General features: G+C 38.9%; 1 protein-coding gene across 3 annotated transcripts; it reads left to right on the top strand.

The window, feature by feature from the left end:
• Positions 1-41,407: 41,407 nt before the first annotated feature.
• ZBTB44 (zinc finger and BTB domain containing 44) lies at positions 41,408-114,266 on the top strand. Of its 3 annotated transcripts, none has more exons than XM_039240242.1 (6): positions 41,621-41,707; positions 82,324-83,397; positions 99,909-99,993; positions 102,681-102,844; positions 104,194-104,494; positions 106,989-114,266. In XM_039240242.1, exons 2-6 carry the CDS (start codon positions 82,380-82,382, stop codon positions 107,269-107,271), a joined length of 1,851 nt encoding a protein of 616 aa, XP_039096173.1. In that variant the 5' UTR covers positions 41,621-41,707; positions 82,324-82,379; the 3' UTR covers positions 107,272-114,266. The 3 variants fall into 3 exon arrangements, with proteins under 3 accessions (XP_039096175.1, XP_039096173.1, XP_039096174.1); XM_039240243.1 differs by having other exon boundaries at positions 104,194-104,277; positions 106,989-107,082; XM_039240244.1 differs by lacking the exon at positions 82,324-83,397 and having other exon boundaries at positions 41,408-41,707.
• Positions 114,267-127,340: the final 13,074 nt, after the last annotated feature.

The raw sequence follows: 127,340 nt of genomic DNA, 5'->3' as shown, positions 1-127,340 counted from the left end.
AAGGCATTTACATCTGATACAAACAGTCTCTAGTAAAAGGTTAAACACTGTTCTTTGCTTAGTCAAATCATCAAGTACTTATTGAGTATGAATATGAAGGCTATTTTGGGATGACAATCATAAGAATCAGGTCTTCTGAGTTCATAACATAGAATCTCAAGAAACCTAAAACTGTAGAAGCACCTCAACATGGAAGCTGGGTTACGCTGACATTCTAGATGGCTCCAGGGAACTTCAATGGAGTGATACTCTCTGAGCTCCCTTTTGGACCTGAGAATAACTTTAATTATTACCTCATATTGCACTGCTTAGCCAGAGAATGTCCTTGAAAGTTCACTGGATTCACTAATAAATACTGCCAAGCCTCTACTATTTGTGGTAGATTATTATTCTTTCAATCAATAAGTACTTCCTGGCCCCTCTTACATATAGGACATATTACTTAACATTGTAGGAGTCACAAAGAAGACAATGCATGACTCCTGACTTCCTGGGCTTTCCATTCCAGGGGACACTAGAACTCCAATCTAAAATCTGCCAATTCTATTTAGTATATAAGCCTATATGTTATGACATATACATACAATTAGGCATTGAGTAAATAGTAGAAACAAGGCATGCTATGGAGAGAAAGATACCTGTGGATGAGAGTGGTCACGGAGGTCCTGGAATTAAATTCAGCCTAATGGCTAGAAAGCCTTTCAAGAGTCAGAGAGAGGGGAGCTATTTTAGGAGAGGAGATCAGTACAATAAAGGCATAGTGGTTGGTGTAAGTGGCCTAGGAAAACAGAAAGAAAAGCAATCCAGGTAAGCAGAAGCTACAGTAAGCATGTGGTTAGTTCTAAGATGGGGAAAAGTATTTAGAACCAGACTGTAAAGAATCTGAATGATGGGAACTCATATTTCATCCTGTACAGGCGAGGAAGTGATGCTCTCCTGTGATACATTGTAGAAAGTCAGGCAGGAGATCTGAAATGCTGAAATTTCAATGGGCCCTTTTATTTTTTTCTCAAGTTTATTTATTTATTTTTGAAAGAGAGAGAGAGAGCATGCATAAGAGGGAGAGGGGCAGAGAGAGAGAGGAAGGCACAGAATCCAAAGCAGGTTCCAGGCTCTGAGCTGTCAGCACAGAGCCTGACGCAGGGCTCGAACTCACAAACCATGAGACCACGACCTGAGCCAAAGTCAGATGCTTAACCGACTGAGCCACCCAGGAGCCCTTCAATGGGCCCTTTGACATTAGCTCCATTGTCCAAGGGATTCACAGGTGACTGAGTTGACATCTTCTGCCTCAAGAAAACTAAAATAAAAGATGTGGGGTTTAGCTGTACACCTTGGTCTTCCCATGTTCACCCTGGCCTCTCTGACCAAGAGTCATGAGTAATGGGTGACACAAGTAGGAAAAGCCAAGGAAACTCAGAGCTGCAGGTAGCTGGAAAGAAATTGTTCCTGGCAGGGAAATCTGCCCTCATCTATGCCTGGGATAAAGCAGTGGGATTAGGTGGTTTGCTGGGCCCCATGGCATGGTCTGTGGTGCTGTCAGCAGCCTTTCATCAAAACATGATGGGGTAGCACACAGTGGAGGCTGGTTCATGTTCTGGATATTAAATGCAGGCTTACGTGTCCTTCTATTTATACATGCACACAGCCATGCTGGATGACTGCCATTCCATTCAAGAAAGATAGAATAAAACCCTCCCATGTAGCACTCTGCGACACACACCGCACATTCCTGGAAGCAGCAGGCAAGAAAGGGTTTGACCTCCAACCACAAAAAGGAATCCAACAGGGGAAACCACAGTGGCCTAACAAACCACAAAGAGAAATCCATTCTCGGAGTGTGGAAAGTTGGTCTTGGTAAAAGCACTAGGTGGGATTTGGAACAAACCACACTCATTTCGAAGGCTGGGAAGGCCAGTTGATGGGCCCCTGGGGGCACTATTTGTCTCGTTCATATCAGTTTCATTGTCAAACTGCAGTCTTGTCAAAATACTGCCAATGGGAGACCACATATAGTTGACTTCAACTTCATTCCCTGATTCAGCAGGCACATCCCACAACTGTCTGTCCCCAGAGACTAAGACAGCTTCAACCCAAAAGAGAACAAACTGCAAAAGTCAAAGTAGCTGGTGTGGGAATTGGCTAAATGGAGTGTCAAAGCCCTGGGAGATACAACTGGTAAGCAGAGCAGCTCACCCTGACAAAATCCACCACCACATAGATCTTTAGTTCCAAATCACAGTCTGGTTCCCCACCCTTGAACATTTACAGATAGACCCATATTTTTATTGGCCACTTCCTTCCTAAAACTTCCCTTAGATTGTAAGACCCGGATGCTTCCTCATTTGAACTTGTTCTAATTTCCGGGTACTTTTTACATATCTCGTTGTATATAATTATCTACATACACAGCTTTCCAGACCCCCTGCCATGAGTTGGTAAACTCCTATAGGCAAGCTCTAATGTCCTCCCTCCCTTCACATCACCTTAAACATCAGAAATACTCAAAAAACTCTTTTTGAAACTACATAAAAACTGTGAAACCTCAATGGGTCTTGAATAAATGTTGCTTATTCATTCATCAACTTTTAGAGCAAAATGGCACACTTAAGCAAAATACAAATATCACCCCAAATAAAGATCACGACGTAAACAGTATTACTGTCTGGCCAGGCTCCCTCTGAACAGACGCTTGGGCATTGAAACCAGTGCTATTCAAATATAAAAATGGTGGGGCAGCAGGCCTTGGAAATCAACCACCAACCCTGAGGAAAAGAAGCAAATATCAGGATTCCAGATTCCTTCACTCCCATTCCTTCCTCTTCACTGCCATGGTCGTACTTTCTTGGCCAGTACTCACACCTTCTTCTCCCCGACCCCTTGAGTTCAAATGCTCACTATCTTTTGCACTGTGGCAGTTGGCTCCAATTGTTCTTCCACTTGAATAGCTTTGACAGTTGCCAATTATTTTCTTGATGATTTAGAGTTTCCCAAGCACATCCCATCTATCCACCTCTCCAGGTCTCTGCTTAGGCCATCGCTGTGCCTGTGGGATATTTTCTCCCACAACTATCTATCCACATCTTATTTATTCTTCAGGCCAACCACTTTATCCTTCATGAAGTCTTCCCTGAAATTCCCTCCTTGGAAGCAATTTCTCTTTTCCTGAACTCTCATAGCATCTGGTACCTTTTTTTGTTGTTTTGTTTTGTAAGTTTATTTATTTATTTTGAGAGTGAGAGAGAGAGCACAAGTGGGGAAAGAGCAGAGAAAGAGAGAGAGAGAGAGAGAGAGAGAGAGAATCCCTAGCCTAGCAGTCTCCATGCTCTCAGCCAGGAGGCCAATACAGGGCTCAATCCCACAACCCTGGGATCATGACCTGAGCTGAAATCAAGAGTTGGACACTCAACCAACTAAGCCACCCAGGCACCCCAGCATCTGGCTCCTTTCTGATGGCATTTAGCATCCTGGTGTACTATAGTTTTCCATGCATCTCTTCTCTCTACAATTAAAATGGAAATTCCTGAGGGCAGAAACTTTTATGTCCCATAGTATCATGCAGCATTAATTTCATACACTATGTCCTCAGTGAATATTTGTTGAATGAAGGAATATATGAATGAATGAGCTATAAAGCAATAGTAAATCACTGAATGAATGAGTTGCATTGTCAGTATTTCCCACATTTAAGGAAAAGGAAAGTCATTCCAGATATTTATCAGGTTCAACCTCTTACCTTGACTTAGGTTAGTTTTGGGGGGATATTTTTGGTTTTGGGGGTTTTTTGAGAGAGAGAGCCCATGAGTACATGTGCCAACAGGGGAGGGGCTGAGAGAAGGGGAAGGAGAGAATCTAAAAAACTTTTTTTAAATTTTTTAATGTTTTCATTTATTTCTGAGAGAGAGAGAGAGAGAGAGACTGCATGAGCAGGGGGAGGGTCAGAGAAAGAGGGAGACACAGAATCTGAAGACAGGCTTTAGGCTCTGAGCTGTCAGCACAGAGCACGACGTGGGGCTCGAACCCACGAACCATGAGGTCATGACCTGAGCCGAAGTTGGATGCTTAACCGACTGAGCCACCCAGGCGCCCCAAGAATCTAAATCTTAAGAGAATCTCCGTGCTGAGCGTGGAGCCAGAGAAGGGGTTTCAGTCGCACAAACCATGAGATTGCGACCTGAGCCAAAATCAAGACTCAGATGCTTAACTGACTGAGTCACCCAGGCACCCCTAAGTTAGTTATTATTAGTGTCACTTTACAGACCAGACAACTGAGGCCAACAGAGACTAAAAGCCTTGTAAAAGGTCACATTGCCCAATGTAGAGCTCTTTATTTTTCACTCTTCTACTCAATATTAGTCTCTGTCTTGTCCATACTTGGCAATGTATCATGGAATTATCTTCATGGAGATCATACCTTGTGCTTTTCATCCTTTTCTCATTAACCCGTTCTTAGTCCCATGCCTTCATAGAGGGTACAGATGAACACTTACTTATAATAAAATGTTGTCCTACTCCTTATAAACAAGGCAGACAAGGTCTAAATAAGTCCAAAAAGCAAAAACTTTTCAAGATCAAAAGGAATTCCCAGATTAGAGTCTATGGACATGTGGAGGAAGAAACTTAGATCAAAAGAAATAATCAAAATGTTCTCCTTGGTTGGAGGCTCCCTGGACTTGGTTCAGAGCCTACAACTGGGAATTCTCAGGGCAAGCTTAGTCTTCTTGCTGCTGGCGAGCTGCCACAGCAACATTCTAACCCACCCAGGCCCCACCAGAGAAGCAGGCATCGAATCAAAAGAGCAGAGTACCTGCTTTAGAGACAGAATGGACCCAGCTTTGTATGGCCCCCTCAGGCCCCAAGAAGCATGAAGACCAATAAAGAGGCTAGTTCTGGTATAACAGGAAGAGTTAAGTCTGCTCTTGGGAAATCTCTGGCAAATGTTCTCACAGTTCGATTTGTGAGAACAGCAGTTCCTGCTAAAAGCCCAGAAAGAAGATAGTAACTATTAACACCCTTGGGCTGAAGCCCATAATTCTTTTGTCAGTCTTTCTGCATGTTAGACAAAGGTGCACAGAAAATTTACAGGCAGGCAGCAGATGGAGCAGCAGCCTGGCATTAAGGGGTAGTTCTCACTCTGCCTTTTTAAAAGATACAAAGTTAAACGATTCTGTGCCTTTGTTTCCCTCACAGTAAAATGAGTTTGATCTTGGGTGAGGACTGTGGCACTTGTAAAATACTGAAACTCTGTTCTACAACTGCAGGTCAGATGTCTCCAAGCTGCATCAGCCTGGAGTGGTGACCATGACAGAATACTCAATACTGGAAGGAGACTTCCGCTTATCCTGCCTTTCTAGAGTCCCGCAGCCTGGGCATCTGATGTGTGCTCTGCAAGGTCTGCTTCCTCCTGGCAGCCCCTACTATGTACCCAATGCCCCCAGGACATTGTGCCCTTCTCCTAGCTGCACTGACCCCATTGGCATCCCCACTCTGGGCTGAGGGACAGTGCCAGCCCCACAAACATTTGTGTGACATCTTAGTGCTCTCCTCCAATATGCACCTCACCAAAGCGCAGAAGATCTGGTCCTCTTTATTTGCACTGCATTCTCTTCCTAGGCTCTCAGAGCGTATAGACACTTGAGTGAAGTATTTGACTGGTTTCCATAATTAAGGTTCCCTGAAGGGTTGGGATAAAAGACCACTGGATAGGCATTTCTTTCACCATGTTACACGCTGTCTAACATGTTCTTATCTTGATGTTGAGGACATGTTTTAAACATAACAACTATACCTTCATCACACTTATCAAAAATAATAACTCCTGGGGCACCTGGGTGGCTCAGTAGGTTAAGTGTCCAACTCTTGATTTTGGCTCAAGTCATGATCTCATTGGTCCATGAGTTCAAGCCCTATGTCTAGCTCTATGCTGACAGTGTGGAACCTGTTTTAGATTCTCTCTTTACTTCTCTCTCTGACCGCCCCCCCCCACTCTCTTTCTCTCTCTCTGTCAAAATAAATAAACTTAAAAACTTTTTAAGAAAAAATAATAATAACTACTTAATGACCTCTACTATCAATCCCTATGCATATTTCCTTGATTTTTATCCAATAGGCAAAGACCTATTATTGCTGATTTATTTGAATCAGGATGCAAATTAGGGCTTCACAATGCATTTGGCTCTTTTATCTCCTGAGTGTATTTTATCCTATAATAACTCGCCCTCCCTTTTCTCTAATGCCATTCTTATATGAGCATAAAGCATATTTGGAAAAACTGGGTTATACTTCCTATAGAATGTCCCATCTTTGGTATCTATCCAATCATATTCTTGTCATTCAAGCAATTCCTCTATCCCCCATATTTCCTGTAAACTAATAGCAGTTCTAAAGACTCAATTGGAATCAGGTTCAATTTTTTAGGTAAGAAACATCATAACAGATACTTCTTGTTGTATCATCTCATGAGACATATAATATTTAGGCCATCCAACTTTTTAGGAGGCTGAGATTGATCACAGGGTATGCGGTGTTAACCTGACCCTTCCATCATAATGTTCTCTATCAACATCTCAGCTAATAGTTTTAGTCTCACTGGTGGATGCTGCCTAGATCAATTACTTCATTAGAGGTTGAAAATGGTGAATTTTTTAAGCTTCTACCTTTCCTTCTGCATTTATTATTTGGAGTTCTTCTATATAGGGACCTGCTTTATCGAATATCTAGTAACTGAAATACAGTTGGTGTACAAAATATAAAATAAAATTATTTCTCATTATTTATTCATTTTCAGAATAATTATTACCTAGCAACTTCCAATGGCAAGCTATTAGGCTGTATTTTGTGTTTGTTGTTGTTTAGGTATCATTATAAACTCATGTTTTTTTTAAGTATATTGCCTTTTAAAAATTGTTTATTTATTTATTTACTTATTTTATTTTATTTTTTTTGAGAGAGAGAGAGAGAGAGAGAGAGAGAGAGAGAGAGAGAAGATCCCAAGCAGGCTCTGTAGCATCAGAGCCCAGTATAGGGCTCAAACTCACAAATCATGAGATCAGGACCTGAGCCAAAATCAAGAGTCAGAGACTTAACTGAGCCACCCAGGTGCCCCAGGATTTTTTTAATTAAGCATTACAAACATAATGGAAACTTCCTAGGCAGACATCTCCCTTATCTCATCGCCCTTCTTTTTCTATCAGAAGTAAACACTATCGTGAATACATTATTTATCATTCTTGTTCAAATTTTCATTCTTTTAGCACATATTTTGTATACATACACATTAAATAGCATTGTTTTACAGATTTTTAAATCTTACAGAATTGTATTACACTATAGGTATTTTGCTTCAACCCGTTTTTCCCACATGGTACTATTTTTTTCATAATTACCCACATTGGTAGATATATTACTGGTTCATTTTAACTGCTGCATGTTATTTTATATAATATTTACATAATATATCACCATTTTTTCCTGTTAATGAATTCTGGGGTTTTCTAATTTTTCTATTATAAACAATACTGCAGTGAATATTCTTGAATACATCTCCCTGTACACACAGCATGAAAATTTCTCTAGCATATATTTCTAGATGTAAAACTGTTGGGGCCATAGCATATGAGCACCTTCAAATTTGCTAATTATAGCCAAATTGCTCTCCAAAATGGTTGTGCAAACCTATACGCCCACCAGCAATGTACAAAAGGCCTCATTTTCCCACTATACACAAATAAAAGAAACAATTTCAGTGGCGCCTGGCTGGCTTAGTTGGCAGAGCATGTGACTCTTGACCTTGGGATTCTGTTTGAGCCTCACATTGAATGTAGAGATTACTTAAGAAAATAAAATCTTAAAAAAAATTTTTTAATAAGCATATCCAAAACTAAGATAACATTATATGTCAACTATACTCAAATTTAAAAATTCTTAATGAAAGGTTTCATGTTCGTCCTACATCTTCACTCAAACTTGGTATCATCAGACTTTTTTTTCTTTTTGTCCAACTCATGGGTGTGAGATGATTTCTCCCTGATATTGTAATTTGCATTTCTCTGATTGCTAGTGAGATTGAGATTCTTCTTATATGCATGTTGGCCACTTGGATTGATGTTTCTCTTTTTTTTTATTTCTTGAAATGGTTTATTTATTTTTGAGAGAGAGATACAGACAGCATGAGCAGGGGAGGGTCAGAGAGAGAGGGAGACACAGAATCTGAAGACAGGCTCCAGGCTCTGAGCTAGCTGTCAGCACAGAGCCCAACGCGGGGCTCAAACCCATGAACCATGAGATCATGACCTGAGCTGAAGTCGGATGCTTAACTGACTGAGCCACCCAGGTGCCCCTTGGATTGATGTTTCTATAGAATGTGAAAGCAAACATAGTGGATAAGACCACAGGAACTGAAGCCAGACTTCTAGGCTCAAACTTGGGCCCACCGTTTACTTTAGGCAAGTTATTAAACACTTTCTGTGCCTGTTTCTTCATCTATAAAGTGGGGACAATAAATACCTATCTCACAGGGACATAGTAAAGATTAAATTAAAGCTCAAGTGCTTAGGACAATGCTTAACTATTACCATTATCACCATATTGGTTTGTAGGAGCTTTTTCTATAATCTGGATACTTTTGCTATGTCAAATTTTGCATTTTAAATATTTTTTTACCAAATGTCTGCATTTTTGTCTTTTTATTTTGTTTATGGTATCTTTTGTTGTTGCAGAAAATTTACTGCAATAAAATTTAATATAATATGATAAAAATTATCCTTTTTTTTCCTAATAGGTGCAAACTCTAAGAAATATTTTTTCTTTTTCTTAAATTTATTTATAATCTCTACCCCCAACATGGGGCTCAAACCCACAACCCCAAGATCAAGAGTCATATGCTTCTCTGACTGAGCAAGCCAGGCACCCCTAAGAAATCTTTCTATACACAAGGTCATAAAGACCAATATTTTCTTACTTGTAGGATTTTTAAAAAATGTTTTACTTGTAGGATTTTTACCCACCTATGATGTAAGAGAGGGATTCAGTTTTGTGTTTTCCCATACAGATAATCAGTTTCCCAAGCATTATTTTTCCACTGATTTGTAATTCTACCCTTATCATAATATCAAGTATATGATACGTGTATGTGTAAGAGTGTTCCTATGCTTCCTATCCTGTTACACCAATTAATTTTCCAATTCTTGCATCATCCCATGCCCTAACTTTTAAGCCTTTTTAAAAAAAATAAGTCTGCATATCTAATAGAACAAGTTCCACCATCTTTTAAAAAATGGAATCTGGGCTCTTGGCCCCTTGCTCTTCCATGAAGTCTCCTAGAACTCGAAGAACAGTGTAGACTGTGTCTAACATCTGAGAAAGCTAAACAGGAAGAGACTGGCTGCTAGCCGCTCCAACACAGAGCAAACAGAGGCATTAGAGAAACCCCATATTCCCAGAATTTATCTGAGCGAAGTGTGGAGATATTTCCTATAGGCCAGTTGTGGGCCAGAAGAGAGTATGTGTCTTCGTAGGATCATCTTAGTTCCATTTAAGAGGATCAGCTTCTATAAAGAACTAGTGTTGTTAGGGGTGGAAACTAAGTAGAAAGGGTGCACTCTTTTGCATGAATGAAATTGAAAGTGAGAGATTCCCAGAAATAGGGGTCTCAAAGAAAGCCCACAGAGAATTCCATGATGACTTAAAAAAAAAAAAAAAGTTACCTTTAAACTTCCACCCAGTCTAGGATGTTCTGATACCAGTTCATAATAGTGTTGGGCAAGTAGGACTTTCCTACTGCTCCCCTCCTTTCTCCTACTTCAATCCCAGAAGAGTCAGAGACTAACTAATGAATGCATGAGATGAAAGAGGAAATCCGTTGAGCGAAACAGATAATAGCCTGCTGTTTATTCCAAGCTTTCCACCTGCTACAGGCTCAGGTTGGGGATGAGGATAAGCTTTAACTTTGTGGTGCTAGAAGTTCGATTGGTACCTGCAACTGTATGTCTTAATTCATAAACTGAGACAGTTTTTCATGATCAAAAGACTTTTTACTTGCAGTGACCAGAAAAGTCCATAGATTTTCACTTACTCGTAGATAAGAAAGAACCAGGTCCACATATCAGCTTTGAAGGACAACAGCAGGAAGAAAATAATGACACTGCCTGGCTGTGTCCCATGGATCTTACTTATTTGAAATATCAGCTATCTATTTATTTTTTTTGTTTTTATTTTAATTCCAGTTAGTTAACATACAGTGTTATATTAGTTTCAGGTGTACAATATAGTGATTTAACAATTCCATACAACACCCAGTTCTCATCATGACATGTGCCCTCCTTAATCCTCCATGACTCCTGAAGCTATGCCTATTTCACTCATCCATCCACCCTTCTCCCCTCTGGTAACCATCAGTTTGTTGTCTACAATTAAGAGCCTCATTTTTCATTTGTGTCTTTCTCTCTTTTCTTCTTCGTTCACTTGTTTTGTTTCTTAAATTCTACATATGAGTGTGAAGTCATATGTTATTTGTCTTTCTCTGACTGACTTTTTTCACTTAGCATTATACTCTCCAGCTCCATCCATGTCGCTGCAAATGGATATCTATTGTTTTTATTGCACTGCCAAATTAAATTTACTAGTCCTTTGTTTAGGAATCCTACATCTACATTTTTCTTTTCTTGTTTTGTCCTTGTCATAGTATCAAAGTGATACTAATTCATAAAAAAAATCTGGGTAGCTTTCCCCTCTTTTCTATCATCTGGTACAGGTATAACATGATTATAGGTTTGTTGATGATTTTGTAAAACTTGTCTCTAAAACCCTCTAAGCCTGGTGATTTTGGGGGACAGGACAATATAATCTGTAATTCTCCTTAGGTACAGATAAGGTCTCCGTGGCCTGGAAACTAGCAAAAGATGAGAGCACCATTATCTCTGTGCATTGTGGGACCACCTGCCCTCCTATGAAAACCCCTCGGGTACCATAAATGCCTCACAGGTGCCCCAGGGGAATGCCAGTGTCAATTTGGATATCAAATTTCAGTGAAACTGAGTTTTTTTCTCTTTTTAAATAAAAATCAAATAGAAATTGAAAAAAAAAAAACAGGAAAAAGATTGCCTTCCCTGACACCACCAGAACTTCTATATGCACCCCCCCCCCAACCAACCCCACCAACTTTGAAGACCACTGCTCTAGAAAGTGAACTGAGCATAGTCAGCAGCTAAAGCAATTCCCTCAGATGCTCTGTGGAGAAAAGGAGAAGATAGGAAAAGGGGACCAGCATGGGGCAGTGGCCATGTGCAGGTTTTTTTTAACCTGTAGGAGGCAGCGTGATATTGTGGATTTTCAAACTTGTCTGATCATAAGAATCACAGAATATACTTGTTAACAAAAGAGATTCCCAGACTTTAGCCCGGACTTATCGTTTCAGAATTTCTGGGGCAGAGCTGGGAGCAGAGGGGAGAATGTGCCGAGGAACCTGTATTTTCAATAAACACTCCAGAAAGTCTTGCAAATGGGCACGTTTGGAAAACACAGAAAAGGAGAAAAGACATGTGCTTTGGAGTTAGGCCTGGGTTGAATAATAACTCATCTTTTAATAGTTGTGTGGCTTAGAGCATGTTATTTAATCTCCCTGTGCCTCCATTCCCTTACTTAGAAGAGAGTTAATCATACCTGCCTGATTCTGTAGCTGTAAGGATTAAATGAGAGGATGTATGTAAAACACTCCACACAACGTCGGACACTTGGTAAATGGTCATCTTTATTATACAGTGGGTTCTGGGAAAAGACATTAAGCCTAAATTACCAACCTATAAAGACATTCATTCCTGAAGTTGAGATGAAAGTATGGTACCTCAGTTTTTCTAATTTGTTCTGTATCGAGTCCCATTTTTCTGTTTAAGTGTCTGTTTTTTCTTGGAGACTCACTACCACTTTCTATTGCTGGTTTACATGGTTCAAGTTGATGGATTTGACCCTGCCTCACCCCCAGGGGTGAGTGTGATTAAGGCCTGGCCAGTGAATATACTCCATTCCCCCTGGCCATCAACGATGGATTCAGAATAAAGAGCATGACCCAAACTGGTCCAGTGAAATTCCATCTTGGGACTTTCACCAGAGATGTGAGCCTGGAGCTAAGCTGCCACCCACCATACTGCCTGAAGAAGGAGCACCCATCTAAGAATGCAGCAGTAGAGAAGACTCATGATATGGAGAGCATGAACCAAAGTCTGAAGATATTTTTGAGCCTTGGAATCTAGAGATGCTGAAGCAGTTCCACCCCAGGACTTTTCATTTATGTGAACCAATAAAAATTTTGACATAAGACAATTTGATTTAGATTTTCTGTTACTTGCATTCAAAAGGGTCCTGACAATGATTTTAAGGCATCTCTTCTATTTTAGTCTCCAGCTCACTGTGTAATCATGCAAGCCTTTTCCTTGTCTGCTACATTTCCTAACTTTATTAGGAAGAAGCAATCCCATGGCCTTAGCATTTAGACTTGATGGATAATGGAAATTGCAACGGCATGATCACTCTCTGGGGATTAGAAAACGCAAATCCTTTCCATCTAAATGGATTCTTTTCTCTCAGGGTGGGAAGGAGATGATATTTAGGTAAGTCTCTGTTTTTGTTCTCCAAACTCTGAGAAAGGTTGCCATTAAAGGGCAACACAACAATTAAAAGCTGTTGGATCGGAGAATGACAAGCTTGGCTGGTATGCAACACTGTGCAGCTGAGATGATTATTCTCAATTAATGGGCAAACATTACACAATTGTCTCTTTCAAGTCCAGAGTGCTAATATATAATACACAATCAGAGGGCATTGTACATTGGAATATAACTCATTAGCCAGTGCCAATTCTTTACCCCCAGAAATGAAATAGTCCCTTGTCTATTAAAGCTGCTATTTTGAGTCTTTTAAATTTGCAGTTACAGACCAGGTGAGAGATTTCAAATAGGGAAGAATCCAAATGAAATTTGGGATAGAAATTCCTTTTGGAACTCATTATTAAGGCTAAACGGTGGTAGAATAAGGGGCATAGTGGGGCAGCAGTGGAAGGTATACTCTGACCTCCCCAGCCTCCCACCAGGAGCTAGATTTAAGGACCTTTGGCAAATCTGGCTGAGGCAGCATCTGCCCTGTTGAGGGACATCCCAGAATGGACATGTCCCTATGTGACTGCCCAGCAAATACCAAATAGATTGGGTCATTTTATTCAAACCTGGAGTACTTGGCTGCCCCGGCACATGCTCTGTGGATGAACTCACTTTTGCTTTAGTCCCACATGGCTGCTGAAGTCTGAGAAGCTTAGACAGCAAGGGACAGAGGTGAGGAAAACACAGGGTGGGTGATCAGAGAAGTCTAAGGAAGGGGATTGGATTACTGTCAGATTGCAGGGTGTGGGAGACTCTGGGACAGATTCATGGGAGAGCCTAACCAGCTGGCAGGGAGCTGAGAACTCTCACAGTCAGCTGTGTTGCGCCAGCTGCGTTGTGTGTACATGCAGAGTGCAGGCTAACTGGGAGGGGGAAATCTTAGCAGTTACCAAAAGCACTCCACAGTCCATCAATTCACCCAACTGGCAAACAGAGCATGCCTCTTGGACTCCAAATCTTGCAAACCAAAGAGATACCTACAAGGTTATCCAGTTTCTTGATTCATAGGACATGTCTTTACCAGTCTTTCAATGGAGGCTTCTAAATGCCAGGGCTGTGCTAGGCGCTAGGGATATCAGGAAATATGTACAGTACTTTCCTCTAAGGAGCTCACCACCTAATCAACAATTACCAAAAAAAAAGAAAGAAAAAAAAAGGCAGTAGGAGCTAGGACAAAAGAGAGCATAGTCATTGCAGGAGCCCAGGAAACAGGAACCAGGTCATGTAAGTTGTGATTTAAAGCTAAAAAATTTGTGACTTTCTTCAAACACACATAAACTGCTCTTTACATGCACCCCAACATCATGCCTACCCAACAGTGTTCTCTTCTCCAACCCAGTCTCATATCAGTGACCCCAACATGGAAAAAAATGAAAAATTCCCCCATGATTGTGACTGTCAAGGTCTACTAATAATTGAATGTTTTATTTTCCCCTGTGTTCTCTGTATGTATTTTCACATCTTGTTTTTTCTTTTCTTCTCAAGTGTGTTGTTTACGCTGGTTGGTAGAATCTAATATTTAAAAGGTCAGGGTTTAATTTTATGGGCCATTTAGCTTCATTTGGAATGAGGACAAAGCCCCCATAACCAGAGGTGTATCCATCAATCAAAGCCAGGGGCCAAGGAAATGTCTGCTGTGACCTTGATTACTGGGAGCCTGAGCAAGAGACCAGTGATGGTTTACGCCTTTCAATGCTATCGTCATTATCAGGTAAGCAATCAGGTGGAAATAGCCTTCAGATAGTTTGGCAGCAGTATATATTTGTAAATAAGGGTAAATGTGTGTGTGTGTGTGTGTGTGTGTGTGTGTGTGTGTGTGTGTGTGATGTTTTGCAATCCCCCTGAGGGCAGCAAAAATAATAATTGCTATGAACCTACAAGCATAATCCCAGATACTGACAAGCACTTTCCCTTATATCTGTCATGTCTGTGTTCAATATCACCTTCTCAGAAAGTCCTTCCTTGATCAGCGCTAGAGTGTAAATTCACAGGAATTGTTGTCTATTTTGTTCACTGTCCATAAAATGAAAGCCCTGAGCTTTTAAAATATCAAATTCCATCAATTACATTAAACAACACACTCAAAAAGAAAGACAACAGAGATGTGAAAGCATATACAGAGAATATCCACAGAGAAGACACGAACATTAAATGGTCCCTAGACCTGAAGGGCCTGGGGGCTGTTTCCCCATGCTGAGGTAGTGAATATGAGACCAGACGGGATGAGAGAAAACTGTCGGATGGGCATAATAGAGGATGTGGCATTTCAAGAGTAGTTTATGTCACTGAAGACAACCACGAAACTCTAGCTTTAGATCACAGCTTACATGGTGCTGTCTTCTGGGAGCAGCTCCTAGGATAGCGCCTGCCACATCATCGCTGCTCAATAACTATTTATTGAAACAACCAAGCTCTTTAATGAAGCTTTTCTTTCTTTTCACTTAGCTTTATAAAAAGGTAGTACGTTGAAATAGTTCAACGTTTATTTTAGTATAAAAAGATAACACCAAGTCTTGTTCTCATCCCATTTTCTACCCACTCAGTTCCCACATCCTACCAGCAACCTCCCCCCAGAACCATTTCTATTTATCCTTCTCCAGTTTGTTTATGCAAATCATATACAACTGGATTTTTATTTAATTATGCAAAAGATAATATGATATACACTCTGATATTAACCTTGCCTTTGTTCACTTAATAATGTAACCTGATGAACAAAGAAAATACTGTTTGAATACTATATGAACATTATACAGCCATAAAAAAGAAGGAAATCCTACCATTTGGACAACATAGATGGATCCTCAGGGCATGATGCTAAGTGAAATGACTCAGACAGAGAAAGACAAATATTGCATGACCTCATTTATATATGGAGTCTAAAAAAAACCAAACAAATAAATTCATAGAAACAGAGAACAGGTTGGTGGTTGCCAGAGGTAAGGGGTGGGAGTGAGCAAAATGGGTGAAGCTGATCAGAAGGTACAAACTTTCAGTCATAAGATAAACGAGTTCTGGAGATATAATGTACAGCATGATGACTAGAGATAACAATATTGTATTGTATATTTGGAAGTTGCTAAGATCTTATAAGATCTTTAAAGTTCCTATCACAAGAAAAAATATATAACTATATGAGGTGGTAGATGTTAACTAAACCTACTGCGGTGATTATTTTGCAATATATACATATATCAAACAATTATGGTGTATATTTTATAAATTTTATCATTTTTTTAATATTTTATTTATTTCTAGGAGAGAGAGAGAGGCAGCGTGAGCAGGGGAGGGTCAGAGAGAGAGGGAGTCACAGACTGAAACAGGCTCCAGGCTCTGAGCTGGCAGTCAGCACAGAGCCCGACGCGGGGCTCGAACCCACGACCCGCGAGATCATGACCTAAGCGAAAGTCGGACGCTTAACCGACTAAGCCACCCAGGCGCCCCTTATGGTGTATATTTTAAACAAATACATTGTTATATGTCGATTACATCCCATTAAAACTAAGGGGGAAAGTGCAACTTGGAGATTCTTACATATTCAACTTGGAGAATGACTTAAAGTTCTTTACAGTTCCAGTTAATTCCATTGTACAAATGTTCCACAGTTTATTAAGCCAGCCCATGTGGATGTACGTTTATGTTTTTCCCAATCTATTACTATTAAAAAAAACCCAAAAGCACTCTATACTATATGATCGTATAAATTCGCAGAGATGGAATTGCTGGGTCAGATAGTTGATATATTAATAATTTTATATAGAGATTGCCAATTCGCCTTCCAAAGTAGTTATACAATAAGAGAAAGCCTATTTTCCCATAGCCTTGCTATCAGAGTTTTATTTAACTTGGAATTTTGCTAATTTAATAGGTAACAAACAAACAAAGTATCTCAGGATGCTTTTGATTTGCATTTCTCTTTTGACACAGAGCACTTCTTTATTTCTATGAATGGATACTTCACAGCTTTCTTATGTTTCTATAGGTTAATAGTCTTTTTATATTTGGCTCACAAGAACACATTATATAGGGAGATTAGCCCTTTCTCTGTAATGTGAGTTGCAAAAACTTTTTTCCAGTGGTATGTTGGTTAATGCTTAACAATGGTCTCTGTGGAAAATAAACCTTGGTTCATAGCATTTGCCAACTTCCCATGATGTAAATGTTCCCACCACAGACAATTTCAAGCTGCCAATATGACATCTCTAATGTGGAGTTGGAAAGAGTTGTGCAGTAGCAGACCATTATATAATATCTCCACGATACAGACACAATAGGCGTTAAGTAACCTCAAGAACATGGATAGCAGTAAAATGTAGTTAAACAATAGAAAGTGATGAGTTTGGAGTATTTATTACCTTTGTAACATTCTGTGTTTAATTATAAGCCTGTATGACTTAATTTTAAATAATGACTGTGTTTGATAATCAGCTTTCAAAATTCCTGAAAATTTAATAATCAGCTCCTGTGAGCCAGTGCAGGCCACCTCCAAAGCATTACTGCCTTTTATTCCATTTGTTTTTTACCTTTTGACTTTTTCTCAAATGATGTTTTTCACCATACAAATGTTTGATTTTGATGTTGTTTTGTTTTTGTTTTTGTTTTTTAAGAGAGAGAGGGATGCCTGGGTGGCTCAGTCAGTTAAGCATCCGAGTTCGGTTCAGGTTCGGTTCATCTCAAAACCATGTGAGATACATGGGTTTGAGCCTCTGTGCCCGGTGCCTGCTTCAGATTCTGTGTCTCCCTCTCTCTCTCTGCCCCTCTCCCACTTGTGCTCTGTCTGTCTCTCTCTCTCAAAAATAAATAAACATTAGAAAAAATTCTTAAAAGAGAGAGAGAGAGAGAGCACTAACAGGGGAGAAAAGCAGAGAGAGAGAGAAAGAGAGAATCTTAGGCTCCATGCTCATCACAGAGCCTAACGCAGGGCTCCATCTCAGGACTGTGAGGTCATGACCTGAGCTGAAATCAAGAGTCCTATGTTTCACTGACTGAGCCACTCAGGCACCCCTGATGTAGTTTTATTCATCAGTCATAGTTTTATGAGTTCAGAATTTTGAATAATGATCGGAAGACCATTCCCATTCCAAGATTTTATAAAAGAGTTTTCTCATGTTTTCTTCTAGTACTTTTATGGTTTCATTTTTACATTTAAACCTTTAATTCATTTGTTATATGTGAGAGGTAGGGCTTCTACTTTCATTTTTTCTAGAGGCCTATCCAGTTATTCCACACCAGATGTTGAATGGTGTATCTTTTCCCATCCTTAATAATAATAAATAATAATAAAACCATCTTTATACAGTGCAGCTTTCTTGATTTCAATTATCATGGCATTTACCATCATTTGACTGAAAAGTTTTAATTATGATTGTATTTTATAAACAGCTTCCCCGTGTCTGCTCAGGGAACTTGTAGTGGTAGCTTTGATAAATTATAACATCTATAATATTTTTATGCCCAGCGTACTTTCCCATCCTCTGCCTCTTGAATCCTTTAGGGAATTCTCTCTCCATGCAAGGTGATCCTGGGAAAGATCTATGGTATACTGGCCAAATCACTGGGTTACATGTATGATTTAGGCTGGCCAATCAAAAAATCCCACCACACAGTGATTGGCTAGGGTTTAGATATCGGACCTGAGCAAGGTAATGTAATCTTCCCTGGGACTGATATCTGAATGAGATTTTCTGTTAAAATTGTTAAGCTGGTAGATACGTTTTTTAGATTGTCTTAGCTGACATAAAATTAAAACTGTGAGAATAAATCCAAATAAAAACAAGCAGAGCTAAGAAATGGAAAGTCAGAAAGTTCTAAAGGGATCTTTTAGGTCTCAGGATCCAGCCAATGCTCCTTAGACATCCAGAATGAAACCTATAAATTCCCTCCCCCCCCCATTTAATCTAGTTCAATATGGCTTCTTATAGCTTACAATCAAAACAGTTTGAATTCTCTTCAATAGATATTATTATTCCCACATTACAGAGGACAAAACAGAAGCTAGGAGAGGTTAGATCCAATCATGATAATAATGTGTTTCCCACTCCTTATTTCCCAGCTCTTATTTCCTGGTATTCATTTTTCTAGCACTGAGACCCCACCCTACCCCACCCCACCCCACTTTGTGCACTGTATCCCAAAGAAGATTCTCTGATGATGACTGGAAGAAAGGCCATAAAAAGGTACAGAGGTTGCTTATCATCCTCTAAAATATTCAAGATCCTAAATTAGATTGTTGTATTATTTCTTATCAGTTTTTCCTATAGCAAGGTGAAAATCTCCTTGACTTGACTTCTCAGTATAATCAAGGTCTTGGCTTTATCCCTAGTGTCTCTGACTGGATGAATGTAAAAGGTCACTAACCAACAATGTTATACTCAAATCAGCCCCAGAGCTTCATTGCACATTGGGAGAACAAATTTGTTTGTTTGTTTTAATTTTTTTAATATTTATTTATTTATTTTAATGTTTATTTCCTTTTGGGAGACAAAGAGACGCTGGAGGAGGAATAAACTGAGGGAGACACAGGATCTGAAGCAGGCTCTTCATTGACAGCAGAGAGCCTGACGTGGGGCTCGAACTCACAAATCATGAGATCATGACCTGTGCCGAAGTTAGGCGCTTAACCGACTGGGCCAGCCAGGCGTCCCCAAATTTGGTTTTTTTTAAGCTCTTTTATAATTTGGTATTTCTTCGTGCTATCTGGAGTAGTGAATATCCAGAAAACAAGATAATATTGAGATGGAACAAGCTCCTCTAAAAATTCTCTTTCCTATGGAACAGCTAACACTTAGAGCTTCACAATTAGACAGTTTTTTTCTTTTCTCTTGAAGTACAGATTGCTGTTAAAACACAAACAGCCCCTGAAAGTGTTTACACTCAAGTCTTATTCACTATGTACACCTTAACGTGAATTCATTTAGCAGATTATTTCCTTGGAGTATTATTTTCGCTGAGGGAGGAGGAGGCAAAGGAGGATAAGTAGTCAGAGAAGACGGAGAGGAGAGGCAGGGGTGCTACTGGCAGGAGAGAGAGGGTGGCAAATGGAGAGATGGAGACAATTACTAAAGGCTTACCTTCCCAAGTCACTTCCGAGTTACAGCTGTGAACCACAGTCAGGGTTAGGACAAACTGATATGATAGCTACCATTAGGAATGAATTGAATTAGACAGGTTCTCTCAGCCCTGAGGGGAGGCTCTAACTTAGCACCAGAACCAGCCATCTCATTATTTTCACATATTCTTCTACTAGATCATTTTTCGCATTGCTCAAAACCCTTCATGAGCTGGAATTAATTTGTAACCAGAAACAGACCCAACCATACGGAGCATGTAACTGCAGCTGTCTCATACTGTCAGCAAGCACCAGCTCCCTGAGCAATTTACTACCTGGACGGAACATTTCATAAGCTTATCTGTTCTCAACTGTCATCCAATATCCTAGTGGATTCCTCATCTATACAACTTTAACTACCCAAACAAGTTCTGATTCCAAGCTTCTTACAGTGGCTAAGAGTGTCTTTGTTCCCACCATTTGTTTTGTGACTGCAACCACCTTCATTTAGGTCTCATGCCAAGGCCTCTGATGTCCTTTGGTTAAAGTCCAAGTGAAGGGAAAAACTATGTTGAAAAAGAAGACATCATCAAAATGGCAGCTAGAAAGCTCCAAGCTTTCAACCTTATAGAAATATTTTTTAAAGGCAGAAACTATCTGAATCAATCTTACTGAAGTTCTGGAAAACACTCAAAGATTTACAGCCACCAACCAAACACCCAATAATAAATTTTTTTTAAAAAAAGCAATCTTCAAACAGTAAGGAAGTTTTGTGGCATTTTTACTTACCCTTACTATACCCCTTCCCAGCATGGCAATGGTTTTGGTCTTGAAGTGGTGGCAGCCTAGATCCCAGTACTATCCCTCAAACTGGAAGGAGCAGAGAAGACCTTATTTGCAAACTATTGTGTATACCTGTTCTAAATTGTCTGCAGATACCTAAAGGACTGAGGCAAGGATATTGTCTCTGTTATGTTTAACTCAGAAATCACATAGGAAAAGCAGTGGACACTACTCATAAATTTGCAATTTGACTACAGATCCACAGACTTGTAGGGCAAGAGATTAAAGGTGGAAACACAACAGACTATTTAAAGCACAGGTGAAAACCTGAGATGCAACTGGACGATTAACAGGAAATTAATATATGGGGGAATTTAGGAAGCCACATGCACATCCAAGCAAGATGCATGCTCAGAAAAAATCTGAGTTCTTAAGCTTTCACCTCGGGCTGATTGCTAGCCTCAGAACAAGCCTACCTAAGTGCTGAAGGAACGCCCTAGCATAAAACCAATCTGCAAATACTGGAAGAGCTCCTGGCACTCAAGTAAAACTCTATAAAAACAAGTACCAAATGTCAGCTAAAGGCACAGAGACTTCAGTGGTCATATATGACAAGGATTAGCCTCTGGAAAAAAAAATTGGGAAAACACTAACAAAAATACAGACTAACTACAGCCTACAACCTTTGACAACAACAACAACAACAACAACACACACACACACATATACAATCAAACCCTGGAGAAGGAGGAGAAATGTGATCTCCAGAGTTTACCATATTATAATAGCTAAATTCCAATTTTCAGCAACAAATCACCAGGTACAGATAAAAACAGAAAAATATGGCTTTTTCAAAGAAGCAAAATAAATTCATGGAAACCATTCCTGAGAGTCCAGGCATCAAACTTACCAGAGAAAACTTAAATATGCTCAGAGATCTAAAGGAAAACATGGGTAAAGAACTAAAGAAAACAAGGGAAATGATGTACAAACAAAATGAGAATAGCAACAAAGACATAAGTTTTAAAAAGGAAGCAAACAGAAATTCTGGAGCTGAAAATTACATTTGAAATGAACAATTCACTAGAGAGATCCAACAGCAGACTTGAGCAAATAGAAGAAAGAATCAAGAAACCTGAGAATCAGACAATTGAAATCATGGAGTCTGAGGAGCAGAAACATATAGAATGAAGAAAAGTGAACAGAACCTAAGGGACCAATGGGATACTATGAAACATACCAACACACACATTATGTGAGTCCTAGAAAAGAGAAAGAAGAAAAGACTATTCAAAGAAATAATGGTAAAACATCCCAAATTTGATGAAGTACGTGAATATACAAGTGCAAGAATATATCAATTTTACAACTCCAAGAAGCCCAATGAATTCCAAGTAGGGTAAACTCAAAAAGACCCAATTGAGACACATTATAAGCAAACTGCCCAAAAGTAAAGAGAGAATCTTGAAGTGGCAAGAGGAAAGTGAACCATCACTGTGCACTAGGGATCCTCAATAAGAATATCAACCAGTTTCTCATAAGAAACCTCGGAGGCCAGAGGAACATAGAATAAAATGTTTAAAGTGTTGAAAGATAAAAACTGTCAACCAAGAATTCAATATCCATCAAAACATTTTTGGAAAAATAACGGAGAAATTAAGACACTCCCAGATAAACAGAAACATAGGGAAATCACTATCACTCAGTAATGCCCTACAAGAAATGCTAAATGGAATCCTTCAGGTTAAAATGATAGGATGCTAGTCAGTAACTTTAAGCTCTATGAAGAGATAAAGATCTCTGATAAAGTAATTAAGAGAAAAAATGCATAAAATCATTTCAAAGCTATGTTATTGGGCACTATTTTGGGTCAAATTATGTCTCCCTCAAAATTAGTATGTTGAAGCCTTAACCTTCTATACCTCAGAATATCACCTTATTTTGGTTTATATTTTAGTCACTGCATATATAATTAGTTAAGATGAGGTCGTAATGGAGTATGGTGAGCCCCTAATCCAATATGACTGATGTAATTATAAAAAGGGGAAATTTAGAGAACGTCACACAGAAAGAATGCCATATGAAGATGAGGGCAGAGATTGGGATGATGTTTCTATAAATGAAAGAACAACAAAGATTGTCAGGAAACCACCAGAAGGTAGGTAAGAGCCATGGAACAGATTGTCTCTCACAGCCTCAAAAGGAAGAAATCCTGCTGACATGTTGATCTTGCACTTCTAGCTGCCAGAATTGTAAGATAACAAATATCTACTGTTTAACCACCCAATATGTGGTAACTTGTTAGACAAGAACTAGGAAACTAATATAGCCGCAAAATATGGGAAAAAAGTGGCTTGTTACATCAATAACATAAAGTTGGGTAAGGAGAGGAATACAGCTGTACAGAAGTAGAGTTTTTGTATAAATTATCAATTCAAATTAGGTTGTTATAACTTTAGGATATTATATGCAATTATCATTGTAGCCACAAAAATACAGCTATTGAATACATACAAAAGGAAATAAGAAGAAAATCAAAATATGCCAATACAAAAAAGCAACAAAACACAAAAGAAAGCAGTAATGGAGTAAATGTGAAACAACAACAATAAAAAACCCCAAAAACCCTATAGGACATACAAAAACAAAATAGCAAAATGACAGAGGTAAGTTCTTTATTATCAGTAATTATTTTATTTTTTCTTCCAAGTTTTTATTTAAATTCCAGGTAGTTAACATACAGGGTAATATTAGTTTCAGGTTAGGATTCATCATTTATCAGTAATTACTTTAGATGTAAATGGATTAAATTTTCCAATCAAAAGGCAGAGCTTGGCAGAATTGATTTTAAAACATGATCCAACTATATACTGTCTACCAGAGACTCACTTTAGTTCCAAAGACACAAAGGCACTGAAAAGGAAAAGATGGAAAAAGATATTACATGCAAACAATAATCAAAAGAGCATATATGATGGCTATATTGATATTAGACAAAGTAGAAATAAAATTAAAGACTGTTACAAGAGACAATTTAAGGACATTATACCTTAATAGAAGGATCAATTCATCAAAAAGATATAAGTAAAAGCATGTATGCACTAACTAGCGAACATATATATATATTCATTCATACATACATGTTTCATACATACATATTCAAAACAATTCTGAATAAATTTGTAAAAATTGAAGTCATGCAATGCATCTTCTTTTTTTTAAGATTATTTATTTGAGAGAGAGAATGCATAAGCAGGGGAGTGGCAGAGAGAGAGAACCTCAACCACTGTCACTGTCACCACTGTCAGCGCAGAGCCCAACACAGGCTCAAACTCACAAACTATGAGGTCATGACCTGACCCAAAACCAAGAGTCAGATGCTTAAACAACTGAGCCACCCAGGTGCCCCCAATACATCTTCTTAGCAAAATAGAATGAAACTAGAAATCAGAAACAGAAGGAGAGTTCAAAAAATCAAAAATATGTGGAAATTAAAGAACATAGTCTTAAACAACCAATGAGTTAGAGAAGAAATCACAGGTGAAATTAGACAATACATTGATAAAAATGAAAATGAAAACACAACATGTCAAAATTTATAGAATGTAGCAAAAGTAGTTCTAATAGGGAAATTTATAAGTGTAAAAACTTACATTAAAAAGAGAAACAGGGAGGGAGAAGTGGAAGAAGGAGAGGAAGAGGAAGAAAAAGAAGGAGGAATATAAGAAGAAGAGGAGGAGAGGGAGATGGAGGAGGGATAAAGGGAGGGAAAAGAAAAAATATAGAAGGAAGGAAGTGATTAAGGAAGGAAAGGTACCACATGGAGGAACGTAAAGTAAAATTATCTGTGTTCACAGTCAACATGATCTTATATGTAGAAACCTTAAAGATTTTACACACACACACACACACACACACACACACACTGTTAGAACTGATAAACAAATTCAGAAAACTTACAGCATGCAAAAATCAACGCTCACAAAGAATCCATTTCTATACAATAGTAATAAACAATCTAAAATGAAAATCTATTTACAATTGCACTAAAAAGAATAAAGTGTTTAGGAATAAACTTAACCAAGGAGGCAAAATAAATGTACACTTATAACTGTAAAATGTTGCTGAAAGAAATTAAAGACAGAATGGTAGGGCATCCCATGTTTATGGATTGGAGACTTAAAATTATTAAGATATCAATACTACCAGAAAGCAATCAACAGATTCAATGATATTCCTATCAAAATCCCAATGACTTTTTTTTTTGCAGAAATAGAAAAATCCGTTCTAAAATTCACATAGAATCTCAAGGGACGCCAAATAGCCAAAACAATATTAAAAAGAAAAATAAAGTTGGAGGACTCACACTTCTTGACTTCAGAACTTACTATAAAGCCACAGTAATCAAAAAAGTGTGGTACTGGTATAAATATAAACATATAGAATAGAGACCTCAGAAATAAAGCCTCATTTTATAGTCAAATGATTTTCAACAAGGGTGCCAAGACTATTTAATGGAGAAAGGGGATTCTTTCAACAAATGGTGTTGAGAAAGCTGGATATCCATATGCAAAAAAATGAAGCTGGTATGTAAAAATTAACTTAGACTGGATCAAAGACCTAAACATAAGAGCTGAAACTCTTGGAAGGCAATATAGCTTTCATAACGCAAAAATAAACAATTGGGACCTCATCAAGATTAAAAGCTTCTGCGCAGCAAAGGAAACAACCCACAAAACTAATAGGCAACCAACGGAATGGGATAAGATAGTTGTAAATGACATATCACATAAAGGGTTAATATCCAGAATCTATAAGGAACTCACCAAACTCCACACCCTAAAAACAAACAACCCAGTGAAGAAATGGGCAGAAGATATGAACAGACACTTCTCCAAAGAGGACATCCAGATGGCCAACAGACACATGAAACGATGCTCAGCATCCCTCCTCATCAGGGAAATACAAATCAAAACCACACTGAGATACCACCTCACGCCAGTCAGAGTGGCTAAAATGAGCAAATCAGAGGAGACTCTAGATGCTGGCGAGGATGTGGAGAAACGAGCACTCTCCTACACTGTTGGTGGGAATGTAAACTGGTGCAGCCCCTCTGGAAAACAGTGTGGAGGTTCCTCAGGAAACTAACAATAGAACTCCCCTATGACCCAGCAATAGCACTGCTAGGAATTTACCCAAGGGATACAGAAATGCTGATGCATAAGGGCACATGTACCCCAATGTTCATAGCGGCACTCTCCACAATAGCTAAAACATGGAAAGAGCCTAAGTGTCCATCAACGGACGAATGGATCAAGAAGATGTGGTTTATCTATACCATGGAATACTCCATGGCAATGAGAAACAATGAAATCTGGCCATGTGTAGCAACATGGATGGACCTTGAGGGTGTTATGCTGAGTGAAATAAGTCAGGCAGAGAAGGACAAATATCATATGTTGGCACGTATAGGAGGATTAGGAGGAACTTAACTGAGGAACAAGGGGGAGAAGAAGGGGGGAAATGGTGGGGGAAAGGGAGAGAGGCAAACCATGAGAGACTCTTGAATCCTGAGAAACAAACTGAGGACTGATGGATGTGGGGGGGTGGGGGGAGATGGGCATGGAGGAGGGCACTTGTGGGGATGAGCACTGGGTGTTATATGGAAACCAATTTGACAATAAACTATTTGTAAAAAAAAAAAAAAGAAAGAAAATAGCTCATAACATAGGATTTGGTAATGATTTCTGGTACATGACATTAAAAACAAATAACAATACAAAGTAGATACATTGGACCTCATTAAAATGAAAAACTTTTGTAATCAAAGGACATTATCAAGACAGTGAAAAGATAATCCACCAAGGGAGAGAAAATACTTGCTGATCCTAATCTTATATCCAGAATATATAAAGAACTCTTACAACTCAGCAACAACAAAAACCAAACCAATCTAAAAAAAGGAAAAGAAGACTTGAAGAAACATTTATCCAAAGAAGATATACAATTGGCAAACAAGCACATGTAAAGATGCTCAACATCACTAGCCATTTCGGAGATGCAAATTGAAACCACAAGGAGATACTACTTCATGCTCAGAAGCATAAAAAGGAAGGGAGGGAGAGAGAAGGCAGAAGGAAGGAAGGAAAGGAGGCTAGGAGGGGAGGAAAAAAGGAAGGGAAGAGGGAAGGAAGAGGGAGGCAGAGAGTAAGAAGGAAGTATTGGTGAAGGTGTGAGAAACTGGAACCCTTGTTCAGCCTTTTGCCTCATTGCATCCGAGTGAGTAAGATGGGTTACCAGCCTCTCTACTGTAGCCATCTGAGGAAATGAGGCCAGGATTCTCATTCTTGCTGCATCTGCTCAATCCCGCACACTCTGAACCGGAATTACGGCCTCAATATGTGCTGCCAGTGTTTCCATCAGGATGCAAAGGACATGCCGCTAAGTTGGATTAAGTGAACTTCCTTGAATGGGTCATCCAAGATACCTACCTTAACTGCAGATATCCAAGATACCTACCAAATGTCAACTCATTGTACATAAAATAAAAATACTTCAATTATGATGAAAAAAAAGAAGTTGGAACCCTTGTTCACTGCTGGTGGGAATGCAAAATGGAAAACAGGTACTGTGGTCCCTCACAAGGATAAACATAAATGGTACTACCTTAGGATTCAGCAATTCTATGTCTAGGGTTATATTCGAAAGAATTTAAACCGGGGACTCAAACAGATACTTGTATACCAGTATTCATAGCAAGACACGTCCAAGTGTCCATTAACAGATAATGAACAAACAGAATGTAGTATACATATACAATGGACTGTTTTTTAGCCTTAAAAACAAATGAAATTCTGGTACATGCTACAACATGAACAAACCTTGAAAACATTATGCTAAGGATGGATATTCCATGATTCTACTTTTATGAGTTACCGAGAATAGGCAAACTCACAGAAACAGAAAGTAGAATAGAGGTTTCTAAGGACTGTGGGAAGGGTGGAATGGGAATTATTGTTTAATGTACGCAGAATTTCTGTTTGGGATAATGAAAGTGTTCTGGAAAGGGCTAGTGTTAATGGTTACACCACAATTTGAATGGACTTAATGTCACTGAATTATATACTTAAAAATGGTTACAATGATAAATTTTCTGTTATGTGCATTTTACCACAATGAAAAAAAGTTTAACTATACTGAAGATGACATATGTTTTCATAGCCCTCCCAAACTGCCCGTTAAGAGTCATTTAATTTTCTTCCCTTTCTTCAACCAAAATTTACTGAATGCTAACCAATTGTCAGGTCGCTGGTAGGTCCTCAGCTTTCAAAGATACACAAAAAATAGTCTTTGTCATAAAGGACTTTATAACGTGTTTGGAAAAGCATAAAGTAAAATTAACAGACAGAACCATGTGATAAGTACCATGATATTGGTAAGTATATGAAATTTATGAAGCATATAGGAGCATTTAGCCCAAGCAGGAAATATCTGGAAACATCCTTTCTAAAGGATATTAGTGACTAAGTTGAGCCTCAACATATATGAGTTAGCCAGAGGAGAAGGGAAAAGGGTTTCTCAGGCAAGAGAAGCAATACACAAAAAGACACAGACAGTAAAGAGAATATAAACAAATTGGGACAATATGCAGATTGGGAAATGTAAGCAGAGTATGAGCAGATTGGGAAAATATGACAACATGACATTGGTGACAGTAGGGTGAAGAGAGGAAGATAAATATTGGAGAGCTGGACAAGGCTCAGAAAATGGATATCTTACATTATACGGGAGTTTGTACTCTATCCTAAGGGCAATGAGTAAAACATTGTGTAAGCTTTTAGAAAGAGAAATCATGTGATCAGCTCTGTGTCCTGCGCTATGTTGTGGAGACTGGACAGAAGAGAGGCTCAATTCCTCAGTCCGACATGTGAGAACTGGTGAAGGGCCTCAACTAAGGTGCTGGCCATGGAGACTAGCAGAATTAACAAATGTTCAGGAGACCAGTTACTGATTGGGTATAGGTAATGGGAAGACTAAGGTTTCTACCTTGGGAAATTTGGCAAATGGTAATACAATTCACTGAAATAAGAAACTCAGGAAGAAATAGGTCTACGGCAAGACAAATCATTTTCCTTCAGAAATGTTGCATGTGAAGTGACTGAAGGGCAGAAACAAATAAATGGCTACTTAGTTGCGGAGTTCAGGAAAATTCCTTGGTGTTCAGATACGCATTGGTGAGCCCACTAAATAAAAAGGAGAATTTGCCTTAAATTCAAGGAATTGATGTTTAAATGTAGAATCCCATTGTAGAAGTAAATATACTTCTTCCAACACGGTAATTTAAGGAACGGAGCAGCTCCTCCACGTGACATCAAAATCGAACCATAGGAGTAGTTGCCCTCTCAACTTTGCACGCAATAAGACTTATGAGAATAAACCAATTATTGGTTTAACCGTATAGAATAGAGACCCCAGAAATAAAGCCTCATATTAACCATGTTAATATGGTTCTCATTTTGAGGCAACGAGGGACTTCTACTATATACCTTGTCTATGGTAAGTCAAATCCTAAATCTCCTTTTATATTTGAGATGAATCCTTTGGAAATTTTGTCAACAAGCAGAAAAGAGTAACTAACAAAGAAAAACAAAATGAAATAAAAATAAAACAAGTGTTAGTGTGTTCTATTTTTTTTTATGGATACTCATCAAATTTTCCCATACCTGTTCTTCCTTTCTTTTACTGCTGACAGAAATTTTCTTCTTCCTAACAAGTGGATTTCATTTGTAGAAAAGTCCTAAAAGCAAAGGGGATGAAATAAATACTGATACATGCAACAACATGACTGAGGTGTGAAAATAGGCTAAGCGAAAGAAGTCAGGTACAAAAGAGTACATATTGTATTATTCCATTTATATTAAATGTCACCCACAGGCAAATCCATATATACAGAAAAATTATTGGTTGCCAGGCTCCGTGGGTGGGGAGAACAAAAGGGTGACTGCCAGGGCATATAGGGTTTCTTTTGGGGACAATGAAATGTGTTCTATATTGGTTGTGGTGAACAATGCACAATTCCACAAATACACTAAAACTAAGGGAGTGTACACTTTTAATGGGCGAATTGTATGGTATGTGAACTAGATCTTCAATAAAACTGTTACTAAATAATAGTGGAAGAGGGAAGCAGAAGATTGGGCCAGAGTAACATGTGATGATGGGAAAAGGGTCAGAAAATTGCTAATTTTACAGATCAAAGAAGGAGACCGGGAGCCAAGGAATGCAGGTGGCCTCTGGAAGATGGAAAAGACAAGGAGATGGATTCTCCCCTTGGGCTTCCAGAAAGGGACAGCCCTGCCTACACCTTGATTTTAACCTAGCAGACCTGTGTCAAGGCCTGTAGAACTAGAAGACAACACATTGTGGTGTGTTATGGCACTACATGTGGGGTAATTATTGCTACGGCGGTCATCAGTTGTGAGTGAGAGTAGGAAAGGAGGTATTGGGGGTTTAACAGAAGAGATGTTAGGCAATAGTCATCTAGGAAAATAAAAGAACGAATTGACTAGCAAAATATAGTATAGTAATGCAAGCCCGCTTCAGGAAAACACTTAAGAGAATTGGGAACACCTTTTCCCCCATCCAGATGGCTGCTACAGGAATTCTATTTTTGTCTTACCTATCATTGGACAATATTTCATTGATCTAAAGATGACCACCTGTTACAGGTTTGGTAAATCATTATCTTATGCTCCTCACCACAAATGGCTTCTAGATTGGGTTATTAACAAACCCACTGTTCCCCAAAATGAAAGCAATAGACAGTTAACTAAAGTCTTAAAGAAGTATTGACAAAAAAAAAAAAAACAACCCCACAACAACCCTCAATCCTTACGTAGGGTGCTGTGATTATTGCTTAACCTTTAAGACAAGCCACAACCCAAATGTATTTACCAAGAGTACACCACTAAAATAGCTGAGTCCTCCCTCTTCAGAGGGTTCTCCCCAACCTCCTTCTCAGGGATGGCCCTGTGGGATAGAGGCATGGAAAATTCTCCCAGCAGACAGAACCTGGGGCATACATACTGAACTTCTATCATTATTAAGCAAGTGAGTTAACAAATGAAAGCCTGTGAAACCTGCTGGTCCTATGATCTCCCTTACTCAGCTCTTCCAGCAAGATAGGAGATAAAATCAGTAGCCGTGACCACGATGTGTTGCTTTCTCTTTCTTCTTCCTAAAGGTTTTTAAGTTATAAATATTCTGTTTGTCTTTCATCACTTTATATTTGTTGTATTCTAGAACAACATACACACATTTAATTCATATGAATTCAAGTGGGCTTGAGAGAAATAGGCAGCAGATCATTTCACTCAGCGAGTGACTGCTCACGGTAAGCAGGAGAGGGAAGACATAAATGTGTCAATTCCTCAGCTGGTTTCAGTTTCGGGCCTGTTGCGGTGTAGACACCTAGCAATCTGAGTGCACATCTAGAGTCCCTAAATAGAAACCAACAACATCCTCTGGTGCTCAGTAGAAGAAAGAGCAATCTGTTCCAACACAGGAGGAAAAAATCCACTGTGGTGGACTTTATTGAGAGGCAGGATGGCAGCCTCCAATATGGCTCATAAACACAACACATTTTGCTTTATGGTGACTTAAGAGATCTTCAAAGGTAATTTTAACTATACATGATTTTTAAATTTGTAATATGCATTTGCTGTATTACGAATTTTCAGGGCAGGGCACCTGGGTGGCTCAGTTGGTTACACATCCGACTTTGGCTCAGGTCATGATCTCATGGCTGGTAAGTTCAAGTACCGGGTCGGGCTCTATGCTGACAGCTCAGAGGCTGGAGCCTGCTTCGGATTCTGTGTCTTCCTCTCTGTCTGCCCCTTCACCGCTTGTACTCTGTCTCTGTCTCTGTCAAAAATAAACATTGTTTTTTTATTTAAAAGAAAAAAAAGAATTTTCGGGGCACCTGGCTGGCTCAGTCAGAAGAGCATGCAGCTCTTGATTGGTGTTGGGTGTAGAGATTACTTCAAACAAACAAACAAACAAACAAACAAAACTTTAAAAAAGGACTTCTTAATTCTGCTATAGAAAATAAGAAAAATAAAAAATAAGGAGGCCAGATGAAACTGAGTCCAGAAGCAAATGGCATGAGGGGTATGTTGGAGAGATACAAAAATAAGTAGAGCATACATGTTCTGAACTACAAAGTGAAAGAAGAACCAAGGTGTACCATATATTCACAATTCGCTGAATATACATGAGGTACATTAAGTATTCAACAGTTATGAGGTCTTAAATCAGCCATCCATAGATGATACCATTCTAGCCTCACTTGTCCTCTGCCCAAGAAATGTAGAAGAAATCCATAGCTACTCACCAGGCTAATTTGTGAAATACAGCTATTGACTAGGTATACTTACCTTTGCAATTTTTCTAATAGACAGTGTGTCTGTTGGCTCCATTCAGCGTCAGTCTGTTAGACCCCTTGCTCAATCTCAATACTGATCCTCATTACCTCACCATAGGTGAGGAAAGCTGACACAGGAGGGCAAAAAATGATTATGAACATTGTATGACCCATATTCGGGTAGTATGGGTTTTCCACCCCACTTGTACCTTATCCAAAGTGTGTTAATCTCCCTCACCTCTTCCCCTTACTTCTCACTATCAGTGCCCCAAGGTAATTTTTCACATGGCAGGAACTGATTTTTTGTGACTCTACTTTTTTGAGGATCATTAAATTTGTCATTTAGCCCATAGATTGCAAAATCATGTACAACTGTATCTAGACTTGATTCTGTTGATTCTGCAAATCAGATAAATGTAGCAGCTGGGATGTCTTTGAATAGTTTCTCATTGAGGAGTCAAGCTATCTATTGTTCTGTGTGTAAAGCTACATTATATTAGACAAGGAAATTTATGAAATTGGATATATGGGAAGAAATATGTATGTACTCTACTCTGAGATTGTCTGCCCGGCATGCCCCATTCTCCTGGAAACTGCTCGTCAGCATCCATATATCTGGAAGCCATATGTTCCTATAAGTACCCATTGCCTTGAATTAGGTGAGTGGTTTAGGAATGAGTACCTGACCTGAGTTAAAACAAACAACAAGTCCCTTGGTTGGGATTTTTGAATTTAGGATTCAAAAAATTAAGGTCAGTTCTTCTCCAATGTAGACATTTGTGTAGTGCATTCCTACAGATTGCAGTACATTAGGATTGTAACCTGATACCTTGGGTTCTAGAGTTGGATTGTTTAGCTTTGAATCTTGACTCTGACATTTACTATCTATGTGAGCTTGGGCAAATGGCTCTCTTTAGCTTCCTTAACTATTGAAGTGGAGATAATTATAATATCTACTTCATATGGTTGTAGTAAATATTAGAAGAACTTAAAACAGTACTTTGCACTCAATAAATGGTACTTATGTTCGCTCTGTAATAATGGAGACAAAGTATTTTATTTTTCCCAAATCTGACTTCAATTCAATGCTATTCAATTCAGCATTTATTGTTTGTGCACATACTATATTCTAAGCATTTAGTTAAGCTTAGGAAAAAAATATGGTGCCCAAAGAGACATGGTCCCTGCCTTTATGGAACTTATAGTTCAGTGGCAGAGGCAAATATTAAAGAAATAGTCACATAAATACAACTATGAGAAGTGCTATGAAGGATAAGCAGGTGATATGAGAGGTTATAATTGGAATACCAGTCTAAACTTCCTTACGAAAGTAATGCAAGCATTAATATGAAAAGAGGAAGTTAGAGAAAGTTTTCCAGATAGAGCGGTAATGTACAAAGGCCCTGAAATGGGAAAGACCTTGAAGATTTAGGAAATTTAGAAAAGGGCTCTGTGGCTCAGAAATAGTAAGAAAAGGAGATATAAAGAGGTATAAAATGAGGTTGGAGAGAGGCAGGGAGCAGATCATTCAGGACCTTGTAAGAGCAGTAGAATAACAAAGATTCAAGATCTTGGAGGTTAGGTTGAGGATTTTTTTATCAGTTGAAAATGAGAGAAGTAGACAGATTAAGGGATGTTTAGTAAAAGGGAAAGAAGCAAGTATTTATCCCGCTTTCTTATATAAATTAAACCACTAAGTAATCCAATAATTGAAGAGAGGTAACTTCCCTCTGCAGAAACATTGCAGCTAATACATGAAGAATGATAGAATTATATCCCCATTTAAAACTCCTAATAAAGGGCGCCTGGGTGGCTCAGTCAGTTAAGTGTCTGGCTTCAGTTCAGGTCATGATCTCCCAGTTTGTGGGTTCGAGCCCCACATTGGGCTCTGTACTGACAGCCAGCTCAGAGCCTGGAGCCTGTTTCAGATTCTGTGTCTCCCTCTCTCTATGACCCTCCCCTGCTCACTCTGTCTCTCTCTCTCTCAGAAATAAATTTTTTAAAAAACATTTAAAAAAATAATAAAATAAAACTCCTAATAAATGAATTGCTCCAGGCATTACTCAACAGCAGTTACAAAAGGGGATTACATTAGAAGAAGGATAAGCACATACTATATGTCTTCTAATAGAAAAACACATGCCACCTATGGAGACATCTTGCCAAAAAAATTAAACTTGAATCTGATAAAACATCTAGATCTCACTACCAATTTACAAAAAATACAGAGGACAAAGGAACACATTAAGGTATACCATGGGGATGCAACTGACAAAATTCAGATTGTGGCCAAAACTACGGGACAAACAACCTAGTTCCTTAAATAAAAATAAAATATTACTGGGAAAACAGAGACAAAAATATAGAGGATTATTATTTTTTTAAATACAGAGGATTTAAAAGATACACCAACAGGGGTGCCTGGGTGGCTCCTCCATTAAGAGTCCAACTTCCCGAAAAACAAACAATCCAGTGAAGAAATGGGCAGAAGATATGAACAGACACTTCTCCAAAGAGGACATCCAGATGGCCAACAGACACATGAAACGATGCTCAGCATCCCTCCTCATCAGGGAAATACAAATCCAAACCACACTGAGATACCACCTCACGCCAGTCAGAGTGGCTAAAATGAGCAAATCAGAGAACTCTAGATGCTGGCGAGGATGTGGAGAAACGGGCACCCTTCTGCACTGTTGGTGGGAATGTAAACTGGTACAGCCCCTCTGGAAAACAGTGTGGAGGTTCCTCAGGAAACTAACAATAGAACTCCCCTATGACCCAGCAATAGCACTGCTAGGAATTTACCCAAGGGATACAGAAGTGCTGAGGCATAGGAGCACATGTACCCCAATGTTCATAGCACTCTCCACAATAGCTAAAACATGGAAAGAGCCTAAGTGTCCATCCACGGATGAATGGATCAAGAAGATGTGGTTTATCTATACCATGGAATACTCCATGGCAATGAGAAACAATGAAATCTGGCCATGTGTAGCAACATGGATGGACCTTGAGGGTGTTATGCTGAGCGAAATAAGTCAGGCAGAGAAGGACAAATACCATATGTTTGCACGTATAGGAGGATTAGGAGGAACTTAACTGAGGACCATGGGGGAGAAGAAGGGGGGAAATGGTGGGGGAAAGGGAGAGAGGCAAACCATGAGAGACTCTTGAATGCTGACAAAAACTGAGGACTGATGGATGTGGGGGGGTGGGGGGAGGGGCATGGAGGAGGGCACTTGTGGGGATGAGCACTGGGTGTTATGTGGAAACTAATTTGACAATAAACTATTTGTAAAAAAATAATAATAATAATAAAATTAAATAAAAAAATAAAAAAAAGAATAAAAAAAAAAAGAGTCCAACTTCCACTCAGGTCATGAACTTAGGGTTTGTGAGTTGGAGCCCCATGTAGCACTCTGTGCTGAAGCTGGAAGCCTGGTGCCTGCTTCAGATTCTGTCTCCCTCTCTCTCTGCCCCCTACCCAGTCATACTCCATCTCCTGCTCTCAAAAAATTAAAATGAAAACATTAAAAAAACAGTAAAAGATACAACAATCAAAATCAGTACAGTTCCTCTCTGAAACAAATTATAAATATATATAGTAACATTTACAAGTCTATTGGAAATGCAAATATTTTATATTATAAAATCATTGCTATTTTTAAATTATGATAATGGCATTGTGGCATTTTTTTCTATCTCTTGTAGAGATATAGACTAAAATATTTATGTAGAAAATTATACAATATCTGTGATTTGCTTCAAAATAATATGGGAAAGGGATAGTAGCTGGGGGTATGAAGGAGACAACATTGGCCACTGGTTGGATTTGGGGGCTTGGGTGATAGGTTACACACTTACATATTTTTTTAACTCTTCCATATTTTATATATGTAACAGTCTTCACTGTAAAGAAGTTGTTTTTCTTTACTTTAGAAAGCAGAATTGACATAAATTAATAACAAATTGGATATCTGGCAAGGATGTGTATGATGGAGGGGTCAGGGATGGCTCCGGGTTTCCAAGTTTTATTTCTAGATCTGAAGAGGTACCCTTCAGTGACTTAGAAAACAATGAGCAAGAACTATGTTTACAGAAGGCCATTAGTCTGTTTTGGACATGTTGGGTCTGAGGTGTCTGTGAGACAACCAAGCAGAGTAGAACTAATAGGCAGTTAGATAGGCAGACAGGAAACTGGGTAGAGAGATCTGGGCGAGTGGTATACATTTAGGAATCAACAGTTGCCTGGGCACTGGCTCCCTGATTGAACATGGATCTGAAATACTTGGGAGAGTTTATACACAGATCGCTGAGCCCTAACCCCAGAGCTTCTGATTCACAGGCCGAGGGATGATTTAAGAATTTACATTTCTCGGGGCGCCTGGGTGGCTTAGTCGGTTAAGCGTCCGACTTTCGCTTAGGTCGTGATCTCGCGGTTCGTGGGTTCGAGCCCCGCGTCGGGCTCTGTGCTGACTGCCAGCTCAGAGCCTGGAGCCTGCTTCAGATTCTGTGTCTCCCTCTCTCTCTGACCCTCCCCTGCTCACGCTGTCTCTCTCTCTCCCCTAGAAATAAATAAAGAACATTAAAAAATGAAAAAGAATTTACATTTCTCAGTGACAAAGAATGAAATCATGGCATTTTCAGCAACATGGCTAGAACTGGAAGGTATTATGCTGAGTGAAATAAGTCAGTCGGAGAAGGACAGATATCATATGTTTTCACTCATATGTGGATCTTGAGAAGCTTAACAGAAGACCGTGGGGGAAGGGAAGGGAGAAAAATAGTTACAAACAGAGAAGGAGGGAAGCAGACCACAAGAGACTCTTAAGTACAGAGAACTAACTGAAGGTGGATGGGGGGGTGGGGGAGAGGGGAAAATGGGTGATGGGCATTGAGGAGGGCACTTGCTGGGATGAGCAGAGTGTTGTATGTAAGCCAATCTGACAAAAAATTATATTTAAAAAATAAGCATAATAAAAAAAGAGTTTACATTTCTAACAATTTGACAGGTGACACTGATTCTGCCTGGAGGCCTGAGTACTGCATTTTGAGAACCACTGACCTAGGAAGATAATATGAACACTAGTTCTCAACCTTGGTTACACACTGAGAATATCAGTGAAGACAAGGAAGAGGGTGTTCAGGTTGGAAAGAATGCTCAACAATACCAAATGCTGCTCCAAAATCCAATAAAATGACAGTGAAAAATGCCCTTTGGATTAGCAACATCAAAATAATTGGTGACTTTAAGGAGATTTTAGTGGAGTGAAGGGAAAATCAAATTAGAAGGGTTGAGAAGTAATGAAGAAAGTTCAAAAATGAAGAACAGTGACTATAGATAACAGTTTTGAGAAGTCTGTCTGAGAATCATGTGAAAGGGAAATACTAGTATTGTGTCTGGTGGGGAGGTAGGACTAAGAGCTGACACAAGCATTAAGATTAAATCACTGAGATTAAATCACTGTCCACTTCCTTGAATTAAAACATTAAAATTAAACCATCAATTCTCTTTCAGAAGATGAGTTGTGTTTCAATAGTTGCATGTTAAAGACCTGAAGAATCTTCAAAAAATCAAAAGGATGACATTTGATCTGGGGTATTCTGGCATCCTATGGAGGAATGGATACATTCATTGAAGCACAAGCCTTTTCCTTGACATCATAGGTCTTGGGAAGCTGCCATTCTACTACCTGATAAAATTGGCTTTCGCATTCATGTATTTCATCATTGACTCTTTCGTCCATTAGTCCTTTATCAAATACCTATTATGTGCTAGACACTGTGCTAGGCTCTGGGATTACAGTATTAAATGATAAGACTCATTAGAATTACAGTGGTAATTATTGCTAATGAGTGCATGTTTCCTTTTGGGGTAAGGAGAATGTTCAAAAATTGATTGTGGTGATGGCTGCATAACTCTGAATACACCGAAATCCAGTGAATTATACACTTTAAGTGGGTAAGTTCCATGGCATGTGAATTACACCTCAATAAACTTCATATACAAATGAGATCTGAATATTGAGAGGAATAAGCTAAGGAATGAAGTATTTCTACACAGAGGGAGTAATGTGTGAATTGGTGGAAAGAGTGTGGCATTTTAGAAGATGTAGGGGAAAAAATTCTCTGACTGGCATGTTCCTTGATAGAGTATAATGACAGATGAAGCTGAAGATACTGACAGAGCCCAGACTGTACAGTGTCATAAAAGCCATGCTAAAGGGTTGGGACTTTATCCTAAGAACACTAGGAAGCCAATTGTTGTGCAATACGATCACTATGCAGTATTATACTGCCTACCATGTAGAGAATGAAGGGAAGAAAGTGTATTTGAGAAACCGGATAAATAATATTATAATTCTCCAGGCACAAACTATTGGTATTTTATTTTTTTCATGTTTATTTTTGAGAAACAGAAGCGAGCAGGGAGAAGGGACAGAGAGAGAAAGATACAGAATTGAAGACAGGCTCCAGGCTCCAAGCCGTCAGCACAGAGCCCAGTGAGGGGCTTGAACTCATGAATCTTGAGATCATGGCCTGAGCCAAAGTTGGATGCTTAACCAACTGAGCCACCCAGGTGCCCCCAAACTACTGGTATTTTAGATTAGGATGGTGGCAATAGGAATGGACAAATTCAGGACTTGATGGATTGGAATCAAGACATAGTAATGATGTAGCCGAGATAACCTGTTCAATTAAGTGACAAGTGAAATGGAAATACAAAAAGAGGTGCAAATTTTGGGATGGGGAGCACGTTATTTTTAATACACTTGGGATGATCTACTAAGAGAACAAAGATGATTTGTGCAGTAATGAGCTCTCCTCCACTGGGATTATCCAAGGCAGTCTAGAGATCTTTCTGTTGCGTAGAAAGCATTCTTGCTCTAAAATAAACTGTGGACTAAAAAACTAAATTCCCATTCAGTTCTAAGGGTCTACTACAAGGAACTGACATTTGTGCCAAAATTTGGCCCCCAAAACATCTCATTGCTGAAATGAGCTGTCCGCCTGGAACTTGAATTCCTCAGAATCATCTACGCCAGGTTAATAATTAAAGTCCCTCATGAGGTTTTCAATTGTTTGTGTCACCTGTGTGCAGGATTCTGGTTTCATAAAATCCTGCAGCAGTATTATTTAACCTAGTGTCAAAGAAAGGCCTACTTACTCAACCAACCCAAAGGCAAGTCTCCTCTCGCCCAGGAAGAAACAGGTGGGAGGCTGCAGTAGCCACAGAAACTGACCCTGCCCAAAGCCAAAACATAAAGAGGGCTCCTACAAAGTTAATCTCTGTATTTTTTTTCTCACACCCTCTCCAAGATTCTAGCGCTGTGCCCTTAGGGCCCGACAGCCATTTGTTGGTTAACTGTTCCTCCAGACCTGGGGTGAAGGTGGGGTGAGAAGATGACCAAGTTTTTAAATACATAATTTAAAAGCACAAAAGGAAGAGAAAAGGAGAGGTGAGAATAACCTAAGGAAAGATTTTGTGTGTCAACACTGCTCCTCTAAGCCTCTGAAGGAGCTGCCACCTGGGTGTCTTAAGAAACAGTGAAGACTTACCTAATGAGTTCTATTGACAGTCTTATCAAATGCCCTAGGAGAGAGAGATGGGATTTGTTTGACTACTTTATTCCCACCCAGACTCTTCTCCAGTTTTTACCACTTGCTCACACTCTAACACAACCCCACCAGGGCTCAAGCCCCTGAGCCTTCCTGAGCCTTGGTCTGTTGCTGCTCTTCCTAAGTAAGCCTCTGCTGCTTCTTCTCCTTCTGCAAATCTCAGCACAAAACTTTCTGGGCCTAATTCACATCTTTCTGACTTTTCTCATCTCTGAAATGGGAATAATAAAAATGATGGTGGGAATCCTTGTAAAACCTATATATAGTATATTGTCATGAGGGATTAAACATTTTACATACTTGAGAATGTGTTGTAACTGCAAAAGACTATAAAATTAGTCGTTATTTTCATTGTCTTTATTTCTCAAGTTCAGTTGTTAGAATTAGGGCGCCAAGATGCTTGGCTGTTTATCAAAGGGATTAGGGAAAGGGTTAACGTTAGATGCCGCCAAGTGTTTCAGAGGAAAAATCCACTCCATTTCAAGCAGGAAGTCAACTCACCTTTCACAAAAACCCTTTGCAGGGAAGTCTTTCGGTTTAAAAGCTGGAGGCGTGGGAAAACACAGCAGTCAGAGCAGAAAGCCCGAGGCGCTCTGGGCCTCCAGGCCGGCCCTCCAGTCCGCCTCCACGCACCTGGGGCGCACTTCCGCGTGCTGTAAGCGCCCCTCCTACCGCGGGGTCTCCAGTCCCGCCCGGGCTTGCGGAAGCGAGGGCTTAGGGTCTTGGGTATTTTAACACTTTACACGACTCTGCAGTTGACCAAGAACTTTTAAAATCCCTCAGGCAGTTATCGGTCACTTCGGGGACCATCCCGTGGGAAGGCCCGGGGAAGTGATGGTGTAATAGAATGAGATTCTAGGTTGTGGAAGGAATTGGCATATTTTTTGGAACAGCTCTAGGTGCCCTGGGTTGGGGGAATGAAACAGATTTGGGTGTTGATTTCTCCAGTCATTTCAGAACCGCACTTCCTGCCAGGTCGCCCAGAGAAATGCTAGAACAATCTCAGAGCACACTGAGAGAATACCAGTAGGTGCAAAGGCGGTTCGGGATCTGGGACACCAACCGCGGGCAGGGTTGTCTACAAAGTAAGGGACCGCGTCCCTCACCTGTTTGGCCTTAAACTCTTCGCAGGCCTCAGTTTCCCAGTGTGAAAAATGGGCGGACTACTGACTCACCCACCTCACCGAAAGAGGCTGGGCGTTCCGGTTTCAGCCTCGCTACAGAAACCACTTGAAAAACGAGGAGTTTCTTTCGTTTTCAGTTCAAAGGAAAAAAATGCAAGAAGCGTGAACCATGCCCAGAAATGCTTCTCTCAGCGTTAAGTGGGGACGGCTAGAGGAAGGACAAATTAGGCAGTACTTATGCTTCATATGAATGTAAATCTGCACGTGTACACATACACAAGCACGCACAGACGGTGTCAAAACCCACAGCTGTATAAGGACACCAAGTCACCAAAACCTCTAGTCCCAACGACCGGGAGCAGCCTCTTCTGCGCCTGCGCTTTAACCGCGTTTTCCCCCACCCCCACCCCGCTGGCGCCCCGCCTCCGAGTTCGTTCCGCCCCGCCCACTTCCCCTCCCCTTCCCCAGCCCGGCCGCCCGCGCAGAGCATTGTGGGACACAAACAAAGTGCCCCCAAACAGGCTGGAGTGAGCGGAGCGGCAACGGCCGCGGCGCCGGCCCGCACGCGCGCGGCGGCGGCTCCCTCCCAACCTCCCCCTCCCCTCCCCTCACTCCCCTTCCCCTTCCCCACCCCGCCGAGAAAAACGAGAGCCGTCGCCGCGCTCCCCAAACCGCCGCCTGCCCTCGGCCAACCGCCCCCAACGGCCGCCCGCGCGCGGCTCCCCGGGCCCCCTCGCTCCTCCCCTCAGGCCCCTCTGAGCGCCGCGGGTGCTTCCCTCCCGCCGCTTCGCACTCTCCCACCTCGCAGGCACGCTGCTGGTTGTGCCGCCATGCCCCAGCCACAGGCTGTCCACGGGCCTAGGCGCGGCGGCCCGAGATAGGGTCCCCTCAGCCTCCCGGGGGAGGAGAGAGGCAGCGAGCCGCGCGCTCCGCCCCCTCCCCCCGGGCTGTCGCCGCCGCTGCCACCGCCGCTGCCGCCACCTCGCCGCCTCAGCCTGGCGGGGAGGAGGAGGAGGAGGAGGAGCACCAGGCCTCCGGGCCCCGGCACCGCCGCCCGCAGGTAATGGGGAGGGGAGGGCGAGAGGGCCGCCGGGCCACCGCGGGGGCCTGGGCCGGCCACTTCTCGCCGCCTGTGCCCTCGGGGTGCGCCCGCCGTGGGGCTGACTCCACGCGTCCCCCATCTGGGCGCTGGACGGAAAAGAAAGCCTGGTCTTGTCACCCCACCCGCTCCGGGAGACACCCCACAGGGTCCCTTCCGCGGCATTTAATCCTTAAGGGAGGAGACTAGCCTTGCCCCCCCACCCCCGCTAGGAGAAATCACCCTCACCGTTCAGGGTGTTCCCCATCATTTGCATGCCCGTTTGCCCCGACACCCTAACCTAAAGAAGGCAGAGGTGTTAGCTCCTCTCACCTGGCGGAGCCCGAGACCTCACTGTTTTCCCCTTCCTCTCCCCTGCTGCTTTTTTTCTGGTACTGGAAAGAAAAGGATGGCACTCTTAAATAATAATAACAACAAACACCTCTTTTTCTTACCTACCTGAGGATCACTCTACATCTAGTCATTTTCTGCTGGCCTAATCAGGAAAAGGGGTTACCTGCAAGTGAAATGACAAGTATATTAGAACTGATAAAAGGAAATTGCATCCTTGTGAGTTCTAGGACTCTTAACCAGGATTTAGAATAAAGACCAGTAATTGTGTACTTTATTGGAACTTACAGAAATGAAGACAAAAACTTAAGTGTTTTTCAACATAGAAGTAGATTGTTGAGGTCAGAAAGAAATTCTCTTTAACTTCCACTTTTCTTAGCAGTTTTATTCAGATAGGGGCTAATACCGTAAATAAACTAAACAATTTGGTAGATGGGAGATAGTTTGGATAGGTAAGAATTCTGTGATTTCCTTTTGCCTAGGCTTTCAGTTGGAATTATTGGATTAAAAAACATTATATAAATCTTCATTTGCCTCATTACTTCACATTGACTGCCAATGGATTAACAATATTTAATTGTAGCTAATGTAGTTTCCTTATCACGCAATGTGAAAATCATGCTTTCCTGTAGTCTTGTCTTTTAGGCTAACATTAAGTCTGGAAACCAGATTTATTTATTTTGTGCAACACTCATAGACATTTTACATATGTGGCCTTATTTAATTCTCAGAACAACCTAATCACTTAGATACTATTAGTTGAATTTTACAGATGAGACAATTTAATGATAAGTAATTGCCTCAGGCCACACAATGAAAAGTGAAATTTGTACCCTGATATAATTCCAGTGTAGGAATGTATTCTACTTTGCCTCTCAGTACAGATGCACTTTTAACTTTATTATGAGAAATTTGTCTTACGAAGTTGAGAAAAAATAAATACTCCACAACCTAGAGTCAGTAACATTTATTGTTCTCTGTCTTCTCCCTGTCTTTCTGTGTGTAATATTTGAAAGCAAGTTGTAAACATCAAGACCCTCAAATATTTCAGCATGTATTTCCTTGAAATAAGGCCATTCTCCTACTTAACCCCCATATCATTATCAGTACCTATCTAAATAATCCATATGCAAATTTAGGCTGTATTCTAAAGTCTCCTTGAGAAATTTTTTTCCCCTTCAGTATTCAGTCACGATGAATGCATTGCATTTGATGATGATGCCCTTGGTCCCCTTCTTTTAAAAAGAATAGTACCCGTCTCCCTATTTTTCCTGACACTTAATTGACCAAAGCAGTTGTCTTATAAATGCTCCCACATTCTAGGCTTGTCTATTTCCCCATAGTGGCATTTAGTTTTCCCCCAGCCCCTTGAATTTTCTGTTACTGGAAGTTAAGTCTAAAGAAAAATTTGATTAGCTGAAGTTGCCAATTTCTTTGGTAAGAATATTTAATTCTATGTACTTCATATTGCTTCATAAATAGGTAGATAATGTCAGATTGCCACATTATTAGTGATGCCAGATGACCACTGAGGTGGTGACTACCAAAGCTGTTTATAAGGGTGTGGTTTGCCTGTTTGTGATTTGTATGTAGTCTTGGGGTAATACTTTGACACCAAGCAAATACCCTACCTTTTACTTAGTGATTTTTAGCACTCCTTGGTGACTTTTGAGTAAATCACTTTCATTGGAGATTTTCTGTAAGAAATTTTTTTCATTAACTGGGGGTAGATTAAAGTTCCTCCTAAAAATACGGAGTAAATGCTTAGTTTCTTCCCTTTGATGATTAACATTCAGAGTAAAGAGTTAGAGAAATAATTACCCCAATGATGGCAAATGAGATTTTTTCTTTTTTGCACGATACATTATGGACTCCTGGGTTCTCATGCATGCATTTTTTAAATAATCATTACAGTCATTTCTCTTTTTGATCAAATTGTCCCAGATTTGGACAGTAGGAACCCTCTCAACCTGGCTCCTATGTCTTTTTTTTTTTTTTTTAAACACTCCTGCTTGCCAATGAAGCAGTCTTGGGATGGTTTCTGGCACAAGATACCCTAAGCTTGCCTTGTTACTTTCTTTGCTCTGGATCTGGAATGGGTTGTTTATCTAAAGAGTCTTAGTTCTTTTCGATGAGACATGGTATGCAGAAACCAAGATCAGGATGTTGTCCTATTCATTGCTGCTGGAATATCATTGCTTCCAGGCCCTTTCAGAGGAGAGAAAGTAAGTTCATAGTGATATGCGTAGTTGATGTTTAACATAGCAGACTTCTTTGATTTTTTTATTTGTCTCTCTTGTCTTAAATGAAGTCTTGGTGCCTAATAAAATTAACATACTTTATACTACTATGTATACATACAGTCATTTAAAAATCACCATAACAATATTCTTTGATAAAACTTCCCCCAAAATTTAAGAGTTCTTTGCATTTATTTTTGTCCTTAGAATATATTATATGAAGATGTGTAATCAGAATACTTAGGGTGTTCAGAAGTCCCTTGAAATATTTTTGTTTGTTTAGCTACCAATTTGATATGGTTCACTGTTTTATTTATCATTTTAGAGTTTTATTTATTTCTGAGTATGTAAAACATATAGTTCAAAAGACAAAATTTTTTGAAACTATCATTAAAGCAGCCTCACCCAAATTAATTTTTAAGGTGAAGTATTTATCTTTGCCATACTTTTTAATATCTAATATATATCTTAACTGCAGAAGGTTTAGCAGTAGACAAAGTACGTTACTTGCTTGAAGTGATATAAGAGTAATTTTAAGTTTTGCAATCAGATTCTGATTCCTCTGGCAAAGAGAAAGCATTAAGACTAATCTCTGAAGGTGAGCAGAAAAGTAGATTTCAATTTGCTTTTGCAAGCTTTACTTGAAAATCATGTCTGTAAAGAGGTATGTTGATGGTGGAAGTTTTATGATTTCCATCTACTTGTATGCCACACAACAAAATTGACATATATCTGCTTTCTGTAGATATAAAAGGCACATTTTTTTTGAATTGGGCAAAATTTCATAGAAATTATGTGTTCAAATGAGGGATTATGAGGGAGCAGTGGTTGTCTAAAGTGGGCAGAGCACATTTAAGCAGTTTATCAGTCATCTATCACCCAGGTGCTAAAAAGCAAAAGATGTGTCCAGTGTGTTTTCCTCTGTGTATACCACCACTGCTTTTGGTAACAGAGTGAATATAGATTTCCTTAAGGGAGTGGTGTGGGAAAGTGGAGAATGCATGTGCTTTGAACCTAATTCCCCCTCATCCTCTCTTTAATCGCAGTAAAATAGATTTCCCAATATTATTAGAACACAAAGTAGGAGGGAAGTGGCCACAAACAATTGCATAGGTATGTATAACCACGTAACAGGTAGAGAGCCTATTGTGGTAGACTGAATGGACGAATATGCTAATGATGATAATTGCCAACATTTGTTGAGCCCTTTCAGAAAGCCAGCATTGTACTAAACATTGCATACAACATCTCATTTAAATTTCACAGAACTCTTGATATTGTCTAATATCTGATTTAGCAAGTAAGGAAACTGATATCCAGGTTTCAAATTCAAGTCTGTCTTCAAAATTAGCATTTTACTACTTTGGTATACCTCATAGCTAAATATAATGGGTAATAAAATATATTTTCATTCACCATGAATTAAAGGGACTATATGGCTGATGTTTGTACTGACTATAGCAACATTGAAGATTATATGCCAAGAGCCCCAAGTGCTTGTCATGTTTATTATACATCCTTAGTATATCAGACTTTGCTTCAGAAACTGCATTTAGGAGATGCCTTGGTGCTCAGTTGTTTGAATGTCCAGTCCAACTCTTGATTTCAGCTCAGGTCATGATCTCTGGGTTTGTGGGATCGAGCGACGCATCGGGCTCTGTGCTGATGGCGCAGAGCCTGTTTGGGATTCTCTCTCCCTCTCTGTCTCAAAAATAAATACACTTTACATAGTAGAGCATCAAGATGGATTGGCAGATAGATAGATATGTGGTAAATCAAGTATAATAATGTTAATGGTAGAATTTGGGTATGGGTATGCAAGGATTCACCTGTAAAATTCTTTAAATTTTGCTCTGTCTGAAATTTTTCATAGTAAAATATTGGAGGGAGTGATTAACAATATATTGTAATCATAAAACTGTATAAAAACCAGTAATATGCAATATCCTCTATGCCTGCAATGGTTCTCTTAAACTTTTAGTATGTCTTCCCAGCCCTATAGAGGATAAAACACACTTGTTACTGAAGGTGGTCAAGCATCAAAGGCTATTTTAAAAGGGGTTTTCCTCATTAGTTAGGGGATCCCTTATTAATTAGGTTCCTCCTGGCTCTAATTTTTTAATATCTTCAAAAAAATATTACATATATCAAATGTATGTCTATATTTTTCCCCCTGGAGTTTTCTGATACCTTCTTGTAGACTGCTGTTGAGCATACTTTTCATGTAAATGTTATGGGGTGTTTTTCTTTAAAATTTTTTAAACTTTATTTATTTTTGAGAGACAACAAGCGAGGGAGTTGCAGAGAGAGAGACAGAGGGGGGCTGGAAGGGAGAGAGAGGGAGAGGGGGGAGACACAGAATTGGAAGCAGGCTCCAGGCTCCAAGCGGTCAGCACAGAGCCCCATGCAAGGCTCCAACCTACAAACCGCGAGATCATGACCTGAGCTGAAGTCGGACACTTAAGCGACTGAGCCACCCAGGTGCCCCTGGGTGTTTTTACTTTAAATGCCCCGCATTGATGCCTGAAACAGATGGTTCTCCAGGTACCTAAGAATGATTGGGCAAAATTTATCCCCTGTTAAGCTGAAAGCCACGTTAGCTTCGTTTGTTCTTTATATTACAAATACATCATCACCCCATTTAAAAAGATTTTTTTTTACATTTATTTTTATTTTTGAGAGACAGAGAGCGACAGACCATGAGCAGGGAAGGGGCAGAGAGAGAGGGAGTCACAAGATCTGGAGTAGGCTCTGGGCTCTGAGCTATCAGCACAGAGCCCAGTGCGGGGCTCGAACCCACAGACCGCGAGATCATGACCTGAGCCGAAATCAGATGCCTCACCAACTGAGCCACCCAGGAACCCCTGTACCACCCCATTTTAGGCAGTGAGTTAGAAATCTCTAGATTTTTAGTCACAGGATCTAAAATAGTGATTGTATACATTAGATCTGTATTACACTCCTGCTTGAAGGGTACATTGACTATTACATTAATTTCTTCATTAACATTATTAGTGCCAAAGGTGACCTTAGCCACACATTTTTACATAACTGATTCTGAAGTAAATCACTGGCTTGTATTATCATGGTATTTCAGATTGATAACTCAGTCTTAGAATAGTGAAATTGATGGGGGACACTTAATGTGTCACTCTTCTTGGAGATCATCGTCCTTGTTTCCACATTGAATGTTCACCTATTTTAATAACTTTTAGTATAACATTAAAAACTTAAAATTACAATAAAATGTTTTATACCCAGTCAATTTGCAATTTCTGTATTCTATATTGCTATCCTACAGGTATTAAAATGTATCATTTCTATATGTTGAGGGAATTGGCTCTTCATGTGGCCTTGATTGTTTTTGATGCATTCACAACTACAGACAGACATGTTGGGGTAGCATGTAACCAAGACTGTGAATCTCTGGAGTCAGGATTTTGTGGAACTGCTTGCTACCCCTCTGGCTTCTGAAGCAACTTGGGATAACTGATTTCCTCTTAAGATTTAGATCTTAACTTGCTAAGTGTCTGACTCACCTACTCTTAGCAAGCAAAAGCAAGCATATTCAGTACAAGTCTCTATTAAATATTTTATTTGTGGTCTTTGATAAAATTGGGAAATCTTTGGTCTAAACAGAAAAATAAAATGTATGAGTTTTCAGGGACTCAGACATACCTGCTTTGCTTCCATTTAGTATTTCTCTTTTACTGGTGGTATTTACCCTGTGTGTTTGTGTCTGTGTGTGTGTCTGTGTCTTGTATGTTTTCTTTCTTCTACTTCATCTTTTTCTCCTTTTTATGTTTTTTTTCCTTTTTACGTTTTGGCTACCTGCATTTTACTTTTTCTTTGGCTCTTTGCTTTTCTCCTTTTCTGCTTTCCATCTGCAACACTGCTCACTTCTTTTCTTGTGGCTTTCTATTACTGTATGAGCACAGTTGCTTTTATATTTGGTGCCTTTTATATGCCATATAAAACTATACAAACCATACTTCTGTGAGAATTGTTTGTATTTACAGGAGTCACTGCCTCTGTTTTTTTGGCCCATTTGTATTGTTTTTTCCTCATTTCTTTCCACTTTGCTCAACTAGGTTTACTTGGCTTTACAGTACAGAATAGTGTTAAGAGCACAGACTGGGTTCAGATCTTGACTCTTACTTAACTAGTTGTATGGTCTTGGGCCAGTTCCCTTAACTTTTTTGTGCTTTGTTTTCCTTACTGGTAAAATGAAGGTATCAAGGGATGCCTATTCCAAGATTGTATGAAAATTAAATTATTTAATATGTAAAAAGTACTTAAAACAATGCCTGGTACATATTAAGAGTACTATGTAAGTATTAAGTATTGACTTATGATTCCTGTTCTTTTTTAAAGACTAATTCAAAGTCATTGATTTTTTTTTTTTCTGTTGAGATAAAGTTTAAAAACCATAGATAATTGCCACTACAAATCTGTGGCCTCACAATTTTATTTGGGTCTTCAGTACCTCCTAGCCATCCTTTTGGACTTTTTATCTGCATACATTTCTCGTTTCATTTTCCTCAAAATTGTATTTTATCTCCTCTCTTCTCAGCATTATACCTCTACCTATAGTTTCAAAGAGAAATAACATAAAAGCCAAAGCTGTCAGACAAGAACTCTGACTACTTGTCACCACCCACCTATAAACTTAACTGTAACTGCACCCTTCCTTGAACTCTCTTTTTTCCTGTCACTGGGTCTCTTTCTGTTTAAGGCTAATTTTTTCACTCATGTATTGAATCCAGTTTCTCCCTGTTCAGGGACCTTGTGCTATCTATTATCACTGTTTCCTGTATCTTCAACTTTTCCTTTTTCTCTGAGTCTTTTCCAACAACTATCAAAACATTCTGTTTATATTTTACCACAGTAAAAATAATATATCTGGGGGGAAGACATTCTCTAGTTTCTCCCATTCTATAAAAATACTAGCATCCTCCCTTGAGCCCTTATTTCCCTCCATTGAACTCCCTTGCTCTGTCTTTAGAAGCAGACTTCTTCAGATTGAATTGTCTATACTTACAGTTTTCACTTCTTCTTTTCTGTACTGCAGTCTACTATGTGCTGCTATAAGGTCATCAGTAATGCCTTGAGATTAAATTGAATAGACTGGTTTATATCTTATTTGATCTATCAGTAGCATTTGACACTAAAAACCACTCCTTGAGATATTCTGCACCCTTGGTTTCTGGAATATTCTACCATCCTGGTCATTCTGTATATCTCTTTTTGAGGTTTTCTCATTGCTATCTCTCACCCTTTTTCCTCCTCTGTTTTTCCCTTATCATTCTAGCTAAAGGTTTGACAATTTTGCATTCCAGCTGAAGATTCTCTTTTTAATTCAGTGTATGTCCATGGTTTATTTCCTTCTATTTGATTTGTCTTGCACTCTTTCTAGCCTCTGAAGGTAGAAGCCTAGGCCATTGATTTTTTTAATTTTATTTTAATTTTTTATTTATAGAGCTTTTGTGCAAGGGTGGGGGGAGAGAGGAAGGGAGAATCCTAAGCAGGCTCCACACACAGCACAGAGCCCGATGTGGAGCTTGATCCCAGGACCCTGAGATCATGACCTGAGCCGAAATCAAGAGTCAGACGCTCAACCAACTGAGCCACTCAGGCGTCCTGATTTTTTTTAATTGCAGTGAAATACACATTTACATATTTATTACCTTAACTATTTTTAAGTGTACAGTTCAGTGGCGTAAAATACATTCACATTGTTATGCAGCCATCACCACCATTCATCTCTGGAACTCTTCTTATAATGCAAGACTTATGTAACTGTACCCATTAAATAATAATTTTCCATTCTTCTCTCTCCTTAAGCTCCTGGCAGCCATCCTTCTACTTTGTTTCTTTGACTGTGACTACTCTGGAAACCTCTTATTGGTATCTATCCTACAATGTCTTTTTGTGACTGGCTTATTTCATTTATTAGCATAATATCCTCAGGATTTATCCATATTGTAGTGCATATCAGAATCCCTTTATTTTTAAGACTAAATAATAATCCCATCGTATGTATATATCACATGTTGTTTATCCATCATCTGTTGATGGACACTTGGATTATCTCCACTTTTTGACTATTATGAATAATACTCCTATGGATATTTGCATACAAATAGATGTTCATGTCCCTGCTTTCAGTTCTTTTGGATATATACCAGAAGTAGAATTGCTGGATCATATGATAATTCTATTTTTAAGTTTTTTATGAACCCCAGTACTGTTTTCCACAGTGGTTACACTCATACCTGCCAACAGTACACAAAGATTTTTTTTCCTCCACATCCTCACCAACACTTGCTATTTTCTGTGTGATTTGTGATTTTTTATTTTATTTAATTGGAGTCATTTTAATGGGTATGAGGTGGTAGGATGTGTGGTCATAGGCCATTGATTTTTTTTTTTTTAGACATTCTTTTCTAATATGTATATTGAAAGCTATACATTTTAGCCTAAGCACTGCTTTAGCAGCATCCCACAAATGTTAATAATGTATTTTAATTATTACTCAGTTAAAAATACTTTTTAGTTTCCCTCATTGATTCCTTCAATCAACCTATGGATTATTTCAACATTTTATTTCCAAATATTTGGGATTTTCTTCAAAACTTAATTGATTTCTAATTGTGTGTGTATAAAGAGAGAACATTTTTTGTGTGCATTCATTACATTAAAATTTATTAAGATTTGTCTTATGGCCCAGCATATCTATTTTGATAAGCATACTGTGTTGTACTTGAAAAGACTGTGTATTCTGCACTATAAATAGTGTGTGTGTGTGTCAAGGTAATTGATGGTATTGTTCAGATCTTTTGTCTTTACTGACTTTTTTTTTTTTTTTTTTTTTTTGGAGGGGGCCCCAATTCTACCAGCTATTGAGAAGAGTATTAAAATTTCCAAGTTTTTATGGGTTGTCTTTCTCCTTAATTCTGTCAGTGTTTACTGCTTGTATTTTAAGGCATTGTTATTATTAGGTGCCCATACATTTCTTACTGTTATACATGTCTGTATCTCTGGTAACATTGTTGTCTTGGAGTCCATCTCATATTAAAAACAGCACACTCCAGCCTACCTGTGCTTATTGTTTGCATGGTATATGTTCTAATATATCTGTGTCCTTTTATTCCTTTCTTTCTTATGAAGAGCATATAGTTGGGTTTGCATTTAAAATTTTTTTTATTTAATTTGTTTTTATGTTATTTTTGCTTCCCTTCCCTTATGTTCATCTGTTTTGTATCTTAAAGCCCTCCTATGAGCGAAGTCATAATAAGATATTTGTCTTTGTCTGGCTGACTAATTTCACTTCAGCATAATACCCTCTAGTTCCATCCATATAGTTGCAAATGGCAAGATTTCATTCTTTTTGATTGCTGAGTAATACTCCATTGTGTGCTTGAGTGTGTGTGTGTTTATACATATACCACATCTTTATCCATTCATCCATCGATGGACATATGTTTGGGCTCTTGCCATACTTTGGTCATTGTCAGTAGTGCTGCTGTAAACATTGGGGTGCATGTTGAGCTTGCATTTTTAATCCTCTTCTGCCTTTTAGTTGAAATATTGAGTCCACTAAAATTTAGTGTAGTTAAATCAAGTCCACAACCAAATTGTTGGCAGGGTTGGTTCCTTCCCTCAGATGAGGGTTGGGAGGGTTGGTTCCTTCCCTTCCTCCCTATGAGGGAACGATCTATTCTTTTAAAAAAAAGTTTTAATGTTTATTTAATTTTGGAAGAGAAAGAGAAGAGAGACAACGTGTAAGTAGAGGACGGGCAGAAAGAGAGGGCGACACAGAATCTGAAGCAGGCTCCAGTCTCTGAGCCCTCAGCACAGAGCTTGACGTAGGGCTCAAACTCATGGACTGTGGGATCATATGAGCTGAAGTCAGATGTTTAACCTACTGAGCCACTCAGGTGCTCCAGGAATGATCTATTCTGTGCCTTCTTCTTGGCTCTGTTAGTGTCTTGGCTTGTGGCAGTATGTCTCCAGTTCTCACTTGTTCTCCCTGCGTGTCTCCCTGTGTGTCATATCCCCCTTGATATAACGACATCCTAATTAACATTATTTTAACTTGATTACCTTTGTATAGAGAGCCTATTTCCCAATAAGGCAACATTCTCAGCTGTAGGGATAATACTTCCAACTTATTGGACAGGAAGGAGACATGGTTGAATCCATAATAAGACACATTTAAAGTTGGCAGCAGTAGGGATCCCTGGGTGGCTCAGTAGGTTGAGCCTCTAGCTCTTGATTTCAGTTCATGTGATGATCTCATGGTTGGGTTTGTGAGTTCAAGCCCCACATCAGGCTCTATGCTGATATTTCAGAGCTGGGCTTGGGATTCTCTCTCTCTTCCTCTCTGCCCCTCGCCTGCTTGCGCTTTCTCTCTCTCAAAATAAAAATAAATAAAAATAAAATTGGCAGCAGTATAAAGGCCTTTTGGGTAAAGCCACTGTACTTGTGTACATATTTTAAAACAAACACGTTGGAACTGAGTACTTAATGTGAGCACTTAAAAATTCTTTAGGGAAAAAAAAAAAGAACTCTTTAAATGGTAATTGACTAAAACTGACTTGAATTTAACTTGCTCTTGTAAGGATCTGTGATTAAGACCTGACTTATCTTCAAGCTTTCTTTCTAGTAATAATGAATTAATGTTAAAGCTGATACTCTTTCTGTACTGTGATTGGATCCTTTTGAATGGCTACATGATGGAATAGGGAGAAGGGACAGGGAATTTGAATTTAGTCAAATGGACTTGTTCAAATCCAGTTTTTATTTTTTATTTATAGGACCGCAGGCAAGTTAATTTAATGTTTAGTTTCCTCATTTATAACTGGATTTAAGAAACCACTTTCAGAATTCTGAGCCCAGAATGATATAAAGACACTTGGTGAATTTATCAATATATATTAACTTCCCTTCCCTTGACATAGAAATTAACAATCAGCATGACTCTGGCTACCAGCAATGAGAGGAAATTCTCATAGTTCAGTGTTAACTGATTTATTGTTTTAGTCCAGGTAAATTTCAGTCTGTTTCTTAAATTCTGAACTAAAAAGGACTTCTTTATGTAGCAAAATGATTGAAATCTTTGATTAAAATATGGCTAGTTATAAAAGTTAAATGATTTCTTTATAGCTCAGATACAGCAATCCGTTTGAAATTCTTCCTGAGAACTTAATAAACTCTTAGGGGAAGACTGTTGGAAAATGAACCATATCAAATTTAAGATCACATATACTTTATAAGTGTTCAGAGAGGGGCGCCTGGGTGGCTTAGTCGGTTAAGCGTCCGACTTTCCGACTTTCGCTTAGGTCATGATCTTTCGGTTTGTGGTTTCGTGCCCTGCTTCGGGCTCTGTGCTGACTGCCAGCTCGGAGCCTGGAGCCTGTTTCAGTCTGTGACTCCATCTCTCTCTGACCCTCCCCTGCTCACGCTGTCTCTCTCTCCTAGAAACAAATAAAAACATTAAAAAAAAAAAATAAGTGTTCAGAGAAAGTAAAAGTGTGTTCTCAAATGAGTACTCATGTGAATCCATTTTTAAAAGTGTACTTCCTTTCATAGAAAAATACAGATATTTGGTTTTGCTTAGATTGACAACAGGATGACAGGTTTTCTTAGAACAAAATTTAAATTTGTGGTGCTATAATATTTGTAAAGGAAAAAAATCTTGATTCTGAAGAAAATAATAGTGAAAAAACCTACTATTATAAGTTAATAAGTTTCTAGGGAGAGAAGTAATTGAGTAGCAATTTTCACTAGTTCCCTCATTTTCTGTGTAATTTTAGCATGAAGTTTTAACTTTGAGGTCAGCTCTTCTATTCTTAAACCAGCTATATTAACAGGTTTTCTGTAAAATATTTGCATGTTGTATATGTTAAACTCTTTACTTCATGTGTTTTGTTTCAAGTTTTATTTTGTTCATTGTTTGCAGTTACACTTTTATTAATTATGTAATTCAGCGTAAGAGAATATGTTTATTTCAGAAATAAGCACCATAAACCATAAACGTTTCATCCAACACTGTTTAAATGCCCTCTCTGTGTTAGGCGTTTATAAGATGCACACAACCTCAGCCTCTTAAGTAGCATGTGGATATATAAGACAGCAAGACCTGTAAACAATTGATCATCTATTATACATAAGTTATTGAGGTAGAGCAGTGATTCTTTTGTGGCCATAAAGGGATGCCCAATGAGAATAGAATCACTGCACTATGATAAGTAGTGTTACTGGTAAGAATATAATATGTAAATGGTATAGAAAAAGAAATGATTAAGAACCTCCATGTTATATCTACATAAAGGTTTTACACAAATGTTCATAGCAGCTTTATTTGTAATAGCCCCAAACTGAAAATAACTCCGAAGTCTGTCAATAGTTAAATGATAAACAGGTGCTGGTATATCTATACTATAGAAAAGTACTCGGTAATAAAAAGGAGCAAAATTATTGAGCCCAACAACATGGATGAATCTCAGTAATTATACCCAGTGAAAGAACCCAGATAAATAAAGTCTATATTATATAATTCTGTTAGTATAAAATCCTAGAAAATGTAGCTAATCTAAAATGAAAATCAAATCATTAGTTCCTGGAGAGAAGTAGGAAGGAGAAATTGCAAACTGGCACAAATTTCTAGGGGTCATGGAAATTTTCCTTATCTTGATTGTGGTAATAATATATATGTTAAAACTGATCAAATTATACAATTTATATGCAGTTTATTGTACAGCAATTCTATCTCAAGCACTTATAAAATGATTTGTAAACAACATGGGTATGATTGATTTCATAAATATATTGGAATTGTCATTGGAGAGGAGACAGGGCATAAGCCATGGTAAACCTAAATTGGTATTATATCAAATGCCAAATTAGTGGTCAAGACAGAAAATACTGCAAGAGTTAGATGAAGGGAAAGGTAGCATAGTTTAATAATAAAGGAAGGACAGGATTCAATTAAGTCAGATTTCCTGATTTTAAGCCCCTGTTAGGCCACTTATTTTCTCTGATATTATTTTTCTTTAAAGAGTTTTCCTCATCTACTTCAGAAGGTTTTTATGATCCAGAGAAAATATATTTGAAAATACATTGTAATCTAAAAAGTGATGCACTAGAGGTACCTGGGTGTTCCAGTCGGTTGAGTGTATGGCTCTTGGTTTTGGCGCAGGTTATGATCTCGTGAGTTCAAGCCCCACATCGGGCTCTGTGCTGACAGTGTGGAGCCTGCTTGGAATTCTCTCTCTGACTCTTTTCTCTCTGCCCCTCCCTGCTTTCTCCCTCCCTCCTTCTCTCTCTTAAATAAATAAAAACTTTAAATAAAAAGGTATATACTAATGAGAGGTATTGCTGACAATCTAGAGTAGAAGGAAGAACAAATAAAGTAGTATTTGGCCTGTTGAGAGTAATAAGGAGGGAATTCCAAAAAAGGATGAAAGGTACGGAAGTGGAAATATATACATTTGGAGAATGAGTCAAAATCAGTTTGGAGCAAATAGTTAATATTGGAGAATAGAAAGGGAAAGATAGCATCCTAAAGCATCTAAAAATGTAGAGTGAAGAGAATATTTCTATTTTGTACCCCTATGATTTTGGATAAGTCATTTCTTCCTCAGCTTCAGTACATTGATACCAAATATATATGAAAGTGCTAAAAAGAACAAAGTGTACTGTTTAAGAGTTGTTTTGTGTGATGGGGTGCCTGGGTTGCTCAGTTAGTTAAACATCCAACTCTTGATTTCAACTATCTCATGGTTTGTGGGATCAAGCCCCACGTCAAGCTCTGTGCCAAAAGCATGTAGCTTGCTTGGGCTTCTCTCTCTCTCTCCTCTCTGTGCTCCTCTTCCACTCACGTTCTCTTGCATTCTCTCTCTCAAAATAAATAAACTTTAAAAAAAAAAGATGAAATCTCCTGAAATGAGAATTTAAGAAAAAAGAGAGTTGTTTCGTGTGATAAACCATGGCGTAGTAAGTGCTGGACTCTGATTATATTTAAAAATATTTAACGTGTATTTGTTTTTGAGAGAGAAAGAGACAGAGTCTGAGTGTGGGAGGAGCAGAGAGAGAGAAAGAGAGACACAGAAACCGAAGCAGGCTCCAAGCTCCGAGTTGTCAGCACAGAGCCCAATGCCAAGCTCGAATCCATAAGATCATGACCTGAGCCAAAGTCTGGCTCTTAACCGATTGAGCCACCTAGGTGCCCCATGATGATTATATTTTAGAGAATATTTGAATAATGGTGAAGGATTAATTTGAGGTTGGTGAGACCAAAGGCAAGGAGATCAGTCGGAATGTTGGAGTAGTCCAAAGCAGTGGCTAATGGAGAAAGGAAAGGATGAATTTGAGATCGATTTTAGAGACCCAAGTCTGTGTTAGGAAGAACAGGGAGAGATAAAAGTTGTATTTGTTTCCTGTTGTAATAAATATGACAAACTGGATGGCTTAAAATAACAAATGAAGATGGCTCAGTTGGTTGAATGTCTAACTCTTGATTTCAGCTCAGATCACGATCTCACAGTTCCTGGGTTCAAGCCCCGCATTGGGTTCTGCGCTGACATTGTGAAGCCTGCTTGGGATTCTCTCTCCCTCTCTTTCTGCCCCTCCTCCGCCCCGCCTCCCCCACTCCCCACTGTTCCCCCTGTTTCTCAAAATAAACATTAAAAAAATAATAAGAGGCCCCTGGGTGGCTCAGTCAGTTAAGCATCTGATTCTTGGTTTTGGCTCAGGTCACGATCTTGTGGTCTGAGATCAAGCCCCCACATTGGGATCTGTGCTGGTGGCGCAGAGCCTGTTTGGGATTCTGTCTCTTTCTCTCAAATAAAAAACATTAAAAAAATTTTTTTAATAATAACAAAACAACAAGTGTATCCTCTCACAGTTTTGGATTCCAGAAGTTCAAAATCACCATCACTGTCTTGAAATCAAGGTGTTGGCAGGTACCCACTACTTCTGAGTGGCTTCCATATGGCTCTAGTGGCGAATTTGTTCCTTGGCTCTTCCAGCTTCTGATGGCTGCAGGCATTCTATGGCTTGTGGCCACGTCACTCTAATTTCAGTTCCATCTTCACATCACCTCTGATGGGTGACATATTTCCTTTTACCTCCCTATTATAAGGATGCTAATGTTTGTGTTTAGGGCCTACCTGGATATTCCCAGGCAAGTTCCCTGTCTTATAATACTTAATCATATCTGCAAAGTCTTTGCCTTAATAGTAACTTTTGCAAACTCCAGGGGTTAGGACACAGACATATTTGGAGGGACTTTTTTTTTTTTTTTTNTTTATTTGTCGGTTTTCTATTTTAGCAGTCATGATTGCTAAATGCCAAGCCATAGAAATTCAGTATTATTTCTACTAACTCTTTTCACTTCATATCTTTAAAAAAAAATGTTGATGGAGTTGAGTCAAAGAAAGAGAGTTGTTCTAATGTGTAGAAGAATTAAGTTGTGGGAGAAGCTAGAGATAATCTCTGTCCCATCAAGCCTCACGATTTTTTTTAAATGTTTTATTTATTTATTTATTTCTAGGAGAGAGAGAGACAGCGTGAGCAGGGGAGGGTCAGAGAGAGAGGGAGTCACAGACTGAAACAGGCTCCAGGCTCTGAGCTGGCAGTCAGCACAGAGCCCGACGCAGGGCTCAAACTTGACCATGAACCGCAAGATCATGGCCTAAGCGAAAGTCGGACGCTCAACCGACTAAGCCACTCAGGCGCCCCGGGAGTGACATTTTTAAGTCATAGATTACTCCCCGGTTTTTTGCTTTTGTATTGATGGTCTCATTGGCCAGAGAGCTTCAAGAGGAAGAGTACATATATGAGGAATGATGATGAATTCAGTTGGACCTGTTGAAGTATTTGTGGTACATCTATATATGGATATTCATTTTTGGGTCAGAAAACCTGAATCAAGTGACTTGAACATTAAGGACATTATTTCACACAAAAACAAAACAAGAAATCATGGAGTAAGATAGCTTCAGATTTGGTTATTCAGTGATTCAATGTCATCATTAAGAACCCAAGTTCTTAACTTTTTGCTTTGCTATCCTTAGGCCATATCTCTCCTTATGGGAGAGATCTCCAAGATGGCTCCCATAATCTTAGGCTTTAAATTCAGGGATGAAAACACCTAGCTAGCTAGTTTTATGTGCTTGTTTGTTGTTGCTGCTGTTTAAATAAGCAGCTCTAACTCCTAAGGTTCCCAGCAGGTTCTCTTCCTCTTAGCCCAGTAAACATTTTTCTTGACTATCTTTGACCTAAATAGAGCTATTACATATACATTGCAAATTTGTTGAAGCAGGTAGCACATGTTCTCCCTCTCTCTCCCTCCCTCCCTCTCCCTCTCTCCCTCCCCCCCTCCCCTTAATGGTTGTCTTAAGTGACAGTGGATTTTTTTTTTTTTTTAAGTTTATTTTGAGTGGTTGAAGGGATCTGAGGAGGGCTCCATTAAAATAGTGGATAGTGTGGTGTGGGGACTCTTCCTGGGAATCCTCAGAACCTTTCAGAGGGTTTACAACATAATAATTTTATAACAGTATTAAGATATTAAGATATATTAATTAGATTAAGATACAATTTTTTAGTCTAGTGTTTTTTTTTTTTTTTTTTTTAAAGTAATCTCTACCTGCAGTGTGGAGCTCAGACTTAACAGTTTGAGGATCAAGAGTCTCACGGTCTACCGACTGAGCCAATTAGGCGCCCTCATCCCTCTATTACCTCTCTTTATCCACACTTTCAACATTCTTCTGGTTTTTTCTGCTCGCTTTGCTGGATTTAACAATATCTGTAAACACCTCAAAATGAGACATGGAGAGAGCAAACTATAGAGCAGAGTTTGACCACGCAGGACCATTTTATATCATATCTTGGAAGGAGGCATATTTAACAATCTTGCTTCCTGAGTATGACTAATTTATCAATAAAAGTTCATAATTAGGAAAGTATAATTTTTCTGAATTTGCCTATGAAGGGATGGTAGCTGAGAAAAGATTTCCAGGTTTTAACAGGAGGTGAGAGGGTGACTCAAAAATGGATACTAGGTTTTTAAGCTCTGAGTGACTGGGCAATTCAAAGTATATCCATCAGTAACAAACTTAGAAATTCTGTGTGAAATACCAGTTGAGAATTTAAGTTCAGTTTTAGATGGTGAATTTGAAACATGGCAGACACATTCAGAAGTAATTTTCTAGCACTTTAGTTGGTCATTAGAGACCCAGAATTGAAGTTCAGGAATTCAGCCAGAGTTGATAGAGATCTATCAAGAAGGATAGCTTATCTATTACTCAGTTCTGTTCTATGTTGTTTATATACTATGTGCTAGGTATTGTGTGCTTTCCATATGCTCATTTAATCATGATTAAGATCTAGGTCTGTCTGAACTAAAAAGCTTCGTAGTATACATGCTGTCTCCAGGCAACATTAGACTATTAATTGGTAAAAAATATAGTGAAATAAATAAATTTTATATGAGGTGGAGAAATTAGTTACCGGGTTTGGGCAGTGTGAAAAACTATAATTCTTTTAATTAATGCATAGTACTGTGTCAAAAGATTCAACGTACATCCTTATAGCAGTCTTTGTAGTTAAAAGAGGGCATATCTAGAATTAAAAGCCTCAGTAGAAATTGAGGAGTTATGATGTGTGATATGTATATATATGGTTTATTAGGAAGATATGAGCTAGTAAGTTTATTAAAAAATTTAATAGTGTTATTTTTAACATGAAATTAGCTTTTTTTTTTTTTTAAATGTTTTTATTTATTTCTGAGAGAGAGAGGCAGCGTGAGCAGAGGAGGGTCAGAGAGAGAGGGAGATACAGAATCCGAAGCAGGCTCCAGGCTCTGAGCTAGCTTTCAGCACTGAGCCGGACGCGGGGCTTGAACCCATGGGCCGTGAGATTATGACCTGAGCAGAAGTCGGATGCTTAACCGACTGAGCCACCCAGGCGCCCCTAATAGTGTTTTTAAAAGACTTCATTGTAGATTTTTATATTTTTTTATTGAAGAGTTACTGTTGTTTTTTTAAATATTTATTCTGGGGAGAACCCAAGCGAGGGAGGGGCAGAGAGAGGGAGACAGAGGATCTGAAACAGGTTCTGTGCTGACAGGCTGACAGCAGAAACACAATGTGGAGCTCAAACCACAAGACCATGACCTGAGCCTAAGTCAGATGCTCAACCAGCTGAGCCACCCAGGTGTCCCTGTAGACTGAAAAGTTGTAACTGTAGATAATGTATTTTCCTGGGACATTCAGATCATCAGAATAGGGGAATGTTTGGTATTTTCACAGTTTCTTCTCTCCAGAGTGTTTTACAACAAATGTTACAACTAAGATTCAGCCTTCACAATTCTGGCTCAATAGCAATTTCTTTTTTTTTCAGAAATCATTTTGTTATAGAATTTGTCTAACATTGTATCAGAAAGATATTTACTGCAGCGAGTTTTAACTTTTTCCTTCCTAAAAGTGGAAAGTGTGGCTTTTTTGGTTGTTTAAAAGCAGTTTGTCACTTTCAGGATAGTTGTTTACTAATTTGAACAGATTGAATATGAGTTCTAGAAGTAGTAAGATAAAAATTTTATTCTAATAAGAACAATTGTTCCTATGTGGAAGCAGAATTATTCTTACACTATTACCAAATCAGTGGAAAGAGTACTTGTTACAATTTAGAAATACTGGCTCAAAGTTCTGTTATTTTTAACTGTGATTTTTGTACAAAGCATTGGACTCCCCAGAATCAAGTAATCTAGGCTCTACTTCCATCTTCCATTAAGTTATGACTTGGTTAATTCTTCTGAGCTTTCTTAAACAATTTTTTAAATGTTTATTTTGAGAGGGGGCCTGGGCATGTGAGCAGAGGGAGGGGCAGAGTGAGAGAAGAGAGAATCCCAGGCAGGCTCCATGCTGTCAGTGCAGATCCCAACTCCAGGTTCAATGTCACACACCCTGAGATCATGACCTGAGCTAAAATCAGGAGTCGATGCCTAATTGACTTAGCCACCTGGGTGCCTCCCTGGGCTTCGTTAAAAAGAACAGTATCTGGCACCTGATAAATGTTAAACTAAACTTCTTAAATTGTAAATAATCTAATACCCTTTCATCTTCAGAATTCAAATTCCTTCATTATGTTTCTGAGGTTTTTTCCTTAGCTGAGGGGAAAAGATTGCATCATTTCAATCCATTCCTCCATTGTTTATCTATTATTTTTAGTTTATTTATTTTAGAGAGAATGCATGCTTGCAGGTGGGGAGAGGGTCAGAGAGAGAGGGAGAAGGAGAATCCCAAGCAGGTTCCATGCTCAGCCACAGGGCTCAGTCCCAGGAACCGTGAGATCATGACCAGACCCAAAATCAAGAGTCAGACACTTAACCAACTCAGCTACCTAGGCACCCCTCTCTAACTTCTAAGATCATGTTTAGGCCACAAATAACATCCATGGTATAAAAGAGTGAAAGCTATCAGTCCCAGAGTCAAACCTCTGTCTGGCATATTTGTTCCTCTGAAGACAATATAGTCGTGACTATATCAAAACAGATTGTTTCTCCATACTCTGTCTACAAAGACTGGTAACCTCCAGAATTGATATAGGAAGTTCTATTTTTGACCAACTTTAGTCAGGGTCCTCAAAGAGCAGGTCTTACCAGAGGTTTTGTGATTGTTATCTTTTATCAATTGTGAGTTAAAGCTAGAGCTTAAGACACTGTTCTGTGTCTTAAAGTCCTCATATGAGTGAAGTCATATGGTATATGTGTTTTGCTGGCTGACTAATTTTGCTTCAGCATAATACCCTCTAGTTCCATCCAAGGAATTTCAAATGGCAAGGTTCCATTCTTTTTGAATTGGAGTAATACTCCTGTGTGTGTGTGTGTGTGTGTGTGTGTGTGTGTGTGTGTACGTACATACATACACACACGACAACTTCTTTATTCATCCATTGATGGACATTTGGGCTCTTTCCATACTTTGACTATTGTCGATAGTGCTGCTATAATTGCCTATATTTCCTATATTTTTTTCTATCATTCTTTCCATTTCAGGAACTATCTATACCCATTATTTTTGGGTAGATCTGCTGGCAGCAAATTCTCTAGTTTTCCTTCATCTGAGAATGTCTAGATTTTCCCCTTATTACTGAAGGATAGTTTCATTGGATATAGAATTCTTGAGTGGCAGTTTTTTTGGATACTTGCAAAGTGTTGTACCACTTCCATCCAGACTCATGAGTTTTTATGAGAAATCTTATGTTATTTGAATTGTTTTCCCCTAATAAATAGTCATTTGTCTCTTGCTGCTTTCAAGATTTTTCCTTTGTTTTTAGTTTCCAACAGTTTGATTGTGATATGTTTAAGCTTGGATTTCTTTGGATATATCCTATTTTGGTTTGTTGAGGTTTTCACATCTCTAGGTTTAGGGGTTTTGCCAAATTTGGGAAGTTTGCAACCTCTTTTTTGTGGGGAGATGAATAGTTTCTCAGCCCCATCTTTTCTCTTCTCTTCTTTCAGGACTCTAAGGATATGAATGTTTGATCTTTTTTATAGTTCCTAGATCCCTGAGTTTCTCTTCATTGTTTTAGTCTGTTTTCTGTCTGTTGTTCAAATTGGGTAATTTTTATTCTTTCCTCAAGTTTACGGATTCTTCCCATTTTCTTCATTCTCTTGTTCAACTTCTCTCTTGACAAATTTTTTATTTTCAGGTATATTTTATAACAGTTTTAAAATTAGCATACCATACATGCTATTCACCATTTAAAGTCTCAGAATTCAGTGACTTTTTTTTTTTTTAATGTTTTTTTTTATTTCTGAGAGAGAGGCAGCGTGAGCAGGAGAGGGTCAGAGAGAGAGGGAGACACAGAATCTGAAACAGGCTCCAGGCTCTGAGCTGTCAGCACAGAGCCCGATGTGGGGCTCGAACCCACAAACCGTGAGATCATGACCTGAGCCGAAGTCGGACGCTTAACCAACTGAGCCACCCAGGCGCCCCTTAGTATATTCACTGATTTGTGCATCCATCATCACAGTTTTAGAATATTTTCATTACAGCCAGGATCACTTTGGTTCCCAAACCAGACAGAGACCCAGCAAAAAAGAGAACTACAGGCCAATATCCCTGATTAATATGGATGCGAAAATTCCTAACAAGATACTAGCAAATTGAATTCATCAGCATATAAAAGGAATTATTCACCATGATCAAGTGGGATTCATTCCTGGGTTACAGGGCTGGTTCAACATTCGCAAGTCAATCAGTGTGATACATCACATTAACAAAAGAAAGGATAAGAACCATATGATCCTGTCAACAGATGCAGAAAAAGCATTTGACAAAATACAGCATCCTTTCTTAATAAAAACCCTCGAGAAATTCAGGATAGAAGGAACATAGTTAAAGATCATAAAAGCTACTGATGCAAAGCCCACAGCTAATATCATCCTCAGTGGGGAATAACAGAGCTTTCTCCCTGAGAACAGAAACATGACAGGGATGTCCACTCTCACCACTGTTGTTTAACATAGTGTTGGAGGTCCTACATCAGCAGTCAGACAACAAAATGAAATAAAAGGCATCAGAAGTGGCAAAGATGAGGTCAAAGTTTCACTTTTCACAGATGACATGATACTCTACATGGAAAATCCAACAGACTTTACCAAAAGTCTGCTAGAAGTGATACATGAATTCAGCAAAGTCGCAGGGTACAAAATCAGTGTACAGAAATTGGTTGCATTTTTATACACCAATAATGAAGCAACAGAAAGAGAAATCAAGACACTGATCCCATTCACAATGGCACCAGAAACCATAAAATACCTCAGAATAAATGTAACCAAAGGTGTAAAAGATAATGTATGCTGAAAACTATACAGAACTTATGAAGGAATTTGAAGAAGACACAAAGAATTGGGAAAACATTCCATGCTCATGGATTGAAATAGTAAATATTGTTAAAATGTCAGTACTGCCCAAAGCAGTCTACACATTGAACACAATCCCAATTAAAATTGCACCAGCATTCTTCTCAAAAGCTAGAACAAACAGTCATAAAACTTGTATGGAATCACAAAAGACCCGAAATAGCAAAGTCATATTGAAGAAGAAAACCAAAACGGGAAGCGTCATAATCCCAGACTTTAGCATCTACTACAAAGCTGTAATCATCAAGACAGTATGGTATTGGCACAAAAACAGACACATAGACCAATGGAATAGAATAGAGAACCTAGAATTGGACCCACAAATGTATGGGCAACTAATCTTTGACAAAGCAAGAAAGCGTATCCAATGGAAAAAAGACTGCCTCTTTAACAAATGGTGCTGGGAGAACTGGAGAGCAACATGCAGAAGAATGAAACTAGACCACTTTCTTATACCATACAGAAAAATAAACTCAAAATGGATGAAAAACCTAAATGTAAGACAGGAAACCATCAAAACCCTAGAGGAGAAAGCAAGGAACAACCTCTTTGATGTCAGCCGCAGCAATTTCTTACTCAACACATCTCCAAAGGCCAGGGAACTATTGGGACTTCATCCAAATAAAAAGTTTCTGCAACGCGAAGGAAGCAATCAGAACAACTAAAAGCCAGCCGATGGAATGGGAAAAGATTGTTGCAAATGATGTATCAGATAAAGGGTTAGTGCCCAAAATCTATAAGGAACTTCTCAAACTCCACACCCAAAAAAAAAAAATAATAATCCAGTGAAGAAATGGGCAGAAGACATGAACAAACACCTCTCCAAAAAGGACATCCAGATGGCCAACAGACACATGAAACGATGCTCATCACTCATCATCAGGGAAATACAAATCAAAACCACACTGAGATACCACCTCACACCAGTCAGAGTGGCTAAAATGAACAAATCAGAGAACTCTAGATGCTGGCGAGGATGTGGAGAAACGGGCACCCTCTTACACTGTTGGTGGGAATTCAAACTGGTGTAGCCACTCTGGAAAACAGTGTGGAGGTTCCTCAGAAAATTAACAATAGAACTCCCCTATGGCCCAGCAATAGCACTGCTAGGAATTTACCCAAGGGATACAGGATTGCTGATTCATAGGGGCACATGTACCCCAGTGTTCATAGCAGCACTTTCAACAATAGCCAAATCATGGAAAGAGCCTAAACATTCATCAAGTGATGAGTGGATAAAAGAGATGTGGTTTATATATATACAATGAAATACCACTTGGTAATGAGAAAGAATAAAATCTGGCCATTTGCAGCAACATGGATGGAACTGGAGGGTATTATGCTGAGCAAAATAAATCAGGCAGAGAAGGACAGATACCATATGTTTGCACATATAGGTGGATTAGGAGGAACTTAACAGAAGACCATTGGGGAGGAGAAAGGGAAAAATAGTTGGAGGGAGAGAGGGAGGCAAACCATAAGAGACTCAAATAATGAGAACAAACAGGGTTTTTGGGGATGGGGCAGAGGGGAAAGTGGGTGATGGGCATTGAGGAGGGCACTTGTTGGGATGAGCAATGGGTGTTGTATGGAAACCAATTTGACAATAAATTATATTTAAAAATAAGTAAAACTATGAAAGTTCAAAAAAAAATATTTTCATTACCCCCAAAAAACTTGAACCCTTTAGCTGTCACCACCAAGTTTCCCCTTACCCTCCAGGCCTTAGCCACCATAATCTATTTTCTTACTACTGTATCAAAATACAATTGACTTTTTTATGTTGACCTTCTGTCCTGTCATTTACTAATTCTAGGAGGCTTTATTTTTTTTTCTTTTAAGATTCCTTAGCTATAGATAATCACGTCAGCATAGGAACAGTTTTAATTTTTCCTTTCATACACATACATGCACACACATGCTTCTTTTGGTTCTTTTTCTTGCCTTTTTTTCTGGTCTTTGGGGGAAATATAAAGATCCAGTCTTTATCTGGTAGGTATGCTATTAAATGTAGGGTTTTTTGTAATGCTTTTTATAAAGTTAAAGAAGTTCCCCTTATATTCTTAGTTTGTTAAGAGTTTATCATGAAGGGATGTTGAAATTTTCAAATAACTTTTTCTGTATCAATTGAAATTATGTAGTATTTTTTCTTTAGACTGTGAATATGACTGATTAAACTGATTTTTTTCTACTGAACCAGCTTTGTAATCCTAAAATAAATCCCACTTGACTGTGGTTTTATTTTTTTTATTTTTGTATTTGTAGATTTGATTTGCTAATATTTTTTTTGAGAATTTACATCTATGTTCATGAAGGATGTTGTTCTGTAGTTTTCTTTTTTGTACAGACTTTGGTTTTGGTATCTGAGTAAATGCTGGCCTTAAATATTTTTCTGGAAGAGATTGTATGATTGGTGTTAACTTTTTAAAATGTTTTATGAAATTATCTAGTGAAACCATTTGAGCCTGAAGATTTCTTCTTTAGGAGGATGTTAATTATCAGTTCAAATTCTGTAACATTTATAAGATTGTTTAGGTTATCTGTTTCATTTTGGTTGAATTTTGTGTGTAGTTATCTCAGGAGTTGGCCCACTTTTGTTTTTGAATTTATGTGTATACAATTGTTCATAATCTCTTTTTCTATATCTGTAGGGTGTTAAAGGGAAAATCCAACAATCATAACTTTTGGAATGATCTGGTTGGCTTTATTCAGTGTTTCATGAATTGGACAGCATCTATTATAGAGACAGAGTGGAACTCCAAAGAATTGTACTAAGTGAGAAGGTTTTATAGACTACATGAGTAGGAACAAAGAATTTACAGTAGGTATTTGTTGATTGGTTAAAGCCGGGTTACTTTCCTCATACGGAGCAAAGAAAAGTCGTGGAGGCAGGTTGTGCTGAGCAGACAAGTGCTTTTGGTTAGCCTATGCTTTACTTTTCTGGAAGAGCCAAGCACAAAAACTTAGTTTCTAGTTTGCTAATGTGGGGCTTAGCATAAGCAACTTCATCTTGGGTCTAGTCTGGACAGTTGATTAGTATATGGTAGTATTTTCTTTTGTTTAGTGTATGATAGTATATTTGATTAGTATATTCTATTCATTGGTATATGTTTCCTTTTAACCCACTGTGAGAAATAAGCCCACTACCCCAATCAAAGGAAGCATGCAGAGACTTGGAGCAATGTGAAGTGAGGCTTTAATAAATGTTCTTGCAAGAGCAGGTTTGATGGACAGGTACACTTGGGTCAGTTACAGCTGGCAGTTTATCTCCTAGAGTCAAGTGCTTTCCCTGATTCCTCATCGGCTGAATACTACAGAGATTACAGCCTTACCCAGAAGTCACCTGTGGCCATTTAAGGCCAAAGAGTATTTTGATTGGAACAAATGTACATTCCTTGAGGTGATACAGAACAGATAATTCAGTTCTTTGGCACAGGCTCATTGCAAAGCCTGCAAAAAATAAGCCCGTGAAATGGAAAAGGTGGGAAAGAACCAGGAAGTGAAGTGTCTTAGGGTTTGGGACTCCATTTTGGGGGGGGGGGGCGGGGAAGGGCAATACATATTTCCAATAGGTTGTAAACCTGTTGTTAACTAGACAGTTGTCTACCACAGCTTTTATTTGGTATTTCAGAAAATGAATCATTCATTTACTTCTCATATCACCTAAAATATACTTGAAATGAGTTTCTTGTAGACATTAGTGTATTTGGATAATTTTCTGTCTTTCTGTCTTTTTTCAGTCCAGTCTGATAGTCTTTGAATTGATGTGTTTAGGCCGTTTACAATGAATGTAACAATGAGTGAAGGTTGACAGGTTGGGCCTCCTTTTTTTCCTACACATTCTCCACTTATGGAACCTTTGGCACAATGCACTGAGAATACTGGGACCCCAATCATCCTTGTCCCATCTCATGAAGTGATGGTTCCATGCCAGACAAACTAGAAGACCATCCCCCTTCACCAAGCACTCAACACCTAGAGCCAGGGGTATTGGTGAGAGAGGAGCTTGCAATTATCTCCATCCTCTGCTCCAGAGCGCTCTCTCAGAGATTTTGCCTAGGAGGAGAAGCAGACCATGAAACAGCTCCTCATCTCTTCTCAAAACAACTGACTTCATTTGGAACACAGTATTTAGAACTTCAAAATTACAGGTGCTCTCAAGAACAGCAGTTGTGCTAAAAGGCAGTTGGGAAAAGACTATATATTTAATCACTCTACACCCTGGACTGTTGGCTGGTCTGCAGGAGAGAACCAAAGAATAAGATGACTTATGGTCACAACAAATACCAAATCAAGGATCTCAGAAACTGTTCCCTCAAAGGAGCCATGATTGGTTTGGATTAATTTATAGAGCAATTTATGCCTCAGGGCACTGTTGAAAAACAAAAGAGCAATTAGTGGAATTTAACATCTGAGTGTAGTAAGGGAAAAAAGAGAGCCCTACTAATATCACTGTAAGTCTGGAAACTGTGGATATATCCAAAGATGCACCTCCTGAGAAGTGACCTCAGGGCATTGTGGATATTGAGGTGGCAGAATAGAGGTCACTTAAAAAATTCTAGCTAGTCACTAAAAAATAAACAGATATCAATAATAAGTATCAGGAGGTGGGGTAAGGGAACAGTAACTGGAGTTGCTACAATATATTATCAGATTTGTCCTGTTTCTAACAAAAAACTGTAAAACATGCAGAGAAATAAATTATGACCCAAACACTGGGGGAAAAGCAGGCAACACAGAAACTGCCTATGCCTCTAACAGACCAGATGTCAGGTGTAACAGAAAAAGACCCCAGTGTACCCACGTAGCCATTTATAAGTAGGTTCACAGAACTAAAGGAAATAATGGTTAAAGTCATAAAGGAGTATATAGTGACGATTTTCCATTAAATAGAGAATACCAATATTAAATAGAAATTGTGAAAAAGAGGGGCCACTGGGTGGCTTAGTCGGTTAAGCGTCCGACTTTCGCTTGGGTCATGATCTCGTGGTTCGTGGGTTCGAGCCCCGCGTCGGGCTCTGTGCTAACTGCCAGCTCAGAGCCTGGAGCCTGTTTCAGTCTGTGACTCCCTCTCTCTCTGACCCTCCCCTGCTCACGCTGTCTCTCTCTCTCTCCTAGAAATAAATAAAACATTAAAAAAATTAAAAAAAAAAAAAGAAATTGTGAAAAAGAGCCAAATGGAAGTTCTGGAATTGAAAAGGACAGTAACTGAAATTTTTTTAAAAAATTTTCTTTTTTTGCTATCATCTGGCAGAAAAAAGATTTAGGAAACTTGAATATAGCTCAATAGAGATTATACAAACCAAAGAACAGAGAGAAAAGAAGATAAAAGTGAACAGTCTTAGAATAATGTGGGACACCATCTAGCACATCAACATATGTATAAATAGGAATACCAGAACTTAGAGAGGTGAGGAATAGAAAAAAATACTCAAAGAAATAATGGCAGAAAACATCCCAAATTTCTTGAAGAACATAATCTACACACTGAGGAAGCTTGGTGAACTCCAAGTGAGAAAAATGCAAAAAGACCTGTAAACTATCACATCATAGTAAAAATGCTAAAAGTCAAAGACAAGGAGAAAATCTTGAAAGCAGCAAAAGAGCTCTATAATGGAATCCTCCCATAAGGTTAACAGATGACTTCCCAGGAAAAAGTGGAGGCCAGGAAACAGTTGGAAAATACACTCAGTGTGTTCAAAGAAAGAAACTGTCAGCCAAGAATTCTATATTGTCTTTCTAAAATGTAAAGCAAAATACTTTACCAGATAGATAAAAATTGAATTTCTTACTGGCAGACTTGCCTTACAAGGAATACTAAAGGAAAACCTAAAGCTGAAAGCAAGTGACCCCAGATGGTAATTTGAATACATGCAAAAAAAAAAAAAAAAACCAAAGCACTGATACAGGTAGATATGTAATTATAAAAAACAGTAGAAATGAATATTTTTCTCCTCATAGCTGATTTAAAAAGCAAGTTACAAAATATTTATATAGTATATTGTTGGGCCTATAACATAGAAACATAATAAACATGTAATATAATTGCCAGTAACAGCACAAAAATGGTACGTGGGAACAAAGCTGTATTGGGATATACAACTGACTACAGATGGTAAAGTAATAATCATAACCATGTGTTTGCAACATTTATAGATATAATATACACAGAGTACTATAAAAGGGGGAAGTGAATAGAATTATATATGAGTAATGTTTTATATATCACTAGCATTATTCTGGTAAAAATCTGAAGCAGATTCTGATAAGTTTAAGATTTGTATGGTAACTTTTTGATCAACTACTGAAAATATAACAAAAATAGTGGAAAAATTATAGAAGAGATTAAAGTGCTACATTAGAAAATATACACTTAATGCAAAAGAAAGCACTACAGGAAGAATAATGGAACAAAAAAGACATAAAGCATACAGAAACAAAGTAGAATGGCACACAAACCCAGTATGTCAATAATATTAAATATGAATGAATTAAAAAGTCAAAAAGCAGGTATCAAACTGGAATAAAAAAACACATGAGCTAATTGTATGCTGTCTACAGAACTCACACTTTAGATTCAAAGATAATGGATTGAAAGTAAAAAGGGATAGCAAAAGACATGCAAACAGCAACTACAAGAAAGCTGAACTGGTGATACCAACAGCAGACAAAATAGACTTCTACAAAAAATTACTAGAGACATTTTATGATGATAAAAGGGTCATTTTATCAGGAAGATAATAACAATTACATTACCCAAATATGTGAAACAAAAATGGATAGAAATGAAGGAAGGAACAGATAATTCAATGTTAACAGTTGAAGACTTCAGTACACTGCTTTCAATAGTATATAGACTAGCTAGACAGAATCACCAGAAAATAAGCACTGTAAACCAGTTAGACCTAGAAGACATCTATAGAACAGCTATACAACACTCCACCCGGCAACGAGAGTAGAACACATATTCTCAAATAGCATATGGAACATTCTCCAGTGAAGACCATAGGCTAGGTCATAAACCAATACGTTTTAAAAGGTTACGATAATATAAAGTATGCTCTGAGAATCTAACAGCATGAAATTAGAAATCAATAATAGCAGGTAAAAGTTTAGGAAAGTCAAAAATACGTGAAAATAAAACAGCACACTCCTCAGTAACCAGTGGGTCATAGAAGAAATCAAACAGGAAATCAGAAAGCACTCTTAGGTGAATGAAAATAAAGATACAACATACCAAAATGTATATGCAGTAGTAGTAGAGCTTAGATGCACATGTATAACTGTAAATGCCTATATATATATATTTTTTAATATTTTTATTTATTTCTAGGAGAGAGAGAGAGAGAGAGACAGCGTGAGCAGGGGAGGGTCAGAGAGAGAGGGAGACACAGACTCTGAAATAGGCTTCAGGCTCTGAGCTGGCAGTCAGCACAGAGCCCGACGCGGGGCTCGAACCCACGAACCGCGAGATCATGACCTAAGTGAAAATCGGACGCTTAACTGACTAAGCCACCCAGGCGCCCCTGTAAATGCCTATATTAAGAAAGAAGGAAGATTTCAGGTTAATAACCAACCTTCCACCTGAAGACACTGGAAAAAAAGCAAACTAAACCTAGGAAATAATAAAAATTATAAAGTAATACTATGAACAATGAACCATCAAAAATGAAATTAAGAATACAGTTCAATTCACAGTAGCATCAAAAAGAATACTTAGAAATAAATTTAACAAAGGAGATGTAAAACATTTTTTTAAATGTTTATTCATTTTTGAGAGAGACAGTGTGAGTGGGGGAAGGGCAGAGAGCAAGACACAGAAACCAAAGCAGGCTCCAGATTCTGAGCTGTCAGCACAGAGTTTGACATGAGGTTCAAACTCACAAACCATGAGATCATGACCTGAGCCAAAGTCAGACGCTTAACCAACTGAGCCACTGAGGCTCACCAAAACATTTTTGAAAGAAATTAAAGATAGTCTAAATATATAGAAGAACCCCCCACCATGTTCATGGATTGGAAGACTCAGTGTTGTAAAGATGACAGTACTCCTCAAACTGATCTACAAATTGAGCAAACCTCCTGACTCTGTAGAGGTTGACAACCTGATTCCAAAATTCATATTTTGTAGTTGCAAGGAATCCAGAAGAGGCAAAGCAATACTGAAAAGGGACAAATTTAGAGGACTCACCCTTCCTGATTTCAGAGGGACTACAAAGCAACAGTGACCACGGCATTTTACTGGCATAAAGATAGACATATAGAACAATAGAATAGAATCGAGAATCCAGGTGTAAACCCATACATCTGTGCTTTACTGATTTTCATCAAGGGTGCCTAGACCATTCATCGGGGGGAAATAGTCTTTTCAAGAAATTGTGCTGCAAAAGCTGGAAAGCCACATACAAAGAATGAGGTTGAACTTTTACTTCACACCATATATTAAAAAAAATAACTCAAAAATCAAAGACCTAACCATAAGAAGGAAAACTATAAGATGTAGGGGTAAATACTCATGATGTTGGATTTGGCAAAGGATTCTCAGATATGACACCAAAAGCAGAGGCAACAAAAGGAAAAAGTAGATGTTCTGCATCAAAATTTAAAATTTTTGTGCTTCAAAAGACACTGTCAAGAAAGTGAAATGACAACCCATGGAATGGGAGAAAATGTCTGTAAACCCTATATATGATAAGCAACTTGTATGTAGAATATATAAGAACTTTTACAGTTCAGCGAGATGATGACAAATAACCCAAGTTAAAAATGGACAAAGCATCTGAATAGACATTCCTCCAGAGGTTATACAGATAGCCAATAAGCACATGAAAGATGCCTGACATCATTAGTTATCCGGGAAATGCAAATCAAAACCACAGTGAGATACCACTTCACACCCACTAGGATGGCTAGAATCAAAATGTCAGCATACTAAAAAAATCTTTGAATTGTATACTGTTAAAGGGGTGAATGGTAGGGGATGTGAATTATATCTGAAGTTGTTTTATAAAATATATAGTCCTGTTACATATTAAAAATAACTTCTTGGTCTCAGATAGTAAAAACAAATTTCCAGTTATCTCATAAATTTATTTTTGTTCATTTATTTCAAATAAGATACTTCTCTGCACAGTGTGATTGATTCAAAAAATCTTGTCTCTTTTAAACTACAAGTTCCCTGTTTTAGTTCCCCCTTTCTTTTTTTTCCCCTTGGTATTTATTAGTTTTAAAAAACAAGTCTTAGGTCCTATAGAGTTTCTCAGAGTCTAGATTTTGCTGTTTGCACTGCAGTAGTGTAGTTTAACATGTTCCTGTCACCTATGTATTTCCTGTGAATTGTTAGTTGGCTTTAAAATTTTGTTCTCTCTTTTTTACTGCCTCTCTCAAGTTGTAAACCATTGGTCAGTCCCTCTTCATTGGGGGTGGGGGTTGCAAAATAGTTAACTTATACTAATGATACTCCTTCATTTATTAGCTGGATCATTTCTATAAAGAGAACACTTCCCTTCATATGGTTTTATTATCAAAAAATGCTGTTTGTATTGAAAAGCCAGGATTAAGTGCCTTATTTTTTCCTGTTTTTTAAAACCAGTTTTCAAAACAATTATTTGTTTCAATTGCATATTTTAAAGGTGACAGATTAACTTTGTTTTTGTTTCAGTGTCAGATGAGCCCATGAATCTAAACATATTTCATCATGTGTTTTCAAGCTGTCTTTACTAGGTGCTTTGATATCTGTTAAGAGTTCAGGTGGACACTTATTGCTCCAGAAATGCAATCAACCATTTCTCTAAAGACATGATTCTTTTTAGTGGGAAATGGAATTTGGAAGCCAGTTTGGGTGCTCGGGATATTCATTGTGAGTTCATACTGATACTTTTAATTCAAATTTAAGGTTTTATAAATTCTAATTGCAACTTTTAATTTACCTTTGATCCTTGATAATAAATACATATAGGTATGGTACTTTATACAGCCAAATCGGATAAAATTAAATCTATCCATTCACATATTTCAAAGACTCTTCTGGGGGCGCCTGGGTGGCTTAGTCGGTTAAGCGTCCGACTTTCACTTAGGTCATGATCTCGCGGTTCGTGGGTTCGAGCCCCACGTCGGGCTCTGTGCTGAGTGCCAGCTCAGAGCCTGGAGCCTATTTTCAGAGTCTGTGTCTCCCTCTCTCTCTGACCCTCCCCTGTTCACGCTGTCTCTCTCTCTCTCCTAGAAATAAATAAAACTATTAAAAAAAAAAAAAAGACTCTTCTGTGTATATTATGCTGGATAATGGACAGGATCAAAAAATAAATACCATAAAGTGTTTTCACTAAATCCTTTTGTTCTGCCTGCCCCACGCTTCTCACAGCTTGCCTTCACATTCTTTCTTACACGTTCTTCAGATGTCTTTAGTTCTAACAGTCAGTTGAATGAGATTTATCAGTGACTTACTTAGGTCGAGCCCTAACCTCTTCCCTGAATTCCAGATCAGAATGGGCAATTTCATATATAAATTTACACAAATATTCCTCTCAAAAGTTTTTCAAATTTAGTATGTCTAAAACCACAATTTTCTTTCTGTTCATCATTAATCCCTACCAAAACCATTCTTTCATTCTCTGTCTTGTTTGGTGAAAACACCGTCCACTCAGTCATCCATGTCAGAGACCTAGGGTCAGATTCTTATCTCCTAGCAACTCCCTGACTCTATCACTGATAGGAAATCATGCCTAGGTTGTCTTGCCTCCTAAATATTTCTTAGATGTATTTTCTCTATCCTTGGTGCTTTATTTTATCATATACTCATACTATTAACAATAGCTGCCCTCAAATCTACCCTCTGAATTGCCATCAGAATAACCAAAAAAATGTAGAACTCCCCAGTGGCTACTCATACCAATTGAATAAGATCTTATTAGGTTCTTAGCAGTGGCATAAACAAGCTTAAGTATCCTTGATCAAAGTAATATTCCAAGTCACAGTTTCTTCTGTAAAATCAAGATTATTATCATTTTACCTCATATGTGATAACATGTTTAAGCTCCTACTGTTAACATCTGCTACATAGTAGACAGTCAACTGACATAGGCAACTTCATATATTTCCACTTGGATATTTCTTTTCTTAGAGGCATCTTATTTTTTTTCTTTTATAGTTTATTGTAAAATTGGTTTACATATAACAACCAGTGCTCATCCCCACTAGTGCCCTCCTCCATGCCCACCACCCCCCTTCCCCTCTTCCCAACCCCCTTTATGCCTCAGTTTGTTCTCAGTATTCAAGAGTCTCCCATGGTTTGCCTCCCTCTCCCCAACTGTTTTCCCCTTCCCCTCCCCCATGGTCCTCCGTTAAATTTTTCCTGTTCCACTTACAAGTGAAAACATATGGTACCTGTCCTCTGCCTGACTTATTTCACTCAGCATAACACCCTCGAGTTCCATCCATGTTGCTACAAATGGCCAGATTTCATTCTTTCTCATTGCCATGGAGTATAGATAAACCACATCTTCTTGATCCATTCGTCTGTTGATGGACATCTAGGCTCTTTCCATGTTTTGGCTATTGTTGAAAGTGCTGCTGTGAACATCGGGGTACATGTGCCCTTATGCATCAGCACTCCTGTATACCTTGGGTAAATTCCTAGCAATGCTATTGCTGGGTCATAGGGGAGTTCTGTTGATTTTTTGAGGAACCACCACACTGTTTTCCGGAAGGGCTGCACCAGTTTGCATTCCCACCAACAGTGTAGGAGGGTGCCCGTTTCTCCACATCCTCACCAGCATCTATAGTCTTTGATTTGTTCATTTTAGTCACTGACTGACGTGAGGTGGTATCTCAGTGTGGTTTTGATTTGTATTTCCCTGATGATGAGGGACGCTGAGCATCTTTTCATTTGTCTGTTGGCCATCTGGATGTCCTCTTTGGAGAAGTGTCTGTTCATGTCTTTCAAGGCATCTTAAAACCAGCATATCCCTTCCCTTAACCTTCTTTTCTTTCCTTCATTTGGTATTGTTAGGTATAGGGTTGAAATGAAGTTATCTCATTTCAGTTTTCACATAAGGAAAACCTTGTTAGTATCATTGGGAGAGTTAGTGTCCAGTTTTAAATGTGGCTGGATATTTAAACATGCAAATTCTTATTAAACATCAAGTTTTCCTATCTTCCCTGATTAGTTTCAAGAATAGCAGTCTTCATCACTTTTTCTTTTATCATCTTAGGCAGCCATCTCACTTCATATGCTAAGAGTGACTCCATTTTAATCTCAAATCTTCTGATAACTTTTATCAACTAATCTCTAAATCAAAATAAACATAATTCAAGATGTCTGTGTCATAAAGAAATAGACATGAAATTTGATCTCCATTTCACTTCTGACTTTTTCTGTAGGTAATAATAGTAGCTAACATTTATTGAATGCTTACTTAATACCAGGAATTGTGCTAATTTAATCCTCTTGACTGTCTTGAAAGTGTGATTTTCATTATTCCTGTCTTACATATGAGCAAACAAGAATACAGAGATGAAGTAACTTGACTGAAATTTAATGCCTCACTTATAATTGGAAGAGTCAGCATTCAAAATCTAAGATCTATCTAACTTAAACCTTTTTTTTTTTTTTTTTTTTTTTTTTACAACTAGGCTATATACCTTACTTGCCAAAAACTTTACAACCCAACTGCAAAATAACAGCATAGGACTTACCAACTACTGCTTACTGCTTTCAGTAGCATGTATGCTATTCATCAGTGATTTGGAATAAAAGGGAGGGTTGGAGGGAGGAAAACTATTTCTGAATTACTAGCTCAGATTGCAAACTATTACACAAATACATTTTATTACTTTTAAATGCTGCATGAATTCTACATTAGTAATTGGAATTAAGTAATTTTTATCTTTATTTAAGAATTTTGAGTGAACTTTTAATTAAATCTTTACACACATATTCATATACACATGTGGGGAAATGAGAAGTTTCTTTTAAAGAATTGTCAAATTGGTAAATTTCAGGTTATACTTTCTTCTACACTATCCATGTTATGTATGACTTTTTCAAATAGTGTAATTTCATCATAAACTTTGTCACAATAAGTGATATTGCAGTATCTCCAAAATATATTGGTCCATGTAATTTTTTATTATAGAATTTATCATGAGATAAAGGTTTCCACAGACAGGTATTAGGAGATGCATATCATAAATGCATGGTATATTAGGCATTTCCCAGTCTAATCTTTATTTTCCTCTCATCCCATACCTTCAGCTATACCAGGCTTTGTAGCTTATATGTGTAACTATTACATTGAACAAGCGTGACTTGTGGAAACTACTCATAATCCATTTTATTTTTGTCTTCTGTTGTCCATTTAAGTGTATTCTATGGTGTTAAGTTCTTCCTCCAGCTCCTTGAAGGGCAAGTCTTTTCTGGTTACTTTCAGGAAATAAAAGCACTATTTTCAAGAACTAATAAACTTAACTCAGACCTAAAGGTTTCCCTCCTTTCCCACCTCTATTGTACCATAGGCCTATAGTGAAAAGTGAGGTTTGTTTGGCTTCCTTTTTCTTTTTGTTTTTCTCCTCTCTGTCCTTTCATTCCTCTTCATTTGCTAACTATGGTTTCTGGCCCCTCCAGGATTGAGAAAGGCAAGGGTTGAGTAAGAATAAAAGATCTTTGATAGTAATAAAAGAAGCAGCAGCAACTAGTATTTACATGGCATTTATTTTCTGCTAGGTACTGTACTTTACATATATTAGGCCAGTTAATCCTCAGAAGTCTCTGAGGTAGATTTTGTTACTCCTTTTTTACTGTTGAAGAAGTTAAAGCACAGTTTAGTGACTTGCCTGAAGTCACCACCTTAATAAACATAAAAGGCAGTACCAGGATGCAAACCCAGCACTCTGGCTCCATAGTCCCTTTTCATCCACTCTGCTCTATTGCTTTATGTACTGTTGGGAGATGATAAACGTACATAGTCTTGGCCAGACTTTAAATCAGACTTCCACTCTTTAGATTTTTTTTTGAGTGTGACATACATTTTCCATAGACCTAAGACAAAGACCAAATGTTTCTCAGCCCATTTCCCTTCCAGAAAAATAGGAGGGATGGGGTTTGGAACTCAAAGCACACTGATTGATGACTGTCTGCAAAAATCCTTTTGTAACATTTAACTCTTTGAACATTGAAGGTGAATGTAACTCAAAGTTGAAAGATTGTTTTCTATTACCTTATTGCATAAGTGGCCTTGTATCTCACTTTGGCCAGCACCCCTCTACCAAAACCAAGATTGAAATGGTTTCCTTTTAAGACCCTCTTGCATTTGCTCTCCAAATGCTGTTTAATTCTCTGCCTTTACACTTTTATTTGTATAGATGACCCCTGGATTGAGACTGTGTCACTTGCTCTGAAGGCATGTGCTTTCCTCCCTGACCCACATGATCCCAATCAAACCAAGCACTCTTTATGGTCAGGCTTTTAAAGAAGTCAGTTTACTGTGGTTCAGCAAATCAAAGAAAAACTTTATATAGAGTCCTCCCATTTTTGTTCTTTCCATATCATTCCTGTGAGAGAAATCAGCAAATATGCTAAACAGTGGTTTGCTTAGACCAATTTTAGCTGCCTAGTGTGTCATGATTATTTGACTTTGGGAATGGTATATGAAGTGGATTTATATTTGAACTGGCCATTTGGGCACAGGGCTTTATGACTTTTATCCTTTCTGTTATGTTATTAGGGAAGAGTCTCAGATTGATCATTTTGTTTTCCCATGTTAGAATGTTCAGTGGCCCTATATTTATTCAACTGGAAAGCATTAGGGTTTTTTTTTTCCTTTTTCCCCTTCACATACACATTTATCTGCATAGAACATTCAGAGGGATGTTTATGGGATTGTTTGATGTTTGAATCGACAGTGCCTTCTGCAAGCTCGCATTTTTTTTTAATTTTTTTAAAATTTTAATTCCAGTATAGTTGACATACAGTGTTATATTAGTGTCAGGTGCATGTTCACATTTAGAATGTCAAACGATGCCCATTAACAGTTTGCCAATACAATGCATAGATTGCACAGGGAGGCACATCATGATGGTGAGCAGTTGCTGAGATCACTGTATGATCATATGATAGCCTGGAACTCCTCTCTGCTTTATAACCTGGAAGAATTCTACTTCCATTAGGCCCTGTCCACATTGATGCCTCTTCCACCTTGTACACTCAGAATTATTTCATTTGTTGCTTTCACTAGAGTACTGCTGCACACCTCTTTACTTCTTTTTTTAATTTTTTATGTTTGTTTATTTTTGAGAGAAAGAGCATGAGCAGGGAAGGGGCAGAGAGAGAGGGAGACACAGAATCCAAAGCAGGCTCCAGGCTCTGAGCTGTCAGCACAGAGCCCAACATAGGGCTCGAACTCACAAGCCATGAGATCATGACCTGAGCTGAAGTCAGACGCCTAACCGACTGAGCCACCCAGGCACTCCACACCACTTGTACTCTTGGTTAGGAACATGTCTTTTTCATAAGGCCTGTAAGCTTATTGAGGTCAAAGACAATGTTTTATTTGTACTTGTGTGCTTCACTTCACATAGTAAAGTGTTTCACATCTCTTGAATCCACTGTTACGATTTCAGTAATGTAAATAAAATTGGTTATAATTTGACTATTAGAATACCTGATTCAGTCTTAGTAATACTTGTGCCCAAAACAAGGGAGGTAAAAATAGTGAACTTATGCTCAGTTATAATCCTACAATATCTACCATATTGTGTGTAGTTTTGGAAACCACCTTTTTTTTTTTTTTTTTTTTTTTTTTGAGAAAGCTGGGGAAGAGCAGAGGGAGAGAAAATCTTAAGTAGGCTTCGTGCCCAGCACAGAGCCCAATGCAGGACTCAATCCCATGACCCTGGGGTCATGACCTGAGCTGAAATCAAGAGTTGGACACTCAACCAACTGAGCCACCCAGGCACCCCCTGGGAACCAGTCCTAAAGGAACATTAAAAAGTGGAGATTTTTGAGAGCAAGGATGTTAATCAAATTTTAAGGAGCACTTAAAGGGAGAAGGGTTGTTTGAAAAAGGGAAATCATAAGAAAGAATGGAATGTGATTGCCATCTTTAGTTTTGAAGGCTTTTTCAAGGGGATAGAAAAAGTAGACCTACTTTGTATTTTAGGAGTTTTAACCAAGAGTACCTAAAACCCCAGTTTTGTAGCATTGTGCTAGTTTTTTTTAAAGAAAGAAAGATTTTTTTTTAATGTGCAAAATTAAAATATCCGTACTCCTACTAGTGATTCCCTTGAAGATGATGAACATTCCCCTTGAATATGATACATTATTCTGTATACAGTTTCAGAAAGATCATGGTTCCCTTAAGGAATTCATGAGTCTCAGGTTAAGACCTCATGTTCTCTTGCTTTGTGTGTGTGGTATAGATACAAATACTCTTTCATCACGTTTTTCACTAAATATATAATAATAACTATTATTATTGAGTGTTCACTATATGTCAATAATTGTGCATTCATTTAATACTCAGAAGCAAACATTTTTCGAGGTCCATTAAAGATCATCTCTAGCATCTTTTAAAGTTGATGTCTATATTTTTGAAGCATTTGAAACCTTCTTTTACTAGAGACAACTTACAATAAGTGTTTCTCCAAATTGGCTTTGTTGTGCATTGATTTCAGTACTAACAATAAAAAGGTTATTTATCACAGATAAAATGACTGATGTACATAGTTGGTATTTTTTTTTACACTGGAAGAATACTGTGATTTAAGAGTCAGGAGATCCAGATCATAGCTTTGGTTGTCATTTGTTGGTCACTTAACTTTTCTGAGCATTAGCTCTCGTATCTTTATGAAGGGACTAATTAAAGTCTCCCTGACTTCACATAGAAGGTGTAAAAAGAGGTTAGGAGGAAAGTACTGTAAAAACTGAAGCATTTATTAGATGTGCTAAGTTAAAACTATTTGAGAATATCAGTTTTTTGTATTTTTAGTAAATGTGAAATCTTGTCAAGGCTAACTAACTTCTTTTTTAAGGGAAAATCCAGTCAGCTGATTGATTTCTAACCATTTTTAAAAATAAATTTACTTTCAGAAAGTTTTTTCATTGTATTAGTAATATAAATAGTAATACTAATATATTAGTAATATAAATAATACAACAATAATAACTGCTTTCATTAGTTGAGCATTCACAAAGTACCGAACACTGTGCTAAGCACAGTATATATCGTTTCATTTAATCCTGTAATAACCATGGAAGAATTGTTGAGGAAAGAATCCAGGCCTATCACATTCTAAAACTTGAAGTCTTAACCACCTATTTATTCACTTTATACCCTAAAAGAGGCAGTATATAGCATTGATGTTAAAAGGGTAGGCTGTGGAACCAGACTGTCTGAATTTGAATCCTGGGCCTGCCACTTAATAACTTTCTGACTTTAGCAAGATAGTTAACCTTTTCTGTTAAACAAGGGTAATGATGTACCTCTTGACAAAGAGATGACAGTCAACTAAATTATCAAATGTGAAGCATTTATAACAGTTTCTGGCATATAGAAAGCACTCTATAAATGTCTTATATACAAACTATTATTATTTAAAACTAATCACCTCCTTAAGACATGAGCTCACAGACTCCAATGATAGAGTTTGGGGAAATGTTAGGGAAAATGTGTTTTAATATATTCCCTACCTTGGGGGCGCTTGGGTGGCTTAGTCGGTTAGGTGTCCGACTTTCGCTTAGTGCATGATCTCGCGGTTCGTGTGTTCTTGCCCCTCTTCGGGCTCTGTGCTGACTGCCAGCTCAGAGCCTGGAGCCTATTTCAGAGTCTGTGTCTCCCTCTCTCTCTGACCCTCCCCTGCTCACACTGTCTCTCTCTCTCTCTCTCTCCTAGAAATAAATAAAATAAAAATATTAAAATATATATATATATATATATATATATATATTCCCTACCTTGAACTTTCTCACTACCATCCCCCAGCTTTTTTATTTAGAATAGTGGCCACATGACAATAATGTAAGTCACCTTCTATTTCAACCACTAAACTATCAATTAATGCTTATTTTATATGTTTTTTAGGACATTTCTGATTCATTTGCATCCTTGAAGAGCATCTGTAGAAGAGGAAGGAAAAGATGGGTGTGAAAACATTTACTCATAGCTCCTCTTCCCATAGCCAGGAAATGCTTGGAAAGCTAAATATGCTGCGAAATGATGGACATTTTTGTGATATCACTATTCGTGTCCAGGACAAAATCTTCCGGGCACATAAGGTGGTACTAGCAGCTTGCAGTGATTTCTTTCGCACCAAACTTGTAGGCCAAGCAGAGGATGAGAACAAGAATGTGTTGGATTTGCATCATGTTACAGTGACTGGCTTTATACCCCTTTTAGAATATGCATACACAGCCACTCTGTCAATTAACACAGAAAATATCATTGATGTTCTAGCTGCAGCCAGCTATATGCAAATGTTCAGTGTTGCTAGCACCTGCTCAGAGTTCATGAAATCAAGCATTTTATGGAATACACCTAACAGCCAATCAGAAAAGGGTCTAGATGCTGGACAAGAAAATAACTCTAACTGCAATTTTACTTCCCGAGATGGAAGTATTTCTCCTGTGTCTTCAGAGTGCAGTGTGGTAGAAAGAACCATTCCTGTCTGCCGAGAATCCCGGAGAAAACGCAAAAGCTACATTGTTATGTCTCCTGAAAGTCCTGTGAAGTGTAGCACACAAACAAGTTCTCCCCAGGTATTGAATTCTTCAGCTTCCTACTCAGAAAATAGAAATCAACCAGTTGACTCTTCTTTAGCTTTTCCCTGGACTTTTCCTTTTGGAATTGACCGAAGGATTCAGCCTGATAAGGCTAAACAGGCAGAAAATACCCGGACTTTAGAATTACCTGGCCCATCTGAGACAGGTAGAAGAATGGCTGATTATGTGACTTGTGAGAGCACAAAAACTGCCTTGCCTCTGGGTACCGAAGAAGATGTCCGGGTCAAAGTAGAAAGGTTAAGTGATGAGGAAGTCCATGAGGAAGTGTCTCAGCCTGTCAGTGCATCTCAGAGTTCACTGAGTGATCAGCAGACAGTGCCAGGAAGTGAACAAGTCCAAGAAGACCTTCTGATTAGTCCACAGTCTTCCTCTATAGGTATAATGTCTTCTGTGTTTTTCATGATGCTATAAAGTCAATTTGAGCATTTTTAAATACCTTTTAGATCAAAGTTTTGTGCTGAATCCTATAGGAAACATTAAAAAGAATAAAACATAACTGGATTTTTTTTAGATGCTATTAGTACTTTTTTTTTTTTTTTACAAGTTATGCATTGGGGAAAAAAATGAAAATAGTTGAACAATTTCTGATGGGATAAAGGCAGATTATATTACATATGAATTGTGAATTATTTTCAATGCAAAATATACCAGTTTTTAAAAATCCAGTTAGTGTTTTATTCTTTATCAAAATATTTACTGAAAACATACCATGTGCCAAACATTGGGGATACATGGTAAAAAAGACCTGGTCCCTGCATCTAAGGATTTAATAGTCTAATTGAGAAAGCAGATGTGTAAATCCAGTGGTTATTAGTACTGGGCTGGAGATATGAACAGCGTTAAGGGTTCACCACAGAAAGAGCAGGTTAACACTATATATTTGAGATGTATTTTAGTTAGTAAGTACAAGTTTGCCCAAGAAAGTGAATGACATTTCTTTGAAAATGAATAAAAGCTCAGAGGTGGGGAGGACCTTTGCATATTTGGTGAGTGGCAAATTTAGTGCAAAATAATGTGAATAAATTGTGGAAGCCTGCAAGTATTGGAAATAATGAGAGAGAAGACAAAATGAACAGTTGAGAGCATATTGTGCAGAGTCTTAAACACTAGTTTCAGTTAGGATTGCATTCAACTTCAGATAACAGATCCCTTCAAAGTGGCTTAGACCAAACAGAAATTTATTTTTATCACGTAAAATGTTCAGCAGAAGTAGGAAGTCCAGGACTGGCAGGGTAGCTTTACAGTGTAATCATTGGCCTAGGTTCCTTGTATATTTATATCACTTGTATATTTCTAATCCACCATCGTTAGTTGATCAGTTTCATTGATAAACTTACTGCTTCATGGTTACAAGATGTTTGCTTCATCTTTAGCCTCATATTCTAGAAAGGGACAGTGCTTGTATCAGAAAAGCACAAATGTTCTCAGAAACCCCTAAAAAGCTTCTGCCAGATTATGTCATGTGCTCTTTCTGAGCTGTAAGGGAATCTGAGAAGATATGTATATTAATTGGGTATATAACTGCCTCAAACAAAATTGAAGAATGGATATTGTGTACAACTAGCAGTGTCTGTCACAGCCAGGCCATGCAAGCTTGAATTTTATCCTAGTAGTAATAAGGAGTCTACCTTAAAGAGAATAAAAACAACACATTTACACATAGTTAGAAAAATTGGTATTAGTATACAGAGGTGTTTGGCTAGACAGAGACAGTCTCAGAAATCAATTATAGTAGAGTTGTTTTTGTATGAATGAAGATATTTAGAATAAAACTGTAAAGATAATGGATATTAAGAGATTGAGAGACTTCATAAGGGGAGAGTCATTAAATACCTGATGATATTGAATATATGGATCGAGGGAATGGGAAAGGTTGGAGATGTGTGACTTTGAGCAAGTCTTTTAACCTCACTGAGTTTCCATAACTATAAAGTAAGGATAGTAATACCTGTCTATGAAATATGTCGGTGCCCTCCAGCAAAGACCACCAGGAACATACCATAGTTGAACAATTTGATGTGGTAATTTTAAATTCTGAAAATCCCTAACAGTTACCCCAAATACACAAGGTAAATTAATGTGCAGCAGGAAATTGTAAACCCTGTGTTCACATAAGAAGTAGTATCCTAGTGGTGGGAGTTTGGGGAATATAAGTATCATTCATTACAACAGAAGTGAGTCAGTTTTATGTCCATTAAAATGGACAAATTCCTTGACTAAAGTTAAAACAGTTTCTGCAAACCAGGCTGAAGTGTCTCCAAAGAGAACAAGCTCTGACTGTCAGAAGCGGGATAGCCCACTATTGGTGTCTTTCTCATTGAATAGGCCTTGATGATAGGATTGTAATGATGTCAGCAGAAGCATTTTGGTGATGTCAGATCAAGGAACATTTTTCTCACAAGGTTAGAGCTGAAATATAATACATTGGGCCATTAAAAAAGAAGCTACTTTCTGACATATTTAAAGGAATATTAAATTTTTGTCAGATCAGATAGAGGATAATGGATTCAGTGATCTGTTAAATTCAAAATAGCTAAAGGGATGCCTAGGTGGCTCCGTCGGTTAAGCCTCTGACTTCAGCTCAGGTCATGATCTCACGGTTTGTGAGTTCAAACCCCGCATTGGGCTCTGTGCTGTCAGCACAGAGTCTACTTCAGATCCTGTCCCCCCTCTCTCTTTGTTCCTCCCTCACCCATGCTTTTTTTTTTTTTCCTGAAAAAAAAAAAAAAGCTTTAAAAAAATTAGTAGCTCTGGTCTGGAAAAAACCTAGGAGTTTCGTTTTTTCCTTAAATGACAAAATGAAATCTTAGGGAGTCAAAAACAATAGGAGAAAAATGAAAAATCCTATTAGTTGTAATAGACAAGACTGGTAGTGATTAGTAATAAAGGGATAGAAAAGACTACTAAAGAATCAGAAAATTAATCTTGGGAAGAAGCTGTCCACTTTTGAAGTCAGTATCTTCTGGAGAATCCCTCAGAAGGAGTGGATGTACATAGCTGGAAGGATGTGATGTATGTCATTTTAAGTTGGGAAACGTGAATCTAGTGAACAACACCTTGAAATTTTACTGCTAAAAAACTCCAAATTTTAAAACTCCAGATTTTAAATCATTCAGAAGCTTGTTTGGTGAATGTTTTCAAAATGCAGCTCATACTTGTTTGTGATAAAGTTTCAATTCTCTTTTATTTTTATTTTTTTTGTAGTTTGTTTATTTTTGAGACACAGAGTGCAAGCAGGGAAGGAGCGGAGAGAGAGGGAGACACAGAATCTGAAACAGGCTCCAGGCTCTGAGCTAGCTGTCGGCACAGAGCCTGATGCGGAGCTCGAACCCATGAACCGTGAGATCTGACCTGAGCCAAAGTCGGACGCTTAACCGACTGAGCCACCCAGGTGCCCCAAGTTTCAATTCTCTTAAAGTATTCATTCATATCAGCTGGTAAAAGGTTAGAACCACAATAAACTATTTGTAAAAAAAAAAAAATAATAAAAAAATAAAATAAAATAAAAAAAAAAAAAAAAAGGTTAGAACCTAAGGTTTAAACTAAAATTCCCACTTGTAAAAGGTAGTCTATTATTAACTTCTAACGAGTTAACTTATGAGTCCAAAAGAGGATTTATTTTTTTATTTTTATTTTATTTTACTGCTGTCAAGGCTCTTGGTAATACTTGGGGCTGTGGAAGTTTGAGGGTTTTTAAGTGCTTGGATGATTATAGTTTTAAAATCCATTTATTCCCTTGTTTGTTTTTGTTTTTTTCTAAATAAGAAAACAATAAACATACTCAATTTTTCGGAACATTCCATTTGTGGGGTTTTTTTTTTGCCCCCCCCTCCTTTTTTCGGTCTCTTAAAACTTTTAACTTAGACCAGGGATGTTTTCTTTTATTATTAATATTCAGGTATAAATGACATGCAACATTATTTAATGAGGCAATATTTGCATGTATTGCAAAGTGATCACTACCATATATTTAGTTAACATCTATTACCACACATAGTTACATAATTTTTTCCTTGAGATGAGAACTCTTAAGACCTACTCTATTAAGCAACTTTCAGATGCACAATGTGATATTAACTATAGTCACCATGCTGTACGTTACTTCCCCATGACTTAACCATTTTATACCGGAAATTTATACCTTTTGACTACCTTTACCTATTTCTCCCACCCTACCAACTCTCTGCTTCTGGCAAGCACTGTCTCTTCTTTTGTTCTCTATTATCTATGAGCTCAGTTTGTTTAGATTCCACATAGAAATGAGCCTGGGTGGCTCATTTAGTTAACTGTCTAACTCTTGATTTCAGCTCAGGTCATGATCTCACAGTTCTGTACTGCACGGTCAGTGCAGAGCCTGCTTGGGATTCTCCCTCTCCATCTCTCCCTACCCCTCACCTGCTCATTCTCTCTCTCCCTCACTCTCTCTCTCAGTGAAAACATTTTTTAAAAATGATATGTGAGATTATACAGTATTTGTCTTTCTCTGATTCCACATAGCATAATGCCCCAGAAGTCAATCTGTGTTGTCGCAGATGACAAGATTTCTTTTTTTTTTTGGGGGGCTGCATAATATTTGTTCTCTTATTTTTCTTGAAGTTTGTGAATTATAAGGACAGTGAAGAGTCTGAGTAAAATATAAAATTTATGGAGTTCTTCAGTAATAATACCATTGAATGTGTGGTCCTGTTACTAGAGAAATAAGTTAAGATTTCCCTACTCAGAAATACAAAATCTAGTAATTTTTCCCAACCAGTACAGCATAGCTCTTCAGCATGAGAAAGCCTCAGTCTACCCTAAAAACAATAACCAGAACAAACTGATTGCTCATTTGGAGGTATTTAAAAGTGTACTTCATTGTTTGGTCTGTGGCCATGCCTTTTTTTTTTTTTAAACGATCAGGGCATCCTGGTGTTTTTTTGTTTTTTTTGTTTTTTTTTTATTTTAATGTTTATTTTGAGAGAGTGAGCAAGCAGGGGAGAGAGAGAGAGAGAGACAGAGGATCCCCAGCAGCTTCCGTGCTGTCAGCACAGTCTGACACAGGGCTCGGACGTATTGGACTGTGAGATCATAACCTGAACCGAAACCAAGAGTCAGACACTTAACTGAGCCACCCAGGCGCCCTTGTCTGTAGCCATGTCTTACCAGTGTTGTGTCAATGACATCAAAGGCACATATTGGAAATATCCATGGTAGTGCCTTTTAAAATCCCCACTCCAGTGTTGCATGGTGTTGATGCATCTCAAGTGAACCATCTTGTTTATGTCAGAAGCTCCCCTAAAAATGGCCACTTCCGGCTCCAAATTGTCATTGGTAGAATTGTGTCAGCTGAGAGATAAGTGTACTAGTTAGTGTTACAGAAAAGAAACATAAAGGAAGCAGATGTTTGGCCTAGAAGAGATGGCAGTTTTAGACTGAGACAACCCAAGAGACTATGATGGTCCATAAAGAATAATGTTTGTGTAACTTTTTATTTCAGGGCTTGGCTAAAGGACAGTTATCATTGACCAAGGACCAGACAGAACCTGATTCTGGGCATATGAAAATAAACAGGAATTCTCAGGGACACAAAGACAAAATTAAAAAACTACTTATGAGTTTTCCTTTTTAAAATACCTTCATTGAAGAAACTTTTCACTGAAATACAACTTACATAGGGGCACCTGGCTGGCTCAGTCGGTTAAGCATCCAACTGTTGATCTCAGCTCAGGTCTTGATCTCAGAGTCATGAGTTCAAGCTCTGCATTAGGCTCCATGCCGGGTGTGAGGCCTACTTAAAAAAAAAGAAAAGAAAAGAAAAAGAAATACAACTTACATATAAAATTCACCCATTTAAAGTGTATACTTTAGTGTGATTGTTATTATATTCACAAAGTTGTACAACCATCCCCCACAGTCTAAATTTATAACCTTTTGTTTTACTTTATTATTTTATTTTTGAGAGAGCACAAGTAGAGGGAGGACAGAGACAGAGAGGGAGAAACAGAATCTGAAGCAGGCTTCAGGCTCCAAGCTGTCAGCAGAGCTGGACATGGGGCTCAAACCCATGAACCACGAGACCATGACCTGAGCCAAAGTTGGATGCTTAACTGAGTGAGCCACCCAGGCACCCCCCCCAAGTTTATATAGCATTTTCATCACCCTAAAAAGAAACTCCGTTAAGCAGTGACTCCCTCCTAGTCCCACCCTAGCCCTAGGTAAATGCAAATACACTTTCTGTAGATTTGCCTATTCTAGATATTTCATATAAATGGGATCATGCAATATGCGGACTTTTCTCACTGGCTTCTGTCACTTTCTGTAATATATTTTTTTTAATGTTTATTTTTGAAAGTGAGTACATGGGGCGGGGGAGGGGGGGTGGAGACAGAGGATCCAAACAGGCTCCGTCCTGACAGCAGAGAGCCCAGTGTGGGCCTCGAGCTCACAAACGTGAGATCATGCATGACCTGAGCCAAAGTCAGATGCTGGGCAGGTGCCCCTACATTTTCAAAGTTCATCTATGTCATACCTCTTAGAGTTTTTTAAAGTTTTTTCTAATCAGAGATCTTCTGAACTTAGCCACCAGGGCCAGTTCAGATGGACTAACTTCCATCCTCATTATAATCTGTTTATTCCCCTTGTAGACAGGAGTCAACACACTGGATAGACAGATTATAGGAGCAGGAAGGCTAGCAAACAGTCTCACCAAGAAACAGTGACAGATTTGATTAGATAACCAAAATATTCTCAGAAGATTTTCTGGGAAAACGAACCCACCACTGAAAGACATTAGTGTGAAATATTTGAGCTCAGTTCATAGTGAACTTAACCTCCCAACCAAGGGCAGGTTGCACCTCAAAAGGAATTTGAGATGTACACTCTATTAATAAGGTGCCCAATACAAGACAGGAAGAACTTCAGTTGAATCCTGATGGGTCCTCCATTTCTGCTAGTGCCCAGTTGCCAGAGACCACCAGAAGCACAACTATAATTGAGCAGGTTGAGTTTATTGCTCATATGCAGCATAGGAGATCACATGCCTTGGGGTCCTTAGGACTTCTCAGTAAGAGGGTGTTAGAAAGGGCTTAGAGGATTTGGCTTGTGTTAGGTGACTTGAGGGAGGAATCATGGAAGTGGGCTTTGCTCAGGACTGGTGATATCAGTAAGCAGGGAAAACTGTGATGGTGTATCTTTTTTTAAGTTTTATTCTTTTTTAGTAATCTCTGTGCCCAACATGGGGTTTGAACTCATGATCCAGAGTCGTGTGCTCTTCTGACTGAGCCAGCCTGACACCCCTGTGATTGTGTATCTTAAAATATCTAGGATTGCAGACTAATGTGAACCTAAAGCAGTAGTGACTTTTATTAACTAGACAGGGGAATGTTTGGGTTTTTTGGGATTTTTGTGAATGACCTTGTTTTTGGCTGTGCTGAAACAAAATTATATGTTTTGTTTCAGACCATTGTGACCTGGTCCGATGTTGGTATTCTGTGAGATTGTTTGTGTCCAGCATAAAGCACCAGGGCCTAGCTGTGAACACCAGGCCCATTCCTAAGTGTCAGGATCAGGCCAGTTCCTGGATGTTAGGAGCTGCTTTTCTATTTCTCACTATGAAATGGGATAATATCTTTAAAACATTTAGAAGAATGGCTGGCACGTGGTAAATGTTCAGGAGCAGATGGCCACTGTCATTATTTTTCACCACCAGGAGAGGTTTTGTATCTTGGGTAGCAGCAGAAAACAGGAATCCGTTGGATGCAACAGAAGCTATCATACAGTACTTATTGGTGGAAGAGAACAGAATCTCTCCATAGCCATTACCATATAAAGCTGGATTGTCTCTGTAATGGTCTGCTTTATTGTTTCATAAGGTTGAGAGGGTTCTTTCAGTTCAGAATTCTTAGCCTTCATTACCACTGCAAGCAGAACCCCTATAGAGTAGAAAGAAAACTCTATCTTAATAATTCAAGAAACAAGGACACCTGGGTGGCTCAGTTAAGCGTCTCTTGATTTTTGCTCAGGTTATGATCTCAAAGTCGTGAGATCAAGCCCTGCGTCACGCTCTAGGCTCAGAGAGGAATCTGCTTGGGATGGTCTCTCTCCCTCTCTCCCCACCCCCCAGCTCCTCCTCCACTCACAATAAATAAACAAACGAACAAATAAATAAAATTTTTAAAACCATAATTTATGAAATATCACCATACCTCAAGGAAAGTAATATTGCATGTATATCCTGCTGTTAAATTGGTTCAGTTAAATTCCAGTTCATATGATTACTTGTATTATCACTGGCAGAAGCTATAACCTCAGGAAAAAGTTGACAAGATTTTTGTCAATAGTTGCTTAAGTGATATAGCACTATTTATGTGTCAGCAGTATAGATAGAATTCTTAAAGTCGCTTTGTTTTAACTCTTCATTTAATTTGTAGTAGATTTTTTTTGATAATTTTTTTAATGCTTTTTATTTCTGAGAGAGAGAGAGAGAGAGGGACAGCATGAACAGGGGAGGGTCAGAGAGAGAGGGAGATACAGAATCCGAAACAGGCTCCAGGCTTTGAGCTAGCTGTCAGCACAGAGCCCGATGCGGGGCTCGAACCCACAAATTGTGAGATCTTGACCTGAGCCGAAGTCGGATGCTTAACTGACTGAGCCACCCAGGCGCCCCAGTAGTAGTTTTATTTTTATCTTTTAGTGCATTAATAACCATGGGCAAGAAGAGAATGTCCTTTGATTAAGAGGAACCATCTGCTAGATGTATCTTCTACTTCATTTTAGTTCTTTTTGACCAGCATTTTAAGCAAATTCTTGACAGTGTTAGAATCAGTCCAGAGCAGGGTGGGTTTTATTTCCACCTCACCAAGACTCCAACCCGTCCTAGAAGTAATATAATCTGATTGTGAGGAGCAAATGTCAGATCAGTTTTCTTGACTTGCCCTAGTCACACCTCCAGTCCTTTTTTGCAAGTCTTTGCCTGTAACCTTTAATATTGCCAGCACTCTGAATAACTACAGAATACTACTATAAAGTAGATTTTTTTGTGTTGTGTCCATGGTGATCAGGTCCAAACACTGGGAATTTTCCAGTTTTTATCCTAGGACAGATTGAAATGTTAATGTTTAGTTCTCTTTTCTTTAAGGAAAAAGTGAGAATGGGGAAATACTGACAATTGAACATTTCTTTCTTAAACAGAATCAGCAATATCTGGTCTCCTAATCTGTATTAAAAACAAATCAGAAAGGAGAACCTGGGTGGTCGACTTCCGCTCAGGTCATGATCTCGTGGTTCACGAGTTGTGAGTCCCGCATCAGGCTTGCTACTGTCAGTGCTGTTGTTTTGTATCCTCTGTCTCCCTCTCTCTCTGACCCTCCTCTACTTACATGCATACTCTCTCAAAAATAAATCTTTAAAAAAAAAATCAAAAGGATTTGGATAAGTTAGATAAGTAGGCATGAGGAAAAGCATAAACGTCTTTGATAGTACGGGAAAGAGAAAAAGACAAGGCATGCACTGGGACGCCTGGGTGGTTCAGTCACTTGAGCCTCTGACTCTTGAATTCAGCTCAGGCCGTGATCTCAGTATTGTGGAATTGAGCCCCACATCATGCTCAGCATGAAACCTGTTTGAGATTCTGTATCTGCCCCATCCCTGCTCACATACCCATGTGTGTGCAAGCGCTCTCTGTCTCTCTCAAAATAAAATAAAATAAAAAGAAGGGGCGCCTGAGTGGCTCAGTCGGTTAAGCATCTGACTTCAGCTCCGGTCATGATCTCACAGTTTGTGGGTTCAAGCCCCGCGTCGGGCTCTGTGCTGACAGCTCAGAGCCTGGAGCCTGTTTCAGATTCTGTCTCTCTCTCTCTCTCTCTCTCTCTCTCTCTCTCACCCTCCCCTGCTCATGCTGTCTCTCTCAGAAATAAATAAAAAAAGATTTAAAAAAAATTTTTTATGAAAAGAAAAAAAGACAAGCACAGAAATGCTTGTAAGGGTGAGGTTGAGGGGTGATGTGGAGGTGTGCAGGAAGAATACAGATGGGGATGAATGTAAATGCACATATCCTGACTCCTTTCAAAAATTTCTATCCGTGTATTAGAACATAGTATAATAATTGGTGTTCTTGATGATTGCCATGAGTCATCAAGAAACAAAAAAATTATATTTAGTATTCTTTATTTAAGAAGTCAAGGCAAAAATGTCACAGATTTTCTAGCACAAAAACCTTACTGAAGTAAGTTTGGATGCCTCAAAAGGGATTAGGTTATATTTTTTATGGAAAATTTTATTTAAGTGGAAAATGTATTCATTTCCTAGTAATGTTAACTAATTCAAGTGTTCCAAAGGGGAAAATTGAAGTACTGGATTCTCAGTTTTCATCAGAAGGAAATTTCATTCTAAGTGTCTATTAACAGATGATATTTATTAAATATCCACATGTATATGGTATTATGCAAACTGTTAAAATTAGTTTAGTTTAGCTTTCATTAAAATATTGCAAGCAAAAGCATGCTTGCTATTAAAACTTCAGCAGCTCAGATTTGTTTGGTGAAACAGCGTACAATAAATACATTGACAAATTCAGTCTCTGATTCGAACAGGCTAGGTTTGGGACACCTGAGGGGATTAGTCAGTTAAGCATATGACTTCAACTCAGGTCACGATCTCCCCACTCGTGGGTTCAAGCCCCGCACCTGGCTCTGTGCTGACAACTCAGAGCCTGGAGCCTGCTTGAATTCTGTGTCTCCCTCTCTCTCTGCCCCTCCCCCACTCATACCAGATCTCTCTCTCTCTCTTTCTCTCTCTCAAAAATGAATAAATGTTTAAAAAAAAAGAACAGGCTAGGTTTTTGGATCTGCTTTCCCACTTAAAACAGCAGTGTGGGTTTTGGTTTTGTTTTTTTTTTTTTAAGTTACTTTAAAAGAATTTGAAAGAATAATTAGCTAACTACCAGGTTAAATTTGGGATGGAGGGAGCCCAACCCAGAGAGGTAAGTGGAGGCCAGAGCACTAAAACCAGTTGTTGCCCAAGACATTTGTCAGAACACAAATTGGCTTTAGGTCATCAACTCGAAGAGCAAGGCAAACCCAAGTTAAGGCCCAGAGTATGTTAAAAGTTGTGAAGTTTTAGGGGCGCCTGGGTGGCTTAGTCGGTTAAGCGTCCGACTTTCGCTTAGGTCATGATCTCGCGGGTCGTGGGTTCGAGCCCCGCATCGCGCTCTGTGCTGACTGCCAGCTCAGAGCCTGGAGCCTGTTTCATTCTGTGACTCCCTCTGTCTCTGACCCTCCCCTGCTCACGCTGACTCTCTCTCTGTCTCCTAGAAATAAAACATTTAAAAAAAAAAAAAGTTGTGAAGTTTTAGAGAAGTTTCTCTACATTAAGTAGGTACCCCAAAGGCTTTCCCTTACAACTAAACCTGCTACCCTCCGTCCATTCTCCAGGGAACTGACTGTAGAAACAACTGCCTTGGCAATGGGCAAACTAGCAAAAGGAAAACAGGTAAAAAAAAAAAAACACATCACTGAGAAGTCGTGGCCAGTGACCAGCTTCTTGCACATTTAGATCCTGATTATTCCTTGTACCAGTAGGCCAGGGAATTTCATTGAATTTGTTTAGGTAGTGCCCTCCAGGAACCTAGCGGAAGCAGTAAACAAAGCTTTTCTGGAACAGGACATATTCATTCTCACCTAAGCAAATCATTCCTCTACAAGTCCTTTTCAAGGGCAGTAACTACTGTGAAAAACAACCAGGACACACAAGGAAACATGGCAGAGAGATAACCAACAGGAAAACAAAAACAGGTAGTAGAAATAAACTGGATTGTTTTCACTCACAGGTATAAAAGAAATATGCTTGCTAAAGAACTCTGTCAACATTTTGGCAGCAGATTGGATTTTGCAGAAGAGAGAATTGATGAATCAGGAGATAAATTTAAAGAAATCACCTGAATGCTGCCCAGAGAGAGACTGTATTGTATTAGGGTCCTCCGGAGAAACAGAACCAATAGAGTATATATAGGAGATATCTTAGGAGGGATTCAGTCACATGATTATAATGGCTAAGTCCCACAGTCCACCATCTGCCAGCTGGACCTGTAAGGCTGATGGTGTCATGCCAGTACAAATCTGAAAGTCTGGGAACTGGAGGGTTGATGGTATAAATCCCAAGTCCAAAGGTCCACGAACTGGAAGTGCTGATGTCCAAGAACAGGAGAAAATGGATACCCCAGCTCAAGGAGAAAGAGTTAATTTACCCTTCTTTTTGTTCTATTCTGGCCTCAACGGATTGGATGATACCCCTCCTTGGTGGAGTATCTTATTTACTTAGTTTACCAATTCAAATGCTAATCTTCTCCAGAAATGTTCTTACAGACACACCCAGGAATAGTGGTTTACCAGCTATCTAGGCATCCCTTAGCCCAATGAGTTGATACACAAAATTAACCATCACAGAGACGATGGTACAAACTACAGTGGAGAAGAGGGTAAGGGTTATGGACAGTACAAACAGAGGTTTGATGAAGTCCTAAGAAGAGAAAATGAGAATATTCTAGAATTGATGAAAGACATCAATCCATAGATTCAAGGCCAGCAAATCTCAAATAGGAATAATAAAAATACAAACCTAGACATTATAGAGAAAATTTAGAAAATAATAAGAAAAACAAGATATTACCTTCAGAAGAATGATGTATTAATAACATCAAAAACCAGCTGGATAATATCCTCCTTGTGCTAAAAGAAAATAACGGCCAGTCTAGATGTCTGCATGCAGTGAAAATAGCTCTCGAGAATGAATGTGAAATATTAGACATTTTCAAAGAAACAGAAATAGGATTTGTCAGCAGATCCTCACAAAAGAAAGTTCTTAAGGACAGACTTCAGGCAGAAGTGGTGGGCACAGATGGGAGGTCTGATAGAAGAAGGAATGAAGAGTGAAGGAAGAAGTGAAGTGAATGGACAAATGTAGGTAAATATTGCTTGCATAAAAGAGTAAAACAATGTCTTGTGAGGCTTTGTCCAAAAGAGTAAAATATCACAATAATTCATAAGTTGCAGAATAAGAGTGTGGAAATTGCAGTTAAACTGTTCTAATATCCTTAATGTTCAAAGGTTTTGTTTAACTTAGACTTTGATAATTATGTGTCTAATTTCCAAAGTAACCAGTAAAAAAGGGTGAAGAATTATGTTATTTCCAAACTAATAGAGAAGGGGGAAGTAGAATGATTATTACCATTTATGTTTAACAAACTCATTTTAAAATGTATAAAGAATTGCAAAGAGCCAAGAATAGCCAAGTTATTCAGGAAAAGAACAAGGTGAGAAGACTTGCTGTTCTACCTGATAGCAAGATTTAAAAAGCACTAGTAGGGGCGCCTGGGTGGCTTAGTCGGTTAAGCGTCCGACTTTCGCTTAGGTCATGATCTCGCAGTTCGTGGGTTCGAGCCCCACGTCGGGCTCTGTGCTGACTGCCAGCTCAGAGCCTGGAGCCTGTTTCAGCCTGTGACTCCCTCTCTCTCTGACCCTCCCCTGCTCACGCTGTCTCTCTCTCTCTCCTAAAAATAAATTTAAAAAAACATTAAAAAAATAAAAAAAAATAAAAAGCACTAGTAACTGAAGATTGGCATTAGTGGAAGTTGAGACAAACAGATGGGACTGATAGAGAACCTGGAAACACACGCATGCCTGAGAGCACGTAGAGCACTGCATAGCAGAGAAGAAAAGACGGACTTCAATAAATGTGTTTGATTATGAAATCAGCTCCAGGTAGATTAAAGAAAAGAATTAGGGGCACCTGGGTGGCTTAGTTGGTTGTGTCCAACTCTTGATTTCAGCCCAGGTCATGATCTCAAACTTTGTGAGATAAAGTCTGTGAGATCTACACTGATGGCACAGAGACTGCTTTGGATTCTCTCTGCCCCTCCGCCACACTCTCATACTCCCTTCCTCTCAAAATAAATAAACTTAAAAAAAAAAAAAAGACCTAAATCTCAAGGGCAAAAAAGACCAAAAAGCCACAGCCATAAAGGAAAATACTAATAAATTCAGTGAAATTAAAATTTAAAGTTTTAGGGACACCTGGGTGGCTCAGTCAATTAAGCATTCAACTTCGGCCCAGGTTATGAGCTCATGGTTCATGAGGTCGAGCCACACATCAGGCTGTGTGCTGACAGCTCAGAGCCTGGAGTCTGCTTCGGATTCTGTTTCTGCTTCTCTCTCTCTCTTCCCTTCCCCTACTCATGCGCTCACTCTCTCTCAAAATTAAAACATTAAAAATATTTTTTTAATGTTAAACCTCTTGACATAGTAATCCCAGTTTTGAAAAAAAAATAAAATTTAAATTTTGGTCATCGGCCACTTTCTTACACCATACATAAAAATAAACTCAAAATGGGTGAAAGACCTAAATGTAAGACAGGAAGCCATCAAAATACTCTAGGAGAAAGCAGGCAAAAACCTCTTTGACTTTGCAGAAACTTCTTACTCAACATGTCTCCAGAGGCTAGGGAAACAAGCAAAAATGAACTGTTAGGACTTCATCAAAATAAAAAGCTGCACAGTGAAGGAAACAATCAGCAAAACTAAAAGGCAGCCAGTGGAATTAGAGAATATATTTGCAAACGACATGTCAGATGAAGGGTTAGTATCCAAAGCCTATAAAGACCTTATCAAACTCAAAACCCAAAAAACAATCCAGTGAAGAAATGGGCAAAAAACATGAATAGACACTTTTCCAAAGAGGACATCCAGATGGCCAACTGACACATGAAAAAATGTTCAACATCAATCATCATCAAAGAAATACAAATCAAAACCCAATGAGATACCACCTCACACCTGTCAGAATGGCTAACATTCACAACTCAGGCAACAACAGACATTGGTTAGGATGTGGAGAAGGAGGATCTCTTTCACACTGCTGGGGGGAATGCAGACTGGTGCAGCCACTCTGGAAAACAGTATGGAGGCTCCTCAAAAAATTAAAACTAGAACTACCCTATGACCCAACAATTGCACTACTAGGTATTTATCCAAGGGATTTAGGTATACTGTTTCGAAGGGGCACAGGCACCCCCAGTGTTTATAGCAGCACTATCAACAATAGCCAAAGTATGGAAAGAGCCCAAATGTCCATCAGTGGATGAGTGGATAAAGAAGAAATGGTATACACACACACACACAGGAATATTACTCAGCAATCATAAAGAATGAAATATTGCCATTAGCAGTTACATGGATGGAACTGGAGGGTATTATGCTAAGTGAAATTAGAGAAAGACAAATATCATATGACTTCACTCATATGAGGACTTTAAGATACAAAACATGAACATAAGCAAAAATCATATAAAAACAGGGAGACAAAATTTAAGAGACTCTTAAATATGAAGAGCAAACAGGGTTACGGGGGGTGGGGGGGTTGTGGGAGGGAGTATGGGCTAAATGGGTAAGGGGCATTAAGGAATCTCCTGAAATCATTGCACTATACGCTAACTAACTTGGATGTAAATTTAAAAAATAAATTTTGGTCATCAGAAGAGTGAGTAGATAAGCCACGGAAGAGGGAAAAATGTTTGTAACATGTGTATCACTAAAATACGAAGAAAAAAAAAAACATAGTAAAAAGCAAACAACTGAATAACAAGCCTCGAACAGGCATTTCACCAAATGGGGTTCAGTATATATTTGAAAAGGTGCTCCACCTCATTGGTAATAGGGAAATAAAACTCAGACCACAATGAAATATTGCTACACACCCACCAAATTGGCAAAATTTTAAAAATCCGACAATACCAAGTGTTCATGAGGTAGAATGACATAACTCGTACACTGTAAGTAGTGATGTAAATTAGTACCATCACTCTGGAAAAAAGGTTAGCATTTTCTGATAAAGTCACATATACATATCCTTTGATCTAGCAATTTCATTCCTACGTATAGATATCTTAGAAAAAGCATGCATGTATGTATTAAGTTACTTGTACAAGAATATTTACAGCAGCATTATTCATAATAGCCTGAAACTGTCCATCATTAATGAAATGGATAGATTATGAATATTACAGTGTTTAAACTTTGTTCACCTATAACAGCACAAATCAGTCCACAATATTGAAGGAAAAAGGACATAAGAATACATACAGTGTAACTCAAGTTATATAAAGCTTGCAAGCAGTAACACTAAGCTTTATGTTGGTAAGGGTAGCCAATTACCCTTAAAGGGCATGATAGTAAATATTTTAGACTTAGCTGCCACATGGTCTCTGTCACAACTGTAACTACTCCACTCTGCCACTGTGGTGTAAAAACAGCCCTAGATGCTTCATGGCTCTGTTCCAGCAAGAACCAACCCCTAGTTTGTAGGTACATGTGTTGGAGATAAAATTACATTTAAAAGGAAGAGGGACAAGATAAAAGGGAATGAAATAATGACCATAAAAGATACGATAGTGGTTACCTCTTGGAAGGAAGGGTTTGTGATTAGGGAGGGGTAAACAGATTTCCAGGATGCTGGCATTGTATTAGTGGGACTTGTGTGGAGATTGTACAAGTAGGCATTCACTTTATAGCTGTCTTTTTAATTCTATGTAAAAATTCTATATACAATAAGTCCTATGACACAATAAAATTTTCAAAAGTAAAAATAGTACTTCCTTAAATGATATAACATTATTATTTGTGAATTTTTAGTTTACATTTGAATTTGCTTGTTTCTGAAATATCCATCAAAGCAACACTCCTAAAATAATTTAAATAGTAATATAGTAATATAAGGCTCTTGTCTTAAATATGATCTCTTTTTAAATATTTCTTTATATTCTTTGTTTTAGGGGCTTGGAGATAGAGATTGCAATTGATATCTTGCCTTATTTATACCAAAGTACTGACTGCTGTCCTCTTTTTTCCCTTTTATTCACAGGTTCAGTAGATGAAGGCGTCACTGAAGGGTTACCTACACTTCAAAACACTTCTAGCACTAATGCTCATGCAGATGATGATGATCGGTTAGTACCGACATAGTCTTTCATTTTCTTATAAAGGGGTATACTTGCGGGCACCTGGTTGGCTCAGTCAGTTAAGTATTTACTCTTGATATAGGCTCAGGTCAGGATCTCGCAATCATGGGATCGAGCTCTAAGTCTGGCTCCATGCTGAGCATGGACCTGCTTTAGATTCTCTCTTCTCCCTCTCCACCTCCCCACCCCTCCCCCATACTCCAGTGTACACCCTCTTTCTTCGTCTCCCTCTCTCTCTCTCTCTTTCTCTCTCAAAAATAAACAAACTTCAAAAAGAAGGGGATGTACTTACAACTATAAATTCAAACATTTTAACTGGAAATTCAATAAGTTTATTGGGTACCTCATTTTATTTTTCAGAGTAAAGAGATAGCATTACATCATAAAGTAGACCACCTATACAAAGTTTATTGGGCATTTTAAAACTGCACAGGCCCATCATTTTTAAATAGTATCTATTTAAATACTATTTTAATACTATATCTAGTATCTAAGTAATAATCAATTTTAGGTAGTATTTTAAATAGTATCTGAGAGTTGGTGAGCCAATTCCAGTTCATCACCTTTATTTATAAATCAGGTGTTCTAAGATAGCCGTGCTCATTTGTTTACATATTGTCTGGATGGCAAAGTTGAGTGGTTGAAACAAAGATCATGTGATGTGCAAAGTGAAAAATACTATTTGCCTTACTACAGAAAGTTCGCCAAATCCTTATCTCTGCCCATAAATCCCAAGTCATTATCTTTGAATTGTCCCTCCCTGCTTCATATCTCCACATAGATAGATAAGGGCATTTCAGACTTAACATGGCCAAGACCTCTAACCTTCCCTTCTTAACCTCACTCATCCAGTCATACCCATCAGTTAAACATACAAAAGCACAGCACTGAAAGAGAACTATTAGGAACTGCTTGGTACATGGTATGTTTAGGGAATATGAGAAGAAATGAGGCTGGAAAAGTACACAGAACCCAGATCATGAGGAGGTTTGTATGCCTTGCAAAGGTGTTCAGACTTTATTCTGAAGGTAACAGTGAACCATTGCAGGATTTTAAATAGGGGGCTGATTTAATCAGAGATCACTATGAAACAGAAGGATGAATTGGAGGGGTCTGGGGCTAAAGAGAGGGAGTTACTAATTCAACCTTGTATTGATGAGGGCGTAAATTAAAGCAATACTAGGAAGGAAAGGATTAAAGAGATTAAAAATTTCTAAGGTGAAACCATTTATGATATATTCTGTGATAATATGTCTTTAAGATGTTGGACATTCTGGACAATTCAAAATTGTATTTCATATTACTGTAAATGAAACTTTTAATCTAATAGTTAAACTCTTCAAAAAGTCATTTTTTTGTTTTGTTCATTTAAAGTTGTGCAGAGGGGCGCCTAGATGGCTCAGTCGGTTAAGCGTCCGACTTCTGCTCAGGTTATGATCTCACAGTTAGTGGATTCAAGCCCCGCATCAGGTTCTGTCCTGACAGTTCAGAGCCTGGAGCCTGTTTAAGATTCTGTGTCTCCCTCTCTCTCTGACCCTCCCCGACTTGTGCTCCATCTCTCTCTCTCTGTGTCTCTCTGTGTCTCTCTCTGTAAACTATTAAAAAATATATATATGTATATTTTTTTTAATTTTTAATGTTTTATTTATTTCTAGGAGAGAGAGAGAGAGAGTGTGTGAGCAGGGGGGGGTCAGAGAGAGAGAATCACAGACTCTGAAACAGGCTCCAGGCTCTGAGCTGGCAGTCAGCACAGAGCCCGACGCGGGGCTCGAACCCACGAACCGCGAGATCATGACCTAAGCGAAAGTCGGATGCTTAACCGACTAAGCCACCCAGGCAACAGACACATGAAACGATGCTCAGCATCCCTCCTCATCAGGGAAATACAAATCAAAACCACACTGAGATACCACCTCACGCCAGTCAGAGTGGCTAAAATGAGCAAATCAGAGAACTCTAGATGCTGGCGAGGATGTGGAGAAACGGGCACCCTCCTACACTGTTGGTGGGAATGTAAACTGGTGCAGCCCCTCTGGAAAACAGTGTGGAGGTTCCTCGGGAAACTAACAATAGAACTCCCCTATGACCCAGCAATAGCACTGCTAGGAATTTACCCAAGGGATACAGAAATGCTGATGCATAGGAGCACATGTACCCCATTGTTCATAGCAGCACTCTCCACAATAGCTAAAACATGGAAAGAGCCTAAGTGTCCGTCAACAGATGAATGGATCAAGAAGATGTAGTTTATCTATACCATGGAATACTCCATGGCAATGAGAAACAATGAAATCAGCCATGTGTAGCAACATGGATGGACCTTGAGGGTGTTATGCTGAGCGAAATAAGTCAGGCAGAGAAGGACAAATATATGTTTGCACGTATAGGAGGATTAGGAGGAACTTGACGGAGGAACAAGGGGGAGAGGCAAACCATGAGAGACTCTTGAATGCTGACAAAAACTGAGGACTGATGGATGTGGGAGGGAGAGGGGGATGGGCATGGAGGAGGACACTTGTGGGGATGAGCACTGTTATGTGGAAACTAATTTGACAATAAACTATTTGTAAAAAAATAAATAAAAATTTAAAAAATATTTTAAAAATGAAGTTGTGCAGAAATGTTTATTCAACTTAAAAATCAGAATCTAGTTCCCTTCTTTGGTCTTTTTCTAGATTGGAAAATGTTCAGTATCCCTACCAACTCTACATAGCTCCTTCTACCAGCAGTACGGAACGACCAAGTCCAAATGGTCCAGATAGACCTTTTCAGTGTCCAACTTGTGGGGTACGATTCACCCGTATTCAGAACCTAAAACAGCACATGCTCATCCACTCAGGTAATGTTGTCTTCCCTATTGTTGTATAAATCAGTACTTGAAACATTATATTTGGAATCCCAGTTAAAAATAGAAAACATGTTTTTGAGTTTAAAAAAATATGTCTCTGAGAATTCAAATAAAGCTAAGTCTGTTGCTAAAATGGTACAGTGTCAGAAAGCTATTTGTTTAATATAATACACTTGCCACAGGCATAAGTGTTCAGATTAAAACTTGGTGGGGTATGTGTGTATAATACATAAGTGAAAGGTATTGGGTGTATTAGGTGTGTGTATATCTGTGTGATAGAGAAGCACAGATAACAGATGGTAGAGCAAATGGGATCAAAAGGGCATTTATTGCTGTTCTTTTTACTATTCTTGTAACGTCTCTTTATGGTTGGAATTATTTCCAAATAAAAACATGTTTTTAGAAATTTAAATTTATTTAAAATTTAATTTTAACTTTGCCATACTAAATTTCTCTGCCCTGATTAACAGCTTTGTAGCATTTTTTTAGGGTAAAAGGTTTTGAATAAATGACATGTAAAACATTTGAAATTTAAGTTCAGTGATCACAAAAAGGCAACAAAATCCTTGTAGGTAAAACATCTCTGATGAGTAGGAAATTTTTGCTACTGTTTTCAACTTGCCATCCTCTTGCCTTCCTCCTCTGTAGATAGGTCTAATAGTCCCTGAGATAACATCAATTCCCTATGACTTAAATCAACAGATTGTATTTTTAAGGTTTTTAGGGTTTTTTTGCCAAAACTATGCTAATTGAAGAGACACTTAATATACTTCATAATTCACATATTAGTTTCTATATATTTTTTCTATCACTTTACATTATATGCCCAGAAATCCAATTCACCAAATGATAGTTGATTATCATTAATAATATCATTATTAATCATGATACCATGATTATTAATTATGTTCAGAGATGTTCTCATTTCTCTCTTGGAATGAAGAGTAGGTACATTTTCACATCTTTTCAAAATAAACCTTACTACTTTAATAAAATAATGTTTTATGAGGATTTGATTCTGTTTAAATACTGTGGTTATGTTTTGAAGTCTATAAAACAGATTATTTAGAAGAATATTCAAAAATCAGCTTGAGTATAAACTAGTTTACCTCTCCCTCTAATGCCTTTCTTTTTTTTTTTTTTTTTTTTTAAAGCACTAATGACTTTTCAAATGTTCTGTACTTTTTCTGAGATGTTGAATTGGAATCCATTTTTGCTGGTGATTTTTGCCTTTTTAAATTACCTCCTGCTATAAAATTGAAGTTCACAAATTTTTGAGGCTTGTGACTCTTCACTTTATTTTGTTTTTAGATAATATTTTGATTTGCTTTATTTTGTAGGAATTAAACCATTTCAGTGTGACCGCTGTGGGAAAAAGTTCACCAGGGCTTACTCGCTAAAGATGCATCGCCTAAAGCATGAAGGTAAACGCTGTTTCCGGTGCCAGATTTGTAGTGCCACTTTCACTTCCTTCGGGGAATATAAACACCACATGAGGGTTTCCCGGCACATTATCCGCAAGCCTCGGATTTACGAGTGCAAAACATGTGGCGCCATGTTCACCAACTCTGGAAATTTAATCGTGCACCTGAGGAGTCTGAACCATGAAGCGTCAGAGCTAGCAAACTACTTCCAGAGCAGGTGAGGCGCACAACAAAACGAGCCAGGAAAACCGCTTACTAAACTCTCTTTCCCTGCTGTCAGGGCGGCCTGCTATGCTTACAGGTTGCTGGCTACTCAGTCACGTTCCTTTTAAATTTCCACTGTCCATATTCTCATCTCCTGATCTGATACAATTTTGCTGGGTCTTCTAGGTATATACAATTATAAGTATTTTTCTAGTTGGTATTGGAAATTTTTCCCTTCTAGGAGTAGACTAGACTTTGTAGACTTGCTTTGTCTATTTTGGTTTTTGGTTTTTTTGTTTTTTCAATAATTAAGCTTAAAGGGGGGCCGCCTGGGTGGCTCGATTGGTTAAACATCCAACTTCGGCTCTGGTCATCATCTCACAGTTCGTGGGTTTGAGTCCCATGTCGGGCTCTGTGCTGACAGCTCAGAGCCGGGAGCCAGTTTCTGATTCTGTGTCTCCCTGTCTCTCTGCCCCTCCCCCACTCATGCTCTGTTTTTCTCTCTGTCTCAATAATAAATTAAAACATTTTAAAAAAAATAAAAATAGGGGCACCTGGGTGGCTTAGTCGGTTAAGCGTCCAACTTTCGCTCTGTGCTGACTGCCAGCTCAGAGCCTGGAGCCTATTTCAGAATCTGTATCTCCCTCTCTCTCTGACCCTCCCCTGCTCATGCGGTCTCTCTCTCTGTCTCCTAGAAATAAATTAAAAAATTTTAAAAAATAAAATAATTACGCTTAACTGATATAGACCTTATTGGAAAAGTTACCATGTCAGATGATCTTCAGTGGTATTGGATTAATTCAGACTCTGGATGTCTAAAGTTTTGACCACTTCCTTTTTTTTTTTTAATTTTTTATAAAGGAATATATATATTAAAGAAAGGAACTTCAACAGCAATTATAATGGATATGATTATTTTAAGTCAGATTTCCTTTTTCCATTTAAAGCTCTATGCTTTTCATTAATAATTTATGATAGCTTTCCTTTATGATTTATAGAGTATCCAAGGAAATCAGGTTTTAATTCTGACTCTACCACTAAATTGTTTTATGATTAAACATGTCACTTTACAAATGAAGAAGCCTGAAGCAGAGAGACAGATAAAATGTAAGTTTTAAACGTGATTTCAAAGGTCTCTAAATATAAAACTCTGTTGTCTTTTTTTAATACTTTATTACAAATATACATCTGTAGGAATTCTTAATTTTTTATAAAACGAAATCTTTCTAAACTTTAAAAGTTTAAACCATCTCTATTTCTTAAATCTTAAATCACAGTAAATTCCAAATTATTCCTGCACAGATTTTTTCTCTTCAGACCCGACATTCATGTTGTTTAATCATGTTTGAGTGTCTGGTTGTCATATCACTAAACCTAAATTATATATATATTATCAAACATTGTTTGTTCAGAACTAAAATAGTGTCTCAGTTAACCACTCCTATTGCCTGTATCTTCCCTGTACAGAACCTTCTATCCTCCATTCTTCTTGTCTAACACCTGAAGACTTTTTAAAAAATAAAACATAGGACATTTTAAATTGCTTTGTAAATGAACAGATTTTAATTTTTTTATTAATACTGGACAATCAGATTATAAAACCACCTTCTTAAATGTATTAGTTATTGACATTCCAAGTAGAATGAACTTTTTAGGTCCAGCAATAAAATTTAATTAAAGCATTTAAGATTTATTTTATAATGTTCTTTTTAACTACGAAAAATGCTTATAGTAGAAATCTTAATGTAGGAAAGTATAAAATATAAGAAAGTAAAATGTTTTCTGATCTCACCACTCAGGATTAATATCCACTGTTAAAATTTTGGTATATTTTACTGTCCATATTTAATTATTACATATTTAATCCTATCAATATAATATTAAATATTTTCAATATTAATAAATATTTTCTGAGTACTGATAATCTCATGGCATTCATTTTCTATTCCTACTTCAAACAGAATTTTTTATTGTTTTCATATACTAACTCTAACTGCAGAATACATATAAATTATTCTTTATATTTCTCTTTATAGTACATTATGTATAATGCTATTTATGCATAAGGACTTAGTTTCTTAACTAACTTATACCCAGGAAATGATAAAAAGCTAGGTTTCTATACCTCTTAATTAGCATATAATCTAAGAAAAGCATAAGTTATTCAAATGATATTTGCTTAAGTGAGCATGCTAATTGTATTTGTATACAGAAACTCTTCTATATAGAACAAGAAAGGCTGCTTAGGTGTCTAAAGTGACAAGTGAAGGTGATAATTAATCCTATCTATTGGTAGTAGAGAGAGTTGATATACTTTGGTTCTAATGGATGGCTTGGACTCATACTTAGGAAAGTTTAGAAATTTGAATATCCTGAGTTAAAATTAGTCAAGAAATAGAGAAATGAAAAATCCCAATCTTGTTTTACAAGTCAGGTCTTTTTATTGTGGCTAATTTATTACTGGTTTGAAAATTAACTCCCTCTTTCATCCTTTGCCTCTTATCTAGTGATTTCCTAGTACCGGACTACTTAAACCAGGAGCAAGAAGAGACCCTTGTTCAGTATGATCTTGGAGAACACAGTTTTGAAACCAACTCCTCTGTTCAAATGCCTGTAATTTCACAGGTCTCCTCGACCCAGAATTGTGAAAGCACTTTCCCCTTGGGGTCTCTTGGTGGGCTGGCAGAAAAAGAGGAAGAAATGCCAGAGCAGCCAAAGACCAGTGCTTGTGCCGAGGCAACCAGAGATGACCCCCACAAATCAGAGCTGTCTTCTATAACCATTGAGTAATTTCATGGTTTGGCTTCTTTTTTGGTTTTTGGAAAGTGCCTGTGCTTGGTCTTGTACATTTAAATTTAATTTAATTTTTCAAACAAAAAAGGGTTTGGGAAAGAATTTCCCTTTTTACTTTGTAAGCCCCACAACTGATGTTTTATTTTTCATGACTGAGAGATTGCTTCTGTAAGTGCACAATAACATCATGTTGAAACATAATTGAAATTATGAGACTTAAGGAGAACCAGTTGACTTCAAGCCTATATCAGTTTCTTCTTCCATTGTTAAAAGTAGGCTAACAAGATTATTAGGTAAAGAAGAATTTAGATGATTGTTGACCTTCCTGAGATGAAAGGGAACACCGGAAACAAATTACTGAACAGATTTTGACAGCCTGAATAGATGTTTACTCCTATACACAGGACAGTGTACAATATTTTGTAAAGCCTGTTGGTTTAGGAAATATTTACGGTAAGCTTTCTTAAAAATTATTAGGGTAAATACTTCTGAAATCCAGTGTATTCTTTTTTTTTAAAGCTTTGTCATTTCTGTTATTTTTCATGGTGAAATTTGGTGTAGGGATAGGCATTCCCTGAACTTTTTTAGTACCACTCCAAATATTCTTTCTTTCTTCTGTGAAAGAAGGCATAGAACTATCATTGGGAATAGTCAGGCTGTGCATGAGATGACCAGCAGTGGAAAATGAAGTACATAAATCCCAACTTTGTAGGAATTCTTAATACTGCTTTTCTGACTAAAACTGTTGTTTACCTGGTCTTTGAATGTTAATGCCTGGCTAATTAGGTCATTGCCCAAGTCATTTTTCCTCTTGCCCCATGAATAGTACTTCCTCTTGCATATAGTGGCATGATATTATATAAAGGAAAAATATTGGAGATATTCTATATTTTATATATAGGTTTATGTATTGTTGGGGATGTTTTTATTGTGCTGATTTGGACAAAATAAAAGAATTCTCTGTTAAGGCTATGTTCTTAACCCAACTAAGATTGTTTACAAAGTTCCCTGTGTCACTGATACATTGTTTTTGTTCAAAAATATTTTTAGACATTGACAAGTTTATTAAAAGGGTTAGTGTAGTTTTTACACAATGTAAGCAATAATGTAACAGATAAGAAGAGGCTTTAAATTGATCATCTATGACTCAAATCTAGGGGAAAAATTGTTAAGACTAAAAACTAAAAACCTTAAATTAATATAACCTCTTTTGCTGCTAAAAAAATAAACTTCCTGATTTATAGCTTAAATTTATGTCATACTCTAGATTGAAGTATATTTTCATCTGGTGCCATTAAAGCATCACTGACCTTGATCCTAAATATTCACGAGTCCATGAACAGTGAACTTTTGAATTACCTTTTTTCTATGTAACCCAAAGGTTAAAGTTATGAAAACACCTGATTAAATTAGAAAAAGAAACTAAATAGTTTCTTATTCAAAACACAAGATCTGAATTTTGTTCGGGTACTAGACCTTAATAAAAAAATTAAGTTTTTAAGTTTATAGTGATTTTATTGTTTCATTTTTTTTAATTGGCTAATTCTGTGATTGATTTTTCCTCCCACAAATGTAAAAGGAAGGGAAGGTAAACTCATTGAAGATTTTTTTCAGGTAACATTCTTTTTCCAGATTCTGTTGTCTTTAACTTGTTACCAAGTCCTTATCTCAGTCTTGAACCTCTTTTCCCCCCTTTGCTCCCAAACATAGGTATATTATAACTTCAGAAAGATCAACATACACAGGTCATACTGGGCTTCCATCATTTATGCTTCTTTACTAATAGGATTGAATTACTTTTTACAACAGACTAATACTTACTAGTATCAGTACGGCTGTGTCTCAGCTAGAAAGGTCAGGAATTTTTATTTTTAGTGTCATACATATTCTTGAAAAATGTTGTGCCTACCAATGGATAAACTTTGGAGTTAATTCTAAATCTTATATTGGCAAAACAAAGAACAGGTAAAATTATGACCAGGAATCATTGTTGCCTTCAGTTCTAAGAGTTATTTTTTTAACTTAGTAGGAAGAAAATGGGAGGAGAAATAGGGTTAAAGAAAATGAACATGTAAGAATTGTTTGGGGATTTGTATGATTGAAAGTGTTTTAGCATATCCCCTACCTATCCTGAGAACTCTGTGTTAAGAAAGCCCACAATTTTGGCTGCTCTAAAGTATTCTTTGTTCTCAGAATGTAGGATTACCATCACTGGCTATTCTTTCCCAACTGGGAACTTTAGATTTTCATTGGTAATTACAAATTGCACAGATTTTCAAGTTTTATGAAAAATTTGAATATACTATGAAAATGTATATTTGATTTATTGTCTGTTCCCCAGATCTTAACAATATAGGTGACTAATTAGTATTTAACATAAAATTATATGAACAGAGGCCTTCTTTTCTTTTTCATTGAGGCTCTCCATTTTGCTTGATACACAATTTTAAGGATTTTTAGCTTAAACTAAGCTGCAAGGGATCATTGTATATAGCGTTATTTAGATTTATTTATAATTCGTATAAGAGAGTGATCCCTGAATGGATAATTTTTACCAGAATATATGGAAAGCATTGCAAAGAGATGAAAGCCAGTTACATTATCCCATGCATTAGAAATTACCAGTGTAACTAAATAAAAATTCCAGTTTAGAATACTTAAGCATAGCTGTCTTTCATAAGGCCCAAGAGGGTAACTTTGTGATATTTTAAGGGCTTAAATTTTAGGATGCAGGATAAATTGCCTTTATAAAACCAAGAATTTTATACAAGAAGAGCATTTATTTTCCATTTTTATGCTACCAAATAGGTATGATACACTTTAGAAATGAGCAAAGATGCTCACCTCACTATGAGACTGGGTGTTAAATCTCCTGCAGTTATCCTTTCCATTTTTAAGGGTATATTCTAACAATGGAAGCATCTAGCATGACAGTGATTGTAATAATTCAGAAAAAAGGGATTAATACTGGGTTTTTAAAAGTTTTTTTTATAAATGGAAACCTGGAGATTATCATCCACAAATATATTTACATGGATTTTTTAAATTTGAATTTCAAGTAATCTTAATTTTTATTTTACATAATTAGTTGCACATTTAGTTACACTGCCAGTTTTTTTACGTTCTTAATTTCAGTGAGACAAAGTGTACTAAAATGTATTTAAATAACCTAAGTCAGTCTTACATATTAATATTTCAGCATATAAACCATTCCAGCTTAAGTAATTTGGTTCCATGTTATGACTCATGCCCTTTGGTTTTAAAAGCAAACAGAAAAACTTGCATTTTGTTAAAATATTTTATCAAATGGAATGGACTAGTCAGCATGTCTAATGTAGTATCACTGGTAACTCTGTTACCTTCTAACTACTGAGCCAGACTCTCCTAATGTATAAATGATTCCCTGGGAGCCTTTGGAAGTTTTATTAACTCTTTCAGTCTTTTATTTGATCTCTCATTATTTTATTCTTATACTCCTTCTAAATAGAAGCCAGTTATCTTATTTAGTGGCTTTTAATTTGAAGATCCTCAGATCAATTTTAGTCTCTCAGCTTTGTAGTCCCTGAAAAATACATTACTGTATAAGGTAATGTCAACTCTGTACTTTACCACATGGAGAGAATCATTGTTATTACTTGAGGAATGAAGTCCTAAATTGTAATATCTTAACTGAAAGGAGTTTCAGATTTGACGAATTGATGAAGAAGAGAATAAGAAACTTTCATGTGGCACTTATTATATTTTCACTCATCTGCAAAATGTGAAGTTATAACTCTGAAATATACATCCAAATGAGGGAGAATAGTTTTCTAGACACAATATTAACTGGGGGGTGGGGGAGTGCTAGTAAAGTTTGCATTTGGAAGCGACCCAAAGTTGCTAAAAGATAATAAATGTGATTTTCACTGTAAGTTATTGACATATACTTTATTTATAATATATTCAGATTTTAAAAGTAACAGAGAAGAATGTATAGAAACTAGATTTTGTTTTCTGAAGCAGTGGAACAAAATTAAGGAGAGTTCTATTATAGTATAAACACATCTATGAGGAATATTTATAGCTAAGCATACTCCTTTAGCTTTAAGCTAACAAAATGGTCAAAATTTATTTTTTATTTTGCTTATTCCCACTTCTATCTTTTAGTGTCATTTTGATTGACAGAATGTGGTAATATAGGGTATTTTTATACCCTATAAAAGGGAAGTCCTCAGTAAGATTAATTTGCCAAAAGCAATAATGGTTCAGATTAAACAGTAAAGTGGAATTGAACCAATTTGCGGGTTCAGCTAAAGAACAGGCACTCTGTGGATATTTCATTTTTAGATTATAAATGTTGAAATTTATTAATGAGGGGAGGTAAGCTTAGATTATGGGATGTAGGCTCTTAGTGACATCACAGTTGTACTTTTTTTTAGTTCATACTAAACTAACACAGATATTTCCACTACATTGTAGTGATTCTGTTTTTATGACAGAAAAAAAAAAAGTTCTGTGTCTTTACAGATAGTCTGTGCAGAGATGTCAGGCAATGTTATTGGAGTCTCAGCTTGGCAGTATCCAAAATACAGAACCGCCTCAAAGTGCTTATGCTACTTTAAGAGAGCCTCCTCCATGTAGGGCCCAGGCAAGCTATAGCTAACACCAGGGTACCTGTGCACATAATAGTTTACAAAGAATTTAAAAGTGGAGACCATTGATTGAAAACACATTTTTAAAAAAAATTTTTTAACTTAAATTTTAATTTCAGTTTGAAGTGCCTGGTTTGTAAAATCTAATTATTTGATTATTGCCTTTCTCTTTAAATTGACTAAGTTTGATGATTAAGCTTAAAGCCCTGGGCTCAATTGTGATGATTTATTGATAAAATTGCTGCTTGATGGTTTGAGGGGCTAGTGTCATGACTTTTTTTAAATTATCCTTGTATTCCCAAATGCTGGTCTAATTATCCAGATTTCAGAATCCAGTTAAAACAGCTAAAAAATCATCCTCTAATTGAATGTTCAGGTTACCAAAGTACATCACCTTCTAAGGAAGGATAAATCTTCCCTACTTGAAGAGGAGCCGGCCATCTCCCCTTAACACACATTGTTCCCGTTGGCATTAGTGGAAGCTGTGTTCATTTAAAGGTGGGAAGCCTTTTGTGTAGTTCCTAGAAACCTCTGTTTTCTAGAGAGAACCTTTTCTATGAGTATAAGTGTGTTTTCTCTAAGAGTTTTTTTTTTACTTCAGTTATCAATTTAATTTTCAAGTTGATAGATGCTATGTAAAGTCTCTCATACTGAGAGTAGTCCATTAAATTATTGAAAGTTGCACTGCTTTTCATCTTTCAGGTGCCTAAAATGAATGCCACCAGGTACTTGGAAGGTGTAAGATCATAAACTTTGTTCATTTTCTTCCTTGTACAAAATGATGGCTTCTAAAATGCATATATTTCAAAATATTTTAAAAACCGGTCCTCAATAGAGTAAAATTTGGTTTTGATCCAAGTCCCAATAATATATTTGATATTTGTGTTGTTCCTGGTGCCTCCTGTTGCATCAGATAGAGATTGCCTGCCTCTCTGTAGGGCACCCTTGTGGCACCTTATGTCCAATTGGAAGATAGTATGTGGTTTCTTTGTGCCTCTACTATCTTTTCAAAAGCCATTTTATAAAAGTCCTAGGTAGCCTATTTTAATATTTAAATATATATATTTGTGAGATACTTTTAGAACACAGATTTTTTTTTTTACTTTGAAAATCCTGTATTCTCATTTTTAAAAGTAAATTAAGATTTTCCAGGATTAGGACTTGTCTTTTTCCACAGCAGCATAATGAGAAAGTCAGATTGAAATTGAAATTGACCATACTTCAGTGATAGAAGATATTGATGTCTGGTTACAGGCGACAGATAAGAAGAAAAAAATTGATTTCACAGAAATGAATTTTTAAATAAAACTGTGGTTTTGTTTCTGTAATTTCATATTTGCTGCTACAGTAGCTCGATGTTTTACAGAGCTAACATATAAATCTGGCTCCATTTAAAAACTGGAGTACTTTCTAGTACAACCAGCCTGGGAGGAAACTGCGTACCACAGTTTTCCAGATGGGTGACTGCTTTGTTTAGCTGATGCATGCTTAATATTTTCCTATAGGCCAACATCAAAGAAGTCTGGGGGAAACTTTTTTACCTTGCAGCATTATAATTCCTTTTGGGCACTGGCATTTTGTGAAACCCTTGGGGGAGGGTAATGCTGGGGCAGAAATGTGAATTATGTAGGTGGGTGTTTTTATGTCTTCAGCCCCTCTCTTAGAACCAGTACAACTCTCTTAACTGTGCCAGGCCCCAGTTCACCAGCTTTGTATCCACTTGTCATCTCATTTAAATATGGCTGTACTTGGTGACAGTGGCCATAGCTAAGTTACTTGGCATGTTTGACTTTCAACAATAACAAAACTGGTTTTGGATTTTGTTTTATTTCCTAAAAATGTATACAATATCAGAACTTCACATTTTATATACTAGTATCTGGCTATTAGTATTTTACAAGAACCATAGTTCTTGGTGACTTCATATATATATATATATATATATATATTTTTGTGACTTTTTTGTAAACTAAGTGCCGTTTCAACGTTACAATCATTTTTAGAGTTATTGTAATCAATGTGAATATCATGTTTTTTCAAATCTGTTCTGAGCCTATAGTGTTTGCTTTGTGAACATATGTGTATTGTATATATTCTGTATAGTTACACTGTACTGAAATATTAGCCTGTTTGATATAAGGAAAGTATGTTATTGAGTACCTTTTTGCTAGCCTGGTTGTTTAATCTTTTTTAAAAAGGTTTAAACTTTTTAAAAAAAAATCTTTAAACTGGCCTTTATTACATGGTCACAAATAAAGTTGCAGTTAGAAGGGACGGGCAGGGAAAAACTAGTTTTGAGTGTCTTTGAATAGAAACATAAGACTAAGATTTTTTTCTCATTAAAATATCTTATTAATGCTTTATGGAGTAAAACTTCCTGCTGTTGTTATTTATTGTTGGCTGGAAGGAAGAATTGGCGGTGTTGGTTGAGAATAGCAGATGAGAAAAGTCATCCACTGAGCATGTACAGACCAGAGAATCTTACATTAGACGACACACACCAGCTTCCTGGGCGAGGAAGGATAGAATTGAAGGTGCACAAATTCCACAAACACCATCCCAAGATTTAAAGAGATATAAAGAAGGCTAGAGAAAGTCATCAAATCCTAGAGCTATTGAACCAGGTTCTTGTGCAAATCTACTTCCCGAGGGATGGGTTGCATCTTTAAAAGTTGCCCTGCGTCTTTCTGAAGTTGTGCTTTTGATGAGGCACCTGTTGGTAACATTTGAGTAATGTCTTATAACCAAAAAGCGTAGAATAGGTACTTGAAGGAGGTTGAGGGGAACAGCCCATTGCATGGGTAACAAGCCTATGAGAGCTTAAAGGAAGGGCTTTCTAAGTTTAGATTCATCTTGATGTGGATTTTAGTAATAATTGGTCTATAGAATGAGAGTAACAGGCAAAGAAAATTATTTCTTCAAGACCAAACTAGTAGGATCACTTTAGAATTGAGTTCAGAGAGGAAGAGGTTAATTTTAAGAAGCACCGTCTTTCCATTCAGTGAGTGTGTTGTGTTTTTAGTAATTGTTTACCAAATCATTCAAGGTCAGCAAACTGTTGGGTCCTCAGTAGCCTCAACCACAGGTGATATATATATAAATGCAGAATGTAGAAATTAAAATAATTACAAAGTTGACCCTTGAACGGTGAAGGGGTTAGAGGTGGAATCTTCCACCACACCATGGAAGATTCACATGTAACTTTTAAATCTCCAAAAACTGAATTACTAGTATCCTACTGTTGACTGGAAGTCTTAGAGTCACTTAGCACATTTACATTATATATGTTATATACCGTATTCTTAACAATAAAGTAAGCTAGAGAGGAGGAAATTTAACTGAGAATCAGAAAAAATACATTTATATTACCATATCAAAAAAAGTTGTATAAGTGGACCTGCACAGTTCAACCCCATATTGTTGAAGGGTTATCTGTACATCCTACAGCTTTATTGGCATATGAATTACATTACAGAAAAAAAATTAGTGAACGATACTAAATGTAATAACCAAAGATGTTTATCTCCCTCCTCACCTGAGAGTTGTAATTAATCATTTGGGCGTTCTCTTTTGAACAGTAATATTTGTTCTAAGTACTCAACTAAATTTACAAAATCTACAGACATGAGGAGTTTAAGTGGGGAAAACTTGCTCACAACCATCAAATCCCAAAGTTTAGTGTAACTCATTTTTTTATATGGGTAAACTTCTATACAGATGAAAATGCTGATAACAGGCAAGAAATTTCTCATCCACAAACTGATTTGAATTGAGCTTTGAACACCCTTGGGAACAAAGAGAAAGCCGGTTGTTGTTAAACTGATCAGTTTAATTGAATTCTACAAAAAAATACATGAAATTTCTGTACCTACTCATAGATAGGTGAACATTGCAGCAGCTCTGGGCAGAGTCAGCATTAGAATTATTTCTAAATAAATATTTAAAAAGGGTAATCCCACACCCTTCTTTCTATCCCTGCCTGATTTTTTCCACAGTTAACATTTCTGACTGCTGTTAGCCAAATGGGTGAGTCTGACTGACCAGAGACCCTGAATAGTCAGACTTAGCAACACATCAGCACAGTCTCCAGTAAAAGGCCTGCCTCAGATGAATTGCCTCTGATGATTTTTGCTTTCTAGAGATCCTCTGTTGGGAAAGTTGCTTTAGAACATTAAAAGATAACAGCCAAGTAAAATGTCTGTAGACCATTGTACTTTTTTCTCCTTGTTCAGGTTTTATTTAAATTCCAGTTAGTTAATATACAGTGTAACGTTGGTTTCAGGAGTAGAATTTAGTGATTCATCACTTATATACAACACCCAGTGCTCATCACAAGTACCCTCCTTAGTACCCTTTTAACCCATCCCTCTGCCCACCTTCCCTTCAGCAATGCTCAGTTTGTTTTCTATGGCTAAGAGCCTGTTTCCTGGCTTGCCTCTTTCTTCTTTTTTTTCACGCCTATGTTCATCTATTTTGTTTCTTAAATTCCACATATGAGTGAAATAATGGTATTTGTCATTCTCTAACGGACTTATTCCGCTTAGCATAATGCTCTCTAGCTCCATCTATTGTCCTGTAGACTATTTTAAATTAGGGGCAACCCAAGCATCAACAGTGCATATAGTAGGACTTGCGTGCGTGATAACTTTTGTCCAGGAACAGACTTTTTTTCTTGAATGCAAATGATTCTACCTTACAAGATTAATAAAAATTCCTTTTCAGTATATTTAAACAGTTTATAAATATAGACTAACACTTTGGGTGCCTAGCCGGTTCAGTCAGTACAGCATGTGACTCTTGATCTTCAGGGTGTAAGTTCAAGCCCCATGTTGGGCATAGAGTTTACTAAAGATAATAAAATGCTAGCACTTTTAGTGGTGTTCAAAACCCGGTGAGATAAGCAGGATAATAATCTGTGGTCCACATGGTAGTTAGTGCCCTTCCAACTGGCTATAGAAAAGCATTAGATGCACTCAGAAATCTCCAGGCCACTAGAAAGGGCCAGAACCTCAAAGATGTTGAGTTGTTAGAGCTTGTATCTGTGCGGGCTCTCCCAGACCGTGATTGGAAGAGAAGCCAGAGCGGTTCTCCCCCGGCTCTACCACTAGCATCTTGGGGGGGGACACTCGAGGAAGGGTAGTGCTGGTGGGAAATAGGAAATTCTGCAGATGGGTGTTTTTATGTATCTTATGCCAGGACTTAGTCTTCTCAAACAGAGGTAAACTTTTTCTTATAATGTGAAAAAAAATGCATGTGACCTTGTTCTAAAGATATGGACTGGTCCCTTTTTTTCCTTAGGTACTCTTACCTAGTTCATAACCTCAACTGGGTTATCTTTCCCACCTCTGTTGGTAACGTTTTCCCATCCCTATTACTACTAACTTAGTTCAAGCCTTTGTTGACTGCTGACTGCATTCTTGACTTCAAGGACTGTCTTTCTTGTGTATCCCCTGTACCTGACACCTAGAAATCAAAAACTCAACTCACTTCACCATATATGTCAGAATCTTAGTTTTTTTTTTTTGTTTTTTTTTTTTAATAATTTTTGAGTGAGTGTGCAGGGAGGGGTGGAGAAAGAGGGAAAGAGAGAACCCCAAGCAGGGTCCATGCTGTCAGCACAGAGCCCCACGCAGGGCTCAAACTCATGAACTGTGAGATCATGACTTGAGCCAAAATCAAGAGTTGTACACTTAATTGACTAAGCCACTCAGGCACCTGTCTCATTTTATTTTAAAGTAATCCCACCATGGGGCTCAAACTCATGACCCCAAGGTCAAGAGTCACATGCTTCACCAACTGAGCCAGCCAGGCATCCATCTTACTCCTTTTTTCTTTTTTAATGTTTCTTTATTTTGAGAGTGGGGGAGGGACAGAGAGAAGGGAGAGAATCCCAAGCAGGTTCTCCATTCTCAGCACAGAGCCTAATGCAGGGCTTGAACTCACAAACTGTGAGATCATGACCTGAGCCAAAATCAAGAGTCGTGAGTTTGAGCCCCACACTGCGCTCTGCACTGATGGCATGGAGCCTGCTTGGGATTTTCCCACTCTCTCTGCCCCTCCCCAATCATGCTTTCTCTCTCCCTCTCAAAATATATAAATAAACATTTTTTCTAAAAAACATTAAGATTTGGAAGCTTAACCCAGGCATCTCCCCCATCTTACTCATTTTTAAATGAAGCCAAAATGAAATAAAAGTCTGTATATGGTTATGAATGAATAATAACTTTAATTCTGAGAACAACTGCCATTAGTCTGGCCACACTTTTCCCAAATTGTTCTCTCAAACGCTGGTCCTGCCATTTTCTGGTTGGACTTTGGTTGACTGATGCACAAAGTCCATCCCTATGAATCACTTCTTAAGCTTTTGCACACTAGATTGGGGCTTCCTGTTATGTTCACATAACATGCTTTTTATTATAATGATTAAAATCAATTGGACTAACTAAACTCCATGAGATGAAGTTCCATTTGGACAGATACCACATCTATGTCTCTTGTAACAAGGTGTCCCTGGCCCAGGGTCAGTTAAATGAAATCTGACTTTAAGAGATAATGGCTTCTGAAGTAAAGAATTGTAGAAATAAAACTGATTGCCATGAGAAAAACACCAAATAGTGTACTTTGGAAATTTGAAGGGGGAAGAGACCCTGCTGGGAGGGATCAGGGAAGGCAACATGGAGGAGGCAGTAGTTGAGCTGGATCTTCCTTGAAAAGAGGTCTAGGTTGGTTCAGGGAGAAATGAGAGTGCAGGAAGCCACTCCAGGAAACATTTGGGCCTAAGCGGTAGAAGGTCCAGAGAATGAAAGTAGCTTAATTTGCCAAGCATTATAAGATCTCTGAGGGGGTTAGAGTGGAAGAAAATGTTACAGACTGGAACCAGATCAGAGAAGGCCTTAAGAATTTGAACTAAATTTGGTGGGAAGTGGAGAACCATTGCACATTTTCAGGCAGAGAAACAAGGCTTGCTCTAAATAGATTAACGATCAAAGTAGATGAGAGGGAAGGCATACAGACTTGACTGAGATGACTTAGGAATCACGTGAGTAGTTTAGGGAAGATCCTGGAAGAAGGTAACGGGAGTGGGGCCAGAGGAGGAATATGTGTAGGGAGTTGGGAAGGGGTTTGGTGAGAGGTGGGCCCATGATCTTAAGACCAAGCCTCATTTGAACAGTGGATGGTGTCTGCTCTATTCCAAGTCCTGTCATCTTGTATATTTGACTTCATCAAATTCTTTTTTTTTAATTTATTTATTTTTGAGAGAGACAGAGCATGAGTGGGGGAGGGGCAGAGAGAGAGGGAGACACAGAATCTGAAGCAGGCTTCAGGATCTGAGCTGTCAGCACAGAACCCAGTGGGGGGCTCGAACCCACGAACCGTGGGATCATGACCTGAGCGGAAGTCAGACGCTTAACCGACTGAGCCACCCAGGCGCCCCTGACCTCATCAAATTCTTAGGCGACCTCCCTTTGTTTTTGAGGGGGAACTCCATGTCTTAGGGAAAACAGGGTGAATTAGGAAAAGTTCTCAGCCAGGTTCCAGAGTTGAACTCAGATCTAGGCTGAGGAGACTTTTCTCCCCTAGGAAGTGTCGGGCAAGTAGTTACTTACCTGGGGGGCCTGTTGTGGCAGCACTCTGCTTCCGCTGAGCCTGGTGGGCGGAGTTGAAAGTCTAGAGACATTCCTGCCATCTTGATTCCCTCTGCTTCTTACAATTCCTTCGGTGCTTCCCTCTCATAAATGATGAATGTCTGCTACACCAGACACTGTTCCAGGCACTGCAGGAACAGAGTCCAACAGAACAACAGTATTGCCCTCGTGGAGTGTGACCAACAGTAAACGAGGTAAGTGGAGGGTGCCGGTGGGCAGGCGAGTGATGGGAGGTAGGATGGCCAGAGAAGGAAAGGCCTAAAGGAGGTGAGGGAACAGCAAAGTCTGCAAGGGCGCCAAGCAGGTGTGTCCCGCCTGCCGTGTTGACAGCAGAAGGGCCAGGGTCCCTACCCACAGGTATGTTGTTTTGAGGCGGTGCCAGAGAGATTGAAAAGTGGAGCCGAAACCTGAAGGAGGTTTGTTTCCAGGCATAATCTGTCTTCCTGAACAACCATGAGGAAGCCTGTGTCCCCAACACAAGCCAGGAGCAGGTTGCTCTGAGTTAAAAATGGAGCCTAAAGCCAGGCACTGGCAGCAATCGTAGGTTTTGTTTGTTGTTGTTTTGTTTGTTTTTTTGGTATAGCTGAGCTCATTCTGCACATCCAAATCTGAGGCTCTTTGGGGAGTTTCAGATGCCATTTAAAAGACCTGGGTCGACTACGCAGACACATCCTTTCCTAGGGGGGCACTGGCTACCCATACTCCCCAAGTCCCGCCCTGCCATTATCCGGCACACACGAAGTGGCTGTTCCTCAAGCGGTGCCAGACGGGTGAGAGGACGGGCGTCACAGCCCCGGAAGACTGTCTTAAGTGCCTTTTAAAGAGCTGCAGCAGGGAAGGCTTGTGAAAAGGATGAGGTTTAAACAGGGAAATGGGCGCATGCATAGAAAGTCTAAGCACTGCCTCACCCAGCAGTACCCAGATGCGCCAGGGACACCAGGGCATGTCTACCCAGAGCTGGGTTCCACAGCATGTCCCATGCCCATAGCAGGGGCCCCCTGCAGTCCCAGAAGACAAGAGACCGGCCCAGGTCAGCTTTGGGGAAGAGTTCGCCCTAACTCCGCCTTGCACGGTGTCAGCGCCCCCAGACGCACGTCTGTATAACCTCCCTCGCTGGAAGTCCGGACGATCAGCAAGCAGCACCTCTGCTCCAGCTAGAGGGAACGCCTCGTGTCACTGGAGTGCTTCCCTAACCATTAGTCCTGCCCACTCGATTGCCCCCCCTACAGGACCGCCACCAGACCCACCCTGGAGGGGCCGTGGGGCCCTGAGCCTCACCCCTGTAGCAATTGGGACCAAAAGCCCTATTGTATTTGGCAAAAATGAGTGCTCACAATTCAGCCTGACGTCCCCCTTCTCACACGCCGCCTCCTAGCTGCCAGTAACAACCAGCATCCCAGAACCAGTCTACTCCTCCTTGGCCTCTGTTTGTAGGTGCAGGTGTAGGTTTTTCCTCAACTGGTTGATTCCCGTCCTGCCTGGACCCTGTCACCCCCAGTCATGGGTTTATCCCAACTCTTAATTTGCATCACTGGATTTTCCAGCTCCTCTCCCACCATAAAGTGCATGTTGAGCGCAGGGATGGAGCGGATGAGCAGAGCCAGGAGCGAAGGAAAACCCAGCAGCTCAGCTCTGCCCAGCAGCCCCAACCTCCAGCGGGAACCAGATGCCTCATCGGGCCCTAGCCAGCAGCAAATGACTCAACCCCAGAGTTCCCAGACGTGGAACACTGGCCACCTCCCTGCTTCTTCCCACACAACAGGCCAACAGGCCATCTTTAAGTTGTGCTAAGTAAGTTGTATAACCTGTTCTCAGTGTAGACATGAGAGTGTGGCCCTTGCTTCCCAGAAGTTACCTACATTGCAGTCCCATGAATTAGGGATACAACGGAAGAGGATTACTGATCCCAAGGAGAATGGAAAGTATCTGGGGAGGTCAAGGCTGAATCTAATTCAGACTCTATCCCAGATTATGTTAGTCTAGGGTCACAGGAACATGCGCTAACAAATATGCTTACATTTCCAGAGCCAAAATCTCCTCTTTGAGCAGCTGGGCATTGATACTGTTTTGGTGGAACATTCAGTTCTGCCTCTACCTTGTTAAGGTTCCTTTCTTCCCTCCCGTGGTAAACAACCAGACAGGATGGTGCCGTGAGCAGAGTCCGGAGATTCGGAGCGCAGCATATGAGCAAGTCATACAACTTTCCCTGAGCCTCACTTTCCTCCTGAGGTATTTGAAATCATCACTTGTACACCAAGTGCCTGGCACAGAGCAAGAAGTCAGTATCCTCTGAATGAATAAATGAGGTATGAATGTACATACCATGGAAATGGGTCCAAAAGAATGGCATTCTGTCAGGTTATAGTTAAGTTAAAAAATTTAAAGAAAAATAAACCAAGTAGAATATGAACCTCAACCACACTTCCTATCTCTGTCATTTTCATTCTCAGTGATGAGGAAAACACCTAATCATGAGCTGTTCATGGAGACACCAAGCTCTTCATCAGCTTCCCTAGCACTTGATGTCAACATGACTTTTCAGCCAGAATGTAGTTAAGAAAGCCTGAAGGGGTTTAAAATATTTAACGTCGGAGAAGAAAAACTTCAGAGATATGTAACGTTCCCAGATACGTTGAATGGGATGAAATCCATGCTCTGGAAAGGTGATCTGGGGAGCTTCTTGGGGCCCCCAAGAAGAGACAAAAGAAAATGCTCAGCTCCCCATAGCAGTGACCATGATCCCAAATTCCTCTGGATTCCCATAAACCTGCTCCAACCTAGGAATCTGCCAAAGACTCCCGCGTGATTCCAACCCATTAACACACTCCAAGGTCATATAAATGAGGCTTCCTCCACATGCCGAGATAGGCCATCCAGTTCAGGAGCTCAGGAAATACTTGTGGGTCTTGAAAGTGCCTGCCAGCCTCTGTAAAGTGTGGTGAGTTCTCCCACGGTATGCAGAAAACAGCTGGCAAACAGCCACTGCCTATGGGTAGTCACACCTTGAGGTGAGAGGTCGGGAAGAGAAGAGGAAAGCGCCTTCACAGTGATATCCAAACCCAGTGTTTTCACACACGGGAACGCAGGAGTTCTACATCTATGCTTCACCAAGACTCACCATAAATGAAGACGGGAAGAACGTCATAGAGAAAGGTGAATTGCCCAAAAACTTCCTTGTGAACCTCTGCTCCTGGCCCTTCAGCAACTGATCTTATGAAATGTAGTGTGTGAGTGCCCCCTACTGCTCTGACCTAGAATAAGACCCGGAGCAAGGATTCAAAACAATCTAACCCTAACCTAAACAGAATACTTTTAAACCAAATTAAAAGACTTTTGTCGAAAATACCCAGTGAAACAGTCCAAACTGCTAGCCACTCATTTATTTTTCAAAAGCCTTTGAACTAGACCAAAGCAGAATTGTCTTTACAGTTCTGGTTGCTATATTCCCCCAGGTCTCAGCGAAAATCTGCCATTGGTGATCCAGAAATATTTCCACCCTGCCACAGGCTTAATTTGTGGATCTTTTTTTGAGATGGAAAAAAATCTGAGAAAGGGGTATTTCCCTGGGCTCAGCAGGACCGAGTACATGTTCCACAGCCCAACAGAATTTCTATCCATCCTCCTTTCCACTCACGGCTCCAAGCTGAGGTACCCCCATCACTGTGGGCTTCCGCTGCCCTTTGCTTAAGCTTCCCCCAAATGCAACCAGCATTTAGCAGAAACACATGGCTTAGGTCAGGATGAGGGGCAAAGGTGGATCCTTCTGAATCACAGATCAAAACTCGTAGTTCTGCTGCCCATGGCCAAGGACTCAAGGAAACGTGTCCTCCCTCCAGTCCACATTCGCCTCGGGCACAGGAATAAGAGAAAGCAGATGGTTTGGCCCCTGAGAAAGGGAAATACCCAGGGGCTGTTGGGGGTAGCCAAATAAATGGGAATGGGAAAGATTTTGAAATGCTTAAGAAGCCATTCCAGAGTCCAGCTAGTGAAAGTTCATTTTAGCCTTTTCCACGGTGGTGCCTAAGCCAGTGAGTTTATTACCTGGCAAGAGAGGTTTTGGACCCAGCGTCCTGAAGCTTCAGATTGGAGAGTACCTGGTTCCAGAAGGCAGTACAGGATTAAGTGCACAGGCTTAGGAGGCCAGCACCTGGGTTTGCACCTTTCATCCCTGATCACTGAGGACACCTGAGCAAGGCACAGTGCACCTCCAGGCCTCAGTTTCCTCTCCTGCAAAGGGGAGTGATAAAATACACATCGCAGGACTGTAACGAGCCTGCAGTTAGGTGATATATAGGAGACATTGGGCACATGCCGCTGGTTGTCACTGACACTTCTATGTCACTGGAATAGAAGATCTGCCACATCCTATCCAGTGCCAACATCCAGCAGGGGAAAGACAGCAAGACAACTTCAAACACCCTGTGGCGGGGGAGGTGTGCGAAGAGAGGTGGAGGGACAGCGACTTCGTAGGCACCAGAAGCCTGTGTCTGCACTGCAGCAGGTTGGCCCAGATGACCTTTCAGGTTCTTTCCAACTGTGAGACTGAAGGGTGGGATTCTTCCAGAGTGCCCCACAGGCCATCATTAACCCCGGAAGTAGTTCCCACTGAGCAATTGAAGGATCACGGAAAAGTCCTGGCACAAACTGGAAAGGTCCCAGGCAGAGGCTCCTTTCTCCCCACCCAGGCTGGTAGCCAGACCCGGTGACCTCACACCTACTAGGAATATGGACCACCCTGGGCCCTGGACGTGCCTCAGAGCCCTCAGAACCGGCTTCCTAAGTGTCTACCTCCTACACCAATTGCCGTCTTCTTGGTCACGAATGGCAGTGGCCACCAGAAAAAGCTTGTTGAATTAAAGATTTCTTCATCCTTTCCTCTGGCTTACATAAATAAGCTTGTTACCATTTTTTGTGCAAGTCACAGGCTTCAAAGATTTCATTTCTTTCCAGACTGTTTCTGTACATTTCTCCAGTCTTAATAGGCATTTGGATAGCATCCATATCATGAAATTCAAAGAGGTATCTGATGCCGTTTATTCTGGGAGCCGTTCTCACTGTGGAGAGAGAGCTTCTCCTTCTCTGCTGGACCTCATCCTCCCCTGGCCCCCAGCCTCCCTCTCCCAGTATCCACCTCTCCCCCCCCCCCCAACCACCGTGTTCTCGCCGCTCTCTGGAAAAAGAGCACAGGCTAAGGATGGAAGAATTTCCTTTTTGAGTTAAACAAGTCCATATGAAGTTCCAGAGGAGAGGTCTGGCACAGAGACCGAGTTATTCTTGATCATAGGGGCGTGGGCAGGGAAACCGTGATGACCTCCAAGGTGAAGGACGCGTGCAGCGGAAGGGAAGCAGGAGAGCCAAGGGGAAGGGAAAGTTAGGTTTACATCCCTGGAAAATACACACATGCCGCCTCCTGTTGGAAGATTCTGAGACAATGGAACAGACAGACCATGGAATGGATTTCGCCGAAGCCTGGAAACAACTCTGGATAGTACTTTTTAGGAAACAAGTGGGGGTGAGGGGACAGAGTAAATACAGTCTTCAAGCTGCAGACACAGGACGATGGAACTTGGGAGTACACCACCCCTCTTGAGAAGAAAAGGAGGGAAGCAGGCCCTCTCTGGTCACCAATACAGTTAGCGTGACGAGTAAGTGGCAGGGAACAGCCAGGACATAAAATCTAGACAGAGGCCCCCCTTTACGTTCAGCTGGTGCCCAAGGCTGGCTCACTCCTCCCTTTCCTGATACGTCCGCGGCGGCTCTCTCTCGTCTCCTGTCTCTTCCACCAGCTCAGAAGGGCTGCTCCCCGTAGAGAGCCAAGCCAGGCCCCCGCTGACCACCGGCTGGGTGGCGGTAGCCTGGGCCACCCCACAAGCCCAGAGCAATGGCCACTTGCTCCCTGTTGTCAGTGCCAGTGTTTGTCACCTTGTAGAAGGGTTTGAACCATCTTCTGGGTAAAATGCCAAGATGTAAAAGCAGGTGACAGATATTCCCATTCCTGCTTTGGGGGTTGGGCTCCTCATTCGCAGAGGTATTTGGTGGCTTTCCAAGCTTTCTTCCTAATGGTCACCCTGAGGGACCCCACCCAGCCCAGTGACCAGGGACCTGCCCTGAGATAGTGGTTATCCCCCCACCTTCTTCCAACAAACCCTCTCCTCCCTTCCCTCCCTCAACCAACCACCCTTATTGGGCACATTGCTATGGCCCAGCGGCTAGGTGGAGCGCAAGGACCTGATCGGCAGCGACATTCCACTGAAGGCTCGCAGAGCAGATGCGGCTGCATTACCAGCCCAGAGCAACCCCTCAGCCTGGAAAATAAGCCGTGTGGCAGGAAGGGCACGTGACCAGGTTTGTCAGAACTCCCAAAACAGGACTCTTGCAGCCTACCTTCGTTCTGCATGTTAAAATGTCCTTTCTTTATGAAATGATGGTGTGTGAATAATACAGTTCGTGGCGGGCCAGGGCCTAACAGTGCAGGCTTTGGAGCCGATCGCCAGTGCTCAAACCCTACATGCAGCAGGTAGATCCTAAATATGGGACCTGGGCCAGTGATTCAAACTATCGGTGCCCTGGTTTTCTGTCTGTACAATGGGAATGACCATAGGGTTGTTGTGAGGTTTAAATTAAATAAGACAAATAAAGTACATAAAACACGGAGAGGACGTTTTTCATTAAATGTGAGATGTGTCAGGCCCGTGTACTCTTAGAACTTCACAGTTCCAAGAAACTCAAATGTCTGAGAACCACTGACATAAAAATCCAATTTCTCTTACATGTAGCTGCGGGTACGCAAAACACCTACACCACACACACACACACACACACACACACAAACACACACACACGTGTGAATCCAAGCCTGGAAAGGTGAAAAGCATCATTTCATCCCCAAAAGGTTGAGGCCCCCTAAATTCAAGCCTTTAGGCACCTCAGAGCCCACAGGGAGGGAGAGAGTGTCCTGAGGTAACAGCCACATCACATTCCTGTGACATATTCTACTTGGGACCTTCTTCCCTAAAACACACACCCTGCTCCTCCCCACTAAATGTGTATGTGTGTGTATGTGTGTGTGTGTGTGTGTGTGTGTAAGAACACACCCACCTATATGTCACAGCTATCTGCCAACTGTGAGTGTTTAATGGGACGATGTTTCACACTTGCTTGCTGCCCTCAGCAATAACATCCACCGCCTACCCACAGGTCATTTCTGTTTTTGAAAGCCGTCTTTTGACTCTTCCCTGGGAATGTATGTCCTCCTGGGCCCAATGTCTGAGAACCAGGGTCCTGACTGCAGATTAGGAACAAGGGTAAAGAGGCCTAAGGCCTAACCAGGAAAGGTTTGGTGCTCACCCTAAAAGAGGGCACCAATTGTGCTACGAGTATTTCTACCCTCATTCTCCAGGTAGAACACAGCGGGGCTGAGGACCCACAGTAAATTGGAACAGGGGACTGCAGAGAGACTCTGGGCCCGCAGGGGACAAAGGCTCTTTCACAGTCAAGTCTTCTGATGACTCTGCCTGCATTTCTGACCTGGGAAGGAGTTTGCGAGGCAACGTTAGGCCACGGTGGGAGAATGTGGATGCTGTGGGCTGGCACAAGCCAGGAACCACTTCTACAGCTGAGCCAAGGCTGGCAGCCTGAGGGGTGTGTGCACTTGGGACGCAGAGCCCAGGCGAGAACTCTCCCTGAAGGTCAGCTATTTACAACCTGTCGCCACCTGCACAGGAGTCTTCCGACAACATCTTCTTTCCTCTCCTTGTCGCGCCTTGGTAAGAATGGATGCTCTTTCCTT

This window comes from Hyaena hyaena, unplaced genomic scaffold, assembly GCF_003009895.1.
Source record: "Hyaena hyaena isolate Hyena2069 unplaced genomic scaffold, ASM300989v1 scaffold_171, whole genome shotgun sequence".
NCBI lineage: Eukaryota > Metazoa > Chordata > Mammalia > Carnivora > Hyaenidae > Hyaena > Hyaena hyaena.
This window is presented reverse-complemented; position numbering and strand designations above follow the sequence as displayed.

What these genes read in the sequence shown, in the direction of transcription:
- ZBTB44 (XM_039240242.1), top strand. Translation starts at nt 82,380, where the DNA reads ATGGGTGTGAAAACATTTACTCATAGCTCCTCTTCCCATAGCCAGGAA. An exon ending in TCCACAGTCTTCCTCTATAG is followed by an intron (nt 83,398 to 99,908) that starts GTATAATGTCTT and finishes TTTTATTCACAG; the next exon opens with GTTCAGTAGATGAAGGCGTC. An exon ending in GCACATGCTCATCCACTCAG is followed by an intron (nt 102,845 to 104,193) that starts GTAATGTTGTCT and finishes TTTATTTTGTAG; the next exon opens with GAATTAAACCATTTCAGTGT.